The sequence below is a fragment of the Hibiscus syriacus genome, unplaced genomic scaffold, assembly GCF_006381635.1.
Source record: "Hibiscus syriacus cultivar Baekdansim isolate YM2019G1 unplaced genomic scaffold, ASM638163v2 tig00112673_pilon, whole genome shotgun sequence".
Lineage (NCBI taxonomy): Eukaryota > Viridiplantae > Streptophyta > Magnoliopsida > Malvales > Malvaceae > Hibiscus > Hibiscus syriacus.
In genome coordinates, this window is record NW_024063379.1 from 755,246 (window position 1) to 877,141 (window position 121,896).

A 121,896-nucleotide genomic window follows, 5' to 3' on the forward strand; every position below is an offset into this window, starting at 1 on the left:
CTTCAACATTCAGACTTCAGTATTTTAAATCTTCAATAGGTAAGACTCTCAACCAGTAACATATCTAGAATTCTAGATAAAAGCAGAAATATGAAGCACAAAAAAGATTACCCATGGAATCATTTTTGTTGGCTCCTGGCTCCACCCTTGGTACGATCCCTCATATATTTGCAACTTTTCCTGTAAAAACTGAATGTACTCTATGACCTACACATTCAGTAGGTTGTATTCAAAATTCATCAAGGAACTAGAAATGATTACATTTCTGCATGTATAGAAAAAGCATCATTGAATGGTGACCGCTAACAGAAAAGATGCCTTGTCTCTCTTTTGATCATTTTGAGGTATAATATCTCTCAAAGTCTGGTACCTGACACCATAGGGAAAAAAAAGAGTTCTTCAAATATATTCAGAATCTATTTTGAGATACACCAAGCTGCCCCTAAGAAAATGGCTTATTGTGCAACTTTAGTTGACAAAAGAATCACTAGAAGGCTTCAATTATGTTAAAGTAATCTAACATAAAACCAATGGCATATAAGCAAACCATATGAGCCAATACCACTCAACACAATTGTTTGATATGTCGCTACATTTAGGACTGTAAATGAGACGAGATAGATCGCGAGCTATTCGAGATTAATTCGGTCAAAGCTCGGTCAACTCATAAATCGAATAGACTTGACTCAAGCTCAAACTCGAATTCTTAACAACACTGGATACCCGACTCTAAACACTCACGAGCTATTCGAAAAAATAATATATTAAATTATTAGATTTTCTAAATTTAATTATTACACTTTGCTCAGCAGTACTAGAACTCACTCGACTCATTTACAGCCCTAGTGACGTTAACTGTATTATTACAACCAAAGCCCTCTAATTGAAACACTTTGAATTTCTCGCATCCATAATCAATACATCTGAACATTTTCAATTCTGGAAATTCATTCTATACTTGTTTACAAAATCAAACCCCAATGGGAAAGGAAATAAACAAGAATCATTAGTTTTTTTTTAAATGGAAAATTTAAAGTTCATACCTTTCATTAATCTTACTTCTTCTACGCTGCTCAGTCTCAGAATGCTTAGACAGATTAGTGTTCGTCTTTTGCTCATTTCCCTTCCCTTCTATTTTCACTGTTTACCCTATAAAAAATAACATTTAATTAAAGCATAATAATAGTCACTGAATTTCTTTAAAACACACACACACGCACACACGCACACACCTTTATCTTCGTAACCATCATCGTCTTCCTCTTCTTGATGAAGCTGCGCCGTTGCCAAGGATTTCACCATTTCGTTTTTGATTTTAAAGTACAAATAATTTCTAAGAGTAGTGCGAACGAGTCTAGCGGGTTTGTTTTTGCAGGGAAAGAGGGGGAATTTTTGCCCTAAAAAAAGGAAGGAAGGAATATTTTAACATTTTTGGATTTGATTGCTTTATCGATTTATATATTTTCATCTCAAAATTATTGGTTCCATTTTTAAACTTAGGGTAAATTATATTTATAGTCACTAAATTTTAAAAGTACATTCATTTTGGTCATTAAATTTTCAAAGAGATGCTTTAAAATCATCAAACATTTAATCCACTTTCATTATGATTATTTTTGTTAGTTTTCATTAAAAAATATTGATGTTAAAGCAAAATTTCTGATGAACGGAATAATCACTAATAAATCACAACGATACAAAGGATTCATTTAGCCAGAAGGTTAATATAATTTGGTGTCAAATTGATCTAACGTTTGATAGGGACAAATCAAAATATTTTTTTGTTGCCCTCCAATTTTCAATGTTTCATTTTGCCTAATCTAGATTAACCCGCGTCACACACCTGACTTTGATTAATAGTGAAATCAAAATATATAAACTTTTAGTTTTGACTATGATTTACTTAGATAAGGAGATCAAAAGATTTTCCAACAAGTTTAAACCAAATAAAAGAAGAAGAAGAAGAAGAGTTGTTTGGTTATCTTTTCAATTGGAAAAACCATTTAGCGGTGATAGATGACGATGATCCAATAAAAATTAAAAATTAAAACTTTTTGATCTATCACTATTAATCATCAGATCAACTTGAAATTAAACAATATTATTCTTTTAGTCAAACGAAGACTTTTAACGGTTGGAAATGACCAATGATTACCCTGTTCATCAAAAAAAATTCCATGTCAACGTTATCTAACCCTGGCAAATGATGGCGATTACACCGAAAAATCACCTTTTAGAACTTTAATTACATGTCAGACAACCTTTCATCTTTATTTACCGATCTAACACCATTTGCAGGAAGGCGCGACCCATGCACCGCGCCTTACGCTGATGTGGCATCACGTGGGGTAAGGCGCGTCACATGCACCACGCCTTGTGGAACGAGTAAAAAAATGGGTGCTATTTTTGTCATTAGTTTTACAATGGTGTCTAATATATAATTAATTTATATTAGGGTGATATTTGTGTAAAAACGTCAACTCTATTTATTTATTTTTTGTGTGTGAAAAAAAAACCTTTCTACATTAAAATCTTTAAATATTCTTTTGTAAATTATTTTATAACTTGACAAATTTTGATTTTTGCATGAAATTACACAATACGTATAATCTAGTATAGGAAAACTTTGAGGGTAAGTATTTTAAAATATGAATAATTTTATAAAAGTTTTATAACTAGTATTTCTTTTACAAAATGTTGATGATGACATTGATAATACATATTTTATAATTTAAAAAATTATAAATTTCATATATTTTTAAAAAATTTATTGATTTTTAAAACTAATTGTTTAAAAATATAAAAAATATTAAAATAAATTTTTAATTACAATTGACTTTTGCAATAAAACTCACTCTACTTTTGGTTTTTCTGTGTGCGCGTGGGCAACTATATTCAGCAGAAAAGAATTGAAAAAGAAAGGAGCTCATACGCGGGAGAAAATGATGAGACAAAACAGATTTTATGAAGCTTGAGCATAAAAGATCAACTTTTTGATCAGAGGTTTATTCGTAGTACAATTAAGTTGATATTTAGATAACAGTTAGACGATTTTGAGTTATTGACTTTGTATGATCGAACTTTCATTTGATTCCTGTAGCTTTCCACACATACTACTGTTTAACAATCATAAACTTGAGTTTAGGTATTGAGAATGAAGTATTTTAAAATTAATTATTTAAAAATATAAAAAAATATTAAAATAATTTTTTAATTACAATTGAGGGATCAAATGAATTATTATTCATTAATTATTATTTTTAACAACAGTTAATAATGTTTATTCATTTTTAATAAAATTAGAATTTAATATTTTTTTAATATTTTTTAAAATTAATATTAGAAAGAATATTTTAAATTAAGAAGTGATATTTTTTAGCTTTATATTCTATTTTTATTGAATTTTATTCACTTTTAATTCTTTTTTATTGCATTTTTATTGATTTTTAAAAATAGTGAATAATAATTCATTTGATCTCTCAATTATAATTAAAAATTTATTTTTATATTTTTATATTTTTAAATAATTAATTTTAAAAGTCAATAAATATTATTAACTGTTATTAAAAATAATATCACATAAGAATAAATAAATAAAGTTGGCATTTTTACACAAATATCACCCATGGGTCGCGCCTTCCTGCAAAAGGTGTTAGATCAGTAAATAAAGATGAAACGATGTCTGACAGGTAATTAAAGTTCTAAAAGATGATTTTTCGGTGTAATCGCCGCAAATGATAGTGGTCGTGGCAAAAGTAAATTAAAAATGTAATAATTGAAATAAAAATTTTAAAAGTTTAATTATTAAAATGAAATGTAATATTTTTTTCTTTAAAAATTTTTAAAAGTTCGATAATTATATAATTTATTATAAAATTTATACAAACTAATATTATCGTTCAAAATGATGAGGAGTAATATGTGCGTTGATGGTGACAAAGGTCATATTTTTTTCTTTCAAGATAAGTATATAAATTATCACTAAATTATGTTAAATTAATCTTTATTTAATTTTTAAAATGAAATAATTATTAAATTTATTAAACTATTACAAAATAATTATCGCAGTTTATAAAAAGTAATTTTTTTTGGTAAATCTAAGGAGCATATTCTAATAGTTTAATAATCATTTTATAATAATTTAATAAATTTATTAATCATTTTATAATTTCTGAAATTTTAATGATAAAAAATTATTTTAATATTATTTAAAAATCAGATGAGCCTAAAGTGAGTAATACACATTGACGTACACCACTAATGATGTGCATAGATATGCACCACTAATATAAAAATATGATAAAATTCATAAGTAGTCATTAAAATAATTAAAATGATTTCATTTATTATTAAATTTTTAAAAGTTATAAAATAGACATTAAACTTTAAGTTTTATTAAAAAAATATAATAACCGTAAAATATTGTTAAGGGGGTGAAGTGTCATGCTAAATTAATAAGAAATATTTTATTTGGCCCTTCAATTATAACTAAAATTTTATTTTTAATAGTTTTTTCAATATTATTAAGTAATAATTTCAAAAAAGAAATTAGAAAATTTAGAATTTTTTAAAAAATATATGAAAATAATTTATTTTTAAAAATTAAAAATTATATTTTTTTTAAAATTTATCAAATTATTTTATAACTAATTATTTATTAATCGTGATTATATTTGTAAAATTAAAAATTCATAATTTTCGAGATCCAAAAAATTGAATTATCAAACAACATAATTATATTTTTTATTAAACGATATGATTCAAACACTTGACTTTTATTTAAGAAGTTTAAACACAATTTTAAAAATATATATTTAGAAAATTATAGTATCACATTAATAATAAAAATACATCCAAACTTAAATAAAAAAATCGAAACAATTCTTAACTTTTAATAATGTATCAAGTAATTTATATAATATAAATTCAATATTTATAATATGACACTAAAAATAATATTTAATTTATTTATATCCATTTTATTTTTCATTCAATGAACATAATAAAATTTATTTTTTAATTATAAAATAAAATTTTAGTTACAATTAAAGTATCAAATAAGATATTTTCTACTAATTTAATATGTTACATCACATCTTTAATGATAGATAATAATATTGTGCCCATTTTGTAATAAAATCTAAAGATTGATGTATATTATATAATTTTTTAAAAATTTAGTATTTAAAAATCATTTTGATATAATCTAATATCTATTTATGAATTTTACCTTATCCAATTAGTGGTAAATATCAATATTTAACATCTATTCTGGAATTTTTCTTAAAAGTCATTTGTGTACTTTTTTCTTCTTCTTTAAGATACCATTTATTCTTTTGTTTTATGTGTTTTTTTTAAGTTTAGTGGAAAACAAGCGTTAAAAGTTGTACCATTTACTCATTTTAGACTATTAAAGTATTTTTCATTCAATATAGGTGTCTAAAGTATATTTTGTTCAATGTATATGTTTGGTTTGTCACGGTTGTTAGAAAATTGTTACATGAAACACGTCGTGTTTATATATATTTTTTTTAAATTTTATTTTTTAAAAAGTTTAAAAAATATTCATTTTCAAAAAAACTTTTTTTAAAAATATATAAAAATCTAAACTCTTTATATTTTTTTGATTAAGCTAAAGATGATTATAAAGTAGTATATGTTGTAAGTATTCTCAACCATTTGACAATAAACATTTAATTACCCCTGCAGTCATTGATGCTCGTATATATGACCTCTAAAAATAACAATAATTCCTTTAAAGGTAAAATACATTGTTCCTTACTAAACTATACTATATCTCCTATTTTACTTAATGTATTTTTAATTTTTCTAATTTACTCATTTTATCACTCTAAATTATTTTATTCTTAAGAAACTCAGAAGGGCAGAAAACACTCAAAAAGGCAACAATAACAATGAATATTATTGAAAAATTTTTCCCACACCCTTTACATGAACCAATACACTATTTATACAATTGTGTAGTCTGTTAATCCTAACAAACTAGCAACTGACTCAACCGTCTCAACATCACGTGCACGTCCAAAATAATAGGCTATACCAGAATAATCTAATATTCCCTACTCTTCTTTGTCTTCTTCTTCAAATAAAAGATCCATACACCACACCAATTTTACTTCGAAAATCTTCAAATGCAGCCTTCGAAAGAGGTTTAGTGAAACCATCTGCAAGCTGATGCGTTGCAGAGACATAGTTCACCCTCATTTGCCCAGAAGCAACATTCTCCCGAATAAAGTGAACGTCCAAGTCGATATGCTTTGACTGAGTACGATAAACAGGATTGGCACTCAATGCCACAACACCCGTATTATCGCACCATATAACCGGTTCCTGTCGTGGGGGTACTCCGAGGTCAACAAGTAAGGCACTCACCCAGGTAACTTCAGCTGCAGTGTTAGTAATACATTTGTATTCTACTTCTATCATTGACCGAGACACAATTTTTTGTTTCTTGGAGGTCCATGCAACAAGACATGTTCTAACGAAGACACCATATCCAAAAACTGATCGGTGATCGTATATATTAGTACCTCAATCAACATCATCAAACGTAGAAACCATCAACCCAGCATCACCCAACGCAAACAGCAAACCATAGTCAATAGTGCCAGTCAAATACCTTAGTATACGCTTAACGGTAACCATATGTGCCTCACGTGGCGCATGCATGAACTGTGCAACCCTCCCAACACTATAGACTAGGTCATGACCTGTATGACACACATAAAGTAAAGAACCAACGATGTTGTGATTTTTAGTAGCATCGGATAGCAACTCCCCCTCATCTGTTGAGAGCTTGGAAGCTAAAATCATTGGTGTGGAACAAGTAGTCGCACTCTTCATTCCTGTTTTTGTAAGCAACCCCAACACAAATTTCTTATGGATTAGCACAATCAAGCCACAAGAGCAAAACACCTCAATTCCCAAGAAAAACCTTAGGGAACCAAGGTCTTTAAGAGAGAACTGGACACTAAGAAGTTGCACCACATCTTGAATGAAATGAGACGATTGTCCAATAATGACGATGTCTTCAACATAGCCGAGCACATAAATATCAGCATCATCTCGTCTAGAAATAAACAACATCGAGTCAGCTCGCGAAATAGTAAACCCTATTTGAACAAGATTAGCGTGAAGCTTTGCATGCCAGTTACGTGGAACCACGTGAAGACCGTAAAGATCCCACTGAAGCTTGCACACAAAAGGCGTTCCATCGTCAGCAACCTGCTCGAAGCCCGGTGGTTGCTGCATGAACACAACTTCATCCAAATCTCCATTAAGAAACGCGTTATTAACGTCTACATGCCTTAACTCCCAACCATTTGACGCAGCTAAGGCTAAAAATATATGTAAAATCATACTCCGGAACCTGAGAGTAACCTTTCCTGATGAGGCGTACTTTATACCGGTGGACAGAACCATCATGATTACATTTAAGCTTAAACAACCACTTGCAACCGACAGAAATGCGTCTGACAGGAAGTTTAACCAACGACTATGTGTTATTCTTAAGAAGAGCATCAAACTCTGCTTGCACAGCTTCTTTCCAATGAGTCGATTGCATGGCTTCTTACACAGTAGAAGGAATTTAAACTTTAAAGTAACTTGAATATGTCTTGGGCTTAATACCCCACATTTGTTGAGCGTCAACATAGGATGTTGATTCTGTGTCGGCTGCACAGATGATGTACTTGTATGGACATGTTGGCTCGTATTCACACGTAAATCATCAGGCACAGGAGTTGGTTCCATATCATGTTCATCTGGAACCATACTAACAGCAGTGTCTGAAGGCACATCAGGTAAAACTGTATCAACAGGAGAAGGAGCAGTACAGTGGGGTTGACACGTAACCTCATCAATGACCTCTCCATGCACAATCCTCTCTGCAGTAGCTGGAACAGTCACATGTTGCCATTTTCGAGGAGTAACAACAACAGGAATCACCTGCGACCGAAACACATTGCTTGGGGTGGTTGAGATATCTGCATATTTTCCTGCAAACGGAAAAAAACCCCTCATTAAAAACCACATGGTGGGATATATAAGCACGACCATCATTTGCAAGACAGTGAAAACCCTTGTGCTGAGGGCTAAAACCTAAATTTGTACATGACTGAGACCAAAAAGATAATTTATAACTCTAAAACGGTCTCAAATGCGAAAAACATTGACACCCTAAAACATTCAAAGAAGAATAATCAGGCCTTTTTTTAAAAGCTTCTCAAAAGGAGTTATCCCATCGAGCACCTTTGTAGGAAGACGATTAATGAGATGAACTGCAGTCACCATAGTATAAGACCAATATCTCATTAACAAAGATGTCTGAGCTAGTAACACAAGACCAAGCTCAACAATATGGTGATGCTTGCGTTCTACAACACCATTATGCTCTAATGTATGCGGGCTGGTCACCCGATGAATTATCCATACTTGGCAAGCATGGACGAGAAAAGACAAAATTCACCACCTCAATATGACAGAAAAACCTTAATCGTGACCCCAAACCGATTCGTTACAAGCTACTAAAACAATTGGAAAGCTAACAGAGCTTGCGCCTTATCTTTAAGTAAATAGAGCATGTATGATGGGTAAACACATCAATAAAAATATATAATAACGAAAGTCATTGGATTCAACATGTGGAGGTCCCCACAAGTCAAAAAAAATGAGTTCAAAGGGAGAAAAAAACTGAGTATTAGATCGAGTAAAAGGTAATTTGTGGCTCTTGCCCATAAAACATGCCACACAAGTTTTATTAATTTCATAATCAAGCTTTACACCAAGTTCCTTAGCTACTTTATCTAAAGTAAAACTAGCAGGATATCCTAAACGGCGATGCCATAGTTCAGACAATGACGTATCAACTGCAACCAAATTAGTTGAAGCACTAGCAACGTCTTCACTTTGGCCATCAAGAGCAAACTTATATAAGCCACCATCCATTATACCACGTAAGAGAACCTTCTTAGTTGACTCATCTTGAACATAACACGTCGCAGCATAAAACTCAATGTAAACGACATTATCCCTAGCAAGCTTAGAGACCGAAAGTAAATTCTTTGTTATGTTAGGCACATGCAATAAATCATTCAATAACAAGGCTCGAGAAGAAGAAGAAGGAAAAATCAAATTACCAACAGAATGAATATCAAGTGAGATGACATTACCCATAGTGAGTTTACCTAGACCTCTAAATTATGTCGGGCTCGAAACATTGGCAGTATCAGACGTGAGATGATGTGTTGCACCGGAATCTACTACCTAATGTTGCTCGCCAGACTTAGAAACCACATTAGCCTGTGGTTAACTAGTTGCCTAAGAGCACCCTTTACAACACACACAACCCAGATTAAAAGATTCAGCAGTATAATGTGCAGTAGAAAACTGACCTTTTTGTGATCGAGAATTGGATGTAACACATGAGAAATCTTCATCATATCGATGCCAGCAGCGATTGACCAAGTGACCAAGTTTACCACACAACTGTCATTGAATATAAGGTCTGCCTCGACCACAGCCCCTAGATCTGAACGCAGATGACGACCGAATCGATCTAGACTCATGTCGATCACGATCAGAGGATTCACGAACCACTTCACGTTGAGTAAGATGTGCACTCATAGGAAGAGATTTCAATTGATCATCAAAGCCAACAAGTTGCTCCTTAGTATCTAGGAGCACCGTATAAAGATCATCCAATGAGAGAGTATCCTTTATGGTCGTGATAAACGCCATAAACGGTTGGTATTCCCGGGGTAAGCCTTTCAAAATGCTGGCAACATGACCAACGTGAGAAACGACACAACCGCACGAAGCAAGCGCATCGCAGAACTCCTTCACGCGTGTAAGGTAAACGCGCATATTGTTGTTCCCTTTCTTCAACGACTGCATCTTGCAGTGCAAGCTCATTACAGCAGTCGTAGATCTATTGGCAAAGAGTTGTATTACCATATTTCAGATCGTCGCAGTCGATTCAGCACCGACGAACTGAGGAATGAGATGAGGACTGATGATAGAGAGGAGCCATAATGCCAACGCACTATTCTACTCCACAAACTCCTCAAAAACGCCATTGACACTCACCTCGCCGTTAGCATCAAGAATCATTTTCGGTGGCGGCGTCCAGACACCAGTCAATAATCGCGCCAGACGATGACTACGAACAGTAAGCTGAATTTGCTGCTTCCATAACAGAAAATTCATCTCGTTGAGAACGATATTAGCCTTCTTGTGCGATAAACCCTTAGAAAACTCCATGACAAGCGAGAAACAATGAAAGCTCAGGGAAGAAACCCAAGACCGACGGTGAAAGATACTATCTTAAGAAACTCAGAAGGGCAGAAGAAACTCAGAAGGGTAGAAGAAACTCAGAAGGGCAGCAATAACAATAAATATTATTGAAATGTTTTCCCCACACCCTTTACATGAACCAATACAATATTTATACAACTGTGTAGTCTGTTAATCCTAACAGACTAGCTAACAAACTAGCAACTGACTCAACCGTCTCAACATCACGTGCACGTGCAAAATCATAGGCGATACCAGAATAGTCTAATATTTATGTATGACATGGTATTTTTATTATTATTTAATTTAAAATAATTGAAAATATAAAATAAAAATATAAAGATGGCCGAACACCACCACCGGCCGCCGTTGACGGCCGTAGATGGTGGTAATTTGGTCCCAAATTTCATAAGTTTTGTTTATTTCAACCCCCTGAGTTCGAATCTGGTGGTTGTTTCACTAGAAAATATCCCAAAACCCATGAATCTCAACTGAAATGTTTCGACTTCCTCACTTTCATCTCCAATTCATGGACTTCAGAGCAAGTTCTAGCAAAATAGAGGGCAAATTCAGACTCAGAACATCGAATGAACAAGACTCATGAAATTTGGGACCGAACAACCACCATCTACGTCAGTCGATGGTCGTCAGCGATGACATCTGACCATCTTCTGTTTTTATTTTTATTTTCAATTATTTTAAATTAATAATAAAAAATACAATTTCATACAAAAATAATAATAAAATAATTTAGAGTGATGAAAATAGGAGCAATTCGAAAGTTCAATGAGTAAATTAGAAAAATTAAAAATACAGTGAGTAAAATAAGAGAGAGAGAGAGTATAGTTTAATGAGGAATGATGTAAGTTACCATTCCTTTAATTATCATCACTAACAAACGATAATCTATTAATTATCAATCACCCCTGTCTCACTTAAATTGTCCCTTATTGATTTTTTTTCAATTTTTTAAACTTTAACTCATTATTATTTGAAATTTATTATTGATAAAAATATGAAAAAATATATTTTAAAAACCTTGAATCAAGTAGTTTTTAGATATATCTTTAATAAAATTTATTATTATAAAATATTTAAAATAATTATGATTAAAGTTTAAAAATTTTGACTTTTAAAGTGTACAAAGGACATTTCTAATGAGACTAGGGATGACAAAAAATCCGAACCCGACGGGGAAAACCGAAAATTGAATTAAACGGGGACAGGAAAAAATCGTTTAAGCTAAACGGGGACTGGTTTAGTAATCCCCGCCCCGATTATCCGGCCCGATACCCGACCCGATAAATATTAAAAATAATTATTATATATATAATATTAATCAATTTAATTTAAATTAAAAATATATTTAATATCTATATATTTAATTTAAATATATATACCCGGCCTGATACCTGTTTAAATAACCGTTTATGCTAAACGGGATACCTGTTTCCCTACGGTTTCCCCCGATTACCCGATGGAGATCCCCGTTTAAATCCCCGCGATTTTTTAAGCGAGAACGGGTACAAATTTTTTAAATAAAAACGGAGATAAGGGGACCAATACCCGACCTGAACCCAGCTCGCCATCCCTAAATGAGACGGAGATAATATACAAATTTTGATTTTAATTGTTGACAAATAAATGAGGAAATGAAAACTAGAGGATTAGGCATTCACGCCAGAGGACAACCGATTAACTGCTCCACCTATCCAAGATGTGGCCACGTCACCAACTATGACACGGCACAATCTGAAGCATCCACGTATTCCATACCGCCCAATAACGGATTTCCAAACTTTTAATATTTTTATTATTTAACTGTTAACACTCCTTTCGCTTCTCCTGAAAAGAGGTTAAACACAAACAATTCTCACAAAACCAAAGCGAAAAACACTGATCGGATCATACCCCTTCGTTTGCCTTCTCATCCTTCGAATCTCCACCGTTTGCTCTCATCAGTGGCGGTAGCTCTTCTCCGTCGCCGCTCCGCCGTCGATTTTTCATGGCCGGTGAGTGTTTCATCCTCATTTTCCCTTTGTTTTTTTATTAATGCAATTACTTTCTCTTTTCTTATTTATTTATTTATTATTCAGAAGAATGAAATCGAACTGTTCCTCTCTTTTCTTTTCTTTTCTTTTCTTTTCATTTTCGTGTTAGATAGTGAGATGTCGATTAGCGTTTTGAGGAAGCCAAAAAGTGAAGGATTTTTTATGAATCATATACTGTATTGAGAAAAGAAAGAATGAATTCGTTGATTTTTTAAACTTTTGAGGATAATATATTTCCCGTTGTTGATTTTACTTTTGGAAGCAAAAATGAAAGAAAAAAAGCCTTCTGAGGGAAAAGTAAACAATATTTTTGTTGAATATTTGTTTTAGTGAACCAGAATGAAAGATTTTACTCATATATAAACTACTGTTTGCGATTATAATTTGTATAAAATTCATTTTATTCTTCTAATTCTGTTTCTTTTGGTTCTAATCTACGGTCCTCGTTTAGCGTTTTATTTCTAGCATGTCTGCATCTTTACTCAGTTTTATCTAAGGAAGTGTAATTATTCAAATCTGTTTGGCATCCGAGTTTTAGTAAGGGTACATTTGAAGAGGAAACATGTAGCAGCCTTTAGGTTGGAATGGATACGTGGTCTAGTATTTTATTTTTCCTTTATAATATTTAGGAGAATAAAAAAGCAGAATGTAAATTGATAGTAACATTTTGATTTCACCACAAAGGGTTTCTTATTTAAAATTTTCAACTTAAAATTTATTAGATCAAGAAAGCATGAGTTAACTTATGTTTTCTATTATTTCAATATAGATTATGAAGCAAATTAAGTTTACTTCTGCTTTAGTTCTTTTGGTGTTTTCCATAGATAGCTGTTAATTTAGACAGAATTTACTACATAATACTCTAGTAAGATGTTTATAGTGTGCTTTTTCTTTTTGGTTCCAATAACTTAGATTTATCGCAGCTTTTCCTGTGATTACTACTTGCTTGATGTATTTAGTCCTCTAATTTTCTTTTTGATCTTTGAGAATGAAATTTTCAGCTTACTTCCTTTTCTTCTTTAAGAAATTGAATCAGTTTTTCTTGTGTTTCTTTTAATAGTTATTTTATCTTTCCATCGGTTACTGGTATCAGCTTACTTCCACCATGTGGCAGTTTCACTATATTTTATATCTGCTTTTGCTTTACAGAACCGGTTACAATGTAAAACAAAGAGTTACTGATTAGATTCATCTGGGTGATTATGAACACATACAACACAATCATTTCCAATCAAGTTTTACCAGCATTTGAATTTGGCGTCTGCTTGAGAGAAAAGCTCTCTGCTGTCGCCATCGTCACTGCTGACACTGAACTATACTGGTACTTCGTTTCATTTCACATATCGTGATCCAAACTGTCCCAATACATTATAACTCGATGGCTGTTGCAGCATTTAAGGGACTCTTTAATAGTGAATGTCATGGAAATAAGAGGATGGAAACAAAACCTTCTGGAAGAAGACGTGTATTTGTTCAGACTGAAACTGGCTCTGTTCTTGGTATAGAGTTAGATAGGAGTGATAATGCCCATACTGTGAAAAGGAAACTACAGATTGCTCTTAATGTTCCAATAGAGGAGAGGTCTCTCATATTTGGGGATGTGGTACTGAAGAATGATCTAAGTATTGTCAGAAATGATTCTCCACTTCTTCTCACGAGAAACTTCATCCACAGAAGCTCGTCTACACCATGTCTCTCACCTACTGGGAAGGATATTCAGCAGAGAGATCAGAGTGATCCCATTGAGATATTAGTGTGTTCAAATCACTTCTCCAGGATAAAGAAACTGGTAAGGGAAATTGTGGAAGCTATGAAAATTGGGATTGATCCCATCCCTGTTTGTGGTGGTCTAGGAGGTGCCTACTATTTTCGAAATAGCCAGGGTGAAAATTGTGCAATTGTTAAACCAACTGATGAAGAACCTTATGCCCCAAACAACCCAAAAGGATTTATTGGCAAAGCCCTTGGGCAGCCAGGACTGAAACGCTCAGTACGTGTTGGGGAGACTGGATTTAGGGAGGTAGCAGCTTATCTCCTTGACTATGATCACTTTGCCAATGTTCCCTCTACTGCTCTTGTGAAGGTCACACACTCGATTTTTAATGTAAATGATGGAGTGAATGGTAACAAGCAGCAAGAGCGAAAGGAATTTAGCAAGATTGCTTCTCTGCAGCAGTTTATCCCTCATGATTTTGATGCCAGTGATCATGGGACTTCAAGCTTTCCGGTTGCTGCTGTACATAAGATAGGGATATTAGATATCCGCATTTTGAACACTGATAGGCATGCTGGAAATCTTCTGGTTAGGAAAATTGGTGGAGGTGGACTTGATCAAGTGGAGCTTGTGCCTATTGATCATGGTCTATGCCTTCCCGAAAACCTGGAGGACCCCTACTTTGAGTGGATCCATTGGCCTCAGGCATCAATTCCTTTCTCAGAGGATGAGCTTGAATATATATCCCATCTTGATCCATTTCGAGACTCTGAACTGCTTAGAATGGAGCTTCCAATGATTCGAGAGGCATGTCTCCGTGTCTTGGTTGTTTGCACAATTTTCCTCAAGGAAGCAGCAATTTCTGGTTTGTGTTTAGCTGAGATTGGTGAGATGATGAGTAGGGAGTTTCGTGGCCAGGAGGAGGAGCCAAGTGAGTTTGAGTTCATATGTATTGAGGCAATGAGAGCTTTAGAGGAAAGGAATATGCTTTCTGATGATCTGAGAACTGTAGAGAATGAGTTTCAGTTTGAAATTGACTGTGAGGAGGGGTTCAATTTAACTTCTAATCTAGAAAAGAAATTGACATCGCATGCTTATTGTTGGCCAGTCGGTGGAAGTACCCGGAATCCACTTTCCAAGGTAGAAGAGAATGTAGACGAATGGACTGAGGATGATGGGAATATAATACCACCAAGAGCAGATGAATATGCTTATACTGCTGCTCAAGACAAGGTTCCAACTGTTCCAAGACTGTCAATGTCAATGAAAAACGTCAGTATTGGAGAAAAGAGTTGGAGACATGGGAATGTAATGCAGAAAAAATGGTTATTTGTCTGCTACGTCATCTGGAAACAGAAGCGTGAATGAACAGCTAGCTGGAAGCACCAGTTTCGTGAAACTGGGTGATATGAGTGAAGAGGAGTGGGTACGGTATCTTGAGAATTTCCAGCATTTGATTTTCCAGGAATTTTCTAATAGTAAATCGGGGAGTGTAGGTCAGAGGCAGAGACAGAGGCTTGGAACTTCATGCAAGTTTTGAGTTAGTTAATGTTTTCAAAGTGTAGAAATCGGAAGCCTAAAGTTAAAAGGTTTTTGAGGGTTGTTGGAAGCAGAAAGCAAAACTGTAGGTTACTCGAAGGATTTCCTGTCAAGGATGAACTTCATTGATGAGTTGAAGTTACTGTTATTGGATATAGTTTACTACCTTGTATAGAGCATGAAAACTCTGGTGTTCAGTTGGAAGAGGTGAGTACTACTGTTTACATTTCTTCGCTGACGTTTAACTTTCACAGTTTCCACTTTGCTTTTGTTCGATTTCGCTATGGTGTCCTCGTATATAAAATAATCTGGTTGAACTTCTCTTGGCTGAATGTTGAATAGAATATAAGATATTTGCAGATTCAAATTATGTGAACTTTTGAGGTTTGCTACAGTTTTGAGCCATATTGGCTACATTGCAGTTTTATCTTATGCTGCTGAACTCTATTTTGAAGCTTCAACTCAAACTTGTCTTGATTGTTACGTGAGAAAAAAGGTAAGAAATAGAAATTCCCTGAGAGGATTGTTGATTGAAATTTGGCAATTGGGAATATAAATTTTAATATAATATATAAATATAAATATATTTTTGAAGTTAATAAAATATTTTAAAAATGATTCAAAGTCTAAAATATTTTAAAAATATTTTTTAACTTGATATTTTTAGAAAAATCAAGTATATTTTTTCTACTTAAAAATTAAGTTTTTTCAGGCTATAAGACAAAATAATTAATTCTTCCTGCAATTCCAGTAACAAAAAATCGATTTTAAGTTTTTAACTTAAAATTTGAATATTGGAATATGTGTCTTACGGATTAAATTTAGTTTAGTTGAGATATAATTTGATTCCAAATTCAATTGGAAACTGAAAATTGATAATAATAAATTCAAGGACTACATTGAAAAGAAGAGGAATGTTGAACTATTGCATGAATGATTAAACCAAGCACTCTATTTAGTCAATTTTGATGAATATGTGATTAGGTATCATCAAATTATAACAGCCTAATTTGTATTTGTTAAGTTAAAGTAGATAATTTGTAAATTAAAGCCTAAGTTTACCATTAAATGAGGATAAGTGAAACCCTAAATCTAAATTAAATTAAAGGATTCATGATGTGAACACACTATTTCGTCCTATTCTCATATCACATTTTTATATATATATATATATATATTTATGTTTATTTAACGTGTATATATATATATATATATATATATATATATATTCATTATTTTATTACACTTGCAGGCCTGATATTCGACCCAAGTTACAGAGCCCAGCACCAAATGAAGCCCAACAGTAGCCCGTTACACCCCAGACTAGCAAGCCCACATGCAGTAAATTAGGGTTTCCAAAAAATCCTAGTGCGCCGCTTCTCTTGCACGCCCCATCTCATCCAGTGCCAAGCAAGTCCCAACACCGCACGTCTCACCTCCAACAACTGAGATTCTCGGCCACAAACAACAAACCCATTAGCAAGCAGTGTTTTAATAGGAATAAAATGCTAAAAAATAAGAGTAGTTGAGTCCAAATCGGACTCTAAAAATAGCCGAATCTAAGACTATAAAAGGATGTAATTTTCAACATTTGTAACTACGATTTTCATACTAAATACAAACAAACTTTTGCACAAAAATTTCCACAAAAATACGAGCAGTGATATTCGAAGCATTTTGCGATTTTTCAAAAGAAACAAAGGTAAAGGTCGAACCTTTTCTTGGATTTATGCTTGCATGCATCGTTCATGGTTGCTCTTGATTCGAAACACACCAAATAAAATGATTTTTTGCCGATGAACAGGGGCATTTTTCGGAATCTATTTTCATAGATCTAGCCCCCGAGGCTTATTTTCTTGAGAAAATACTTGGATTTTCAGAATGTGTGTGAAAAGGGGTTTTGAATGGTAATTTTTTTTTTGGTTTTGCCGCAGATGACCGGATACCGGAATCTGGAATGCACGGCGGCGCTCATGTGTTCTTCAAGAACACAAGAACAAGCGAGAGAGAAATGCTTGGGGGGAGCTCTCGGCTTGAGAAGAGAGAAATGAAGCTTATTAAAAAAAATTAACATTTATACTAAACCCGATACGGCCCGAATAGCCCATCATCCGACCCACCAAACCCCTCAGACCCGCATGTTTTCAACAAGAAGGGAGGAATTCGCGTTTTGGTCTCCCCGATTTTAAATTATTTAATTTTGACCCCAAAATCATTTTTTAAACCCCATTTCTTTTTAATTTGGCCATATAATTTACTCTTTAATTCAATTTGACCCTTATATTATTATTTTTATTTTATTGTATGTATATATATATATATATATATATTTAATATTTTATTTATATACCTATTATTAATATATATATATATATTTAATTATTTTTGTTTGGTTATTTCTTTATTTAATTATTATATCTTATAATTTTATATATATATTTTCCATTTTTTTGCTTTTTATTTATTATTATTATATCATATTATTTTTATTTTCTAGTTTTTACCTTTATATATATACATTGTTTTTTTATATCTATACTATTTATTTATTTATTGATTTTCTTTGCTTTTATATTTTTTATTACGAATATTACTCTTATTATATTTGCCCATATTTTACTTATTTCATTTTTTTCTTTTATCTCTATTTATTTTTATTTTATTTATTTTATTTATTTTTCTATTTTTATTCACGTTTCTTTATTTTCATTTTGCTTAATTTATTTACTTCTTTATCTTCATTTTATTATTATATTTTTTAGCTTTACTCATTTATTTTATCGTTTTTGTTTCATTCATTTTTATTTTTCTTGATTTCATTACCTTTTTCATCTAATGTGTTTCCTTTTTAAGGACGATTTCAAATCAATCAAAGGTAAGTTTTGGATCGTTATTTTACCTTTTAATTTAAAATTTCAACTTTCTTAATTAAAGACAACTGGAAATTACGTAGTACCGAAAGGGCAGTTCAAGGGTGCTAACCCTTCCTTGACTATAACCGACTCCCGAATCCGACATACCACTGGTAAGACGCAGATCAGGTAAGAAATAAGGTATCCGGTCAACCTATTTATTTCTAAATAAATGATCAATGGCGACTCCTAATCCATTTTCCTAAGTCAAAGCCCAATTTCGGGCCCACCCGAAATACGGTTCCGACAGCTTGGCGACTCCGCTGGGGACCCAGGTAAGTGAGTCAGGCTAAGGTAATTTCCAGTTGTCTTTTTAACAAAAAGGGTAAGTTTAAATTTTAAGGTTACATTTCGATCCTTATTGCTTACTTTTGATTATATTTTCGAGTAAATAGTTGTACTAACCGTTTTCTAATGATTTCAGCATTCCAAACTTATTTTTCACTTAAGGCTCTAAACCCGAGCTCCGAACCCGTTTTTAAGTGGGGCTGAAAGTGACGCCTTCGTGTCAATTTATTCACCGTATGGGCCTAGCAAGTAACCTTCGAGATTCATATACCTTATGCCTTCGTGTGAATTTATTCTCCGTATGGGCATAAGGGAATGTGTCCTCTCGAGTTTAACTTAGTCCACACAAGCTTATAATAGGCTTAGGACTATCGATCTGGCAAGCCCAAGGGGGCACCGGCAAGGAGAACTCAGGTACCGTTTTTTAGAACCTAAACTGGGAGACTATGGAGAAATAGAGCCTACCCCGAAACCAAATTACAAAACCTAGGATATTTTTACCCTAACCATGTTTTTTTATTTTGTTTTTTTCATTTCGTCATTATTTATTTATTTATTTATTTTTATTTTACTAATTTTTTTGCCTTTGTGTTTGTTTTTTAGCATTTGTATCATATCAAGAGGCTATTGGTCCCTAAAAGGTGTTTGTTACACACAAAATAATCTGAACTAATGGACAAAGGTGTTGTAATACAATAGATTAAAAACCTTAAGGTACGACTATGGTCCGAGAAGACTCATAAGGAAAAGGGAGACAGTCTTCAAGGAAGCTATGTGTCAGAGTTGGTTAGTTACGCCTCTATCAACCTAAAACAGAACAATGTACAAGAGCTTCGAGACATCTGGGACAGTTGGAAGAATGATCGAAAATAGAAGTTCAGCCAACGATACGGTGACATTGCACTTTTGCTTAATGTTAAGACTGATGAGCCCTTAATCAGAGCCTTGGTTCAATTCTGGAACCCGGGGTATAGTTGCTTCACTTTTAACCGGGAGGACATGGTGCCCACTATCGAGGAGTACACTACACTACACTATTTCACTGTAAAAACATCAAACTGGAGCGAGTCTACATTAAACACAATAAAAGTCAGCCTTTCAAGAAGGCACTGGCTAAAGTTGTTGGAGTAGGCGAGAAATTGATAATTGACCGGACTCAGCGCAGAGGCAACAGGGAAGGAATTGAATGGATCCACATAAAGCAACTAATGAAGAACCATCCTGACGAGTGAAAGACCATAGACCTGTTTGCATTGGGTCTGTACGGTTTGATTATCTTTCTGAAGGCTTTGGAGTGCATTGACGCAGCCGTGCTGGAGCTGTTTGAACAACTTCCAAAATGAGTCAACCCAACACCGGCCATCTTAGCTGAGACCTTTCGATCTCTCAACCATTGTCGAAGAACTGGCGGAGGAAGGTTCATTGGATGTGCTCAGCTTCTTCAAGTCTGGATTCACAGCCATTTCTGGAAGACTAATGGGGTTGCCTACTGCCGATTCAGCACTACCTATTCACCTTTGGAAGAATTCATCACTAGGAAATGACATGAAGGTGCTTCAAAAATAAAAGTGGATGAAAGTCTTTAAACATCTTCAGGATTGAGATATTACCTGGAGAGCCCCTGGTTGTTCCTCGGTGACGTTCTTTTCCGGTGTGGGGATTCTAATACTATGACCTTACTTGGACTTTGGGGTGCAGTTGGGTATGCTCCATTGTTAGCACTTAGACAGTATGGGGCACGTCAGTTTGTCACAAGAACAAGTAGACTAACTAGATCAGAGTTTTTGTATCACGGTGACAGCTATAAGAAGATGATCAAGGAAGCAGCCGATTCATGGAAGAAAGTATTCCAGATGGATGTTGTAGCTGCTACAGACATGTTTACTCCGGATTATGTGGAGTGGCGAAGATTGAGGAAAAATGACAACATCCCGGTGCCAGACTGTGAAGACACCCGAACCATGGAGGAACATCTCATGTATGTTCCTTCCAAGCTTGAGATAGCCAAGGTAGAGTTCGAAGCTGTGAACAATGAGTTAAAGCAGAGGGTAAAGGAACTTGAAGCTGAATGTTATCGGTGGAAGCTAGATGCCGACTCTCAGAAAGATTGAGCAGACAAACTGGAAAGAGAACATAAAAGTGTCTGTTTTGAGCTCGAAGACTTGAGAAAGGGGTATTAAGATAAAGTCAAGGATAACTCCAAGTTGAAAGTAACCTCTGAATATTAGAAAGACGAAGCTCAAAGTCTAAAAAGAAAGTTCGAGAGGCCGGATGAAAGTGCTTTGAAGGAACAGTTGAAGACTGCTCAGAGGCGCTTAGCAGATAGTCAACATCAGAACCAACGCTTGAGAATCCGGGTGGCTGATCTAGAGAAGCAACATGAAAAGGATGGCAAGACAATAGCTTAGTTAGAAGCTATTGTAGATGGGTTCAAGAAACAAGCGAACGAACTTCAGATAGTGCCCTTTGATAGAGGTTTACAGTGGCGTTTCCGTTGGGAGCAAGCTCAGCAAAGGGTGAAGGCCAGAGATGCAGTTATCAGAGATTTTATGGATCAAGTACAGTAGGCAATCCGTCATCTTCATGGCCTGGCAAGGGAAGCTGGAGTGGTTCGACAAGGCATTCAACCAGTGACAGATGAAGGCAAAAGACTTGTCAACCTACTAGAAGCTATTCGGGGTCTAGAGGATTTAGTCTGGATGTACTTTTAATTTGTTTTTATGTCTCTTAAAAGATTAAACATTTTTGTCTGAATAAGGATTATTTATAATAATGGACACTTTTCTGGATCAATGCCTCCAAATTGCATACATCATACATCATACATAATTTGTTTTTACATTCATATTAACTAACATAACATGTCTCAGACACCAAGCTTACCTCCACAAGCTCAAGATACACATCACCCTCACAACACTCGAGCAAAGAAGAGACAAATAGAAGCCAGAATTGAGAAGATTGAGGAGAACATGGCAAAGCTGCAGAAACAATTAGAGGACAAAATGGTTCAGAACAGTCAAAGTACCATGGAGTTCATCAAGAAAAACCAAGAGTCCTTAGTCGACCAAATTGTGGCTAAGTTGTCTGGTTTACAACAAAAACCAAGTACACCAGGAGTAGGTGCGTCTGAGGGGGTAACTATACCATCGACCCCACAAGTGGTTATTTCACCCGGACTGCAAGGGGACTCATTTGCTACCAAAGGGAAAGTTGTATTGGGTGTAAATATACAAACTTCTGCAACTAATCCTGACATTCATCCGGACGACTGCCCTATCCCGGATTTTGATGAAGAGGATAAGGCAAATAAGATGGAAGAAAATATCAGAGTATTGGAAGACCAGATGAAGATGGTCAAAGGGCACCACGACCATTATGGGGTGGATGCAATGGAATTGAGCTTGGTTCCTAATTTGGTGCTTCCACCAAAATTCAAAGTCCCGGAGTTCGAGAAGTTCGACGGGAATAGCTGCCCTTCCGCTCATATCATTATGTTCTGTAAGAAGATGACAATATATAGGGGAAATGACCAATTCCTGATCCACTGCTTCCAGGAGAGCCTGTTTGGTTCAACTATCCGGTGGTACAACCAGCTCAGCCGAACTCATATCAAGATGTGGAAAGACTTAGCCAAGTCTTTATTAGAGCAGTACAAACATATTAACGATATGAGACCAGACCGGGTTATGCTACAAAGCCTGGAGAAAAAGCACAATGAAAGTTTCCGACAATACGTGTTCGCGTGTTGTGAGTACTATAAATTATACGCAAATAATGTGCAAGTATACACAATCGCTCAAGTAATATAATGATGAGTGAGTATCGACTCCACAGGGATTGGGTGAAATTACAATAGTCTAACCAAAGCAATGCACTATTCTATCTAAGTATAATTAGTCTTGATATATACAAATGTCACAACAATGTAAATGTGTATGCTGGTGGATATGGAGTGATGGTCTGATGGTGTAGCAAATGGAAATGCAATGGCAATGATGAATGTTTAATGTTGAGTATGGTGAAATGTCAAGGAAATGAAAAATGGTAAAAACAGTAAATAAAAAGAGAATAGAATGTAAAGAAAATAATCCTCATGTGACAAGCTTCCAAGAGAATGAATGGTAGGGATTGATCTACGGATGCTAAACTTATTTCTCAAGTATATTTAAGCTAACTGGTCTTTACTTACTCGACAGGGCTTTCCTAAAGTGTTCTAAAGAACCTAACAGAATAGGATGCCAAGGCATCTGCTCTCATTCAACGATGTTGGCCAACCTACCCTATTGATAAAGACACCCTTTTTAGTCGTTGAAATCCTATCCTAGCTTCTTCCGAGATCTAAGGGATTAAGTTATAATATTCCTAGGTCGGTTCAAAGCCCCTTGAAAATACTATAACCCATTGTTTATGAGGATCTTATCTTGCGTTTCTTCTGAATACTTACAAGTATTTTTAGTCTAGGATTCTTCCAAATACCTAACCTTCATCTAAGAAATGGACATTTCCATGCCTTTTACAAGCCTAGATGGTGAAGCATTCACAAGCAAAGCAAATAAAGAACCAAAATAAACTTAAATATACCATTAAAATTAAAGTTCAAACAACCATTAAATCAACCACCACCAAATAAGTTAGTTCATTGTGGGGTTCAAAATATCCAAACACAAAGTCATGAAAATATTTGTTCCAGCAACCCACAAATAAATATAAAATAGTAGCAAAAAGGGAAGTTGAGAAGAATCCTTCGACGCGCCACCGGAGGTCTCCTCTCGACCACCGTGAACCACCTAGCTCGCTAGCTCCTTTCGGCTCCTAGCTCGCCACTCCTTGGAGCTTTATCAATGGAGGAATATCCCAAGGAAGAAGAAAGGAAAAGAGAAAATAAAAATGTGATTTTTTTCTACCGTATGTGTCCTCCTCATTTTCTTTTTTTCTCCCCCATGAGGTGTCATATATAATAAAAAATATCTAGGGGGTAATGATGAGGTTGTTGGGTGCAAAATACCCCTCATACCCCTAGAATCACATGTTGGGTGTGAACCTTATCCTCCAAGTGGAAGTGGTCCTTTGGCAGCTCTGGCAGGCGGTTACAACAGTCCTTCACGTGCAGAGACAGCTGTCCAGTGCCAGCTGTCCAGTGCCAGCTGTCCTTATGGAAAAATATTTTTTTTGTTTTTTTTCTGCGCTTGAAATGCCAAGGCATTTCAATATACTTTAGCAACGTGTGATACCGCGGCATTACTTCCCAAAGAATCCTTTTTTCTTGCTATTCCCTACACACCACTAACAAACTGCACCTTTCCCTCAAACAGTACCATTAAGAAATAAAATAGCACAACCACCACAAATACACTATATGTAACTACATGATCCTAAAATGCCTAAAATGAGCTTTTAAACAAACAATAACTTAACTGAAAAAGGCCTTAAAAGTAGCCTTTTTAGGAAGTTAACACACCCCCAAACTTAAGCTATTGCTTGTCCTCAAGCAATGGATAGCAGTTACATAAGCAGAATGTCATGGCAATTTTCTACAGTAGGAGCGTAGGACAAAATTGAATTTCAACCCTCAGAAAAAAAATAAGCTTCAACATGCTAGACTTATCAAGAATTCAAGTACTTTTCCCTAGGTCAAGATCCCTTGTGGTAGTGTGTGTGTGTGATTGTATCAAATCTATACTTAGCAAACTTAAACTATTTCTAATCAAGCCCCCTAGTTTTTGCCAAGGCATTTACTTATTCATCAAGCACATTTTTACTCCCTTTTCTTTGATTTTTTTTAATCTGTTACAAAGGGAGTCAGCTCATCACACCTACTCTCCCACACTCTAGATGAAAGGGAGCATACCTTCCACCCCCGAGCTAGTTAAGTAGAGTCATCCCGTGACTACTCTCATTCACTCATATGCACAAGGCTGCCATTTATTAAAGAAAGTTCCAGGCAATGCCACGGCAAAGAGGAGTGTCCCTCTACAGCTATGCCTAAGCATTTATTCACAATTTCATTTTTAAGGGAGTTTGTTTTTGATTTTTCTTTTAAGCACAAAACTATATTTCAATGCCAAAACTAACTAGTGTTCTTTCATAAAAATTTTCTAAATTTTCTAAGTATAGATAACATACAAATCGTGTAAAAGTTTTTCACAAAGAATCAAGCCCTAGAGTGAGTTCTATCATTCTCAACAGTCATTTACATTCAGATTCTAGCCTAACATTATCATCATAGGTATCCTCAAAACATTTCATCTAACTGTCCTACCATTTTCTGATGCCATGGCATAAACCTATGATAATGCTATCATGCATATGACCTACCAAGAGCCATACCTCCCCCAAACTTAAGAGAAGCATAGTCCTCAATGCTGAAAGAGAACTATACTAAATATAAACTATATGCAATGCAATGAAATGCAACTAAATGAGAATGGATGTAAGAGAGGTACCTCAATGAGTGCGTGGTGTTGCCTTGGAGGTGCTAGCAGCTCCTCGTCGGGTGTGCTTGCATATAGGTGCTGGGATGGACTCGGACGAAATGGAGTAATAATGCGCAATATTGGAGCGTCCAGCCGTGGTTTTGATGCGTTTGCCATGACGTGGTGCAGGAGAAGGTTTGGGTGCTGGGACAGGGCTGGGTATTTCTTCGACAGGGAGAGTGACCGGATACTCAGGAGTTTCGGAACGGTGCAGAGTAGGATTCGGATCATCAGCGGGAGGATCGGCTGCATCTTGTTTGGGCTCTAGAGATGCCTCGGCATTAAATGCCGGCAGAACTTTGTCTGGGAAGCCAGGGAAATTCCATTGATCGTGGGGAATAATTTCTTGAAACATTGATTCCACCTCAGCATCTCTATGCTTTACGTATCCAAAGAAGTTACGGATGTCACCGTGTAAAGCATGCAGGTGTGTCTGAGTCTGCATCACAGCTTCCTCGAGAGCAAGTAACCTTGCCTCGACATTTGATTGTGTAGTACCTGCAGATTGCTCATGAACAGATTCTTTAGATTTAGGATTTTTAAGTCCTAATAGCAGTGGGAGTCTGGCTCTAGTGATGCCCGATAAACCAGGTAAAATTTCATCAAAAGCATTTTCCTCAACTTTTTTCTTACGACATAAAGCGGTAATTAAGTTAGGAAACACCAAAGCACTTTCCTTTTTACCCAAATAGTCGTTAACTTGCTGAACAATAATACGACCCACATCGATCGGACGAGATTCCATTATAGAATGTAAAAGCAATAAGCGTGAAAGTGATACCGTCATGTTGTGAGAAGTCGGCATGAGTTTATGCTTAAGGAAGTGATTCCATAACTTGGTGCGCGGCTGAAGACGTTCTCGGTTGACCGAGTATCGACTCGTTTGATGCCCATTCCACTCAGTGTTTTCAAAACAAAGGTCCTCCAAGACCCCATCGTATGTGTTGCTATCAGCCTCCTCGTCGAACTTGGCATGGTTTTCCAGAACATCCTACAAATGAAAATAATGATTAATAGCAGAAGGTGTAAAACGGATCTGCTTACCTCGAACGAAGATGGAGTGTTGGTTGGGCTTGGAAATATTCGCGTAGAACTCCTTAACCACCGAGGCATTCACCGAACCAGGATGACGGGTAAATTTCTTCCACTTGAGCGGTGTCACGATGTCCATAACATCGGGTCCAAAACCACCATCAATTTCCTCAGTAAAAATAAATCCTAACTCAAAAAAGAGTTTCCGGTTCTTGAAGTTTTGGAATCGAGCCTTGGTCTCGTCATCTTTGAACTGTTGCCAAGCGGTAGTGTCGGTTGGAGCCGGTCTTGAACGCACCATTTTTGTGTGTATATGAAGCAAGTAAAATGATAAAGGAAGAAACTTTTGAAAGCTTTAAAAACTTGGATGTATTTTGGCTATGGAGAGAATAACAAAAGAAGAAGATGAATAAAGGAAAGAGAAAAAGTAAAAGTTAAAATGAAAGAGAAAAAAATTAATAAAGAAAGAGAAAAGAAAAAGTTAAAAATTTAAGAGGGAAAATGTGTGATAGGATGGTTAAGAGAGGAGTGAGTGGGTAGGGGTTTGTGCGTGCATGGGGAAGGAAAAAAACTACCAAAAAGTAATGATGGTGATAGGACAAGTCTGTGGAAAGAGAAAACAAAATGTCATAAATTAAATTAAATAAAAAGAAACAAATCAAAAGAATATCTCTCCAATTAATGCATTGTCCTTTCCTCCCTTTGGTAACCGCTCCTTGCACAGTTTGCAGCACTGTGGTCCCTAAAAATCATATCAAAAATTAATTACAAAATGAAATAAAAATAAAAATAAAGAAAAACTTAAATTTTAAATTTTTATTTATGCACAGACACAAATTCAATGCCGCGGCATCGAATTTTGGTTCTCCTCTGGGCACTCTTCAGTATCGTGCAGACGTAACATGTCCTTGTTGTGTGGTGGTGAAACTCCATTATAGGCTTTCAGACGCTGGCCATTGACCTTGAAGATCGTCCCATTGTCTATTCTCTTAATGTCAACAGCTCCATGGGGATAGACATAATGCACCTCAAATGGTCATGACCATCGAGATTTGAGTTTCCCAGGAAAGAGTTTGAGTATGGAGTTGTAAAGCAAGACTTGTTGCCCCTCATGAAAATGCCGTGGCATCAGTTTCTGGTCATGCCACTTGGTTTTCTCCTTGTATATCCGAGCCTTCTCATATGCTTGTGCTCTAAACTCTTCCATTTCGTTAAGTTCAAGTAATCTCTGCTCCCCAACTAGTTGAGCATCGAAATTCAATTGCTTGATGGCCCAATAAGCTTTGTGTTCAAGCTCAACCGGGAGATGACAAGCTTTACCATACACCAACTTAAAGGGTGACATCCCCAAAGGAGTCTTGAATACAGTTCTGTAAGCCCAAAGTGCTTCATCCAACTTTGGCGACCAATCCTTACGCCTTGGGTTCACCACTTTCTCTAAAATCTGCTTGATCTCTCGATTAGATATCTCTGCTTGGCCATTTGTCTGCGGATGATATGCCATGGTAATCTTATGTCGAACTCCATATCTCTTCAATGCCTTGGCAATCAACTTGTTATCAAAGTGGGTTCCCTCATCACTAATGATAGCACGAGGTACTCCAAACCGAGTGAAAATATACTTGTGCAAAACCTTGAGTACGGTCTTGGAGTCATTCCTTGATGTTGCTATTGCTTCCACCCATTTTAACACATAATCCACAGCAAGCAATATAAATAATTTTCCTTCAGAAGATGGGAATGGTCCCATGAAATCGATGCCCCACACATCAAACAACTCTATCTCCAAAATATTTTGTAGCAGTATTTCATGTCGTCTGGAGATGTTTCCAGTCCGTTGGCATCAATCTCATCCTTTGTAAAATGCTTGGGCATCTTTAAACAGAGTTGGCCAGTAAAAGCCTGATTACAGGACCTTAGCAGCAGTCCTTGCTCCACCAAAATGGCCTCCACTTGGGGCCGAATGACAATGGTACAAAATATCACTTTGCTCCTCTTCAGGTACACATCGTCTAATGAGCTGATCGGCACAATGCTTGAATAAATATGGCTCGTCCCAAAAATAGTGTCTTGCATCGTGCTTGAACTTCTTTTTAGCCTAACTATTCAAATCAAAAGGCACAATTCCACTAACAAGAAAATTAACAAGGTCAGCGTACCACGAGATTGCCGTGGCATATAAAATTTTCTCATCAGGAAATTCCTCTTAGATATGTACAGTGTCATGGCATTTAGAATTTTTCTCTAGCCTAGATAAGTGATCAACAACTTGATTCTCAGTTCCTTTTCTATCTACCACCTCTAAGTCAAATTCTTGCAAAAGTAAGATCCACCTAATAAGTCTAGGCTTGGCATCCTTTTTGTTCACTAAGTATTTTATAGCCGAATGATCAGTGTGAACAATAACTTTAGTGCCTATTATGTAGGGTCTAAATTTATCAAAAGCAAATACCATGGCAAGTAATTCTTTCTCAGTGGTGGTGTAGTTCAATTGTGCTTCATTTAAAGTGCGGCTAGAGTAATAAATAACATGAAACATTTTACCTCGGCGTTGCCCCAAAACAGCTCCTACGGCATAATCGCTTACATCACACATCAGCTCAAATGGTGATGTCCAATCGGGAGGGACTACAATGGGTGCCGAGATCAGTTGTAGTTTTAGCTTAGTAAATGCGCCGAGGCATAATTCGTCAAACACAAAGGGTTGGTTTTGTTGAAGCAATGTGCACAAGGGCTTAGAAATCCTGGAGAAGTCTTTGATAAACCTTCTATAGAATCCAGCATGTCCAAGAAAACTTCTTATGCCCTTGATTGAAGTTGGTGGTGGCAATTTTTCAATCACTTCAATCTTCTCCTTATCAACCTCAATACCCTTGTGAGAAATTTTGTGGCCTAATACAATGCCTCCAGTCACCATGAAGTGACATTTTCCCAATTTAAGACCAACTCAGCCTCCTCGCATATCTTGAGAACTTTTGCTAAATTGCCGAGGCATCGTTCAAAATCGTCCCCACAAACAGAAAAGTCATCCATGAAAATGGCCAGAAAATCCTCAACCATGTCTGAAAATATGGCTTGCATACAGCGCTGAAATGTTGCCGGGGCATTACAGAGTCCAAAAGGCATCCTCCTAAAGGAAAAAGTGCCATAGGGACAAGTAAATGTAGTCTTCTCCTGGTCCTCTGGTGCGATGTCAATTTGATTGTACCCCGAGTACCCATCCAAAAAGTAATAAAATGCTTTGTCGGCTAATCGATCCAACATTTGGTTGATGAAAGGTAGAGGAAAATGGTCCTTCTTTGTAGCTTTGTTGAGTTTTCTATAGTCTATGCATATCCTTCATCCGATCACAGTGCGAGTGGGTAATAGCTCATTATCCTCATTAGTAACCACCGTCGTGCCTCCTTTCTTCGAAACACATTGGACATGGCTCACCCATGAGCAATTTGAGATAGGGTAGATCACTCCAACATCAAGCTATTTCAGAATTTCTTTCATCACCACTTGCTTCATAATAGGGTTGAGTCTTCTTTGTGGTTCTATTGAATTGCCGTGGCAATCTTCAAGCAGAATCTTGTGCATGTAGATCGTGGGACTTATGCCTTTCAAATCAGCCATAGTCCAACCAATTGCTTTTTTATGTTGCATCAACACACTTAACAAACTTTGCTCTTGATTGGCAGAAAGGTTAGCGGAAATAATCACCGGTAAAGTCTCATTGCTACCTAAGTATACATATTTAAGATGCCCTGGCAAAGTCTTAAGCTCTAGAGTGGGTGCATGCATTAATGAAGGCTTAGGAGGAATAAATTCATCAAAATTTAGAGGTTCAAAATTCATACCTGATCTAGCTTGTAGTAAGCTAGATTATTCCTCCAACATTGGAAAGTTGTCGGACTCCACTAAGCTTTCATCATCCACCCAATATTCATTTTCTTCTAGCTGAATAAAATTGTTCTGGCAAAGATGTTCAGTCTCTTCTTCAATCACCGAGTTCAATTCAGAAATGCCTTGGCATTCTTCAGTGTCATCAACATATTTGAGCGTTCGAAAAACATTGACAGTCACACACTGATCAGCCACTCTCATGGTGAGTTCACCTTTTTCACAGTCTATCAAGATACGTCCAGTGGCTAGGAAAGGTCTTCCCAGAATGATTGGTGCCTTGGCATCAACTTCGCAGTCCAGAATTAAGAAGTCGACTGGAAACACAAACTTATCCACCCTTACTATGACATCCTCGACTCTCCCTTCAGGTTTCACATGGGATCTGTCGGCAAGTTATAAAATAATTGAGGTGGGTCTTGCATCTCCTATGCCAAGCTTCAAGAATATCGATTTCGGCATTAAGTTGACACTTGAACCAAGATCACACAGAGCCTTTCCAACGAAATTAGCTCCAATTGAACAAGGAATAATAAAGATGCCCGGATCACTTGTCTTTAGCGACAACTTACTCAATGAAGAACAAAATTCTGTTGCTGTGGCAACAGTCTCTAATTTCCTCTTCTTGGTACAGATTTCCTTCAGAAATTTGGCATACATCGGCATCTGTTCAACAGCTTCTAAGAGAGGTATGTTGATATGGAGCTGATAAAGAATGTCCACGAACTTCTTGAACTGAACTTCATCATTATGCTTCTTAAATCTTTGCGGGAAGGGTGGGGGAGGTCTAGCTTCCTTAGCTGCAGGAATAGAATTTGCTTTTGCCTTGGCATCAGAATCTGGTATCTTAGCAGAATCCTCCTCCTTGTCCTTCTCAGTAACTCTATCATCATGTAATTCAACTTCAGTAGTGGGATTAAAATCATCATGTTGTGGCCCACTATCCTTGACTTGTCGATTGATTTGTGTTCCACTCCTAAGAGTTAACACATTGCAGTGCTCTTTTTCAGGTGCTCTAGTGACTTCAGTATCACTTGGAAAACGTCCTTGCTGACGCTCTTGCAATGCCATAGTAATCTAACCAACTTGACCTTCCAAAGCTCTTAGAGACGAGCTATGGCTTTGAAGTAAGGCGCCTTGACTATGAAGTAAAGCTTCTTGATTCTTAATTGAAGTAGAATGGTCTTGCAGCATTGTCTTCGTAGTGGATATGAACTCTTGAATTGTAGCTTCCAATGAACTCATGCTTGCTGAAGATGAAACTCCTTTATTGGAATTATGCCATGGCATAGCATTTTGGTAACCTTGAGGCTCATTGTGATTCTGCTGCCGAGTAGGTTGATTAACATTGTGGGCTCCTTGATTTCCCTATGAAAAATTGGGATGCTGACGCCATCCAACATTATAAGTGTTAGAATAAGGATTGTTGTTGCCTCGATTGTAATTACCTACAAAGTTGATGGACTCATGGTTGGTTGGGCATTTGCTCTCGTGATGATTGCCTTGGCATAAAAAACATTCCAGGCTAGTTGCTTTCACTTCTTTCACATCAGTGGAACGCTGTAAGTTCTTCAACATATTAGTGATGGCTGAAAGTTGAGCGGACACCGAATCCTTGGTATCTAACTCAAATGCTCCAGGTGTTCTCCTTCCACTCCCAAGCCTTGAGGAAGGAAACTGATAATCATTATTAGCAATTATGTCCAATATAGCAAACGCCTCAGTAGGTGATTTATCCAGTAATGTCCCATTTGCCGAGGCATCCAGTAACATCCTCGTGGGTGCATTGACTCCATTATAGAACATGACTACTTGAGTCCAATCATGAAAACCATGATTTGAACACTTCCGAAGAAAACTCTTGTAACAATCCCAGCACTCATACATGGATTCGTCGTTGCCCTGGCGAAAAGAAGATATTTCATTCCTTAGCTGCGTATTCATGTTTGGTGGGTTGTACCTCAATAAGAAACTCTTGCAAAGATCGGCCCATGATTCCATAGAACCGGCTGGTACACCACTCAACCAAGTCCTTGCTCGGTCATGCAATGAATATGGAAAAAGCTTTAATTTCAGAAAATCCTTATGCACTCCTTCTTGGCGAAAAGAATCACAAACTTCCAGAAAATTACGAATGTACTGCCTGGCATCTTCAGTTGGCATACCCCCAAACTGCCCAATAGAATTCAACATGTTGAACATGACTGGTTTTAGCTCAAAATGTGCAGCTTGAATTTCAGGTGCCACAATCCTAGGATTCAGATCATCCAGCATCAGATTTAAGTGATCGTGAATAACGCGCGGCCTAACAGCAGGATCAACATTGTCTAATACCGCGGCATTATGATTTCCATCATCCTGACCAATGCCTTGGTTTCCAATCTGATACATATTTCTTTGAGCACGTCTTCTTCTTCTAAAGAGTCTTTCAATCTCAGGTTCTATTGGTTCCTAAGGCTCTTTAGAATTTCTGCTAGGCATACACTAGATTAACCTAAAAATAAAACAAAAATATCAAGTAAACTATACACAAATAAAAATACAAAACAGAATAAAATGCTCTGGCAAAACTAAATAACTTCAGGCTGCCAATCCCCGACAACGACGCCAAAAACTTGTTCGCGTCTTGTGAGTACTATAAATTATACGCAAATAATATGCAAGTATACACAATCGCTCAAGTAACATAATGATGAGCGAGTATCGTCTCCACAGGGATTGGGTGAAATTACAATAGTCTAACCAAAGCAATGCACTATTCTATCTAAGTATAGTTAGTCTTGATATATACAAATGTCACGGCAATGTAAATGTGTATGCTCGTGGATATGGAGTGATGGTCTGATGGTGTAGCAAATGGAAATACAATGGTAATGATGGATGTTTAATGTTGAGTATGGTGAAATGTCAAGGCAATGAAAAATGGTAAAAACAGTAAATAAAAAGATAATAGAATGTAAAGAAAATAATCCTCACGTGACAAGCTTCCAAGAGAATGAATGGTAGGGATTGATCTACGGATGCTAAACTTATTTCTCAAGTATATTTAAGCTAATTGGTCTTTACTTACTCGACAGGGATTTCCTAAAGTGTTCTAAAGAACCTAACAGAATAGGATGCCAAGGCATCTGCTCTCACTCAACGATGTTGGCCAGCCTACCCTATTGATAAATACACCCTTTTTAGTCGTTGAAATCCTATCCTAGCCTCTTCCGAGATCTAAGGGATTAAGTTATAATATTCCTAGGCCGGTTCAAAGCCCCTTGAAAATACTATAACCCATTGCTTATGAGGATCTTATCTTGCATTTCTTCCGAATACTTACAAGTATTTTTAGTCTAGGATTCTTTCGAATACCTAACCTTCATCTAAGAAATGGATATTTCCATGCCTATTACAATCAGATGGTGAAGCATTCATAAGCAAAGCAAATAAAGAACCAAAATAAACTTAAATATACCATTAAAATTAAAGTTCAAACAACCATTAAATCAACCACCACCAAATAAGTTAGTTCATGGTGGGGTTCAAAATATCCAAACACAAAGTCATGAAAATATTTGTTCCAGCAACCCACAAATAAATATAAAATAACAACAAAAAGGGAAGTTGAGAAGAATCCTTCGACATGCCACCTGAGGTCTCCTCTCGACCACCGTGAACCACCTAGCTCGCTAGCTCCTTTCGGCTCCTAGCTCGCCACTCCTTGGAGCTTTATCAATGGAGGAATATCCCAAGGAAGAAGAAAGGAAAAGAGAAAATAAAAATGTGATTTTTGCTACCGTATATGTCCTCCTCCTTTTCTTTTTTTTTTCTCCCCCATGAGGTGTCATATATAATAAAAAATATCTAGGGGTAATGATGAGGTTGTTGGGTGCAAATTACCCCTCATACCCCTAGAATCACATGTTCGGTGTGAACCTTATCCTCCAAGTGGCAGTGGTCCTTTGGCAGCTCTGGCAGGCGATTACAGCAGTCCTTCACATGCAGAGACAGCTGTCCAATGCCAGCTGTCCTTATGCAGAAATATTTTTTTGTTTTTTTCTACGCTGGAAATGCCAAGGCATTTCAATCTGCTTTAGCAACGTGTGATGCCGCGATATTACTTCCCAAAGAATCCTTTTTTCTTGCTATTCCCTGCACACCACAAACAAACTGCACATTTCCCTCAAACAGCACCATTAAGAAATAAAATAGCACAACCACCACAAATGCATTATATGCAACTACATGATCCTAAAATGCCTAAAATGAGCCTTTAAACAAAAAACAACTTAAGTGAAAAAGGCCTTAAAAGTAGCCTTTTTAGGAAGTTATCAATACACACAACGATGGAGGGATTTGTCTATGCAAGTTCATCCACCCTTGGATGAAAAGGAAACTCGAAAGCTGTTTGTACATACCTTGAAGATACCTTACTTCGGGCACCTGGTGGCAATTACATTGGGAACTTTCTCAGATCTAGTTATGGCTGGTGAGATGGTCGAGCTAGCTATAAAACAAGGAAAAATTGAGGGAAGGGACTCCAGTAAGAAGCCTCCCATGAAGGACAAAGAGAGAGAGATAAAAAATGTCAACACCTACAACGCCAACAAAGGTGTTATGATCTCAAGTTCAAAAACAATTGTTGTTGTACCATCCGGTACTTCTAATCAAGCTCAGAGAGAACCAAGAAAGGAAAGTGAAAGGGAGCAGATCGATCCCATTCTCATGACGTATAAAGAGTTATACCAACAACTCTTTGACACTCACGCAGTGTCGCCTTACACTATGGATCCAATAAAGCCCCCTTACCCTAGTGGTTTGACGAGAACGCTCACTGCGAGTATCATGGCGGTGTGCAGGGGCATTCAATTGAAAACTGTCTCGCATTCAAGAGGCTTGTACAACGAATGCGAAACAAGAATTTGATCTATTTCAACTCCGGAGCACCGAACGTCACCCAGAATCCCTTACCTAATCATCCGAAGGCTGGAATCAATACAGTCACCACTGAGAACGGCAATAGAGTTAAAACTTGTGTTTCAGAAGTTAAAGCTCATTTGGCTTGGGTTTGGAGCCAAATGGTAAAAGCGAGGCTTCTTGCACCCCAATCACATGCAACAAGGATTGAAGATGGTAACCATTGTTGTTACCACAACGAAGAGGGGCATAAGGTGTAAGATTGCCCAGAATTCAAGTCATTAGTCCAACTCACGATGGACAAGAAAGAGCTGAAGTTTTTTGAAGAAATTCAGGATTCCCCGGAAGCAGACGTTTGCGATATCGGAGAATCATCAAACAAAATACTCGGTAGGCGTAGTCCTTTGATAATCAACCCTAAGACAATAGTGACAGCAACAACACCAGCCAAGGTGGTAATCACAACACCTTGGCCTTTTCAATACAAGGACAATCGGCAAGTGCCATGGAAGTATGAATGCCAGGTGAGTGCTTCCAAAGGATGTGATAGCAAAGTGGGGCAAAGACCACTTGAGCCATTCAAAGAAGATGTGCTAGCTGTCAACGAGCTTATAAAAGAGGAAGAAGCTAATAAGTTCCTCAAGATCTTGAAGCACAACGAGTACAACATTGTATAACAGCTCCACAACTTACCTACATGTACTTCAATGCTAGCACTATTATTGAACTCGGAGGCATACCGAGAAGCACTATTGAAAGTCCTAAATCAAACGTTCGTGCTGCAAAACATACCAGTCAACAAGATGGATCGACTGGTGAATAATATTCAAGCTGATAATCTCATCTCATTTTCAGATGATGAGATTCCATCCAGAGGAAGAGGCCGAACAAAGGCGTTACACATTACTACCTACTATAAGGGGCATCCTTTACCAAGTGTCTTAATCGAAAACGGCTCAGCCCTGAACGTAATACCTTTGGTCACATTGAAAAGGCTGACAATAGATACCTCACACATGAGAACCTGCCAGAATATGGTCCGAGCATTTGATGGGACCAAGAGAGAGGTTATTGGCAAGATCGAGGTGCCGTTGACCATCAGACCTGCCACCTATGATGTTGAGTTCCTAGTGATGGATATCATGCCGTCCTATAACTGTCTTTTAGGAAGGTCATAGATTAATCAAGTAGGTGCAGTACCATCCACACTGCATCAAAAAGTTAAATTTGTTATTGACGGGGCCTTAGTAATTATCAATGCTGAGGAAAATATCGTGACAAGTGTGACCACGGAGGCCCCATACATCAAAGTAGACGAAAAAAGCGGTAGAATGTTCATTTCGGTCCTTGGAATTTGTGAATGCCACATTTGTGGCAGAAGGAAAGAGGATCCACAAACCTCAACTTTCCAAGTGTACCAGAATGGAGATCATACAGACTTTGGGAAGATGTGCCAAAGCCGGAAGAGGTTTTGGGAAATATTTACAAGGAATGATTAATCCAATCCTTCCTGTTTCAAAATTAGACTAGTTTGGGCTTGGTTTTCAGCCCAGTTACCATGAAAAGAGGAAGGAAGTCCAGAAGAACCGAGAAAGAAGACTAGCCAGGTTAACTGGAGGTGAACTTCAATGGAAGCCCATGACACTCCCACCTTTTTACCACATATTCAAGTTAGGTGGTTATGTGTTTGAAACCACCACATCCAATTTAGAAGCGGCTCTAGAAGATCTGAGCATCAATGCCGTGACCATAGAAGATGTTGACAATGAAGATAGATCCGGGATATACCCTCTGCCACCTGGGTTCGTGCCTAGCAGTTGGTCGGTGGAAGAACTACCTGTGGTTTACAAGAGTCTTTCAGAGTAATATTCGAACTATCCCTATTTGCCTATACCCGGGGCAATAAGTAATCTTTTGTAAGGGTGAATAAACATTTTGTTTAAGTTCAATAAAAGATGCATTTTTGCCCTTTCCATGGCAAACAAGTTTTTTATTTCATTTATTTTTTGAATTTATTGTCTATTTTCTTCATTCCAGTATTTTATTATATTCTCTTTCAAATTTAATTCCTTGATTTTTTCGTCTGGGATATTTCCTCTCACACACACATATCTTTTTTTTTCCTTCAGGATCCCAGATAACGATAATGCATGCACTGATGATCCTGATCCGAAGGTGGATTTTGAATCGGCCATTTGTCTCGGGGAATTTGATGAATGCGACACTGAAGAGGAGTGCAACTTACCCACCAAATTGTTGAGAATGGTAGAAAGAGAAGAAAAGCAAATACTGCCACATGAGGAGGCGATTGAAATCTTGAATCTGGGCACTAAAGATGACAGAAAGGAGATTAAAATCGGCACAACTCTTTCGGCTGAAGCAAGACAAAACATGATAATCTTACTTCAGGAGTACAGAGATGTGTTCTTCTGGTCGTATCAAGACATGTCGGGACTAGACATAGATATGGTAATTTATAAACTGTCAATTAAGCCAGAGTGCAAACCCGTGCAAAAGAAATTGAGAAGGATGCGACCTGAGATTCTCCTTAAAATTAAAGAAGAAGTCAAGAAACAATTCGATGTCGGTTTCCTTCAAGTGGCCAAGTATCCGGAGTGGGTGGCCAACACAGTGCCAGTTCCGAAGAAAGATGGGAAGGTTCGTATGTGCGTTGATTACCGGGACCTTAATAAGGCAAACCCTAAAGACAACTTTTATCTACCTCACATTGACACGTCGGTAGACAATACAGCCGGGAATGTTTTCTTTTCATTCATGGATGGATTTTTGGGATATAACCAGATCAAGATGCATCCTGAAGACATGGAGAAGACTACGTTCATTATAATGTGGGGAACTTTATACAACAAGGTGATGCCCTTCGTATTAAAGAATATTGGGGCAACATATCAGAGAACTATGGTAACCCTATTCTATGTTATGATGCACAAAGAAATTGAGGTTTATGTCGACGATATGATTGTAAGGCACAAACTGAGAATGAACATGTCGAGAACCTGAGAAAGCTCTTTCAGAGATTAAGAAAGTTCTAACTGCGACTGAAACCTAATAAGTGCACCTTCGAGGTAATATCTGGGAAGTTATTAGGCTTTGTGGTTAGCAGGAAAGACATCGAGGTCGATCTTGATAAAGTCAAGGTTATCCAGAATCTGCCTCCCCCGCGAACCCAAAAAGAAGTTCGAGGTTTTCTGGGCAGATTGAAATACATAGCACGATTCATATCTCAGTTAACCGACAAATGTGACCCAATCTTCCGCCTTCTCTGAAAGAATAACCGAGGAGCATGGGACGAGAACTGTCAAATTACATTCAAAAAAGTAAAAGTGTATTTGTCTCACACTCTTGTCCTGATATCCCCTATCCTAGGCAAACCTCTGTTCTTGTATCTATCTATATTCGAGAACTCAATGGGTTGTGTCCTGGGTCAACATGACGAATCTGGAAGAAAGGAAAGAGCCATCTACTATCTAAGCAAGAAGTTCACCGATTGCGAGGTCAGATATCCTCCTATCGAGAAGGCTTGTTGTGCTCTAGTCTGGGCTACAAAAAGACTCTGACAATATATGTTGTATCATATTACTTGGCTGATTTCCAAGTTAGATCCTTTAAAGTACATGATGGGTGTACCTTCTCTATCTGGAAGGTTAGCCCGATGGCATATGCTCTTGTCTGAATTTGACATCGAGTACGTGAGCCAGAAATCAATCAAAGGAAGTGCCATATCGGAGTTCTTGGCAAGTAGAACCGATGAGAATTATGAGCCATTGGACTTTGATTTCCCAGACGATGACCTGATGGCTATCACTTTAGATGAGGCAAGTACTTCTACCGACAGTTCTTGGAGAATGCATTTTGATGGTACATCAAATGCATTAGGACATGGTATCGGGGCAATCCTGATCTCTCCGGAAGGGAATCACTACCCGTTTACCAGCAGACTTAATTTCGATTACACCAATAACTCGGTAGAGTACGAAGCCTGTGTCTTGGGAATCCGAGCTGCACTGGGGAAAACCATAAAGACCTTGCGGATATACGGAGATTCAACATTAGTAATCTATCAGCTCCGCGGAGAATGGGAAACCAATGATACAAAGATGATGGAATACATGAAGCTAATACTGGATCTGCTCCAAGAATTCGATGAAGTCACCTTCCACTACGTGCCTAGAGAAGAAAATCAAATGGCTGACGCTTTAGCCACCTTGGTAGCCGCATTCAAGGCTGGCGGGGAGTCTGAAATGATGCCAATTTACATGTAGTCGTATGAGTACCCAACTCATTGTTACCAAATTGAAGAAGTGAAAGACACTAAGCCTTGGTACTACGACATTCTGCAGTACATCAAGCATCGAAGTTATCCAGAGGAACCCACCGAAACCGATAAAAGAACAATTAGAAGGATGACAGCTGGATACGTCTTTGACAGGGGGGTCTTATACAAGAAAAGCCATAATCAAGTCCTGTTAAGGTGCGTCGATGCTGAAGAGGAAAAAATGATAGTGGAATAAGTACAAGACGGAGTTTGCGGAACACATGCAAATGGATATATGATGTCAAGGAAAATAATGAGATGCGGTTATTTTTTGTCCACACTAGAAAGTGATTGTATCAACTATGCTAGAAGATGTCATAAATTTCAAATTTACAGAGACAAAATCAATGTTCCACCTCATCCGCTCCATGTAATGACGTCACCATGGCCTTTCTCTGTGTGGGGCATGGATGTTATCAGGCAAATCCATCCGAAGGCTTCGAATGGTCACCGTTTCATTCTCGTAGCAAATGATTATTTCACCAAATGGGTAGAGGCTACATCATATGCCAGTGTCACTCAATCCACTATTTGTAAGTTTCTGAAGAAAGAGATTATATTTCGGTATGGTCTACCTGAAAGGATCATTACCGATAATGCTACAAATTTGAACAACAAGATGATGAATGCTGCTTGTGAGTAATTCAACATAAAACATCCCAACTCTACTGCTTACAGACCAAAGATGAACTGTAACACCCTCAACTCATACCCGAACCGGATACGAGTCCAGGATGTCACATTGACTAAACAAAACAATACTCTTAAAAAACCGATAAATCATATGAACTTATAATATTAAAATACAATAATATACATATGTTAATACAACAAGTTTATCAAAATACTCAGAGCATACACAACTTAACATTCTATTACATGCCAACATTGATTTACATAACAAAATGACATACTATTAAGTTGCTTCTGATCTGATAGTTGCAGGAGTAATATTGTCCAACTGCTTAACCTTGATCGTCTACTTTCTCGGATCCTACGTGTGAAACACTTACATGCTAAGTCATCGACTTAGTGAGGCAATATAATAATAATGATAACAAAGAAATGTAACGAAAATGCCATAATTAAATGGAATGAGACGAAATCAAATGCTTAACCATGCAGTTTATATCACCGTGTTCTTTACCTGTAAGCATAATATATTAACATTCATGAATTCATATTAGTAAGATTATTGGCTCATGATACCATTCTGAGAACCTAAGGTATGTGAGTACTGTGAGGTTATGCACTATAGTGTCACCACAGCTCGTATAAATACACCGAAGTTCCCGTAGAATTGTATCGAAGTGCCGCGTAGAATTGCACCGTAGTGCCATATAAGATTGTTCCTAAGGACCACGTAGAAAATTTCCTTAAGAATCATATACATATGCAAAGGATCAAGTATGTGTCTTAAAAGACCTCACACATGTTCCAAAGAATACATATATGTCCCGAAGGACCGCGTAGACCCTCTACTCTTGGCATGCCAACTATACCTATAGTTCTCATCTACATAACATGGGCTTCCACCATTCCTATAATTTATATTGTATAGACATATAAATTTCATACCTTTATCACATAAACATATCATGTTCCATCACTTTATCACATAGCTTATATAACCTTTCCTGCATATTCATGTCACTTAATGCATATAATATGAATTCATGTCATGTATCATAATATGAAATGCGATCATGTATCAAAATATTGAATCTAGACTTATCACAAGTCTAGAACTAAATAGAATACATATTCATGCTATGCATATGCACTCACCTATATTTCCTTGCTTTTTCCTCGATCGATCTTACGAGGCAATTGTTCTGGAACTTGTTTAGGCTCGGTATCTACAGAGTAATTCATTGATGCTAATCAGTATAGTAATTAATGTATTCTAAACTATCATTTCTTGGGCTAAAAGAAAAGCCATTTTCATCTTTTAAAGAAGGTATGCATCGATGCACCACACCATGCATCGATGCATAAATCCTATTCGATGTTTATATTTAAGGGGGTGCATCGATGCACTCCTTATGCATTGATGCGCTCCTTATGCATCGATGCATTGATGGCATTCTATGTTTGTATTTTAAAAGAGTGCATCGATGCACTTCATGTGCATCGATACACCTCGAACAATTTCTGGGATTTATCCTTGATGCATCGGTGTACATTGACATAGACTAGAAATGTCATTTTAAGCACGAAAATCTCTTTATAATCTTCTCTACACTTTATATTTCACCTCCTTTTATATCCCTAACTTGCATACACTTACTTAAACTAATTATTATCCATTCGATACCTTCAAAACTTAGAAATCCAATTCTCCATATAAAATTTAAGAATTCCACTCAATTTCCAGCATTTTCTAAATCGAATTCTGACACTTCATATCCTTTAATTAGCTTGATGACAAGTCAAATCCCACTTCTAATTCTTATCATGAACTCTAATCTAAGATTTTATTTTTCTACTTCCATCCTTTAATCCTTCCTAACCCCATCATCTTATGGTTTTAAGATAACCTAAGCTTTCCTCAAGCTTAGTTATCATCTAATGATCAATAAGCAACCTTAAATTCATCAAGAATTTGATTATCTAGAAAACTCACCTTTAGCTTTGTCTTCACGGTGAAGAAGAATAAAGAAGAAGAAGAGAAATCTGGAAACTTTTGCCTTCTCTACTAACTTCCACGTGGTTTATAAAATCTCATCAACTAATATTTAATTGTTTCCTTGTCAAAAGACTCATTTGTCCCTTTAATTCCTCCTTTCTTGGTGATTAATCCTACATAAAACATTTCCCTCAATTCTTTGAACTTTTCAATTTATCCTATTTGATCACTGAATTTTTAAATCTCATAATTTAATCACTAACCCGGTATGGAGGATGTTACATGAACGACGTAGTAGAAGTAGCAAACAAAAATATTAAAAAGATAGTGGAGAAAACGACTGAGACTTACAAAGACTGGCATGAGAAGTTGTCTTTTTCTTTGTTCACTTACCGAACCTCGATACGAACCTCGACGGGGGCAACTCCATTTTCACTAGCTTATGGAATGGAAGCAGTGCCCATTGAAGTAGAGATTTCTTCACTCCGGGTCTTAACAGAAGTCAAATTGGATGATGCAGAGTGGGTGCAATCCATATACGATCAACTGAACCTGATAGATGAAAAGAGACTAAAAGCCATTCATCATGGTCAAATCTATCAGAAACGAATGATCCGAGCACATGACAAAAAGGTGCATCCAAGAATATTCCGTGAAGGAGATCTGGTGCTAAAGAAAATTTCTCCAGTCCAGAAAGATTCCCGATTAAAATGGGCTCCAAATTGGGAAGGACCTTATGTCGTGAAAAAGGCCTTTTCTGGAGGAGCCCTTGTCCTGACTGAAATTGACGGACCTGAACTGCCACATCCCATCAATTCGGATGCAGTCAAGAAATACTTCGCTTAGGATAAAAACCCGAGAGGGCGTCCTAAGTCGAAAAAAAAGAAAAAGAAAAAAAGAAAAGAACAAAAAAAAAAAGAAAAAGAAAAAGAAAAATAAGATAGGTTCAAGATGAAAACCCGCAAAGGGCGTCTTGCAACAAAGAATGGGTCCAAGTTGAAAACCCGAAAGGGCGATTTGGATATCAGTTCAAGAAATCCAGACAGTGGAAATATCCCGGTATCCGAATCTTCTACAAACTTAACGAGTCAGAGAAAGGTTGCACTCTCCAGAAAGTTGTCACATTTTTAAAGATTCCTTGAAAAAGGCTGCATTGAAAGTCACCTAACGACTTTTCAGCTCAGAAGTGCTCGTCATTATTGAGATCTAAGACACTCATACACACTTCATCATGTATTCATTTTCCAAAATGTTTGCCATGTATTATTTGTTCTTTTTCCCTTTATGAATAAAGACAATCTTTTCTCTAAATCAATTCCTTTTAAGCATCTTGAATTGAACATATACCTAATGATTTGTTTACTTCTGCAAAAGATAATAGCATATGTTACATATGCATTTTAGGCATACCAAAGAGTCAACACGATGGGCAACCGGAGATCGAGATTTCTCTCCAGAGCCCAGAATAACATATGTTACATATGTATTTTAGGCATACCTAAGAGCATTGCATCCATAACATCGAATATATGCATATCTTAACAGGTTTTATCTAGAGCCAATTTCAACTTTGCATCGAAGGATATTGGACTCAAAACGACACAATTTGCTCGAGAGTAGATTTCAACTTCACGACGAAGGATATTTGACTCGAAGCCAAACTTTACAACGAATGGGTCATCCATGGTTTCAACTCTACGACGAAGGGAATCGTGTCCACCCGCAACATACAATACTTGGATTTCAACTTCACAACGAAGGATATTCAAGTCAATGTTCAACTTTACGACAAAGGGGCCATCTGCGATTTCAACTCCACGACGGAGGATATCGTACCAACACATCCATAATTTCAACTACACGGTGGAGGATATCATTTCATTTGAGGCTCAACTTCACAAAGAAGGGGCTTCCTAATTTCAGAGACAATTTCAACTTCACAACGAAGGATATTGGGCTCAAGACAACACAAGCTCAACTTCACAGCGAAGGATATTGGGCTCAAGACAACACAAGCTCAACTTCACAATGAAGGGGTGACTGATTGTCAACAAACAACTTTTCAGTTTCATTCAGAGTCAATTTCAACTTCACAGGGAAGGATATTAGACTCGAGACAACACAAGCTCAACTTCACAGCAAAGGGCGGGGCTGTCAACAAATAATTTCCCAGTTCCAGAGCCAATTTCAACTTCACGGCGGAGGATATCGGACTCGGAGCAATAACTTACTTGGATTTCAACTTCACGACGAAGGATATCCAATTACCAGGCTCAACTTCATGACAAAGGGGCCACCCGCGGTTTCAACTTCACGATGAAGGGAATCGTGCACACAAGCAACATCCATCTCTCTAGATGGATTTCAACTTCACGACGAAGGATATCCAACTCAAAGAATGAGTGTCTGTTAATAAACTTTCCCAGTTTCAGAGTCAATTTCAACTTCAACGAAGGATATTAGCCTCGAAACATCACAATTTACATTGGATTTCAACTTTACGACGAAGTATATCCAATTCCAAGGCTCAACTTCATGACAAAGGGGCTATATACAATTCCAACTTAACAAACAGATTGACCCAACTTCACGGCGAAGGAGTCATCTGTGACACAACGGCACCAAAGTCTTCAGAACAAGTTTCACCTTCACGATGAAGTATCTTGAGCCAGAAGACGATTCAGAAGTCACTTTCCACAAGCTTTGAGTTCGATCTCAACTTCACGACGAAGTCATGCTCAGAAGTTTTCATTTCGACTCAACCTCACGAAGAGGGAGTCATTTTATGATTTAAATTGACAAACCAGTCTTACATCAAATTTCAACTCTACGACAGATGATATTCAAAATGGACAAAATCTGTGTCTTGTAATCTTTGCTCTATTTTCGTAACATGATAATAAGCAAAGAGGGGCAGCTGTGAACACACTATTTCGTCCTATTCTCATATCACATTTTTTATAATATATATATATATATATATATATATATATATATATGTGTGTGTGTGTGTGTGTGTGTGTGTGTGTGTGTTTATTTAACGTATATATATGTATTTTTATTCATTATTTTATTACACTTGCAGGCCTGATATTCGACCCAAGTTACAAAGCCCAGCACCAAATGAAGCCCAGCAGTAGCTCGTTACACCCCAGACCAGTAAGCCCACACGCAGTAAATCAGGGTTTACAGAAAACCCTAGTGCGCTGCTTCTCTTGCATGTCCCATCTCATCCAATGCCAAGCAGGTCCCAACACCGCACATCTCGCCTCCAACAACCGAGATTCTCGGCCACGAAGAACAAACCCATTAGCAAGCAGTGTTTTAATAGGAATAAAACGCTAAAAAATAAGAGTAGTTGAGTCCAAATCGGACTCTAAAAATAGCCAAATCTAATGCTATAAAAAGATGTAATTTTCAACATTTGTAACTACGATTTTCATACAAAATACAAGCAAACTTTTGCACAAAAATTTCCACAAAAAATACGAGCAGTGATATTCGAAGCATTTTGCGATTTTTCGAAAGAAACAAAGGTAAACGTTGAACCTTTTCTCATATTTATTCTTGCATACGTCGCTCATGGTTGCTCTTGATTCGAAACACACCAAATAAAACGATTTTTTACTGTTGAACAGTGGTATTTTTTGGGATCTATTTTCATAGATCTAGCCTCCGAGGCTTATTTTCTTGAGAAAATACTTGGATTTTTGGAATGTGTGTGAAAAGGGGTTTTGAATGGTAAATTTTTTTTGGTTTTACCGCCGATGACTGGCGGCGGGCACCGATCAACGACGGCGGTGAGGCGGCAACGGTGGTTGGAATCTGGAATGCACGACGGCGTTCATGTGTTCTTCAAGAACACAAAAATAAGCGAGAGAGAAATGCTTTGGGGGGAGCTCTCGGCTTGAGAAGAGAGAAATGAAGCTTATTAAAAAAAATTAACATTTACCAAACCCGATCCGGCCCGAATAGCCCATGATCCGACCCACCAAACCCCTCAGACCCGCATGTTTTCAACAAGAAGGGGGAATTCGCGTTTTGGTCTCCCCAGTTTTAAATTATTTAATTTTGACCCCAAAATCGTTTTTTAAACCCTGTTTCTTTTTAATTTGACTATATAATTTACTTTTTAATTCAATTTGACCCTTATATTATTATTTTTTATTTTTTATTTTTTATTTTATTGTATGTATGTATATATATATATATATATATATATATATATATATATATTTAATTATTTTTGTTTGGTTATTTCTTTATTTAATTATTATATCTTATAATTATAATTATATATTTTTTCCATTTTTTTTTTGCTTTTTATTTATTATTATTATATCATATTATTTTTATTTTCTAGTTTTTACCTTTATATATATACATTGTTTTTTTATATCTATACTATTTATTTATTTATTTATTTATTTTTCTTTGCTTTTATATTTTTTATTACGAATATTACTCTTATTATATTTGCCCATATTTTACTTATTTCATTTTTTTCTTTTGTCTCTATTTATTTTTATTTTATTTATTTTGTTTATTTTTCTATTTTTATTTATGTTTCTTTATTTTCATTTTGCTTAATTTATTTACTTATTTATCTTCATTTTATTATTATATTTTTTAGCTTTACTCATTCATTTTATCGTCTTTGTTTCATTCATTTTTATTTTTCTTGATTTCATTACCTTTTTCATCTAACGTGTTTCCTTTTTAAGGACGATTTCAAATCAATCAAATGTAAGTTTTGGATCGTTATTTTACCTTTTAATTTAAACTTTCAACTTTCTTAATTAAAGACAACTGGAAATTACGTAGTACTGAAAGAGCAGTTCAAGGGTGCTAACCCTTCCTTGCTTGTAACCGACTCCCGAATCCGACATATCACTGGTAAGACGCATATCAGGTAAGAAATAAGGTATCCGGTCAACCTATTTATTTCTAAATAAATGATCGGTGGCGACTCCTAATCCATTTTCCTAAGTCGAAGCCCAATTCCGAGCCCACCCGAAAGACGGTTCCGACACATGAGTATTAAGTTCTATATGCGACATCGATGCATATTGCGTTAATTTTATGTTTTGGTTGTGTTAGTTTTGGTGGAATCTTCCAAGGCTAAGGGAAAAGCAAAAGTTCTCGAATAATTTGTTGATCCGATGTATTTTAAGAGCTTCGATTAGATGCATGTCGTTCAAATTGAGTCCATATATACATATATATGTTTTGGTATTTCAATTTTGATACGTGTAATGCATAAATGTTTAAATTGGTAAACTGTGTCTCGATTCAAGTTGATCATTTGGAATAACTGAATTGTTGAGGTACGTCGATTTATGTTATGATATGTTATTTTAAATATATGATTCATTGAGAATGTTACAAATTCTTTGACATGTGAATTTCGATTTTTTTGTATAAATGGTTAAACTGAACTACATGGTGTAATGATACCGATGATATGTTATGTGTTTTGACTAACTTTTGATACCGATGATATGTTATGTGATTGACTAACTTTGATTTTTGATGTTAATACTTTTGAGTCATTAGTCAATTAGTCGAGTGTGGAATACAATTGATACGACACAGGATCTATAATTATGCTATAATGTGATAATTCGATATGAATGAATCACAAGCATATTAACTTGCTAATACTTTTATGTCATCCTTATGTTTGAAGAAATTTATTATGCTTTTAAATAAAATTTTTGTATTCTTTAAATAACCATGTTATGTTTGGGTAAATTATCTGTTTAGAACCTAAAGTATTATTTTTTTTCCATTTTGAAACTTAAACTTTATTTTTTTTCAAAATTATACATAATGTTTAGTTTAGGTTTTAATTTGGTACTATGCTATTAAAAGATTAACATAACTATTGACGTGACATTTTTTTAATTTTTCAGTGATGATGTGATATTATCTTATAGTACCACATCAACATCACCATTGAGATTTTAACAGCAAGATATCAAAATGAAACCTAAACTAAATGTTAGATATGATTTTGAAACAAAATAAAGTTTGAATATCAAAACGGAACAAAAATAATAATTTAGATACTAAACTTGTAGTTTACCTTAAATTATAGGGTAAAGTATAGTAATGGTTATTGAACTTTTCTAAAGCATTCATTTAGGTCCCTCAACTGTTAAAACTTGCAATACAGTCCCCCAACATTTAGTCAGTTTGCAATATGAGCCCCCAACATTTAGTCCGTTTGTAATATGATCCCCGACCGTTTGACGCCGTTACACTGCCGTTAGTACTTTTGCAATATGGTCACTGAACTTTTCCAGTGCTTGCATTTAGGTCCCCCAACTTTTAAAACTTGCAACACAGTCCTCAATTTCATTATAAACCCCAAATTCCTTTTCGATCTCGAATTTCCTTTTTCGCTTCTCTCTTCTCATTTCCAACGTAACTTTTTAGTCGGTGATGCATGGAAAATTCTAATCTAACTTTGAATTATTTGGAGGTGTTGACTTGAATAAGGGTTCATTGAGAGAAGACCCGACTAAGGGACCATCGGAACCATCAACAATTCAAGTTGTAATGTTAGATATAGGTCATCTCAGGTGAAGCATAGATGTTCGATGAAATGCTTGTGGGAAAAAAATGGGGTTAGAAATGCAGAGTTGACAAATACTACTAAAATGAACTAAGTATCATTGTTGAAAGTCACCAACAAAGCTGAAATTATTTTGTATAAATGACATATAATAATTTCTTTGTTTAATCCTTGTGTTAAAGATTTTTCAACAGATGATCAAATATAATGAAATCCCAAATAGCGCATTCACCTCTTAGTCTCTTTCGCAACTCAAAAGGCATAATGACAGGGTCAAGTAGCTGCTCCAAATATACTATCCTGTCATGATGCATTTCAAGTTTCATGCATGCAGAATTTTATTCTAAAGATATAATTCAATATAATTCATTTGTAAAATTTCAAAAACATGTAAAAAAATCCAGTTCGTTCACGATATATCAATCCCACAATCAACATGAACTTATTAAAAAGAATACGAGCTCAAAAGAAGCCGAAAACCACAGGTCGAATCAATACAATTCCCAGTAAACTAGTCCCTGCAGTCTCTCAAATTGAGCCTGGCGATTTCACCATGTCGATACTCACAACCAATTCCCTAATTTAAAGAAAAAACCAAACAAGAAGATAAAAAAAAATTAGCATAGGACCCTATTTCACTTTTATTCTGATGGACTGAATATCTTTCATAAGGAGTACTAAAAGTTTTGATTAAGAAGAAAGAAAGAAAATTATATGGTTTTGGTTCAAAACGAACACGTAATATCTAGATCATTGGCATGCAGTTCCAGAAACATAAAAATTTCAACAAAAAACACACAATGCGAGTTGAAAATGGGAAATTGCGAAAGAGGAAAAGCTTACTTCCAAATAGCCCAAAAGAGAAAATAAATACCTTCTTGCAAGTGAGGGGAGAGGCTAAGAAATAAATGCAATCGGTGTTGCGTTCATGCAATTCTTCCTCCATTTTTTCTTTGTGAATAAAAAGCTGAAAGATAGAGAATGCTTGGGTTTACAATTTTTCGTGGCGGAAAATTAAAAAATTAAAGAACAAAAACAAAATGAGAGTACATGTGAGCGAAAGAGACTGAGAGGTGAATGCGATGTTTGGGATTTCATTATATTTGATCATCTGTTGGAAAATCTTTAACCACAAGGATTAAACGAAGAAATTATTATATGTCATTTATACAAAATAATTCCAGCTTGTTGGTGACTTTCAACAATGATACTTTGTTCATCTTAGTAGTATTTGTCACCTATGCATTTCTAACCCCATTTTTTTTCTCACAAGCATTTCATCGAACATCTATGCTTCACCTAAGATGACATGTATCTAACATTAAACCTTGAATCGTTGATGGTCCCGATAGTCCCTTAGTCAGGTCTTCTCTTAATGGACCCTTATTCAAGTCAACACCTCCACATAATTCAAAGAAAGATTAGAATTTTCCATGCATCCCCGACTGAAAAGTTACGCTAGAAATGAGAAGAGAGAAGCGAAAAAGGAAATTCGAGATCGAAAAGAAATTTGAGGTTTAGAATGAAATTGTGGACTATATTGCAAGTTTTAAAATTTGGGGGACCTAAATGCAAGCACCTGAAAAGTTTAGTGACCATATTGCAAACGTACTAACGACAGTGTAACGACGTCAAACGGTCGGGGACCATATTGAAAACGGACTAAATGTTGGGGAACCATATTGCAAACAGACTAAATGTTGGGGGACTGTATTACAAGTTTTAAAAGTTGAGAGACCTAAATGAAATCTTTAAAAAAGTTCAGCGACCATATTATACTTTACCCTAAATTATATTGTGTAAGCATTGTTAGTAGCATCATTCTGATAAATGTAGAAATGTTAAGAGGATGTTGCTAGGTTATATTTTATCTTTAAAGATTGAAACAAATTAGTATATTTTAAAAAATTCTTAGTTGGATGGTTAAGATAATGAACAAAAATTTGATCGAGAAATTAGATCACTCTAGAATGGATCGTATTTAACTTTATTTCCTATTCAAGTTTCCACAAAAAATTTAAATATCAATTCACTCTCTTTTAATATATTTCGATTGATCAATTGTTTCAACATAAATATTAAAATTCTTAAAATTAAGGAATATTATTTCTTAAACACAAACCCATCAAGTGACTTCAACGATTAAAAATAACATTATTCTCCCTTAAAGTCATAGATTCGAACGATTGCGTCTTTAAGGTGTATCTGCAAAGTGTGAGTTGTATCAATGATTAAAAAAATTTCTTAATATCTCGTGTAATCACCCAGATTATTAAAAAAAAACGGGTAAAATGCACAGATAGTCTCCCTATATAAAACAGTATAAAATTAAAAGATATTAAAATCCTAAACCAATAAAGAGAGGAGAAGTGTGAGATTTCAAATGATATTTGCCAATCAATGTCCACTACTGATGAGCATAGACTAAAAAATCACCATTACTACACCATACGAGGGATTAGAAATCTTTAAACACCTCATTTCTATGTATATCTCTCCGGCATCAGTTGCCAGAATCCCGATTCGAACAGAAGAAAAAGTGAAGTAAACCAGAAACAGTAAAACTGAAGTTGCCGTTGTTCAATTAATCTCGTTCAAGCTGGCCAATTTGGTCAGCTCTATATATGCTGCTCCTGTATCCGGCTCATAATTCGAGAAAAATCTGTTTCAGCCATGGAAGTCGTGTCTTCTTTACCCAGGCGCCTCTGCTTTATCTTCAAGATAGCTTGTGTTACTTCGCCCATTGAAGGCCGCTTCCTCGGTGATTTGTGCAAGCATTTATGAGCAATTTTAGCTAGCTGCCTCACTTCTTCAATATTGCATTCCCCAGAAAGTTGCTTATCAAGGATTTCATCTACACCATCTGGACTCATAGCGGCCTTTATAAAAGAAATTTATGTTATCGAAATATTGATGTATGAACTGCAAACAAGCAACACTTTTACTACATAGGAAGAAGAGACTCACAAGATTAACAAATTCCATTAAGTTTTGGTATGGGTGGATGGCCGTAATTAGCTCGAAGATGATAACACCAAAACTGTATACATCGCTCTTCATTGTGAACTTGTTTGTGGATATATACTCTGGGTCTATGTAGCCATATGTACCTTTAATGCCGGACTTTCGGCCATCAAAAACCTCTTCCTTTGACAGCCCAAAATCAGCAACCTAGAACAGTAGTAAAGTCATGTCATTTAGAGTCCATTATTGTTATCTTGATTGTTTCCATAGATTAAAAGGAGAAAATTCGAAAAAGACCACATGGTACGGCTGCTCACCTTGGCTCTCTCATAGACTGGTCCAATAATATATTAGCGGACTTCAAATCACGATGTATTACTGGAGGGACTGCCTGTCCAAGAATGGGTGATATTAAGTCAAATGACAAGTTGGAGAAAATCAACTTCGAATCATTCCATCATTTACCCCTTCGTGAAGATATTCTATGCCATGTGAAATATCAAGAGAAATTTGAAGTCTTTCGTCCCAATTCAGACCACGTTCCCCTTCACCTGATCACAAATAGACCAGGTTGGTTATTGTTAAGGAATGACAATATTAGCACCATGCCATTTGTGGGTCCAAATAACATTAAAATCTCAATGGATTCAAAAGCTTGCCCGCTAGAAGCATTTGACATAATTGAACTTGGTGCAACAAGATCATAGTATAACATTAACCATCAGAAGCAAGCTTATTATTGATAACATAAGAGATTTTGGTCTATATTACAGGTTAAAACAGAAAAGGGAAGTAACAGCAAGTCGGACCAGAAAAGTGTGATTTTGCATAAATTAGCATGTTCTAGCACTCATCTACAATAGACAATATAATATGAGCGCTGCAAAAAAAGAAGTGGCTCCCAAGCTTACCATATAGTAAGGTTGCCAAGCTTCCATTGCTCATGAATTCATAAATTAACATGTACTTCCCTTTATCCACACAGAATCCTACCAAGTTCACGAGGTTCCGGTGATGCAGCCTTCCTAGTAGACAAACCTGAAAAAAGGGAAAAAGGTTTAATAGTAAAAGTGCTAACCCAATATGTTAGTTACTAAAATATTCTCAGAAGGAATTTCATTCCACTCATTCAAAGAATGGAATTGCAATGTTAGCACCTGTCCAGATAGAATTATCAGCAAATAGAAAATGATAAATGAGATACGAGAATGTAGGTTGCAGCTATCATGTTATTTTAACCTACTTGTACAGACTACTGAAAGGTAATCAGCGATACTATAATGGATTTTTGCTCAAAATGCTTTCATACAAAACAAAGTCAAATATTGTTTTTTATTTCAACTAAAATAGACCAGTTCTTCATATGGTTGGGTTAATTGTAGCAGTACCATTATGATAGAAAAAGACTTCCTAGAAACTATCTATTCCCAAGATTGTAGGAGGTAGTCTTTTTCATGGTTAGTGCAGCTTACCTCTGTGTGGAACTCTTTCTCCCCCTGGTGAGAATCAGAAGCAAGCACCTTTACAGCGGCTACGCCACCAGCAGGCATTGTAGCTTTATACACCGGACCAAATGATCCTTCTCCTAAAATAGTTGTAAAATTTTGTGTAGCTTTCTGTACATCCCTGAAAAGAATAGTGAACGAGTTAAACATAATTTCGCAAACAAACATTGAACGTTAATCATTTAGCTTAAATTAAGAGCAGTAAACTAAAATTCGTATATCAATTTCTTATCATTATAGGAAATGTGAATATTGGTAAGCCTCAAAACAAGAATTGCCTTCAATATTCTACTTAAGTATAATGTGTATGCTCTATTTAGCAATGAACTTACTTATAAGAATACTTTGGCAAGCCAGAAGCAGAAGCAAATTGATCTTTATTACGAGGACTCCACCAAGAATTCGGAGAACTTTTCTTATGATATTCTGGTACCTCAACAGCTACAGTATTCGAGAGAGATGCACTGAAGTCGGTGCTTGTACCAAATCCATTTGTTCTTATTGGAAGAACCGTAACACTACTAGCATTTGAACGTCTCAGTTTTGCATACTTTCTGTACCACCTTATCCCAAAAAATACCAATGAAGCTATCAAGATACCAAGGGCCAAACCAACTGAGATGCCGATGACAACTAAGTCAGCTTTATGAACCATGCTTTGATCTCTTTAAGTACCCGGGCAATGAGAACATCTTGCAATGGACAAATTCAGCAGGGTCACTGTCATAAGATGAAAAAGTCATTATATCCATTTCAAATTAGAAAGCCATTGATAGCCCTAATTATCTTGAAGGCAGGCAAAGAGGATGCTGTAGCAACTAAAACCCAAGCAAAATGATGAACAAAAAAAATACCATTTAGACAAGGAAAACCTTAGGAAATACATACAAATTCCATAATCGTTCACCGAAAAGTAAAACCCGAAAGTGAGAATTTGTTGTTTGAAAGGAACTTTAATCAGCTATTTAAAAAGGAAGAATCAGGGGAAAATTGAAATAAATAATATAATCAAGCAAGCTTCTATTTTTACCTTCAAAACCCCAAAATTCAGTTCTTAGAAAGATTTGAAATCCTATATCAATAGTTGAAAAGTTGAAGGGGCACCCAGACTATGTTCTCCATTGCTAAAAGATTAAGTTATTTTTATGTAATTTCTTGAGTCAAACAGTTTTGAACTATCAGCCACTACAAATAGGAAGAATGAACCTTTAATTCAAAGCCTCAAAAAGCTTTGGCTTTCCATGTATGACATTGCCAAATCATTTTCCCAGTTTTTTCAACAAACAAATTCTTCAGAACCAAAGTTGATAAATCAGAGTATATAAACATAGATCATGAAAACCCATCAGTTACTACATAGGTTCTATCAAATTACTTATATATATATATATAATAAAAAAACCCCAAAAGCTAATCCAACAAAAGAATAGAAAAAGATGGAAAGAACCCAAAGAGCATAAAATAGCCATAAAAAGAAAGAGAAAAGAATTTAAAGCAAAAATATGAAAAATTAGCAAACTACCCATACCTTATTGAGAGATGATCAGTAACTGAAGGGGCAAACCATGACAGATCCTTGCATTGAGTTTTGATAATTTGATGATCCTTTGAATGGTAAAGACTCGGAGCTGACAAAAGTCACGAATGAAACCACCCAAAAAGAAAACTGAAGTGGAAAAGAAAGAGTCTTGGTTGGAGGCTTCTCAAGTTACAAATTATGAAAATGAATTTCCATTAATGGGGGTGGTAGGCTTAAATTAAAAAAAGAAAAAGAAAAACTGTTTTAGCCGGTGTAAATATGTTTAATTTAAAGTATACAAATAATTTCGACTATAAAATATTATTTTGTTAGATCTCATGATTGTTAAAAGTTATAAAATAGTTATTCGATTATTTATATGTTCTAAACTTGTCATTTTTCGTTTAACATTAATTTATTGATTAAGGTATAATAATTTTACTATTCATGTTTTAAACTCGTTCTTTTTCATTTAAAAGTTGATGATCGCCTGAGAAAAATATTATTTTGTTAATTGAGATATAATAAAATTATTTTCTTAATGATGTATGCTAATACTATAATTGCTTTTAAGCACATGTTCGATGACATAATATTTCTAGCATTAACTCGATGACATAATGTAAATCGAGAGTTAATCTATAAAATACAACTTAAACGATTATGTGATCAAGTTTTATCATATGCTAATCAATATGTTAATGTCCAGCTCAGACAACTTTTAATTTTTATCAGAAAAGACGAGCTCGAAATATATGAATAGTCGAATGACAATTTTATTATTTTCAATAGTCGAGAAATTCAACAAAACATCACCTTATAATCATGAAATTATTTTATAATTTTTAATAATCGATGAAATCAACAAAACAATATTTAATAATAGAGTCCATTTATGTATTTGACCCTGTGTTTAATTGATTGCTTAGTGATAAATCCGGTTTTTTACAAAGTTTCAATTTGCATTTAATATCATGGGTTCCAGTAAAACAAATAATAATAATAAAAAGATTGATTGGAATGTTTTGGTATATTTGTCGCTAATTTTATTTTACTCGGTGGGATGAATGAAGGAGTCAGATTTTAGTGCATAGATATTGCAGCTATCTTATGTTTTATAAATATTTAATGTATTGATGTTCTCAATCATTTTTCAAATAGAGATGGTAATAATCGGATCAAATTTAATATATTATTCATTCGAATTTGATTTAAAAATTAAAATCTTTTATTTGTATTTAATTTGATTTAGATTTAAGAGTGTGTCGTCTAATTTAAGATTCAATCTAATTTTTAAGTTAAAATCTGTACCCAATCTGATTTGATCCGATCTAAATATATATATATATATAAATCATTTGATTTGATAAAATAAAGTTCTGACAGAAAAGATAAAATAAAATGAGTATTATTATAATTACTCTTAAATATATAAAATAAAATTATAATATTATATTGAGCCGAATTAAATTTTTTATTTTAAGTTCAAACTTAATGCGATCTAAACCGAAATTTTTGAAATAAAAGGTCAATTCAACCGAAATAAATCAAGTCAAAATCAGTAAAACTCACAATCTTGGCGTGAATATTGTATCAGTCTTCTTAGTATTGATTCGGCCAATACGTCCTCTCTCTTGAAATTGACAAAACGGATACTAGCTATTGATGCTTTCTGAGCGTACTAAAAAAAATCATATTTAGAGGATGTATATCTTTTTAAACTTATAATCGAATTTAAATAACTAAAATCTTATTTATCGATTATTCAAGGAAACATATAATTATAACTTAATCATTTAAACTCTTTGAGTAAGTTCAGTGATTAAAGTCTTGGATTCGAGTAGTTATCGTGTGTTAAGGAAATGAAGCAAAAAAGGGTTAGACTAATTTACCATAGGATGTGGCTTACCATGACTTGGGTGACAATTCATAAGTTTGGGTTTATACACGGGTTTTACGTTGGATGATCGATCGAAATGAGAGTGTGACTGAAATGGGTGTCGAATTGAAGTTTCCCGACACTAACGGATCGGTACTCCGCTTTTATCTGGCGGAAGCTCACCATTTACTTGGTTCTAACCCACATGTTGTCTGGTTTGTTCTTCGTGAAACAAATGGTGCGCTCACTTATTAGCATTTCATGTTTCTAACTCTGCTGTGCCTTTTTATTTCAATTATGCTTATCTTAATTGTATTTTTGAATGTTATTGTAACTGACGCTATTTTCAGTTAATTAATGCATGGTTAAAGTTCAAACCAAAATCTGCAAACACTTGTATAAATTAACTTAGACTCTTAACTCATGATTCAAGATATGACAACTCTCTCCTCTTTAAAAGAAATTTGTCCACAAAATTTACCTTATTCAAATAGATTATGATACTTTTATCGTATTACATCTTCTGAATCTCATAAAGTCTCTTTACTTTTATGATTATGCCATAGTATTTTAACTAGTGGAATTTGTTTCTTCCTTAAAAAAATTTCGTCACAAGCTAGAATCTGAATATGTTCCTCCTCGAAAGTCAAATCTGATATGACCTTAATCTTCTCAACCGGAACAACATGTAATGGATCAGATAAATACTTCTACAACATTGAAACATAGAACATGGGAATCTCTCAATCTCAGAAGATAACTCTAACTGATACACCATTAGTCTGATCCTTTTAAAGATCTGATATAATATTAAATTTCAAACCCAACTTGTCCTTTCATTCAAACCTTAGAACTTTCTTTTATGAGTATACCTTAAGGAACATTTGGATTTAAGAAAAATGTATTTAAGATATTCAATAGAGTATTAAAAATATCTTAAACGTTGGGTATCAAATCGAAACTTAAACTAAACGTATGGTATGATTTTGAAAAAGAACATAGAGTTTGGGTACCAAAATGGAACAAAAATAAAATTTTAGGTACTAAACGTGTAGTTTACCCAAGATTTAAACAACAACATAGTTAAGGACAGTGCGTAGTACAAGCTATGAACAAACCGACACAATATAAACATAAATTAGCCATCACAACATAAATCAATAGCCAAGGCAAAGTAAATGAAGCTTCCTCTGTGCAATATATTAAAGTATATATGACAAAGGAAACGTTCTTACAATTGTTCCCCTAAAGCTCACTCCGCCTTTAAGAATTCGAGCTCTTATCGACGCCCCGCCATGCAACTATACCACCAATTGCCTAAAAAATCTTGGCGATAACAGCTCCAAAGGGAAACAGGAACACTTGATTCACCATTCATCAACAAGTGACAAGTAATCCGGTCAAATATGTGCAATATGATATAACACCTACGACCTGTATACTTATATCAATACATGTTATAGATGTCCACATGAGAAATTAAAACGTTTTCCAAATCAAAAGTGAATAAAAATTTATTTCTCCAAAATGTACTTATTATTATAAAATATTAAATCACATAATATTTGAAACATATATTAATATAAAATACATCCCTTTATAATAATAATATTGATTTATGCTATCCATAGTGAAATGGAGTAAAACAATTTAATTTAGCCATTACAAACCATTTCTAAAATACTTCAACAGATCAACTAGGACATTGATAAGTACATGCCACTAATTAAGTCAAAATCACATCAAAGGATGTTTTACTAATATTGTAATATACTCCTCGATGCTTGGTGTTGTCCAGTACTCCTTACTCCTACTCCTGCTTCTTACCTACGCGCGAAAATCATCACACACTAAGTATATACTTAGTGAGACAATTAAAATAATAAATAGCAATACAACTCATGAATGAAATTAAATGTTTTTTTCCCATGCAATAAGATCACCATACTAGCATGACCAATATTTTACCATAATCAAAATGGCATGATATAAATATAATCATTTTTACCAATAACTATAGCCCAAAATTATTAATCCATGAGGAACCCGGCATAGGAGTCAAATATTGCACAATAGTGCTGAGGTCGAGCCCTTCTCACCTAATAATGCACCGTAGTGCTGAGGTCAGGCCTTGCCCACCTAACTTGTACTATGTGTCTTCATTAGACACTCTAGTACTACTTAAATTTGCAGCTGCTAGACTCTATGACATGACATTAATACCACTGAACCTCAATAACATACTTGGGCATCTAGTCATGAATTAAATCATCCATGGCAACCTATATCCATATAATTAACGTTAGGGCAGTTCATACCCGAAATAACATTCATGGCAAAATATCATATTTATCAATATAAATGCATTATGATTTCACACTTTGACATATAAAGGTCATGTCGATATTATGAATAATGACATAATATCATACTGATATAAATAAGGTAGACTCATCGTAAGTCTTCCTGATGATGTATAAAACATCTATGCATAATTTCATGCATGAATTGCACTCGCCTTGACACTTTATATCAAAAGATGTGCCTCACTACGTTCCACACTTAATCCCTTTTATACTCGATTTGTTTCGATCACAAAATCAATCACGATCTGTACAAAAATCACAAATTAATATCGATCCATATGTTAGTATTGTACTAACATAAATACACTTCAAAAAACCAAAAATCCATAATTATACTTGAAACTTATTCTCTACCAAAATTCTTCAACACATTAATTCTTTTAATATTGACACCAACTTTTTCAATTTACACAAAATGATCCTTCACCATTTTATCACTTAAATTTTAAATACCAAAATTCCAGTATTGAAATTATTATCAGCCAAGTACTTTTACAAAGGCACAATTATATATGAACACCCCAACTATTCGAATATTGCATAAAATACCAAACTTTCCAAAGTTCCAAAATGATCAAATTTCACATCATAACTCTCATTTAAGATCCCAAACAATAATTTCCAACATAGTATATAAACTATTAAACAAGTACACAATAATTCACAACTTTTCCAAAATTATCGATTTGATCCCTCAACTTTTTAAAAATTATAGAATGATCCCAAAATTTTGTCTAAGGCTTGTACAATACTTTCTACATCATTTCCAGCCCTTACATAATTTTCCATAATTCTTTCTCTTCCAAACAAGCTTTGGTTGAATATTCTAAAGGTCTAAAACTAAGGTTTCCATGATTTTGCTTGATTTTGATTCGATTCAAGCATGAAATCAACTTCCATCCAACCTTACAACATCTCTACAATCAAATCCCTAATCAAATTTCATCAAAACACAAAGTTCTCCAACTTTATAATTTGGCCGAATCTTAAAGAACAATTTCTATGAAGATTGAACATGTTTTAATCATCATACAAGCTTGAAAATGAATCTACAACCTCAAAAACATCAAGATTCATCATCAATTCCATAAATCCTAATGTGAACACAAACCCTAGAATTTGGGATATTTGAAATCAAGCAAGATTAACAAGCATAAATGGTACCAAAAGATAGCGTTTCTCGCGTAGAACAATTTTCTATTTCACGACATAACCCGAAATCCAAAGGAAAATGTTCAAAAATGGGAAAAAAATTCTCACCTTTGGAGGGGTTCACGACAATGGAGAAGAAGATGAATAAATTGGCAAGAAGTTTTAGATTAATTTCATGCTATTTTAACTTTAATTTAAGCTTTAATGAATATAAAATTCATTTAATTGGGAAAAGACCAATTTACCCTTAGTGAAACTTCATATTTACCATCAAACCAAGACGCCTTACCGATTTGCCCTTGAATTTTACCAAAAATTAAAATTTTGCCACTTTAATCTAACGGTCTAGATTTAACATGTAATTAAATCCTCAAATCCAATGGTTTATATTATTTTCCAACATTTTAAAAATGTGGAAATAATATTTTGAGGTCTAATTTATCATCATTCACTTTTCCTGAAATTTTTATTCGATCTGATTGACCGATTTTTTTCTCAAACTTTATCGCTTTATAACTTTTAATACAAAATCCGTACTTGATTCCCACAGAAACGTCATTCTTGAGGTAAAGTATTTATTTACGGGGACAAATTGTAACTTTTAAAATTACCATTTTATTCCCTGAACTTTTCCAAAGTTTATACTTTAGCCACTTAACTTTCAAAATTTTTATTTTGGTCACTATACAAAATTTGGGGTATTACAACTCTCCCCCTTAAATAAATTTTGTCCTCCAATTTAAAGACATGCCTGATGTGAAGAGGTGTGGATATTGCTTCCTCAGGTCCTCTTCTCTTTCTTAAGTAGTTTCCTCTTCTTCATGATTTTGCCAAAACACTTTGACTAGAGGAATCGTCTTGCTACTCAGTTCTTTGATTTCTCGAGCCAAAATATGTACTTATTGTTCTTCATAAGTCCAATCTGGTCGGATCTCAATTTCCTCCGGTGCAATGAAATGTGAAGGATCTGATTGATACTTTCTAAGCATCGACATATGAAAAACATTATGAACTTTGTCTAACTCTGTGGATAATACTAATTGGTAAGCCACTGATCCGACTCTCTTTAAGATCTCATAAGGTCCAATGAATCTGGGACTTAATCACACATGCCCTAAACATATCCTCTAATATCTGAATAATCCGCTCTGACTGACTATCCGTCTGTGGAAGAAAGGTTGTACTGAAGTTCAACTGAGTACCTAAAGCTTTATGCAAAGAATTCCAAAATCTTGACGTGAACCTTGGATCTCTGTAAGATATTATCAATACTAGAACTCCATGCAGCCGAACTATCTCCTTTATATACAACTCTGTATATTTATTCAATGAATAATCCATTCACACTGGAATGAAATGTGATGACTTAGATAACAGTCAATTATCACCCAAATGAAATCCTTCTTATTTGATGTCAAAAGTAGCCCTGTAACAAAATCCATAGTGACTATTTCCCACTTCCATTCTAGAATAGAAATCGGTTACAACAAAATCCAAAGGTAGCCCTAGAGTACCACATGTCTGATCATCAGTAAGCCACGAAACCATTCTGTTTTGAGACTCCAAAAGTGACAGTTGATTATCCAGGCCCACTTGAAGGTTATGGTCACCGTTCTGCTCATTTTCTGATGACTATTCTTTTCAAATATCCTCAGAGTTTCCTTCAGATTCTTGATCAGGGAAATCTTTCGAATACCTAGAATTCATTTCTACCTTGATTATGACCATATGTGGTATCCCATTTGAAAATAATGTGATGGGTCTATGTATATCAAACGGACTTGCGATCCTCATGATCATCTTGGAAATCGTTAAATCGCCCTTGTTCCTAGTTGAGTCCTGAATACAAACCAAAGATCCCCACGAATTAGTTAGACTTGCGAAAAAGGACTCATGCCAACAATTCAAAGGGACTCCAATGAGATCAACCAAACAGAAAAATAGAAAATAGAAGGAATCCATCTTCCATAACAAGAGGGGTTAACCAATCAAACCGGTAGGACAACTCGACTTCTGTATTTATCCAAGCCTCTCTTAAAGTTTCTTCCAATGAAAACGTATTGATGCAAGAGTTCTTCGTATATCCTCATCTTGCAATTTTGACTTCAATTCCATCGTTAAATAGGGCCCTCTAGACAAAATTGTCCGCAAATTGTGATTATTATATATGGTCACGAAAATATGTGCAAGTATACACAATCGAACAAGTAATACAGTGATGAGTGAGTATCGTATCCACAGGGATTGAAGGAAATTTATAAGTTCAGTCAAAGCAATTAACTACTTTACCTAAGTATAGTTAGTGATGGTAAGTATAAATGAGAATGTTGTGGCAAAATGAAATGGATGTTGTGGAAATGGAATAATGGTAAAATGGTAGCAAATGGTGATGTCTTGGCAAAGTGGATGGAAATGTCGTGACAAATTAAATTGTGTTTAGTGCAATCAAATGAAATGTAAAGGCAAAACAAATTGTAAATACTGAATTTGATTATCATGACTTTAAACTTTTCACGCAGCAAGCTACTATGGGAATAAATGATAGGAGTCACTTAGGAGATTTAAGTCTACTTCTAAGGATGGTCTTACTTCTATGCCTTATCTGCCCGACAAGTTTACTAAGGGTGCCCTATGCTATCTCTTGTCAAGGGACTCGACAGGTTTAAGATACCATGGCAAACCTATTGGCGTTAGCTAGTGCAGGGATTCTATATGTCCAGATTACAGGATATGTCACGACAATACCTTTTAGCGGCAACACTAACATCTAACCTCTCAATCAAGCACTAGTCCTTTTAGTCGACTAAAATCCTAGCCTTATCTCTAAGGGTGAATTAGGCCTAGTTACTACCTAGAACCCCTTGTTTATGTAGATCCTCCCTAGTTTCTCTCGAACACTAAGGACATGCTACTTAGCTATTCTCTCGAACACTAAGCAATATCCTAAGGAATGTATACTCTCATAGCTTCTACAACCTTAAGGCATTACACATCATAAAAAAATAGATAACAACATACAAAAAGAACCATCCATTAAAGCAAACTCAAATATCCATAAGGAACTCCGACCAAATAAGACTAGTTCATGGTGGGATTAGAATGTTCCAAGTAATAAAGTAAGACATTAATTCGTTCCATACAACCCAAATGATATAAATAAAAGCAAAGAGTAAAGGGAAGGAGGAAAAGCCTTCGACGTGCACTTCCAAAGCTCCCCTTGGTGACCACAAACTGCCTCAGCTCGCTAGCTGCTCTCGGACGTCTAGCTCATGCCTCTCCCTCTAGTTTGTAAATGAAGGAATGCCATGACAAATAAGATTGGTGAAAAACAAGAGACCTTTTTCTCTATGAATTTCTAGCTCTAGGCGGCGTGTGTAAAATCCTTTTCTTATTGTGGCTTCATCTCCTTTTTATAGGGGGAGAATAAACCTAGGAATTTGTGTTAAAATTCCTAGGATACCCGAAACATATCTTCTTAACAAGAGAGAGTGAGCAGCTATGGCAGTGGTCCCCTCTAGGAAACTGGGCGTATACCAGACAGGATCAGCCTAAAGCAGGGCGTGGTCCAGCAGAATCAGTTGCAATTGAGCATGGTCCCCTCCAGGAAACTGGGCGTCCCAGGTGGCAGATGTCTCTTCTCGGGTGCCTGGTGGTAGAGGGCACGTGAAGATACGGACAACTGATTCTGCAAAATATCTTCTTTCATCTTGTTCTCTTTCGAAATGTCAACCGATTCGGCATTTACATTCTGCTCAAGAGTCTCATCATGTCACGACACTTCTATTTTTCTTATCCTTGCACCCAAATCCTGCACATCACCAAACAAGCACCTTTCCCATAACGTAGCACTGTTTATAAAATAAAATGATACGACAAACATATTTCCACCACATGCAACTATATGCTCCTAAATACATCTATATGATTCTATATGGGCTCATAGACAGTCAATAACTTAAGTGAAAAGACCCTAAATATGAATTTTTTACGAAGTTATAAAAAATCAATCTAAAAAGAGGCTTTTATAATCCCTGTTAGAGAGAACTTAATCCATTCAGACTCTTTTAAAGGAAAGAACATCTTTATCATGTTCTTTCCTCATTCATCATTTTCAATTTTCTTTAGGGTTCCCTTATTTGTGTGAGCTGGCTAGCCTCTAGTTATTTCCCAAAGCTTCTTTATATGATCTGTCATCTCTCAATCTTCTGAAGAGAAACTCTCAACCCCTGCTTTTCTTCATCTTACCTTCATGAATTAATTTTTTTCCCTTCAACTACCCTACCAGTAGGAGTCTTTCCTTTATGAACCTTCTAGTACTATGCAATCCCAACTGATACTTTCATCCATCTGTGATTCATTCACTTTCTCAATGACATTAATAATATCATTTTCGTATGCGAATTATTCAAAGGTGAAAGTAGAGACTCTATACATTACTTTGTTCTTGACAGACTGAATGAAGACCTTGACAACCTTTCCATGAAAGTTGAATAGCTCCCAAAGTACTCTTTTGGAGACTCGCTTACTTAAGTTATCGACGAAAACCATCCAGACATCCCCGATGAAAGATGACATTTCCATGATGTTTAGTTGACCCCATTTTTAAATAATTTCAAAAGAACTGCAATTTTTATACTATGTTTATGGGACATACCTAACAGGATGAAGGCTATTAATAAAATTTGTTGGGAACTCCTCAAAAAGCTTTTGGAAAGCATCCAAAGATCTAATCACCCCGAGATAATCTCTTGCCCCAAGCTACAAGTTAACCTATCAATGGCTCATGAATGGAAATCTCTCGCTGCAAAAGTTTAGTTGATCAAGGCATCAAATCGGGGCTCATAGAAGTAAGCATGACTATTGTATGATTGAAGAGGACAACCAATAAACCAAGACCAAACCTTCTTATCTATATCATAAAAGAGGACTTTCCCTTGGTTCCATGATGTGAAGCAAATAAGATTATCTTGTTCAAAGCAATCGAATATCTTAGCCAATAGCCTCAACAAAGCTCGAAAATACTTGGGTGGTATTCTATTTATCTCCACCCTCTTAATCTTAGCATGATCTAATTCCCATATTCTTATACACTGGAGAGTACTGTAAAGTTCAATTATTATGACTAAAAACATGCGCTTCTGTATAGCAGCAACCAAATAACCATCTAACAAAGATCTTGAGAACTTTGTTGGAATATGTTCCCAGTAGCCCAAGTCTAGTCAATACATCATCAAGAAAAGTGGCGAGAGGGTTTCTAAATACAACCTGGAGTCACAATATGCCATCTTCGACTAGCAAATATTTACTGCAGGCATTATATGGTGGATTACTGATAACTCCGTAAAAAGGCCATATTTAGGGCATTTTCACTTAAGTTATTGACTATCTAAGAGCTCATATAGGATCATATAGATGCATTTAGCAGCATATAGTTGCATATGGAGGAAATATATGTTGCCATGGCATTTTATTTTATAAACGATATTGTGTTATGGGGAAGGTGTTTTGTCTGATGATGTGCAGGATCTAAAAGCAAGGATAAGCGAGTAGAATTGTCATGACATGCTAAGAATGCTGAGCAGAATGCAAATGCCAATTCAGACGACATTTCGAAAGAGAAAAAGATGAAAGAAGATATTTTTAAGAGCTAGTTGTCCCTGTTTTCACGTGCCTTCAATTGCCAGACACCAATAAGGGAAAATCTGCCACCTGGGTCGGCTGATCCAGTCGGTAAGTACGCCCAACTGCAAGCTGCCCAGGAGGAGACCACTGCCAGCTACCCAGGAAGGGACCATTGATGCATCTGACTCACCCCTCACGTGAAAGAAACCAGCTCGAGGTATCATAGGAATTTTAACATAAATTCCTAGGTTTATTCCCCCTATAAATAGGAGATAAAAGCACCAGATTAAAAAAGAGAGACTTTTACATGCCGTTTTGAGCTTAATTTCAAAAAGAAAAAGATCTCTCTTTTTTTCGTCAATCATTTTTGCATTGGCATTCCTCCATTAACAAGCTAGAGGGAGTGGCGAGCTAGGCATTCTAGAGGAACTAGCGAATTAGGGCATTTCGTGGTGGCCGAGGGGAGATCCGACAGTGCACGTCGAAGGCTTTTCCTCCATCCCTTTGTTGTTTGCTTTCATTTATCTTAGTTTGGTTGTATGGAATATTCGAACCCCACCATGAACTAGTCTTATTTCGTGGGAGTTCCTTATGGATACTTAAGTTTTATTTTAATGTATGGTTGTTTTTGTATGATGTTTGTTTGTTTTGCTTATTTTGTTTAACGCCTTAAGGTTGTGGGAGCTATGAGAGTAGTCATTCCTTAGGAGAATGCTTAGTGTTCGAGATAATTACTAAGTAGCATATTTTTAGTGTTCAAAAGAAACAAGGGAGGATCCATATAAGTAAGGGGTTCTAGATAGTAACTAGACCTAATCTAACCTTTGACATAAGGCTAGGATTTCAATCGACTAAAAGGAGTAGTGCTCGTTCAAGAGGTAAGATGCTAGTGCTGATGCTGAGTGGTATTATTGTGACATATTTTGTTTTCTAAACCAATAGGATCCCTACACCTGCAACGCCGAGAGGTATTGCCATGGCATCCTCAACCTGTCGAGTCCCTTGACTAGATATATCATAGGGCACCTTTAGTAAACTCTGTCGGGCAAGTAAGACATAAAAGCAATACCATCCTAAAAAGATAGACTTAAGTTTCCTAAGCGACTCCTATCATTCATTCCTGTAGTAGTTTGTTTTGTGAGGGTTCTAAAGTCAGTTTAGTTAAATCCAATGTTTACATTTTGTTTTGCCTTTACATTTTCAATTGATTCCACTACACTAAATTTAGTTTTTCCAAGACATTTCCATCTATTTTTCCATGACATCTCTATTTTCTACCATATTACATTACACCATCATTCAATTCCCAACAACATCCATTTCATTTTGCCACAACATTCTCATTTGTATATACCATTACTAACTATATTTAGGTAAAGTAGATAATTGCTTTGATTGAACTTATAAATTTTCTCCAATCCTCGTGGATACGATACTCACTCATCACTGTATTACTTGTTTGATTGTGTATACTTGCACATATTTTTGTGACCATATTTAGTAGTCATAAATCGCGGACAAGTTTTTGGTGCCATTACCAGGGATCAATAACTGGAAGTTAATTAGTTTTGTCATAGCATTTTTGTTTTACTTCTTCATTTTTTTATATAGTTTAACTTGTTATTTTCCTTGTCCTTTTCAGGTTTTTCTTGGTGTATAACTAGAAGACACTCTGATGAGATATTAGAACTAATTGAACCTAATATTGGGAGGTTCTTTAGACAAAGAAGACGTGCTCAACGCATAAATATGTATCAAATTGGAAATCAAGGTACTATTCATGAGGAATCAGAATGCTGGGAATGCAGCCAAGCCTCGTGACATTCGAGATCACTTAAATTCTATCTTAGAAGACTTAAATCTAGGAATTGTGGCACCCAAGATTCAGGCAGCCCATTTCAAGCTCAAACCTATCATGTTCAATATGCTAAATTCCATAGGAAAATTTGGTGGCATGCCAAATGAAGATGCCAAACAACATATTCATAACTTCTTGGAGGTGTGCGATTCTTTTCGACAACAAGGATTACACGAAGATGTGTTAAAGTTAAATTTATTTCCATAATCTCTGCGTAATCGATAAAGGGCTTGGTTGAGTGGTGTTCCAGCGGGTTCGATGAAGTCTTGGACTGATCTGTGCAAAAATATTTTGCTCCGATATAATCCACCAAACATGAACACCCAACTAAGGAACGATATCACTTCTTTTCATCAAGATGATGACGAATCAATGTATGAATGATGGGATCGGTATAAAGGATTACTTCACAAATGCTCAAATCATTGTTTTCAAGATTGTACTCAAGTGGTAATATTCTATAATGGAGTAAATTCACCCACGAGGATGATGCTAGATGCCTCGGCAAATGGGACATTGCTCGATAAATCACCTGCAGAGGCATTTGACATTCAAAATAGAAATTCCAACATTGATTATCAATTCCAACATTGATTATCAATTCCCATCTACGAGGCTTGGAATTGGGCGAAAATCACATGAGGCATTTGAGTTGGATACTAAGGATTCTGTGTCCGCCCAACTTGCTTCTATCACCAGTATGTTAAAGAATTTGCAAAGACTAAGTTAGGTGAAAGAAGTGAAGACATCCAATTTAGCATTTTTATTATGTCATGGAAATCATCATGAGAGCGAGTGTCCGACCAATCAGGAGTCCATCAACTATGTAGAAAACTACAATCGAGGCAACAACAATCCCTATTTTAACACATATACTCCTGAATGGCGTCAACATCCAAACTTCTCATGGGGAAATCAAGGAACCAACAATACTAATCAGCCCGTTAGGTCGTAGAATTTTAATGACTCCCAAGGTTTTCAAATGAATATGACATGACATAATTCTAATAAGGGAATATCATCTTCATCCAACACAAGTTCTTTGGAGGCCATAATTCAAGATTTTATACCAACCACGAAGACCATGCGACCTCCATAAAAAACCAAGGAGATTTACTTCAAAGCCACAACTGATCTTTGAGGGTGTTGGAGAGTTAGGTTGGTCAAACTGTCGTGTCATTACAAGAACGTTACATAGGTCATATGTTGAGTGACATTGAAGTCACAAAACCTCATGGCAAAGAGCAATGTAGTGTACTCACTCTACAAAGTGGCACCCAAATCAATGTGCAAGATAAGTTTGGAGGAAGAAAGATGAATGAATTACCCCGTGTCACTATGTCAACTGAGAATAAAATGCCAAAAGAGACACAAGTGGACAAGGATAAGGATGAGGGTTCATCCAGTGAAGCAATTGAGAGAGTAAACAAAAATTCCACGTCAAATGTTTTCCCATCCCTTTATTAGAGGAAGTCAGAACCCCACCTCCTTTCCCACAAAGACTGAAGAAGCATAATGATAACATTCAATTCAAGAAGTTTGTCGACATTCTGGACCAACTCCACATCAATTTTCTTTTTCTTGAAGCTATAGAGCGAATGCCGACATATGCTAAATTCCTCAAAGAGATTGTTACCAAGAAAAGAAAAGCTGAGAAGTATGAGACAGTTGCTATGACAAAAGCATACTGCTCTTCCTTAAGCAAGTTGCCACCAAAGAGACAAGATCCAGGCATCTTTATCATTCCATGTTCAATATGAGAAAATTATGTTGGGAAGGCATTATGTGACCTTGGCTCAAGTGTGAACTTAATGCCGAAGTCAACCTTCATGAAGCTTGGAATAAGAAATATGAGACCTACCTCTGTTATCTTGCAACTAGCAGGCCATTCCCATGTTCATCTTGAGGGGCGAGCGAGGATGTCATTATAAAGGTGGACAAATTTTTGTTTACAGTAGACTTCCTTGTACTAGATTGTGAGGTTGATGCCATGACACCCATAATCTTGGGGAGACCTTTCCTAGCTATTGGGTGTATTCTTATCGACTATGAAAAGGGTGAACTCACAATGAGAGTGGCCGACCAATGTGTCACCATTAATGTTTTCGTACTCTCAAGTACATGGATGAGTCTGAAGAATGACAAATCAATTTCGAAATAGATTCATTGATAGCAGGAGAATCTAATCAATTTTTCCATGACAATTTCATTCAGATGGAAAATTATAAGAGGCTTATTGAAGAATAAAGTGCCAAAGAGCCCAATGACTTTTCTTTGGAGGTGCACGAGGCTAGCTTTCTCATAGCTAGCCTAGGTACACGGTTTGAACCTCTTGATTTTGATGAGTTTGTTCCTCCTTAGCCCTCATTATAGCATGCACCTACCCTAGAGTTAAAGAATTTTCCATATTATCTTAAATATGCTTACTTGGGTAGTAATGAAACTTTAACTGTTATTATTTCCTATGCCTTTACTCCTAACCAAAAATGTAGCTTGTTAAGTGTTCTATTAAAGTACAAGAAAGCGTTAGGATAGACTGTGGCGGATCTGAAGGGAATAAGTCCCACCATTTGCATGCAAAAGATCCTGTTGGATGAATGCTGTGGAAAATCCATAGAGCCATAAAAAAGACTAAACCCAATCATGAAGAAAGTAGTGATGAAAGAAATTCTCAAATGGCTTGATGCTGGAATGATTTATCCCATTTCTAATAGTTCATGGATGAGTCATGTCCAATGTGTGCCAAAGAAGGGAGGCATGACCTTCGTGACAAGCGAGAATAATGAGTTGTTACTGTCAGCGGGTGGTAAATATGCATGGACTATCGCAAGCTAAACAAGGACACCAAGAAGGACCACTTTCCTTTGCCCTTCATTGATCAAATATTGGATCGGTTGGCAGGCAAGGCATTTTACTGCTTTTTGGATAGATATTCGGGGTACAATCAAATTGTCATCGCACCAGAGGACTAGGAGAAGACTACGTTCACGTGTCCCTGTGGCACTTATGCTTTTTGGATGATACCTTTTGGACTCTGTAATGCCCCGACAACATTTCAACGTTGCATGCAAGTTATCTTTTCTGACATGGTTGAGGATTTTCTAGAAATCTTTATGGATGACTTCTCCATTGTTAGAGATGACTTTGAGAAATACCTCAGCAATTTGGCAAACATACTCAAGCGATGTGAGGAGGTCAACATCGTGTTGAATTGGGAAAAGTGTCCCTTCATGTTGACCGAAGGCATTGTGCTAGGCCATAATATCTCTCATAAGGGAATTGAAGTGGACAAAAACAAAATCGAAGTGATAGAGAAGCTACCCCCACCAACATATGTTAAGGGAATTAGGAGTTTCCTTGGACATGATGGATTCTATAGAAGATTCATCAAGGACTTCTCAATGATATCCAAGCCCTTATGCACCATGATTCAATAAAATCACCCCTTCATGTTCGATAAAAATTGTCATGGTGCATTTACTGAGCTGAAACAAAGACTTATCTCTGCACCCATCGTGGTTCCCCCCGAATTGAACGTCACCATTTGAGCTAGTGTGTGATGATAGCGATTTTGCCGTGGGAGCTATACTTGGACAACACAGAGGTAAAATTTTCCATGTTATATATTATGCTAGTCGTACCTTGAATGAAGCACAACTGAATTATACTATCACTGAGAATGAATTACTTGTCGTGGTATTTGCATTTGAAAAGTTTAGGTCATACTTGATAGGCACCAAAGTTATTGTTCACATTGACCACTCAGCTATAAAATACTTAATGAACAAGAAAGATGCCAAGCCTAGACTCATTAGGTGGATATTACTACTATAAGAATTTAACTTAGAGGTGATAGATATAAAAGGTACTGAAAATCAGGTTGCAGATCATTTATCTAGGCTAGAGAACAATTCTGAATGCCATGACATTTTAGATATTCAATAAGAATTCCCTAATGGCAAAATTTTTTATGCCAAGGCTCTTGTTAGTGATATTTGGCCTTATGAATTGAACAACCAGGGCAGGAAGAAGTTCAAGAAAAATGCCAAGTTCTACTTTTGGGACGAGCCATATTTATTCAAACAATGCGCCGATCAAATAATTCGACATTGTGTCCCTGAAGATGAGCAAAGATACATTCTACAACATTGCCACACAGCCCCCTGTGGAGGCCATTTTGGAGGTGCGAGGATTGCTGCTAAGGTCCTCAAATCAGGTTTTTATTGGCTTTCACTTTTCAAGGATGCTTATGAGTTTTGCAAAGAGTGTGATAGATGCCAGCGCACTGGGAACATTTCCAGGTGACATGAAATGCCACTACAAAACATTATGGATATCGAGCTCTTTGACGTGTGGGGTATTGACTTCATGAGGCCCTTCTCATCTTCTTTTCGAGACTTATATATCTTGCTTGCAGTAGACTATGTATCTAAGTAGGTTGAAGTAATTGCCACACCGAGGAATGACTCTATAACCGTGCTCAAGTTCCTTCACAATAACATCTTCACCTGATTTGGAGCACCTAGTGCCATCATTAGTAATGAGGGAACTCATTTTGATAACAAGCTAATTGCCAAGGCATTACAAAGATATGGAATACGATATAAAATTGCCATGATATATCACCAACAAACCAATGGGCAAGCTGAAGTGTCCAACCAGGAGATTAAGCAAATACTGGAGAAGGTGGTGAATCCTAGAAGGAATGACTAGTCTCTGAAGTTGGAAGAAGTGCTCTAAGCTTATTGAACGTCATTCAAAACACCTTTGGTAATGTCATCATTCAAGATGGTATATGGGAAAGCATGTCACACACCTGTAGAGTTAGAGCATAAGGCATATTGCGTTATCAAGAAGCTTAACTTTAACGTGCAACTAGCTAAAGTGGCATGATCAAATGCTTTTGCCAAGGTATTTTCATATTGGCCAGTAGGTGCTCCTTTTCAACTCGAGGCTGAAGCTCTTTCCTGGCAAACTGAAGTCACGATGATCCAGACACTTTGAAGTACACCGTGTCTACCCTCATGGTGTTGTTGATATAAGAATATAGATGATGTGACCATTTTTAAAGTTAATAGTCATCGTATGAAGGCTTATCAAGGAGCTCTACCCTTGCGTAACAAGCCGACACTCTTCTTGCAAGATACCAGAATCTGCAGAGCATTTTGAAGATGCCATGATATTTTAGATTTACTCCTGTACATAAATAAATGTTTATTTTATTCTATTTTACTTTATATTCAGTATTTTTTGGTTAATTGGAGTTATTTTGATTTTTAGGGACCTACGCAGAAGGCATGTGAGACTCGTACGGCTAAGGACACAAAAAATAGGAGGGAAAATTTTTACCATTTGTTTTTTTTTATATTTTTTAGGGTTTAGTTTTTCAATTAATTTTTTTCTTTTTCCCTAACCAATACCCAATCCACACGTTAAATAACCCCCTTTTTACTTTTTTTTATCTTATTTCATTCTTTTACTCTCTTAGTTCAATTTTATCTCTTCTTCTTCTTCCCTACTTCAAACTGCACGCATAGCTAAAAAACTTCAAGCTTTTTCATTTTTTCTTTATTTTTTCAACCAAACAATGATACGCTCATGTCCTTCAAGCATGGCTCCATCATCTCCACCGTGTTTCATCGATAAAGCAGCGCAAGAACGGTTTCAAGGGCTTGAAAACTGATGGGTTTTCTTTGAGTTGGGCATCATCTTCTCCGACGCTGAAGATATCGACCTTGAAAGCGATGTAATGGACATTGTTCACCAACACAAGTGAAAGTGACAGAAATTTGCTAAGTATCCGGGGAACGTGAATGCCTCTCTTATGAAGGAGTTTTATGCCAACTTAACCGACCCAAATTAATATATCGTGGTTGATATTGTTGATAACCACCCCACATTCGCGAAAGAGACAGATAATGAGAGTTGCCATGGCATAATAGAAGACCTTTGTTTTTCAAACACAAAGTGGAAAAGGTAACAAGTCAGCCAACAAATGGTGGATCATGAGAGGATACAACCGAGGGCTAAGTTGTGGAATCATTTTATGAAGCACAATCTTCTCCCCACTGCCCACAACACCACGGTCTCACTATATAGGATGCTTCTACTGCACTCTATTTTGGTGGGGCACTCCATTGACATGGTAAGATAATCGTGGAACAAGTTCATACTTGTTTGAAGCAACCCGCCAGTGCCTTGGTATTTCTAAATCTCATTACGACACTCTGCCATAAGAAGAATGTGCCATAGGAGCAGTTTGATGAAATATTGCCTGGGTTGTCTAGTATTACAAAGGCTAAGCTACCTATGTTGATTGGATTCAAGGAAAATAAGGGTAAGGAAAAAGAGGATAACACTTCCCGCGCTGATACAAACCAAGATTCCATGACAAAATTAAATGCTCTAGAGAAGGTCGCTAAGTGAACCCACGATCACGTGGAACAACTTATCATCAATCTGATAACTTTCTTTACCTATGTAAAGCGTCATGATGAGTTTATGGTGAATGCTTTCACGGAGATCCTCCCGTACGTTAATCTTGATATCCTAGTCTTCCCTAAGATACTCTTGAATCCATCTGTGGATGTCGCGGCATCAGAAGATGCTCCCCAGCCTGTTGATGATGAGGAGCCAACATATCCTGATCATTTCCACTCAGCGCCAACAACCGAATGCCAAGAGAGTGAGCTCTACCTCTCAACCTTACCAGCACCCCCGCAACCCACAGAGCCACTTGAGGACGTACAATAAAAAATGCCACAGTAAATCCCTCTGCGAAGGAGTCGACGCCATAAGAAGAAGGTGCCTCAATGTGAGTAGCCTAAATTTCCCCCGATCGCTGAAGGCCTTAGGACCCCCTACTACACCACCATCAAATTCTGAACACTCCAGTCACACACCATTGCACAAGTGCCTGCGTCGCACGGCTGCCACACTACCACCAGCATAAGAAGTCAAGGTACCTTACATTGTATAGCATGTAGTCTAGTTTTAACTTAATTTTTATTTAGCATTGAGGATAATGCTTCTCTCAAGTTTAGGGGAGGTAGGGTTCTTATCAAATTAGTTCTCTGGAATAAATTAATGATGCCAGATGATGATGAACTCTTTATGGCTAGAATTGAATGTACGTGACTGTTGAGGATGATAGAACCAACTCTAGGACTTGTTTCTTTAAAACTTTTTGATACACGATTGTATGTTTTCCATAATTAAGGAACTTAGAAATATTTTATAAAAGAACTCTTGCATGCCTTGGCATAAAACTTTGACAATGACTTTGAATGATGAAAACCCCATATGTTTTAAAAATGAAAAAAATAAAAAAAATTACGAATAAATGCTTAGGCATAACTGTAGAGGGACACTCCGTTATGCCATGGCATTGCCTGGATACTGCATTTAAATAAATGGAATCCACGACATATGAGTGAATGAAAGTAGTCACGGGATGACTCTACCTGACTAGCTCGGGGGTCGAAGGTATGCTCCCTTTCACCTAGAATGTGGGATAGTAGGTGTGATGAACTGACTCCCCTCGTAGCAGTGTAAAAAAATGTGGGAGTAAAATTGTAAATGTCGTGGAAAAACAAGAGAGCTTGCTTAGAAATTTTGTAGATTTATTAAGCATGTACTTGATACAATCACACACATACACAAAAAAAAAGATCTTGCCCTAGGGGACAGTACTTGATTTCTCAAACTAGTCTAGCATGTTGAAACCAACTGTTCTGAGGGCATGGTATTTTTATTTTGCTTAATATTTATTCATTGCTTGAGGACAAGCAATAGCTTAAGTTTGGGGCATATTGATAACTCCGTAAAAAGGCCATATTTAAGGCCTTTTTACTTAAGTTATTGACTGTCTAAGAGCTCATATAGGATCATATAGATGCATTTAGGAGCATATAGTTGCATGTGGTGGAAATATATGTTGTCGTGGCATTTTATTTTACAAACGGTAATGTGTTATGGGGAAGGTGTTTTGTCTGATGATGTGTATGATCTGGGAGCAATGATAAGCGAGTATAATTATCGAGACAAGATAAGAATGGTGAGCAGAATGCAAATGCCAATTCAGACAGCATTTCGAAAGTGAAAAAAGATGAAAAAATATATTTTAAAGAGCCACATGTCCCTATCTTCACATTCCTTCAACTGCCAGACACCTAGGAGGGAACATCTTCTACCAGGCTTGGCTGATCCTGTCAGCACGTACGCCTTGCTGAAAGCTACCTCGGAGGGGACCACTCTTGCATCTGCCTCACCCCTCATGTGAAAGAAACCAGCTCGGGGTTTCCTAGGAATTTTAACAAAAATTCCTATGTTTATTCCCTCTATCAATAGGAGATGAAGTCACCAGATTCGAAAAAGAGAGACTTTTACACACCGTTTTGAGCTTAATTTCAAAAGGAAAAAGGTCTCTCCTTTTTCAGTCAATCATTTTTTCTGTAGCATTCCTCCGTTAACAAGCTTGAGGGAGTGACGAGCTAGGCATTCGAGAGGAGCTAGTGAGCTAGGGTAATTCGTGGTGATCGAGGGGAGCACCGGTAGTGCACGTCGAAGGCTTTTCCTCCATCCCTTTGCTATTTTCTTTCATTTATCTTAGTTGGGTTGTATAGAACGAATTAATTTCATGCCTTTTCCTGGGAGTATTTGAACCCCACCATGAACTATTCTTATTTACGGGAGTTCCTTATGGATGCTTAGTTTATTTTAATGGATGGTTGTTTTTGTATGTTGTTATTTGTTTTGCTTATGATGTTTAATGTCATAAGGTTGTAGGAGCTATGAGTGTATCCACTCCTTAGGAGAATGCTTAGTGTTCGAGAGAATAACTAAGTAGCATATCTTTAGTGTTCGAGAGAAACTATGGAGGATCCATATAAGCAAGGGGTTCTAGATAGTAACTAGACCTAATCCAACCTTAGACATAAGGCTATGATTTTAATCGACTAAAAGGAGTAGTGCTCGGTCCAGAGATTAAATGCTAGTGCTGACGCTGAGTGGTTTTATGTTTGTAACTATAAGCTCTCCCCGAAGAATATTTAAGCAATTTTGGCAATTAGCTCACAAGTATTTTATAATAAAAAAATATGATAATTTAGTACACTATAACTCATTGATGTTGGTATTTTTTGTCAATAATGTTTGTTTTGATTTCTTTTTAATATCCTCTCTGTGATTACTAGCCGTCAATAATCACTGAGATGCAATAGAGTCATTACCTACCAAGAAATAAAGTATTAATCCTTTGGCTAATATAATTATAGGGATGATTATCTTGTGAGACGAGATTGATCCTTCTAACTTAAAATCTTAGAAAACATAATTTTTAAATGCAAAAACGATCTTAAATGATTTAGAAACAAGTTGGCTAAGACAAAAATCATTTAAAACAAAACTTTCGACATTCTTTCTAAAACTATTTTTAAGGTTTAATTTAGTCTAAAATAATTTTATAAATATTTGTTATATCAAAATATTATTATTCAAACTTCAACAATAGTTTTTTTTTTATATAACTAAACTCTTTAATTGGGCCTCCCTCTTTCTCTTTTGACAAAAATGATTTTCGCTTCTCTTTTTGTTATATAAAAAATAATTCTAGAATGTTAGTGCAATATAATAATGGAGAAATAAATAAATTAAAAATAAGGTTAGATTTAGAGAAAATAACATTGAATTTTTTTTATTTTTTTAAAAGTACCAACAGCAATGAACAAAAAATATTCACCCAAACAAAAGTACCCAAAATGTTGCATCAACACAAAATATATATATATATTAAAATATGAAAATGCATGGATATATGATGATGATAATGGTGGAGGAAATGCAAAGCTAAGACGATTGAGTTGGCGCTGAATAACTCGAATCTCATCACCTAAGGAAGCAAAGCTAAGACGATCGAGTTGGAGCTGAATAACTCGAATCTCATCACCTAAGGAAGCTATTTGAGCCTTAAGAATAACCAATCGAATCAACATGAGAATGAAAAGATCTGAAAGCTTGCATAATGGAATCATGAAGCTTTCAAATGGTCATTTCCCTTGGAACTACATCTTGGAAATCCTCATGATTATCACCTTGAGCCTCATCCATAGGCTCGTCTACGTTTTAATCCGGCTTAGGAAATTCTCATCTATACTTAACCCAATGATTGGAGAATTCGGATTGTTCACTTCTCCATAGAAGCTCACCCAACAATCATCTAGATTGAGGGCTCAATATCAGGCTAGTAACATGTATCAATATCAAGAAGAACAAATATTTGACTAAGGTACATACCATGTACCAAATTCAGACAAGATTTGGCCTTAAAGATGCTTACCAAATTATTTTAGATGGAGTTGGCCAAGTGAAGCTTGTGACCCATCTTGATGCAATTCATCTACTGATACCAATACCAATATAAAATACCAATACCAATTTAAGGTTTGATGTTTCAAAAAAAATCAATTTAAATATATAGTATCGATACTTAGGATTTGATATCAATACCTAATGAATAGATATCGACACCAAATTTAGTTTCAATGTTCTAGAAATTCAAATTTAAATCAACAATATCAACACCTTTGTTTAGGTATCAAAACCTAAACCTAGAATCACAAAAAATATGCAAAATTTTCAACTTGGTCATACTCTAAACTTATTCAAAACATACCCAAACTAAGTTTCACCGAAATGTACAAGGTCCATATGCTTTGTGACTCAACACACGACGCTCCATTTTCTGCTATACTGATTCCTTTAACCAATGCCCTTCCGTGCTGACTCTCTCCATGATCTCTTTCTGCTCCTCCAATAGAACATAAAATCAAAACACAAACAAAATAAAATGAACAATGACTCTCCTGATGCAAAAGGGCAATCCAAAGTTCAATTTTCTTGATGTTTTCTAATATCCCATCAATTTTATTCTGGTTATATGCAATAGTTTCACACAAGAACATTTATAGGAGTTGTAGAGTTGAAATAACTAGTGCTCATTGAATTTTACCTGGATGACTTTTGTCATAATTCCGGGACCCTGCTTGTTCAACAAAAAAAAACAGTTGTGAGAAAACAACTATGTCGCTGACTTTTCTTTATTACAAGTACACATGACTAACACCTATGTTAGACACATTTCAGAACATGAGTGCGGGATACGAGGCCTTCCATTTACAGAGAAAAATTAAAAATACCAATGTCAGACACATCCATATCTTACACTCAACCCGAGTCTGAATATCATAGGAAAACAACATGGTTCAAAATTGGAGGCCCTTAATGCCGCTGCAAGAAAGATCATGTACCTGAAATTTTTTCTCAACCCATGATATTCCTTCCAAACATTTTGATTCGAGAGATTCCCATGGACGAGGAACTTTAATAGTCTCCACGTGCTGCAGAACTCGCAAGCTATCTGCGAAACAAATTATTGTTTCAACTTAATTTTATTTTTAAAATTTTCATTTTTCTTAAAATATCCATGTTTAAGACACGACACATTTAATGGTATTGTTATAATCTAAGAAAACAAATCGAAGGAGAAAGAATAAAAGAGATAATACTAGAAAAACCTGATTATTGAATTAGGAGATTACGATAGTTTAAATAAACTGAGTTGCTGACTTCTAATAGGACTTTTCTGTTAAAGTTAAAATTCTATCTAAAGACAGTTATCCTTTCGTATCATAAGACTTCTAAACAAATGAGACTACCACACGGTTAATTCTGACAATACCACCATTTAAAATTTATTTGTTTGCTTCAAAGTTAAATGTGTGAACTGAACACGTGCATACGCGCATAGCACTCTGAAAAAAGGATGTTAAATTGGAATAAAAATAATTTACTTGTAATGAATGCTTCTTCCCAAAGTTGATGTCTTTCCCATGATGGTGCAACTTCACGAACTGGGATGCCTTTGCTATGGCATACTCTACATGCATAGGAAAGTTCACAATTTAGCATGGTATACCATGGTTTGAAATACTCGTATACAACATCCGTGTCAGACATGTGCAGACACGAGAGTGTAGATACAACTTTTAAGGATCTTCCAAATGCATGAAAAAGTTTAAAAGAAAACTAACAAACTCATGTTAGAAAGTTGTAGCTAAGGTGGATTAGGCAGAGTTAATTTTGTTATTTAGGGTTGTTTTCGATTGTTTTTGGTGTTCTGTTTATGTTGGGGGGTGGATTTCTGGTTGTATCTTGTAATTTCTTATGTTCAATAAAATCCTAAGGCACTCTTTTCCTCCTTCCGATGATTAAGGAGTTTTTTAAAACTCCTTTAATCAAGAAGGGGTTTTTTAACGAGGCCTTCAATTCCTATAAAACAAAACTCATGTTAGAAATATGGCAGTATCCAACACTTATACCATCTGATACTTATACAATCTGCCTCAAGAATGATGCACCTGCAATCAAATCATGCAATGAAAGACTATAAAATCTTTCCCATGATTCCAAGATACTATGGTTCTTCATTTCTCTTGAAGTACCCTATTTGATAGTTGTGTCTGATGCATATTCAAATATAGGCACGGGATATGAGCTATAAATATTTTATTAACTAGTGATTATTGTATTTAATATTATTTAATACCAAAATCACCTATTTAACATTTAATTCATATTTTAATAGAATAATCTGATTCAACCGGTGACTTTGGAGTCATGTTGGTTTGACCCCCAATCCAGTATTTGTTCATTAGCCAACATAAACCAGACTCAATAACTTCTCATCTCTGTCCTTTTGGCAAAGAATGGGATGGATTGCCAAGTTTGAAGTCTATTGACACTTAAAAAATAGAAATCGTATAATGCCGGGAAGAACACCATCTGAAATAGGAGCCATCTGTACTACAACAGAATATGCATTACCGTAGTCATTCAGGTATTTCCCCTCAGCTTCGCTCTTATCCTAAAAGCAAATGCCATAGAAGAATACAAATTCTAGGATTAAGAGAAAACAAAAGAAGCACACAAACAGCCAAAGCTACATTAACACAACACAGCATGAAAATGGCTATAAAACAGCCATAAATCATGAAAATCAATATTTTCCTACAATTTAGCCAGACTGACAATCTTAGATTCTCAAGACCTAAGTTACTTAAACTCAAGTAAAAGTGTTGTATACAAATATGTATGTGACATGGTGTTTTTTTCTAAGTTTTTTTATGTATTTGAAGAATTCAAATCATATCTTCACATTCATATCTGAATATCCATTGCACACAGATCTCAAACATAAATACTTTTAAGAAAAATGAAAATTGTAAAAAACAAGGTTCCAACTTTCAAGCTATGCTACTAAGACTCGAATGAATGTCGGAAAATGGGTATATGCAATTTTTTTAATATTTTCCATGTATTCAAAGGGCCATGTCCCTGATGCTTATTATTTGGATATGCCTCAAACCCGAGTGTCAATCTGAACACTTCAAGATAAAAAGAGTCAGAATATCATTTATGTATCAAGACTAGCCATTCCAAGTGTAGATTCTGAGTTCTTAAGTACTTACCCTTTGGCAAATGACAAAGAAGTTTGTAATGCATCCCTCAAGAATTCGATCACCATCATTTGACAACAAGAGTTCAGTCACTGAATGTGTCCTCAATATCTCCAATGGCTTCCGTAACCTACACAGAGTGCCAAGTTTTCAAATTAAAACATCCTATATATATAAAAGAAATACCAAACAAATCCAATACGGATTAAATAAGTCAAAATCTAAGTTTTTCTTCCACCTCCATTTTAATATGAATTATTCACGTTAGAAAACTTATAATAACATATAATATTTTAGAAGCAATTACTATACTATTTATTAATACAGCACAAATACAAGAACTGCCAGCAATTCTAACCTTACCCAATCCGAATACTTTACATTTGAAATATCCCTTCCACGACCAACCAAAGCCAAATGTGCCCCATTTTCTTCAATCCCAAACACAGGAGGAACATAGCTTCCAATATGCAAATGAACATCAAGAAACTGAAAAACTCCATCATCATTACCAACATTTTTCATTGCCTTCAGCTTCTCCAAATCCCCAGAAACAAGGGCAGTAACCACTAACTCCTCCCCAGTAGCTCTCTCTTCCAGAGCAATGGGTAAAACTTGGTTCAGTGAATTACTAACCAATGACTGAATCCCTTTCTCCCATTTCAACGATGAAGAGATTGATAAAGGAGGAAAAAGCAATGGATTTTTCTTGTTTGCCTTGAATATGAGTTCTGGGTTTGAATTTAGTAGAATTCTCGCAGAAGTTGACAGTCTTTTTAAATGCCTTTCCCAAAACAAAAGGGTGGTTCCATTTTCGTGTGTTCTAGTTGTTGTGTAAGCTCCTGAGAGTTTTTAAAAATGGAATTAATTTCAATAAGTTCCTTCTTCAATAAGATTTTGATTAAAAATTTTGGGGGGAAAAGGAATAATTTAGATTATGGTACCTGGAAGTGACTCGAGAAAAGTGGCGACGGGAGGCACCTCGGAAGTGTATGAAACGATGCCATTGCTGCAGAGAAATCTCGTGCTGTTCATCTTTTGCTGGAACTGTGAAGTTTATGACATAAAAAAAATTCTAAATATATTATGATAGAAAATAAGGCGGTTTTTCCGAAGAATTATTTTTTTAATTTAATATTTTTGATCAGGTTCCTCATTTAACTTCCTTTACAGTAAGGCGCGTCCTCTGTCGCGTTATACGTTGATTTGGCGTCACGTGGGGTAAGGCGTGTCCCCTGCGACGCGCCTTATATTGACATGGATACACGTGTGTATGGCGCGGGACAGGTTGGTAATTAAAAGTATAGCGCGGGGCAGGGGTCGCGTCTTACCTGTGATTCTGACATGTGTTGTATACTATTAGTTCTCATCTGTTGTTTTTTCTCTTCCTCTTCGATACGGGAACCATCCAATTGCATCCGTTTTCGCGTCGGACACAGTAGCATACATATTTTTCGGTCATGGAGCGGTCGACTCTGGACTAAACAGAATTACGGATATTGTAATTTTTTATAGCTATAATCGCTTCTTCCTTGCTTGAAAACTCCATACCTAAAGATAACTCACCATTATTTATTGATTAGTAATATCCATAGTCACCGAGATGAGGTATATCCGTAAATTCTGGCCCGTACATTGCATCATAATCAGCTTCATACATGTGTGTTGGATGGTCAATTTGTGCCACAATTGCTGGAACTTCATCTACATCATCATCACCATCGGAGTTGAATTGCGGTGATTTTGGGTGAATGAATAGTTCAGTCTCAGCACCAGGCTCACGAAGCGGTTCTTTCTGGTAGAGATGATGGTTCCTCCATGCTCTCCACAATTAGGTCGAAGAACCTACTACTGACACGCCTTCCCCTTGAACTAGAAGGCATATCTGGATTGAGATCGAAAAAGCTCGCAGTCGAATGTCTTCCCCTGGAGCTTGAAGTCATCGTGTCAAATGGAAACTGCGCAGATTGTTGTGTCGATGTCATCTCTATATTAAGGTCAAAGAAATTTGCAGATGAATGCATTCCCCTCGAACTGGATGCGATTTTGCCATACGGATTGTTCGTGGACCCACCTCGGTACATATCGTAAGGAGTTGCGGATGAATGTCTTCCCATTGAAGTTGATGTGTCGGCACCATGATGTAGATTTCCTATTATGACATTAAAATCATTACATATTACTGTAGTCGGACTGTCAACTTGTTCAGCCAGCCCATAGTGTGAGTTTAATGGTTGACCCCGAACAGCACGCACTTGAACAAACTTTGCATACATCTCAATATCGCCGTCTGAATAATTACTTTGAGAATCAGCCATCATTTCAACATCATCATTGTTCGATAGTTCTAACGCTGTATAAATTAATGGAAACAATGATGTTGGAAATCTATACTGCAACGACGACATTCTTCTACTACTTTCAACATGAATCTTTCTCAAAATCTTCGTTATCAGCTCCTCAAGAGTTATGTTTCTCTTGAATAATATTTTAACACGCTCATTTGATACGAAAATAACGCCGGTTTCATCTTCTTGAATTTCTCCATCATAATAAACAATAGCTGAAAGTCGCGTCATTCTTAGAGTTTAAAAGTGCAACAATATTATATCTGCAAAAAAACAACTGAAACAAACTTGATTAAATAAATAATATATGACCAAAAATATAACAGAATAAATTTTTTACACATAAACGTAAATATTTTAAATAATATACTTTTATATTATTACCTGCACCGCAAAAATATTTCGACGTATGCTCCCACTTTCTAATTCTACAAACACAGAAATTAATTGAAAACAATTAGTATAATATTTTTTCAAATAATCATATATAACTATAAAATAAATATTATAACAAAATTACCTTATAACGAAAGATCGAGCAAACTTCTAAATCAAATATAAGATGATTGTCGGATGTTATTTACTGATTCAAAAGATTGTTGGTGAGAGAGTTTACGGGAGACGGCTATTTATAGCCGAGAGAGGATGTCTTAAAGCCGAGAAGTTTGAGAAAATAATGCAAGGCGCGATCCTTGCACCGCGCCTTGCATTATGCATGTTTGATAATTGAGATAATTGAATGGCGCGGCCCCTTCCCCGCACTATATCTTGCGTGGCGTATGGCGCGGCTCCTGCCCCGCGCCATACACACATGTATCCATGTCAGCATAAGGATCGCCTCAGGGGCGCGCCTTACCCCACGTGGTGCCAAATCAGCGTATAGCGAGCTGCAGGGGCACGTCTTACTGCAAAGGGTGTTAGATCGAGAAATATAGTCTGACCGGTGCCTGATCAAAAATATTAAATTAAAAAGATGATTTTTCAGGAAAAACGCCAGAAAATAAACACATTTTTAATAATTCATCAAAATAGGATATAAATGTATTGATTATAATATAAATAAAACAAAATATAAAGAAATAGTATTGACTTATTGTTAGTTATATTCTGATAGAAAATAAACATATTTTAAATAATTTATGAAAATAATAAAAACACCTATAATAAACACATTATATTCTAATTTGATTCATTTAATAAATAAATATAAATATGTTCTTGATTGGCACAAGTCAAACAATGTGACAATGCCCTTTTCCTTTTTTTTTTGCTAGGGATGGCAGTATGACCAGAACCCGACGGGAAAATTCGAAATCCGATCAAGTTCGGGTCGGGTCGGGTTGAATGATATCGGGTTCGGGTTCGGAGATTTTTTTTGGGGATTTTTTCGGGTCGGGTTCGGGTTCGGGAAAGGTATCCCCGCCCCGATTATATATATATATAATATTTTTTATTTTTTATATTAATTATATATATAATATTTTATATTTTTATATTAATTATATAAAAAATAATTTCGGGTTTGGGTTCGGGTTTAGGTATAATATTTCGGGTCGGGTTCGGGGACGGGGAAAAAAATCTCCGACGGGGCGCCCCGATAAAAAACCTGTCAGGGTCGGGGATGGAGATTTATTTCGGGTTCGGGGACGGGGAAAGCAAAACCTGCCCTGAACCTAACCCAACCCGTTGCCATTCCTATTTTTTGCAAGTTGTGTTTAATTAAATGAATCAATATATAACGTAAATAAATAAATTTAATAATTAGCGCGTGATTACTATAAAATGATTTTCCAAAGGCATAATGTCAAAAATAGTCCCCGATATTTATTAAAATGGTCATTTCGACCCATATTCATTTTTTTAGAGTATTTTGACCCATAATGTTTCACTTTGGGTAAAATAACTTACTCTATAGATGGAAATCATTAGTTAACACACAATTAACGCTCTAAAGTATGAGCATTTTTAACCTAAAATGAAACGTTGAGGGCTAAAATGCCCTCTAAAAAAGAATATGTGACAAAGTGATTATTCTATCAGATATTAGAGGTATTTTTACCCTAAAATAAAATGTTAAGAGTTAAAATACTTCAAAAAATAAAATAGAAGATAAAATAATCATTTTAGTAAACATTGTGTACTAATTTTGACATTATGCCTTTTCCAAATAGTTATTGCTCACTTCTCATTGAAGTTACCAAAATATATACATCTATATATGTAAATATATTTAATCTGACAAGCCTGTTATTCAAGCTTTATATTCAGTGTTTCTTTCTTCAACCACCAGCAGCCAAAGGTTTTCTTCTTCCTTGGAAACAAAGTTGAGCCAGAAATGGAGAATTTGATGGGATTGTTGAGAATTCATGTGAATAGAGGGGTGAATCTTGCTGTCAAAGATGTTGTAAGCAGCGATCCTCACGTTGTTATCAAGATGGGAAAACAGGTCATTTCTGGGTTTTCTCTGCTTTTCATAGATTCTCGCCTTTGACTCCTCTAATCAGTAGTGGATCCAAAAATATTTGATTATGAATCTATCATTGTTCATGATTCCTAATCTTTTTGGAAATTGATTGTGTTGCGGAAATTAAAAACCTGCGTGGTAAAGAGAAATGTGAATCCAGAGTGGAACGACGACCTAACTCTTTCCGTTAACGACCCAACTCTTCCCGTTAAGCTCGTAGGTGTTCTTCATTAGTGATTCACAAGACTTCTTATGAGCAAAAATTTTAAATTCTCGTATATTTTAAATACTTTATTTATTTTCTAAGGATAATCTGTTTTCGTTCTAAATGAATATTTGCTGGCGGTGTATGATAGAGATACGTTCGTAGATGATAAGATGGGGGATGCGGAGTTCGAGATCATGTCATTTTTAATTGCAGTAAAGATGCGTCTACAGGATCTGAATGACGGAACTATAATCAGCAAGGTTCAGCCAAGCAGGCAGAACTGTCTGTCACAAGAGAGTTGCATCGTTTGGAGCAAGGGGAAAATTGTTCAAGACATGTTCTTGAGGCTGAGAAACGTGGAGACTGGTGAAGTTGAGCTTCGGTTGGAACGGATTGACGTTCCTGGTTCTAGAGGGATTTAATTACCTACTTGGAATTTAATTTTTATTTTCTCTGAAATGTGGGTGTTTCATGGACATTCAAACATGAATTTAGCTTAGATTAATTATTTCAGGTTCAAACATTAGGAATGTCACAGTAAGAACGTTTAATGCCAAGTGATTAAAAGTTATCTTTAAACAAATATTATCTTGTATTTATCCCAGATTAATCAAATATATATAGGGTAAACTACGCGTTTAGTACATAAACTATCAGTTTTGTTCCATTTTAATACCTAAACTTTCATTTTTTCAAAATCATATCTAACGTTTACTTTTTGTTTTATTTTAGTATATGATAAGATTTTGTTACACAATGTAAAACTCTTTTAGTTTTGCATAGATTTAGGACTGTTAGATGAGTGAAAATAAATGATTGAGATTAATAATAGGAAATGAGAATATATTCTCTAAAAAAACAATGAGTCAATCTCAACCTTCTATTTTTACTCATCCAACTGTCTTAAATATGTGTAAAACTAAAGAGATTTACATTGTGTAAGTAGATTTTGACTGAATTTATAGTCTTAGTGATTGTTTTACGTAATTTTGCTGAAATTATAGAAGTTTCTAATAACTCAATTTTTTTATAAAAGTTTCTAATTTTATTAAAAAAGAGAAGAATATTCCGAATTATAATAAAAATTTATAATCATAAACTAAACATATAATAAGGAATATATATATATATATATATATATATATATATGCTGAATTTATTATCTTAGTGATTGGTTTTCTAAATTTATGGAATATATATATATATATGCTGAATTTATTATCTTAGTGATTGGTTTTCTAAATTTATGGAAGTTTTCTAATAATTTTTTTATATAGAAGCCTCTAATTTTACTAAAAATGGAAAAATATTGAGAATTGAGATGAAGCTTTATAATTATAATCATAAACTAAATACATAATAAGGATATTTTTCTATAACCATTAACACAAGAAACTAGTTACTTAAGATCATATAAAGATCATATAAAGACCATACAAGGAAAAAGTTAAATAAAACTAACAAAAAAACTCAAACAAAAGATAGATACGAACATATCTGATTGCATTGGCAAACGAACCAAAAAATTAGATCAAATTACTGAAAAATCGTAAAATATCACAAATCAGAATAAAGTGACGTGAGAAAACTATCTACGAACACATATAGTGTATCTAAATCTGAGGGTCCAAAGCAGGAAGATTAGTAAGATAACAAATAAGCATCATCTCGATAAGTCGTGGGATGTCAAATTCATCCCTAAGAAAAAAGATAAACGAAAATAACAACCAAACGATCGAAAACATGGCAAAATACAGAGGAAAATGAGCAATAAAGACAGAGTTATGAAAAATAAATATGTAAAATAAAAAAGAAAAAAAATAAGAAATATCGACGACAACCAACATCAATATCGATATCGTCATTTATCAACCATAGATGAAAAAAAAAAAGTTAAGTTCTGTTCAGGTTTCAAAGAGTTTGATAACTTTGATTTCTAACATTCTAATAACCCTTTTAACCCATCACTATTGATCATAAAATATTTGATATGACCCAATGGGATGTTGTTACATGTAAAATTTATTTTTAAAATCAAGGGGGAATTGTACATGATTCTTTTAATGGTTTATTTACCCTTTTAATCCTTCTCTATTTGATCTCAATTCAAGCATGTTTCTTTTATAATTAATTAGGCACAATTCTCTCTCGATCAGCCACATACTTTATCTAAAAAATTTAATCATACTCTCGTATCGATTTATAGATCTTCCAAATCAATTCTCATATGATAACTCAAAAATTCGAATCATTACATCTTAAATGCTATAACTAGCCGTCATAACATTTTAACAATTAAAACATTGTTTTAGTACTGAAAATTTGTGCTAAAAATGTTAATTAAGTTAGTAATTCCCTTGCTTTAACATGGTTGTTCATACTAACCTATGTGTTGATATGCATGAATGGTGATTTTTTCGCCTTACCATTGGGAGATTCAATCTTCCAAAGGATTCAACATGATCTTTTTCCATTTCCTTGTTAATGATAAGAAATTATTTGTGTTTTCTTTTCTTAACAATTTGTGATGGTTAAAAGATAATAACCCAAATTTTTAAAGAAGAATATTAATTCTCTTTTACTATCGAACGTCAAAGTGACTAAGAGATATAATAGTATTTGTGCCGACAAACATTTTTTTTATAACAATTGGTTTTCAATTTTTGATTGAATAATTCAGATCAGGTTGTAGACACCCGTTTTTATCTAGGTTCTCGTTTTATTATTATTATTAATATTATTTATTATTATTTATATTATTATTAATTTACATATTACACTTTTTTGCAGACCCGGATTACAAATAGCCCCAGACCCAATTACAATCATTCAAGCCCACCAGAAGCCCAACAACTAAGATCCGACCCGACTTCAACAAGACCTGACCCGATTAAAATTAGGGTTTCAAAACCCTAATATATATTCCGCCACGCCACCGCAGCCAGTTTACACCTCCCACCGCCGCCACTGTTCCAACCGTTTGATCTCGTCAGCCGACAATCGCCATTCCACCGCTCGGATATCATCATCTCAGCCAACAGTGACAACCAAATCACCAAGTCAACAAACCCATTAGAAATCTCAAGAAAAATCCCGAAAAATCAGGGAAAATTAATGGAGACATAGGGGAATTATTGCCCTCATTTTTCTAGCTTCAGCTAAGGATATCAAAGATAAAAACCAAAGAAGAAAGAAGGATATTCATTCGGTTTTTGGGGAGAGAAATAGAGGAAATAGAAAAAAAACACAGAAAACAATAGAAAAAACATACCTTTGGTAAGATCCAGTCGTCATTCACTTCACCGGAGCCAAAAAGCTTTGTTATCGGAGGTAAAGCTTCGATCTTTTGCATTGTGGGGTCTCAATTTTTTTAGGGGACGAGTTGTTTAAAATCTTGGTTTTTTTGAAGGGTTGAGGGGAATAGGAAGTGTTAGGGGTGAAAGGGGCCCAAATCGGGGCTCTACACAGTGGTGGCCACAGTGGTTTGTGGCCACCGATTGGTTTTAGCAAAACAAATAAAAAAAGGAAAAGAAAATGAGAGAAAAATGAGGGGGCCGAACGACTACAGAGAAAATGGGAATGCTAGGTTACTCTCAAACCCTATAAATGTGTATTTATGTGGTGCCAAAATGATGTAGTTTTAAGGGGATTAGGGTTTCCCCTGTTAATGCGTGGGTAAACTGCATGAGGCTCTTTTTGGGTTTTATGTTTTTTTAATTTGGTCACTGAACGTGGGATTTCAGTTTATGTTTCAAGCTCCTTATTTTACTAGATTTATGTTTTAGTCACTGAATGTATAGGTTATGTTATTTGAGTAAATTACTCGAATGGGTCTTTGAATATGTAAAAAAAATGAAATTTTAATCCATGATTATATATTATGAAAAGCTTTTGAGTTTGCCCCTATGTTCAGTGCATGTTACATTTTGGTCACCATAATTTGTAAATTTCTTATTGTTTTAATTTTTGACCCGTAATAATGAATTATTTCATTCTGGTCCCGAACTTAAGGGTTTATTACATTGTCGGTGCTTGCAATATTTGATTATTGTATATTTGCTTTATTATTTAGTTAATTTGCAATAATACCTTAATATCTTGTTAGGTTTATAGTTTAATCCCTAAAGTTATCATATTTATTATTTTAATAATCATTTATATTTTTGTGAAATTCTTGCTAATTGTAATATTTTCAAATATTATTTTATACGATGAATTTATGAAAACGCCCCTTAACTGACAAGGAGCGTATTTCTAAGAATTGTTTGAATAAAATAATATCTTTTATTTTTAAAAGAATTTGTTTTTTTCTCTATTTTATATATTTGTTGTATTTAAAATTTAGGGTAATATTATTTTGTACAAGGAATCGATAAAAATGCCCCTTAACTAACTAGGAAGGTATTTTCTAGGATTGTTCATAAAAAAATCATATCCCTTTTAATTTTTCTAAAAGGATCACAATTTAAATATATTTTCAAAGTTTGTAATTCCTAATATTTAAACAACATATAATCGTTTAGGTACCAAAATTTGAGCATCGTGGGGGTGCTCACCCTTCCCCACAAGTAATAGACTCCCAAACTCTTAAAAATGAATCTTTGGTCAAAAACATATCATTTTTTGTCATTTAAGGTTTCCAACCTACCTAACTTAAATTATTTTCAACCCCAAACTATTTTTTTTAAGTCTAACAGGTCCCCACGGGAAACGTTATGACACCCTGGTGACTCCGCTGGGGAATTAGAGAGTCAAGCCATAAACGATTATAAGTTATTTTTATTTTTGGGAATTACAAAATTAAATTGTATTTAATTTATGATCCTTTTATTTATGTTGAGTTTCAACATATTATACATTATTTAATTTTTAACTAATTGATTTTAGTGATTTTCAGATTTTAACAGATTTTGGAAATTATGAGTGTCGTTTTTTTTATCGTATTTTAAGGGTTTGTGAGTTTCTCCTCACACACAACACGTGCATTTACATTCAATAAGCTCACTTACGAGCTTTGTCCCTTTTAAGTTGAGGCGAAAGCTTAGCCTACGTGAGATAATTTGTTTCTCCGTATGAGTTTTATCAAGTAACCTTTGGGGTTCATATACCTTATGTCTATGTGAGATAAATTATTTCTCCGCATGGACACAAGGGAATGTATCCTCTCGAATTGAACTCGATCCGTACGAGCATGTAATGGGATAGGATTAAGGGTTTGGCAGCCTAAGTAGGCACCAACAAGGATAATTCGAATACCCTTTTCCTTATAGTGTTGAAATCATACATATAGTGAGCCCTAGTAACCCACCCTAATAAAATTCATGTCCAAACTCTGTCCGTTGTTAGGTACCCGAATAAGTGTACACAAAGGAGAAACGACACTCCTCTGTTTCTTTACTCACATTATTTTATTTTCCAAATAAAGCATGTGAACACTAGAAAAGCATGTGGGTAGGTGTTGCAATTACCTTTCAATAATATTTGCTTGATATTTGATTTTTTTATATTGACATATTTTCTATGTTTGATTGTTTTTTATTTGGCATTTTTCATAATCATCATAAATAAAAGAAAGGTGTTGATTAACCAAGTAATCATCATAGTAGAAGAGAGACCATTAAAATGGAAAAGAGTTTTCATATCAAGGAATAACCCAATCCGACTGTCCAAGTTTAGTCTGAAGAAACACAAAGGGTGAAAGGAGACAGTTTGCCTGGGGGATTATGTATCACAGATGTCCATGTCAATTTCAATAAGAATAATCTACAAGAGCTGATAGAGATTTGGGAAGTACTTACCAAGGAGACGTTTCACACGAAACATGGCAACATAGCCTACCTCCCTTATGTAAAGATAGATGAACATTTGCTTAAAGCTTTGGTCCGATTCTGGAATCTTGCATACCACTGCTTCACTTTCAATAGAAAAGATTTGACACCAGCAATAGAATAGCATATTGCTCTATTTAACTTCGAAAGCCTTCAAGTGGATAGAATTCATTCCAGACTTTCGAAAGTCTAATCCTTCAAAAGCAAGCTTATGAAGATTATGAGTAGAGTTGAAGATTGGATAGTAAAGCACATCCAACAAAAGGGAGAAAGTGTGTTTTTCGGTGGCATTGTCTCACGAAGATTTCTTTGACAGATTGGAGTGAGGTATAAATCTTGCACCGGCTGTCTTGATAGAGACCTTTCGATCATTAAATAATTGTCGTAGATTGGATGGAAGTCGATTCAGAGGCTTCGCTCAACTACTCACCTTCTGGATTCAGAGTCATTTCTAGAATGAAGAGAAAGTGGTTGGGATCATGAATGAGATTAGGGAGCTAAATAAAAGGGCCAAACTGCATTTGTAGATTGATTTCTCTTGTAAAGATGAAAACTCTTTTGGATGAATGGAACTCTTTCTAAGAATGGTTACTTTTGGAAATCGATACCTTTTGAATTTACATTATGCACTGCGTTTATTTAAACATTTTCACATTTTTTGCATCTACATTTGCATATCCGCATTCTGCATGGCATTCAATGAAGCATTTTTACATGCATTAATCATGGAATCATGGGTTTATATCGTGGATGACTCTGAGAAAGTGCTTCGAACTATATAACTTCGTTCACACAATATTGAGAATGGAAGCAAAATTTGAGAAATTGAAGAAAGAATTGGAAGAGAGTTTGCAAAAGATGCAAGTAGAGTAGGAAGCTAAAATGGAGCATGCACAAAAGCCACCATGGATCGTATCTTGTAAAACCAAAATGACTTGGTCGATCAACTTATGGCCAAACTGATTAGGCTCAACCAAGAAAGAGACAAAGAGAAGATTTCATCGACTATGGAAACCTCTGAATGTGTGATGGTCCATGCTAATCCACCGATACTTATCTCACCCCACAAGCTTTCTAGCCACCAAACAGGCTTCTCCGCCACTAAAACTCATACAACTGTGTTAAATCCTTGGGGTAATTCTACTATCATAACATATTCGTTCCTAAGGTGACGAGAAGAGCCAAGAATGAGATCCCTGAGAACTTAAAACAATGGTACAGAGAGACCTTCAAAGGAATGAGAGGACAGAGCTCCCACAATGAAATGGATACAACCGAAGTAGTCTTATTTCCTGACTTGGTACTTCTGCCTAAATTCAAGATGCCCGACTTTGAAAAGTACAATGGAACCAATTACCCTAATGCCCATCTCAAGATGTTTGTTCGAAGGATGACTGGATATACCAATAGTGATCAGACGTTGATCCACTGTTTCCAAGACAGTTTGATTGGACCCGCTTCTAAGTGGTATAATTAACTAAGTCGTACTCAAGTCCGCTCCTGGAAGGATTTGGTTCGTGCATTTTTGGGTCAATACAAACACATGATTGATATGGCCCCTGATCGAAAAAAGCTACAAAATATGGAGATGAGGAGTGATAAAAGTTTTCGAAAATATGCTCAACGATGGAGAGATGTTGCATCTCAAGTGCATCTACAAATGATTGAAAGAGAGTTCATCGCTCTATTCATCGATACATTGAAGTCTACATATATCAACCACATGATAGGGGTTACCACTAAGATTTTCTCTGACATCATCATGTGTGGATAAATGATCGAAAGATCTATCAAGAATGGCCAGATAGAAGGCACTAGCAGTACTGACATTGTTGAAGGATCTGAGATTAACACGATTGGATCTTATATAGCTAATATGGGGACCAAACCTCATAATGTCTTCCATGAAAAGACTCGCATTGATCAAATCCCAATAACATATGATGAATTGCTCCCAACGCTAGTTGAGAAGAATCTTGTGACTCCAGTTCAATCCAAATCAAGAGAGACCCCATATCCTAAATGTCATGATATAAACACCATATGCAACTATCACATTGGGAGCTCAGGACACACCACTGAGAACTGTGGGGCATTGAAGCGCAAGATCTAAGATCTGATTGATTTAGGGGCATTGACGTTCAATATGTGATGGGACATTCTGATCGGGAGTCGACTAGGGCATCCATCAGGAGTTTTTATTGCATTCTCATGCATGTCATCTTGTTTGAACTTGTTTTTATATCCATGATTAAATGTTTGGAAGTCACTTGATATTTAAACATTTTAAATAAAATGCTTAATTCTGAGGAAGTGAGTAATGAGTAAATTTTAATCTTGAAATTCCTTGAATATTATTTTAATTAAAAGACTTTTAATAATTGAGGTTATAAATCTTTGACAAATGACAAGATTGAACCCTGTAAAATAAGAACCCCTAATCCTACTCCAAAAATACATATCATTCTCTTAAAGGGACTGGTCTAGTTTTCTCCTCGCATGTACAACCAATCAGAAGCTTGGCATTCAGGTATGTGTTAGGAGCGGATAAAATGGGGTAACTAGCATATGATATTGAAAAACTAATTGGTTTCTACTTCTGTTAATGACGTTCAATGATGATCATGATCTTCGTAGATGGAATGTTCAAGTAGATGAATCTAGTTTAGGTTAGTTGCTTGGAAATTAAACTCTAACAATGAGATTTTCTGACCTTCAACAACATATGGACTATAATAGGTTTTCCTTGACAAGCTTAAGAAATGGAATCTGTATACCCAGAATATTATATATGTATACAATAAAGCTGAGCTATTCCGCTAAAGCAATTGGTTATAGAAGAAACTCGAAAGCCCTGGCTTTATGAATAGATTACATTCAAACCATGACATTGATCGGATACTTGGCAATTCGGTGTTTGTCAACTGTGATTGTCAAGTCGAAGACTTTGTGACGACATAAATCCTTCAGTTAACCAAATAAAGGCAATTATAAAATATATGTACAATAAAGCTGAATTCAGCTAGCCAAACAATGGCAAGTTAAATCAAATTTACTAAATAAGGAGTTTCGGTGAATATGGACTAAAGGAGTTGAGGAACACCTATTATAGTTAATTTCACACGAGCACTCAAAAATCTCATTTTTAGACCGATATTTCTGCACTATCTTGGCTAGAGGAGTCTACGAAGCTTGAACAAATAGAAGATTTTAGAGAACTGAAACAAAACTATTCTAAAGAGTCTAGCAATTGACTATGCTAGTTGCGACATTTTTGTTCGCCTCCGATCAAAATGCCATACCAAGAAAGAGGGGCATGCCATAATCTTCAGAATGACCGAGGACAAATCGATAAAATGAACCTTAAAATTTAGGTAGCCAACCTCTAAACCAACCTTTCGATATTGGTATTTGTCAAAGATTTGTAGCTATCAAAGATTAAAAGAGCAGTTGATTCTTTTGATATCCAATGAACTCCTGTTTTATGAATTACTTCAATTGTGAAACCTAGAATGAAGCAATATTTTTCAAAATTCCTTTTGATATTTTTCAAAATTTTGAAAATTCAAAAGACGAAAAGCATTTTCAAACAAGATAAGTTCTATGGAAGTATCTTGGAATTCAACGAATATCTCTTCGAAGCTCAAGATCGAAGCTGGGGTAAAATTTTATGGGGCAGGGAAAACAAATTGTCTCAGGTTGAGGTTTGCAAAAGTACACCCTGGTGGAAATAAAGACAAACTGAATCAAGGATAGAGTGAAGACTGCTCTTGCAAACATTCTCCTTCCAGACCGAGAAATCATACATAAATACAAACTTACATCAACACATACATACATGATACATGAAATTTGCATATTTACATCAAACATTCATCATCATATGCATTAATGACATTTCCCCTCTCTTGAGGACAAACTCAATAATTCATCAAATCAAACACATCAAATAAACTTCATCATGACACCCATAAATATCCAAGATAATCATCCATAAATGCATCATTGATTTTTCAAGAAATAAAGGTTCGGAAATGACCAAATGTCTCTAGCTTGAAGAAGCAATGTCATCTAAAGATTCAACATCCTAAAGTGAATGATCAGATCTTTTAAAGGAAGTTAAATCTCCTCAACATGCAGGAACAAGCAGACTATATGTCTCCTTTGATGTTGTTTCTCTTGAAACAAAGTATCGTCTCGCTAGAGACGATTTTTCTTAAAAACAAATTTTGTCTCGCTTGAGACAATTTTTCTCAAAACAAATTTTGTCTCCCTTGAGACAATTTCTCTCGGAATACAAATTCCAAAGTTTGTTTTACTTGAAACAAAATTAATATCACTTGAGATTGTTTCTTTCAAAGCAGATTCATCTCGCTTGAGACAGTTTTTCCTCAAAATAAAAAATTTGAAATTGTTTCCCTTGAAACAAAAATATTTGAGTCTTTTTCTCTTAAAACAAATTTTGTCTCTCTTAAGACAATTTTTCTTGAAACAAAACCGTCTTTGAGTCTGTTTCCCTTAAAAAAATTGTCTCTCTTGAAACACAAATCTTTTAGTCGTTTCCCTTGAAACGAATTTTGTCTCTCTTGAGACAGTTTCTCTTGAAACAATCATCTTTGAGTCGTTTCCCTTGAAACGAATTTTGTCTCTCTTGACACAGTTTCTCTTGAAACAATCATCCTTGAGTCTGTTTCCCTTGAAACAAATCCTTAAAGATGGTTTGCCATCTTCATCGCGTAGAAACCATGTCATCCACCGACCAGACCTCCTCATCACGTAGGAGCCGTGTCACCCCTAGATAACCAGTCGTCCTCATCATGTAGGAACCATGTTATCATCCCTAAAGATAGCCTACCTTCCTCATCATGTAGAAACCGTGTCATCCACTGACCAGACCTCTTCATCACGTAGGAGCCGTGTCAACCTCAGATAACCAACCATCCTCATCACGTAGGAACCGTGTTATCATCCCTAAAGATGACCTGTCATCCTCATCATTTAGAAACTGTGTTATCCACCGCCCAGATCTCCTCATCACGTAGGAGATGTGTCACCCCTAGTTAACCAGCCGTCTTTATCGCGTAGGAATCATATTATCACCCTCTCTAAAGATGGCTTGTCGTCCTCATCGCGTAGGAACCGTGTCATCCACCGACCAGATATCCTTATCCCGTAGGAGCCGTGTCACCCTTAGATGACCAGAACTCTTCATCACGTATGAGCCGTGTTGTCCCCTACAACAAACATATCCAATTTCAAAACCAAAGAGAAAACTAGACAAAAACTTGTTGTCTTTTCGTCTTTGCCCTATTCTTGTTAACACAAGAATGTGCAAAGAGGGGCAGCTGTAGATACCCGTTTTTATATGGGTTCTCATTTTATTATTATTATTATTATTATTATTATTATTATTATTAATTTACATATTACACTTTTTTGTAGACCCAAATTACAAATAGCCCCAGACCCAATTACAATCATTCAAGCCCACCTGAAGCCCAACAACCAAGATCCAACCCGACTTCAGTAAGACCCGACCCAATTAAAATTAGGGTTTCAAAACCCTAATAGATATCCCACTGCTACAATCGTAGCCAGTCCATGCCTCCCACCGCTGCCACTGTTCCAATCGTTTGATCTCCTCAGCCGATAGCCGCCATTCCACCGCTCGGACGTCATCATCTCAGCCAACAGTGACAACCAAATCACCAAGTCAACAAACCCATTAGAAAACTCAAGAAAAATCTCGAAAAATCAGGGAAAATTAATGGAGATATAGGGGAATTATTTCCCTCATTTTTATAGCTTCAACTAAAGATATCAAAGATTAAAAGCAGAGAAGAAAGTAGGATATTCATTCGGTTTTTGGGGAGAGAAATAGAGGAAACAAAAAAAATAAAAAAAACACAGAAAACAATCGAAAAAAACATACATTTGGTAAGATTCAGCTGTCGTTCACCTCATCGGAGCCAAAAAGCTTTGTTATCGAAGGTAAAGCTTCGATCTTCTGCATTGTGGGGTATCAATTTTTTTTAGGTTTTTAGGGGGGCGAGTTGTTTAAAATATTTGCTTTTTTTGAAGGGTTGAGGGGAATATAAAGTGTTAGGGGGTGAAAGGGGCCCAAATCAGGGCTCTACACGATGGTGGCCACGGTTGTTTATTGCCACCGATTGGTTTTAGTAAAACAAATAAAAGAAAAGAAAAGAAAATGAGAGAAAAAAGAGGGGATCGAACGGCTACAGAGAAAATGGAAAAGCTAGGTTACTCTCAAACCCTATAAATGGGTATTTATGTGCCCCAAAATGATGTAGTTTTGAGGGGAATAGGGTTTCTCCTGTTAGCGCATGTCTAAACTGCATGAGGGCTCTTTTTAGGTTTTATGTTTTTTAATTTGAAACGTGGGTTTTCATTTTATGTTTCAAGCTCTTTATTTTACTGGATTTATGTTTTAGTCACTAAATGTATATGTTATGTTATTTGGGTAAATTAATCGAATGGGTCTTCGAATATGTAAAAATGTAATTCTAATCCATGATTATATACTATGAAAAGTTTCTGAGTTTGCCCCTATGTTCGGTGCATGTTACATTTTGGTCACTATAAGTTGTACATTTCTTATTGTTTTAATTTTTGACCTGTAATAATGAATTATTTCATTTTGGTCCCAAACTTAAGGGTTTATTACACTGCCAGTGCTTGCAATATTTGGTTCTTGTATATTTGCTTTATTATTTAGTTAATTTGCAATAATGCCTTAATATCTTGTTAGTTTTATAGTTTAATCCCTTAAGTTATCATATTTATTATTTTAATCATTCATTTATATTTTTGTAAAATTCTTGCTAGTTGAATATTTTTTAATATTATTTTATACGAGGAATTTATGGAAACGCCCCCTAACTGACAAGGGGTGTGGTTCTAAGAATTGTTCGAATAAAATAATATCTTCTATTTTTAAACGAATTTGTTTTCTTTCTCTATTTTATATATTTGTTGTATTTAAAAATTTAGGGTAATATTATTTTGTATGAAGAATCCATAAAAATGCCCCTTAACAAACTAGCAAGGAGTTTTCGAGGATAGTTCGTAAAAAAACCATATCCCTTTAAATTTTTCTAAAATGATCACAATTTAAATATATTTTCAAAGTTTGTAATTCACAATATTTAAACAACATATAATCGTTTAGGTACCAAAATTTGGGTGTTGTGGGGGTGTTCACCCTTCCCCATATGTAATCGACTTCTGAACTCTTAAAATGATCTTTGTAAAACACATACTATTTTTTGTCATTTAAGGTTTCCAACCTACCTAACTTAAAGGTTGGTGGCGACTCCAAAATCAAAATGTTTTCAAAATTATATTTCATCACCATCCCCGAAAACCAATTTTTTAAGTCTAACGTATCCCCACGGGAGACGTTATGACGGGTACTACAAAGGTTCATTATGGGAATGATCCTCCAAACCCAGTTTTCACCATTCACAATGTCAGGACTCGAACCCCTAACATTACTTAAAAGTTCTAGTGCCTCGCCATACTAGATCAATTGGTTGTTGGTTGCCAACACACATGTTTCGTATGTACCTTCAGTTCGATTAGAGTAAAAGGAGTCTTAAGAAATGAACTATAGAAAACCCTATTTAAAAATAAAATTCAAACTATTAGTTCAAAGATAAGATAAATATTATAACAAATTTATATGAATGCTTAAATCCTAAGGTTATGTTGTTAAGGAGTTAAAGGTTATATATCAAGTTTTCTTTCTCCAAATCTCCGCATGGTGTTTTTTCTTTCGTGATCGTTTTACATTCGTTATTATCGTACTTTCATCATAATAAATATGAGATCCGAATGGAAATCAATAGTGTTTTCATGAGCTGAGAGGGCTGGGCATCATGGTATGCACATGGAACCATCTTTCATCACACCCTTTCTCCTATTTTCCACACTTGAAAATGGTAGATTACAAGAGAAACAATCACCCACAGTAAAGGTGTCCATCATCCTCAAACTCTGGAACTCCTACCATTGCCTAGGCCAAGTGACTCTTCATCTCACTTTTTGAATGTTGAGACTGAGAGTAAAAATCAACAACTCCAGACAAATTGGACTTCTTCCTACTTGAACAAAACGCTTCTTCTCCGCCTCTCAATATCAACATGATTTCATCGATGCTTGGTCTTCGCAATTCTTCGTTGCTTATGCAGGCTGCTGCAGCCTGTATGGTTCGTGCTATTTGACTCGAATTTTTCAACGTACGTTTAAGTCTCGGGTCCAGTAAGTCTTCAACAGCTTCCATTCCTCTCTGCAACAGAGGTTTTGCCTGGAAATGGGAAGAAACTTCAACATTACAGCTGAAAAACGCAGACTATTACTCGTGTTGCAATGAACGAACATATCAGCTGAAAACGTAAATGAATTCGAATAAAGATAGAGATGAGAAACAAAATAAATAGATCAAAAGAAGTTCCATGATAGAGATGTTTCACCTTAAGTGCTTGTTCAAAACTTATAAAATGTAATGGTTAAAGTTAAAAGAGCAGGTAGTGTTTTGGCTCTAGGGACTGTTAAGGGGAACCATTCTTTCAACTTTCACAAACTTGGTGTAAGATCTAAATTAGTATAATAACCTACCCATAGGACCAGGTTCTCTACTCCCGGAGGCCGTCTTGCCTCGATTGGTTTCTTTCCGGTTATTAGCTCCAGCAAGGCAACCCCGAAAGCATAAACATCAGTTTTATCAGATACTTTTCCATGCTGGAAATACTCGGGCGCCAAATACCTACATACCATGAAGCAAAATAAAACAAAAGGAACAAAGGATCTTTTAGCTTCTCTACCGAATGTTCCTTTAACAGTTTTGCAGAGGAATGGAATCGAAGGAGCGGATGTCCAAGTTGCTAATCCGAAATTACACAACTGCAACCATTACAATTACAGATATCATATAATCGATTGCAAAATGACGAGACTGGCTTCCATCCTTTTTCTACTTAAGAAGTAGAGACCAAGATTCCTTACCTTGGGTGTTCTCTTGGCAGAAAGAAGAATGTTAGAGGGCTTGATGTCTCTATGAACAACTCATCTTTCAGTTCCATTGTGTAGATATGCAATTGCCTCTGCGATCCCTACGGCGACCTTATACGGAACGGACCATGGAAGTGTTGAGGGATGTCCTTTTACACCATTCTTCTTATCTACAAAACAGCATCTCCTAAATCGTTCAAAATTCATCACAAATCCATGTAAAATTCCCATGAGAAAACAAAGTGAAAACTTTACCACGAAGACGGAGTTCTAAACTTCCACCAGAGACAAACTTATACACCAAAAACAAGCCTTCCTCAGGATCAATGAAGAACCCCAAAAGAGGGACAATTAGGGTGATGCAAAGAGCTAGCAATCATCGGTTCTCTGCAAAAGGTCTTGGCAGATTCCTTGTCTTCTTTATCCAACCTCTTAATAGCCACACTAGTCTTCAATACTCCAACTCTTCCTCTGAAAACAAAGCTCAATGCTCCTCTCCCCAAAACTCTCTCTACCGCCATTTTTCCAATACAATCGAATCAAAAAGGAAACAATTAAAGAAGAACACAAGAAAGAAACCAAATCCATGAAGTTCATACCTTTGGAAAAATTTCTGGTAGCTGAAACAATTTCACCATAGTTGAATCTAACCAAAGAGTTACTCACTGGTGAAATACTTCTTTCTAAAGACTCAATCCTCCTCCATTTCGATTCTTTGGCTCTATCATCACTAACCCCATTATCCAAATTCAGCATCAAAACAGTGGCTGAGCTCAAAGGATTTGCAGTCACGGCATCTAGTTCAACTTGAGAACAAATACTAAACCTGAAAGATGAGTGAACTGATTGTAGATCAGTACTAGTCAACTCAGCTCCTCCACCAGACTCAGCCAATAACCAAGCCTTGTTGTGCTCCAAATTGTTTCCATTCTTTGTAGTCCTAGAGTTTGTGCAAGTTTCTTCGTAAAAGCCCATTGCTTTGAAACAGATCTCAATGAAGAAAAAGAAGAGGACATGCCCCACAGACACCAAAAACAAGAAAGAGAGAGAGTTAAAAATAGGGTAAACTACACGGGAGACCGCTAAATTATGGTTATTAATCGATCTTGTCATCGAATTATTTTTTATCTCAATTCGATCACCAAACTTTTTAATTTAATCAATCAGACCACTCTCTGTTAAAAAAACGGACTTGCTGCCGTGTCTGTTAATAAAAATAGCATAATTCTATATTTGTTCTTTAATATTTACATATTCTATCAATTTAATCATTATTTTAATTCAATTAAATAAATTTAACTATCCAATTAGAACATGACACGTGTCAGCACCCCGATTGAAATGAAAAATTGAAGAACCAATTTGCGCCCCAAAGGATTCAAACATGTGCCTTTGGAGAAGAATAGTCAGATGCCCAAACCGCTGGACCAAAGCTCACCAATGGTTCTAACTTACAACAATTTGTATTTGACTTGTAACACTTTGTTAATTACTAAAAAACTTAAACAAATTATTTTCTTAAATAAATTATTTTTTCTTTAACCGTTAATCGAACTGAAATTTATTTGAAAATTATTAACCGAACCAAATTAACCGAATTTTTTTCTTTAAAATTAATCGAACCGAAATTTTAATGACTATTAATCGAACCAAAATTATTTAACCGTTAATCGAACCCAAATTTATTTGAAAATTATTAATCGAATTAATCGAATAAAATAAATTATTTTTCTTTAACCGTTAATCGAACTGAAATTTATTTGAAAATTATTAACCGAACCAAATCAGCCAATTTTTTTCTTTAACCATTAATCAAACCGAAATTATTTGACCGTTAATCAAATCGAAATTTATTTGAAAAATTATTAACCGAATAAAATAAATTTGGGTTCGATTAACGGTAAAATAATTTTGATTCGATTAATGGTTAAAGAAAAAAATTCGGTTAATAATTTTCAAATAAATTTCGGTTCGATTAACTGTCAAATAATTTCAGTTCGATTAATGGTTAAAGAAAAACATTCGGTTAATAATTTTCAAATAAATTTCGGTTCGATTAACAGTCAAATAATTTCGGTTCGATTAATGTTAAAGAAAAAAAAATCGATTAATTTGGTTCGGTTAATAATTTTCAAATAAATTTTAGTTCGATTAACGGTCAAATAATTTCAGTTTGATTAATGGTTACAGAAAAAATTCGGTTAATAATTTTCAAATAAAATAATTTTTCCTTAATTGAACAGAAATTTATTTGAAAATTATTAACCGAATTCTCTTCTGTAACCATTAATAAAACTGAAATTTATTTAATCAAATAATTTTTTTAACCATACAAGTTAAATACAAATTGTTGTATGTTAGAACCATTGGGAGCTTTGGCCCAACGGTTTGGGCATTTGGCTACTCTCCCCCCAAAGATGCTTGTTTGAATCCCTAGGGGCGTAAATTGGTTCTTTAATTTTCCATTTCAATCGAGTGGTGACACGTGTCACCACTTGATTGGTTAAAAAAATCTTTTAATTAAATAATTTAAAATTTATAAATAAAACCTTCCAATCATGTATTGACACATGTCATGTTCTAATTGGATAGTTAAATTTATTTATTTGAATTGAAATAGTGACTAAATTGATAGAATATGTAAATATTAAGGACCAAATATAGAATTATGCTATTTTTATTAACGGACACGTCATCAAGTTCATTTTTTTAACGGAGAGTGGTCTGATTGATTCAATTAAAAAGTTTGGTGTTCGAATTGAGATAAAAAATAATTCGGTGGCAAGATCGATTAATGACCATAGTTTGATGGTCTCCGGTGTAGTTTACCCTTAAAAATAAAGGTCGAGAATAAAAAAGAAAGTGAGAGCTGCTTTGTTTGAAGAATGGAGGAGAATTTTCTCAGGAAAAAAAAGGGAGAGAGAGAAAAAGGGTACAGGGCAATGTAATGCAAACATAAACTGTGCACAAGGAATCAAAGATTATAACTTTTCCAGGCAAAAAAAAAAAAAACTGGAAAATCTGAGACTAAAATTAATGCTAAATAGGTGGGAGAAGGTGAAGACCAGACAAATAAGAAATTTTGATTCATCTTTTTCTTACCATTTTCTTCTTATTCAATATAAAAATCAATCCAACATCTTTTCTTTTTTCTTTTAGACATCTATATTCTTTTCTCTTTATGTTAGATTGCAATCTCTTTTGCAAAAGTTGAAACAAATGAAGTTAAAAGTACTTTTCATGATTTCTTAGTTAAAGGAAAACAAGTAGTTTATTATACACAAGCATCAACTAAATATTTTGTCACTTAATTATTCTCGTGTTTCATTTTAATTATCCAATTAATTTTAAAATTTATGCTTAAATTTATGTTTTTGTTTGGTTTTAGTCACTCTCGTTAAAAAATAAATAGAACTAATGACGTATTTTTTTTTTATTTTTTTCAATGATAATATGACATTATCTTATGATGACACTTCAATATTATCGTTAACTTTTTAACGACGGGTAACTAAAATAGAATACAAACATAAATTTAAGTATGATTTTAAGAAATAATTGAATGATCAAAATAAAATCACAAAAATAATTGAATGACTAAATACTTAGTTTATTATAAATCTTAACGGAATGATGAAGGCTTTTTAATTAATTTTAGGTTCTACGCTCCCACCATTACTATATATGTAAGTTTAGTTTTACGATGTATTGAATTTTCTCTATCTACATGATTTACTGAGTAACCTCAATGGTTAAAAGGAATGTTGTAAGTTTAAATAGTTATGTCTGCAAAATAGTATGTGTTGTTAATAATTAAAAAAATTATATAAATAAATGCTATTTTATAAGCACGTTAGACTATTCAGAAATAATAAAAATATGTTTGTAAGACCTCTTCTAAAAATGAATTAAGTTACTATATATAATATTTTTTTATTAAATATAGTAACTAAACAACTAATGTTATGAGTATCAATGCATTGGAATTTTTTTCTTAATAAAATATATTTAGAAAACTACAATTAAAACATTTTGTTCAAAGAAAGGTTGGATATAATTGTTGTCATAATTATAAAAGAAATATTTGAAATTGGGTGCAGCCAGAGAAGCATGTCAGTGATTAATTATGTGCAAATCAACATGTCCTACAGCATATTAAAGTATAAAAAATGCATTTAATATTTATTCAATCAGATATTCAGATTTTTTAATGGAACTTTAATGATTGCATAGGATCTTTTTGATAAAAAAAAATAGATCAAAGAAAGATATATGAGTTTACTGCATGCACTTAAACTTTCTAATAAATTATATAGAACTTATAAACAATTAATTAAAAATAATTTGATGTTACACATATTAATTTATCTCAGTTATTAAAGGAATTGTTATTATTTCTAGAAGTTATGAGTTCGAGCACAAGTTATTGTGTAATCACCGTTGTTTGTGCTATATTTATTATTATTATTATTATTATTTTACATTTTATAAACCAAACCCAACAACCCAATACATAACCTGGGCCCAAATTACATCACCAATAGGCCCAAGCAACGACCCTAAATAATTAGGGTTTTTAAACCCTAGTTTTCTCACAATCACGACAACCTTCATTGTTTTTGGTCGCCACCGCCGCCTATTCAAGCTCTGACCACCGTGTTGGTCATAGTCAAAAGACCAATCCTACCACTGTTTCTTAACAGTAAAAGGAGGAAATTAAGCTAACCAAAATCAAGAAAATGGGGCATTTAATAGAAGCAATCATGACTTCACCTACCTCATCTACCCTCTGCCATGACCTGCAGAACCCATACAGTTGCCTCACCAAACACTCATCTCAAGCACTCCACCATCATTTAAATACAAGCATGCAACAACAAGATAGAGGGAGAAGGGGGAAGATTTTCGAGGAAAAAATTTTGTAAAAAGGAAAAGGGAGAATTTGAAAATAAAATTTTGTGAAGGAGGAGACCCTCCATTCGAAAGCAATAAAAAGATAAAAATATTATATATATATATATATATATATATATATATATATATATATATAATTGTTTTATTTTTTTAAACCTTACAAACTAAAAAAAAGAAGACTTACCTTCGATCGGTGTTGGGGAACCTCTTTCCAAGATTCCAATGGCCAAGAGGGGGAAGAGAGGCTAACGAGCAAAATATCTTGAAATTGGCCCGATCCAACAGTGGACAGCGGAGATCGGGCCGGTGGAAACCGAAGATTTATGGCCATTTTGCGGAATTGACAGCTGGATCTCGTGAAACAGAGCCCTGATCCGAGCTTGCGACGCCAAGACGAGCCAATATATGAGTTTTGGGCCCGAACGACCATCGGTGACGACGCGAGACTCCCGTCGGATTCTGGGAAAGTTTAGAGATAAGAGAGAACTTCTCTCTCTAAAAAAAGAAAAAAGAAAAGAAAATGAGAGACAAATAAAATAAAAACAAAAAATGGGTTTATATAATCCAAACCGAAAGATGTCATTTTGGGGCTCCCATTTGTGCGTTTTGGACCCATACTATTTAACCCTCTCCGCATTCCTAGCTATTTCCTCCTGTGTTCAATTTGGTCCCCAATTTCAACATATTTCATTTATTTTCTTAAATTTAGTGTCTTTGCTTTGCTATTTTCCATTTTTGCGTTTTAATACTAATTTTTGGTTTATTTGTTTTCAGGTCCCCTTATCTTTGTCGCGTTTTAGCATTTTAGTCCACGTCTATTTACAACATTGCATATTTAATTTTGTGTTTATTTCAATTTAGTCACTTGTTCAGTTTCTTTAATTAATCATTAATTAGCCCCTGAACATTTTGTAAATTTGTAATTTAATCCTTAATTGTAATTGTTTTATTATAATTTAATCCCTAAATTATTCTTTTCAGTTTTAACCCTATAGGATTAAAGTCCTGACATATTAGTCATTACACTTTATTTTTTACACTTTAGTCATTGAATCTTTTTATTATCTTGATTTTGACATGCTGATTTTTATTACTTTTTTTAGTCACTTGTTTGCTATGTTATTCCTTTGAAATTAGTCACTGATTTTTGTTTTGTTTCATTTTATCCACTGATTGATTTTGTCTCTTTATTTTATTTTTGAATCTGATGACATAGTTTCAATTTATGCATTTTGGTCACTGTTTACTTCTGATTTGATACTATTTTTTATTTTGTTACATTTTAGTCCTTTACTTAACGTTTTAATTTTAATTTTGCATTTTTGATTCACTTATATTTAGTCATTTTGTAATCAATAATTACCTTTAATTTTGCCTTCAATTTTAAATTCCTTTTAATTTAGTCCTTTTTATATCATTTTCTTTTTAAATTAACCCCTAACTTCTAATTTTATATTCGATTATTTAGTTACTTTTATTTTAACTTTGCCCTTTTGATATTCTGTTATTTTAATTTTCGCTTAAAATTATTAATTGTTTACGTTTTAGTCATTTTAATTCCATCTTTTAATTTTTTGCACTGTTTCGATTTAATCTTTATATTCTGATTTCTCACATCTTGGTCCTTTTACTTTATGTTTTAATTTCAAAGTTGTATTTTTAATATATTGCAATTTAGTCCTTTTATTTGGTAGTTGCTTTTAATTTTGCCTTTAATTTTAAATGTCTTTACATTTAGTCCCACTTTTAGATTTTAATTATTAAACCTTCTGATTTAGATTTAGAATATTTTAGTACTAATCTAGATTACTTAGATTTTAGGTCTTGTCCTTAAATTTATACTCCTTTAAATTTGATCCCTAAACTTTTAATCTAGGAGAATTTTTTATTTGGTCCTCGCTTATGCTCGAGATTCTGAATTAATTATTCGATACTCCATAATTAATTAAAATTAATTAGAGTTGATATTAAATCCTCCATCTTTGGCCTAATTTAATCTTTAGTCATTAAATTAAGAGATTTCTTAATTTGGTCATCGCTTTTGCTCGAGGTTCCACTTTAATTATTTGAATTACAATATTGATTAAAATTAATTTAAGTTAATATTAGAGCCTCCACTTTAGATTATATTTTAATTTAGTCCTTTTAATTTAGGGAGTAATATGAGTTGGCCCTCGCCTAAATGCTCAAGGGACCATATCGATTATTCGATTCAATAATTGGATAAAATCAAGTAGAATTAATATTAGAGCCTATATTTTTAGTTTTATGCCTCTAGGCTCTTTTAATTATTCATAATTTGACACTTAAAGATAGAGAAAACTTTAATCAACCTTTAGTTTAATTAGGATTAATAATAAATTGTTTAATTGCATCATGTTTTAGAACCTAAGGCAATGTTCACTTATTAAGGAGTCAATAGTATACCTCTCGTAAGTATGCTCAGGGGTTGACTACTGGTGATTCCTGAAATACGTCAACATTCTTTTCAAGACTGCATCATGATTTTCTAAAATATCGAGGCAATACTTGGTTATTGGGCACAATAGCTGATCTCCCACATTCATGCTAGGGGGCAAATGCTATTGGCTTTAATAAACGAATACCCTTTTCAACTTTGCATCCATAATGATTTTGAAATTAGATGAAGTTCGAACTCAAAAATTTTAATTTTAAATATAGGGTAATTAACTATGTACCAAATTTTGGGCGTTGTAGGGGTGCTAATCCTTCCCCATGCGTAACTGACTCCCGAACCTATTTTTTGGTTTACATAGACCCTAAACTTGGTATTTTGATAAAAATAAATTGTTTTATCAAAATCACCTGATTTTTATGGTGTCTTGTCGCACCTTAAAATGATTGGTGGCGACTCCTCACATTTCAAAATCTTTTCAAAGAAAAACCCTTAAGTTGTACTAGTTTTTATCCCACCCCGACGAAAAAAGTTGTTGACAGCTTGGTGACTCCACTGGGGAAATTTTGTTTTTTAAAACAACTTGAGAGTCGAGCCACGAGTTGGCTACCCTATACTTAGGATTATGGAAATTATGAGTTCAATCTTATTTAATTTATAGTTCATTATGCTTTTTCAAGAAAAAAACAAAAAAAAGATTTTCTCTCTGGTTAATGCTTACACTTCTATAAATATTTAGGACTATTGAATATCATAGCTCTAAACCCGAGCTCAATCTCGATTTATTTAAGTAGGGGGAAACGTCACACCTCATGAGGAGCATTGGGCTTCCTTGTGTGGGTCTGACAAATTACCTCTGGAAAGCATCCTAAGTTTCCTATCCGTATATCAGTTTCGAGGCACGCTTTTAGCGGTGTTATCCCCTAAGCAGAATCTGATTCACAAGTTTGTAATGGGCCAAAATCGGAGTAAACCTTAGTAGGTTGTAAAGATGGCTTGGGAACCCTTTGATAGAACCCAGCCTCATCTAGAGAATTTAGTAGACCTACCCCGCTAGAGCCATGTGGATAACAGAGAAGAACTAGAATGCACGCGGTTATGACTCTTAATGTAACATCCATTTTCCGTATACGTCCCCGTACACGAGTCACTGTTGTCACATGACTTTTAAAACATTTTCGTACTTGAAATCCAGTAAAATTTTGTTTACTTAAATAAACGATTTAATAATATAGTTTATAAAACATTCTTCAAATACATATATATATATAAAATAAAGTTTAAAATCCATCAAACAATAGTTTAAGTTCGAATATAACATAAAACTACAACCAAGTACCAATCTTATCAGAGCATCACAACATATCTAAGTAAATTTCAACTAGTAATATCAAAATAAACATCTAGAGATGTCATATTGTTACTAATGAGGCAATCATTGACAGTTGATATCAACTGCACTCCTTACTCCTATTATACTCGATTACTTACACGTGAAACTATATGACACTAAGCATTCACTAGTATTATAAATGAGGCGTAACCAAAACATAAGTATGTCATAAAAGATCAAAATACGAATTTAATCAAATAAATCATAATAATACATAAAACTGACTTGGTAAACCAAGTTTCTTTCAAATAACCTGTGAAACAATATTCAGTATGCCTATCATACCTATCAATCAGTATTTTCCAAAATATCCATTTATTGCCAAATTTATGTCAAATGAGAATGCAAAATACATGAGTTGCACATAAACGTTAAACGAAAACATAAGTTCTGTAGTGACACAACACTATACTAATATAACGAAATGGTAATTCAAAAACTCATTATGAATACCATGGATGCACACATAGTGTCGAAAGTACACAAAGTACCGATATGAAAATGCAACATATGCATTAAACAAAATCGATCGATAACCATCATACACAAAGTATGTCGAAATGCACCTACGACTCTCAATGCATATACAATAGGCCTTTAAATCAAATTCGCAAATTAAACATTTATTATGAAACATTGATAGATGTTAAAATAATATAAAATTTCATCCATCTATTTTAGGGCAGTTCTTACCTTAAAATTATTCGCAAAATCATTTTCATAAACTTTATGAAAATATTTCAAAATACGGTAAATCATGCTTTTATAAAAATATTAGAGGTTGACTCGTCGCAAGTCGTCCTCATATCATATAAGTACATAATAAATGCACTCACCTGGTATGCCTCATTATTATGCCTTACTATAGAAATCCAATTATTCTTGAACTTTTTCCTTGCCTTTCGCTTTGCTCGTATCATGAGTTCGATCACGATCTACACAAGCATCCATACAAAGTATATACAATTATAAAATACAATGTTAGTATCCTTACTAACATTTTTACAAAATAATAATACTCAAAAGTACTATTATTTTCGAATTCTTTTAAAATTCATCTAAACTTTTCCTTTTTATTCATAATGGGCCCCTTTTATAAATTCTTCAATCCAAGCCCAATTAATCCCAATAAAATTTCAGCATTTAATTTCCAGCTCAATACCTCAACAATACCATAATGACCACTTAAGCCACTAATTTTCTCAATATTAACCATTTTGTACTTAAACTTTGCCAACTTTCCAAAATGACTTAATTTCACATTCTAAATTCAATTTTAGCCCTAAAACAGTAATTTCCAGTAATGTACATCAATTATTGAGTAAATACACAATCAAACCATAACTTTTCAAAATTGTTGAATAGGTCCCTTAAATTTTGAAAAATTACAAAATGATCCAAAAAAATTCCAAGCCTTTTAGAACCTTTCAAATATCATTTCTAATCTATGGGAATTTTTACACAATTTTCCCAACTTATTTCCTCATGGTCGAATGCTTTAGGGGTATATTTCTCATGATTTTTATTTGATTCAAGTATGAAACCAACTTCTATTCAACATTTCAAGACCTCTAGAATCAAACCCCTAACATAATTTCATCAAAATACATCTTTCCCCTAAAGCTAGGGTTTGGCCGAATTCAACATAGGCTTATATAGCCATGTAAAAGTGATTTTAATCAACAATCCTACTTGTATATGATTTTACAACCTCAAAAACATCAAAATCCTTCATTAATTTCATAAACCCTAAAGTGAACACAAACCCTAAAATTTGGGATCTTTCAACACAAACCAAATTAGCAAGTAATAATTCTACCAAATGATAGCGTTTTTTGAATATAACAATTTTCTATTTCACGACATGATCCAAAATCCAAAGGAAATTGCTCAAAAATTGTAAAGAAAAATTTTCTTACCTTAAGTCATGGGAAGCACGAAATGGATCTGAAAATGGCCTAAATTTTATGAAATTTTCATGTAATTTCATGTTAATTTAACCTTTATTTAAGCTTAAATGAATAAAATATTCATTTAATAAAAAATGTTCATTTTGCCATTAATGAAACTTGATAATTACCATCCAACCAAGCCAAATCAACTTTATCATCTTTCAAAAGTCAAAGATGAACAAATTATTTTACCCTTTTCCAATTTTAACAAGCAACTTTTAAAAAATTACAATCTTGCCACTTTGATCCAACGGTTCAAATAAATCATGGAAATAAATCTTCAAATCCAATGATCCATATTATTTTCCCTCATTTTAACATGTGTTAATAATATTTTTAAGTCTAATTTATAATCCTTAAATTTTTCCCAACATTTCTATTCGATCTGATTTACTGATTTCTTACCGAACTTTAATAACCATTTCAAGTTTTCAACATAAATTCTGGATCAAGAATCTAATTTCAATAAAAACAAACCGCACACTCAAGAGTAAACTATCAATTTATGGGATAAAATTATTTTTGGGAAAATTACCACTTATGTCCTTAAACTTTTCCCAATTTTGTACTTTGGCCATTAAACTTTCAAAACTTACATTTTGGTCACTAACCAAAATTTGGGGTATTACACTTAATTTCCTTTGTATGATTTATTTTTTAGTCTCAGCTTTGAGTCGAATTTAAGTATTTTTACTAAGCTTACATTTCTTTGAATACTCATTTTAACTAACTTTATTTTTTTGTCTTGTTTCTACTAACTTGATTTCCTTTTGTCTTGTCTTGTAATTTGTTGTATTTTTTCATGAACATGGAATATGCTTCAAAGGTATTGATCCCTAGAATAACTGATCTTTCAGAAGGTTCTTGAAAAATAATGCCCACAGTAATGCCTTTCATTTGGTTAGATAGAATTTTGAAGAGTATGTACGTAGATCGAGTAACATCAAGAGATAATCTACTTACTAAGGAAACAAGCCAAAAAAATATCTGTTGAGGTAACAAGTTGGACTCAAGAAGATTCGACACTGAAGCTAATAGTTGAAAGTCACGAACCATCTCAAAAATTTCTGAAAGTAGGAGACGAAGTATAAGCTTTGAAAATTTTCAATATGCCTAAATTTGACGAAAGACGACGCAATACTCAAACGCTTGCAGAAGTTGGACAACGTGAAGACTGGTCAGATTTTTACTTCCTCAGTGTACCGAGAAATTGGTGGTTTTTCAAGAATTGTTCAAGGAACAATTATTTTTGGGGATCAATTCCTTTGTTGCATTTACATTTTCATTTTGCATTCCCATTTGCATCTTTGCATTTGCATGTTGCATCTTTGTATTAGCATCTATACATTGTACATTGCATGATATACATTGCATCTCAACGTGCATTAATCACGGGTCCTGAGAGTGACTCGCAGAGAATCTTGCGATAGAAGTTTTTGAGGTAAAATGAAGTCACCCCATTCGTACATAAAAACACATTGAGAGCTAAGGACGTGATGTTAGCGTCGTCTGAAGTTCAAGACACATTTGATATGAGTTAAAAAAAGTTCTTCTATCCACCGTGAAACCTTATTGCACTGGCATTGTCCTGTCTGAATGTGTTTTTGTTCTTTCTTTTGATGCTTAAACTTACGTCGTTTTCCAAGGTTATGAGCAATAAATCAAATTTTAATCTTGTAATTTTTTTAATATTAAATGAATTAAAGGTTTATTTACTGCATCATTAATTATATACTTTTGGCAAGTGGCAAGATTAGACCTTCCATACCCTATCCAAAGCTGAAAGAACCATTATTTGGTTCTTTACCTGAAATAAGATATGTTTTAACATCACTTACCACTGAAACAATAAATTCATGCCCTTATCCTCCCCGAGGCACCAAAATCCATATTTTTACCTTCCCAGAGAGAGCTGATCCCTCCTTAATGCTACCTTTTCCAAGATATATGGCTTCAGATTCACTCATTTCCCTTTCTAGAAAACCGACATTCATTGCTAACCTTAATAAATCTTGGAGGCATAAAGTACAATATGGTTGTGTGTACGAGAACCATTCATGCAAGAAAGACAAGTTGGAGTGTTACGAATCAAGTTTTTGCAAGAGAATTCGAATAATTAGGGCATACTAGGAGCAAAGTGAAGTAGAAACAATGGAAATAATTGAAATAATTATGTCATGCATTAATTACATTGTTTTCATGTAAATAAGGTTAATGTCGAATACTCGTTCCCCTGTAGATACCTCTTTTACAAGGACTTTTGTGTATGAGATGATGAACGACTTTGTTTTATTAATCCTTTCAAAAAAGAAAAAGAAAAAGAAAAATATATCCCTTATTGTCCCCATTTGATCCTAAATTATTTTCATCTTATTCAACCTAACCAAGGATCACCCTCCACACCGAAAGGGAAGGTGAAGGAAATCTGCATACAGAGGCAAGTCAAGGTGAAATAAAGTAAGAAATGACAAGATACCGCAAGGTGGACCAAATACAAAGAGCTCGAAGATCAAATCAAGTTGACAGCACAGAGAGAAAAAGAGAAAATATAGCGAAAAGAATAAAAAACATAAAAAAGGGAAAGAAAATAAAGCAAAAAAAAAAAGAGGAAAAAATACTTCAAGACAATTGACTCAATACTCCTCAAACCACAAGGTTGATCAAGTACGACTAGTTCGAAGATCCAGATTCAATAAGAAGATCAAGAATGCGATGGCATAAAGAGATGGAGTTGAACTCTAGGAAGAAAACCCAAAAATGGGTAGTTTAGAGGGATCCATGAAAATAAAGAAAATGAAATGCTTGTAACCAGATTCAAATCAGATAGAGAAATATTGAAGATGTCAGAACAAATTGATCCTTGGTTCGATCACCCTTAAACACTTGTTTGGGCCTATTTATCATTTTTTTCATAACCGTGAGCCCTAACCTACATTACGTGCCTGAAAAGTCCCTTCTAATCATACATGGATTTCTAAGTGGAGAGACTATTTTTAAATTTCATTCCGCCCCTCAGGGTTAATTTTATTTGCAAAAAAATAGTTTTCTAAAATCTTTAGTGCATGATAGGGAAAAATAATGAAAGGATGGTTCAAGACGTAAAATTTTAGATGACGTCTTGAAATTAAAGGAGAATTCAAGTTGAAAACCTGAAAAGGTAGCTTGAATACGAAGATTGTCAACTACTGCACAAAAGACGATCTTATACATCTATTAGTAAAGCACTACTCAACCCAAAGGAGCTCACGAGGGCTGGAAACCAGTGAACATTTTCAAAAGATAAGCATAACGGCTACAGTATCATATCAGTGAACACTAGAATCAAGGGCACAAGATTTTAACCTGAAACACATTACCTCCCCAAATCAACTTGAAACACTCTACCTTCCCAAGTTAACCTAAGCCTTATATCAACATTAATTTTTACACTCGTCAAATGTATATAGTTTTCGAAGAATTAAAAGAGCATTTGATTTATTTGATATTCAATAAACTCTTGTTTTACAATTTGTTTGGATTGGGATCCTAAAGAAAATGGAAGCATTTTTTAAACTTACTCATCAATTTTTTTCCACATTTCTAAAACGGAAAGAAGAAGAAAAATATTTTCAAACAAAACAATCTCAAGTGAAAAAGGTCCTTGAAGCTGGCGAGGCTCATTCTGCCTCAATCGGAGAAAAAAACAAATGATGCCAAGTTAATGAAGACATTTCACAATCTTGAAAGCAAAATAGTCCGAGGATCAGAAGGATTAGAGGATAAAACTTCTAACACTTCCTTGTGACGTTGTCATTTACCCATCAAGAAGCAGATGATCGCCTTATTTGAACAAGGCACATATCTCAGTTCATAGCAAAAATGCAAGATATTTATGTTAGAAAAATTGATCACTTCTTAAGTATCCATGTCATCATGAAGATAAGCCCTCAAGCTATTCATTAACATTACTGTTTAGTGACACCATTTAAGATTAAGATGTTTTGGCACAAAAAGAATCATGAATGCCCATATTGGGCATTACCAAAACTAGATCTCGTTAAGATAACAAGATTCAAATCAAATAGACATTGTGAATGAGCCTCAACATTAGGAGTGCCAAGGGCAAAAGATGAAAAAAGAGCTTACCTTGAGAAACAGACCATTCATGCTTCAGTTGGAAGATAAGTCCTGAGAAACAAATTTGACTGAGTGGTCGAGTCAGGGACAGAAATGGCGTCAAGGTCATATACCTGATTATAACAAGAATTCGAGAGATGAAGTGTTTCTTCCGAAGTGAAGACAAAATCAAAGACCATAACATGATCAAGCTGATCGCTAGAAGATTGCAAACCTGAGCTGGCAAGTTGCCAGTAAGGTAAGATTCATTCAAGAATGATCAAGTGAAGGAAGATTGATGTCTCTAATTTAAAGACAGAAGCGAGAAGAAGAATGATCAACATTTCTGCATTCAAGAAAGTCATGCATTCCATTTCGATACATTTAAGTGCATTCATATTGTCATACATATATACATAATTCTTACAGATTTTCCAAGGAAATAAGAGAAAGAAAAGAAAAATCAGAATTCAAAACTCAAATGGAGGGAATTAGATTAATAGTGGCAGAATGATAACTCCGTAAAAAGACTCAATTTTCAGTCTTTTCACTTAAGTTATTGCTCGTCTAAACAAGTATGCACAACCTTTTAGTTGCATTTAGTTGCATATAGGTTATATTAGCTTGTGGTGGATAAGTTTTGCTTAGGCAAGATTTATTTGGTCTGACTGATGCTGCTAAGGAGAAAGGGTTGTTTGGATTGTGTTTGTGCATGAAACTTATAGAGGAAGAACATTTCAGTCGTGACAACGTAAATTTGCAAAGGCCAACGGAACAAATGAGAACGTGAGGAGAAAATTTATCTCGCCGAGGCAAGGTTTATCTAAAGAAGTCTAAAACAGGTGTGACGAAACCGCCTATATCACACGCCAGCTGGATGACCTACTTTATCTACAAGCAAGACTTAATTATTCTGACAGCCGTCAGCCGTCTTTCCTTTTTAAGTCTAGTCATTTAATAACTGTTATTTAAGGAAACTCCAAAAGCATGCAAAGCCCTAGGAGATCTTTCCTTATAAATAACCAGTCGCAGCCACCAAGAGGAGAAAAAAAAGAGAGAAGAGCTTTATCCAAAGTGTGAGCAAGCAACTGCAGTGCTTTCCCACCATCAACCAACCAAACTTCCTTGGTGTCCTCCATAACCAGACTTTAGCAGAGTGGTGATCAGGTCTCAAGAGAGGCTGATCACCAAGGCAGGAGCGGTGCTGATCAGAATTGTCGCGATAGAGCCCCTAGTTTTGGGATTCATTCTTCTTTTGTTCTTAACTCTTTATCTATTTGGGGTTGTATTAAACGTTGAATCTTGGATGATTTTTTATAGCACCATGACTTTCTTACTTGGTGTTAAATTTTGTTTTGCATGAATAATATTTTTATGTTTTATGAATGATAAATTATGTTTTGCTTATGATTGTTTTGCTCATCGTTTAAATATTTTACCTTACGCTGTAAGAGCATCAAGAGATCACCTGGGGTTTTGGTAAAACATGTCTTGGCAATGTAAGAGCATCGAGAGATATCCTTTTGTCTAGATAGTGATTCTTAGATTCGAGAGAATTAAGATAGATCCACTTGAGCAATGGAATGAATCCGGGATGGTGAAGTTCTAACTTGTTTTCCTTAGAGATAAGGAGTGAGTTTCAAACGACTAAAAGGGGTAGACACTAGAGTACGATAGACAACGCCTATAGTTCACGCTGAGAGGTATTGCTACAACAATAGTTTGACAAACCAAGGGTTGTAGTTAACGCTGAGGAGTATTGCCGTAGCAACCTTCTAAGAATACCTAGTAATCCTGTCGGGCAGCTTTAGCAAGTCATAGTAATTCATTCTAGACTTAGAATAATTTTTTTCAAGACAAAAGTTTAGCATAAGTGCTCTGTGATACGTCTAAATATGTGAGGTTGTTGCATTATATTTAAACCTACACTTGCTTAACTTTTCTGCAATCATTAAATCACTTCTTCATTTTATTAGTATTAGTTCTTAAGCTGACACTTAATAGGAATTAGTTCGTGACACTAGTTCTCGTTGTGGTTAAAATATATTTCCAATCCAATCCCTGTGGAGACGATACTCACTTACCCTATATTACTTGAATCCATTGTGTATACTTGCACATATTTGCTTTCCTTAATATATACATTTACAAGCGATCAAGTTTTTGGCGCCGTTGCCGGAGATTGGCAACTAACGAAATTTTTAGCCATAATAAGTTCTTTTTGGGCACCTTATATTTATTTATTCTAACATAGTTTATTATTTTGTTTTGTAGGTTTTTATTCTTGCATGACCTTGAGATCCGCTGGTAAGCCTTTGAAACCATTTGACCCTGAAGTTGAGCAATCATTCAGACAAAGGTTGCGTTCCTAAAGAACCAGAGAACATCTAATCCAACTCCAAATACAAGACAACATGGGAGATTTAGGACCTGATGCAGCTATCAATCTTCAAGTTGCAAGGCCAAGAGCAATACAAGATCATTTGAACCTGATTCTCGATGACCTCAATCCAGGCATAGTGTCACTTAAAATACAAGCCACTCATTTCGAACTCAAATCGGTGATGTTTAACAAGTTAAACTCTATTGGACAATTTGGTGGTTTACCCAATGAGGATGCTACTTAGCATGTTCGTGCTTTCCTTTAAGTGTGCGATTCTTTTCGAAAAACTAAAACTTTTCCCTTACTCCCTACATCATAGAGCAAGAGCCTGGCTCAGCGGAGTTCCTTCCGGCTCAATAGAGTCATGGGCAGATTTATGCAAGGGTTTCTAACTCCGATACAATCCGCCCAATATGAATACACAGTTTTGCAATGACATTGCGAGTTTTCGCTTAGGAGATGATGAATCAATGTACAAATGTTAGGATAGGTACAAAAGCCTACTTCACAAATGTTAACCATGGCTTTCACGATTGGACGCAAGTGGTGATGTTTTACAATGGAGTCAATGCACCAACTCGAATGATTCTAGATGCCTCATCAAATGGCACCTTACTGGACAAATCACCAGAGTAAGCTTTTGATAACATCGACGAGATAGCAAATAATGATAATCAATTTCCAAATACAAGATTGGGAACCGACAGAAAAACATATGGAGTATATGAATTAGAGGGTAAGGATTCAGTAGCAGCTCAACTTTCTGCCATAACCAATATGTTGAAAAATTTGCAACGTCCTAATGAGGTAAGATAAGTCAAGGTGACCAATAACGCATGCATATTTTTTCATGGCAACCATCATGAGAGTGAATGTCCGAAAAACCATGAGTCAACCAATTTTGTGGGCAACTATAATCGGAGCAACAATAAGCCCTATTCAAACATGTACAATCCTAGTTGGAGACATCACCCAAATTTTTCAAGGAGTAATAAAGGAAACAACCACAATCAAGCAGCAAATTAGAGGCCATAGAAAAATAATTCTGACCATCAACATTTTCAGAATCAGCATCGTCATCAGCCCTTGCAAAACAATAAAGGTATATCTTCTTCATCTAATACAAATTCCTTGGAGTTATCATTGCAGGAATTTATGGTCTCAACGAAAGATTTCTTGGCCTCAAAAAATACCTTGATGCACGAACATTCTGCAACAATTAAAAATCAAGGAAATTTGTTACAAAGCCAAGAAACACTTTTGCAAAGCCATAGTTCATCTCTGAGAGCATTGGAAAATCAAGTGGGATAAATTGTTACGACATTACACTCTCGCCCACAATGGAATCTCCCTAGTGATACGGAGATCATTAAACATCATGGGAAGGAACAATGCAATGTACTTACACTAAGGAGTGGAAAACAGGTCAATGAAGATTACAAGTTTGGGGAAGAACATCTGAACATTCCTCACCATGGCATAACACAACCAGAGGATCGAGTTGAAAATGTTGAACGAGAGGAAGCGCCTGAAGAGAAGGAAAAAATTGAAGGTTAATAAAGGTATCGTTCAAACAACGAGAAATTCATGGTCAAGGCTAGAGATTCTTCAGCAACAACAGCAGACAATGTGAGACCTCCACCACCATTCCCTCAACGGTTGAAGAAGCATGATGATGACATCCAATTCAAGAAATTTGTTGATGTTCTGGATCAGTTGTGTATCAATGTACCCTTACTAAAAGCCATCGAACAAATGCCTTCATATGCCAAGTTCCTTAAGGACATTGTTACAAAGAAATGGAAAATAGAACGTGTTGCCACGGAAATAGAAATCTGATCGGCAGTAAACAAACTTCCACCAAAACAAAAAGAACCTGGTAGCTTTATAATACCATGCTCAAATGGTAATAACTTATATGACGAGCTCTTGTTGATTTGGGATCAAGTGTAAACTTGATACCAAAGTCTATATTTATGAAACTAGACACTTTTGGCCCAAGAGAATTATGCTCAGAAGATGATTCAGAGAATCATGGCCCTGACGACGGAAATCTGAACAATGGAAGCCCTGAAAATGATACCAATGCACGATACGGAGGAAATACAAAGGATCAATCGAGGCTTATTCATAATAAATAAGGTATGAAATTTGAACCCTTAGATTATGATGAAGTTAAGTCTCAAGAGTCATCCTTGCAACATGCACCGAAACTGGAACTTAAAACTTTGCCATCAAACTTGAAGTATGCTTATCTAGAAACTGATGAAACTCTACCAGTGATAATTTCCGCCAACTTAACCTCCGAACAGGAGAATAGTTTGTTGAATGTTTTTTCACATCATATAAAAGCTCTCGGATGGACAATGGTAGACTTGAAGGGAATCAGTCCGACCATATGCATGCACAAAATCAATCTAGAAGATAGCCATAGCACTTCGATAGAACCCCAAAGAAGGCTCAATCCAATCATGAAGAATGTAGTCATGAAAGAAATTATAAAATGGTTGGACGCAAGAGTAATTTATCCTATATCTGATAGTTCATGGGTCAGCCCGGTGCACTGTGTGCCAAAGAAGGGTGGTGTGACCATGATTAAAAGCGAACATGGCAAACTCCTCACCACAAGAACAGTCACGGGATGACGCATATGCATGGATTACATGAAGCTCAACAAAGCCACAAAGAAAGACCATTTTCCCCTCCCTTTCATCGACCAAATGCTTGATAGGTTAGCGGGAAAACATTTTACTGTTTCCTCGATGGATACTCATGATATAACCAAATAGCCATAGCACTGGAGGATCAAGAGAAAACCACTTTCATATGCCTGTATGGTAACTATACATTTAGACGAATAATGTTTGGACTGTGTAACACTCCAGCTATATTCCAAAGATGCATGATGGCAATCTTTTCAGATATGGTGGAAGAATGTATGGAAATATTTATGGACGACTTCTCCATTTCGGGTGATGATTTTGATTGATGCCTCGACAATCTATCCAAGGTATTGAAAATATGTGAAGAAGCCAACCTAGTGCTGAATTGGGGAAAATGCCATTTTATGGTAACTGAAGGAATAGTGTTGGGTCACAAAATTTCATGCTGAGGCATCGAAGTTGATAAAACCAAGGTGGACGTGATTGCAAACTTTCCCCCACCCACCAATGTGCGAGGTATACACAGTTTCCTTATACATGCATCCTTTTACAGGCAGTTTCATAAAATATTTTTCTCAAATCTCTAAACCTTTGTGTCTTTTGCTTCAATAAAATCATCCATTTGAATTAAGTAATGATTTTTTGAATGCCTTCACATATTTGAAGAAAAAACTTTTGGCAGCACCAATCGTTATCCCACCAGACTAGAACGAACCTTTTGAGCTCATGTGCGACGCTATTAACTATGCAGTCGGAGCAGTGCTAGGGCAACGAAAAAGTAAAATCTTTCATGTTATATACTATGCGAGCCATATTCTTAATTATGCACAAGTAAACTATACCACCACTGAAAAAGAACTCTTAGCAGTAGTATTTGCATTTGATAAGTTTAGGCCATATCTAATAGGCACTAAGGTAATTGTGCATACAGATCACTCTGTCATTAAATATTTGATTAATAAAAAATATGCAAAGCCTAGACTAATTCGGTGGATGTTATTACTACAAGAGTTCGATTTAGAGATCAAGGACAAAAAGGTATAGAAAATCAAGTGGAAGACCATTTGTCTAGGTTAGATAACAAACCTGATTGTCCTGACATCACAGAAATTAAAGAGGGTTTCCTTGATGAGAAAATATTATTTGTCACGGATGAGTCGTGGTA

The 121,896-nt window shown here is 35.2% G+C and overlaps 3 protein-coding genes, 2 long non-coding RNA genes, 1 other non-coding gene and 3 pseudogenes across 6 annotated transcripts in view; 2 read left to right on the forward strand and 7 right to left on the reverse strand.

Annotated features, from left to right (window-relative positions):
• The window catches only part of LOC120182487 (transcription factor BIM2-like), a 2,887-nt gene extending 1,485 nt beyond the window's left edge, over positions 1-1,402 (reverse strand). Inside the window, exons 1-4 of the mRNA XM_039187458.1 lie at positions 1,233-1,402; positions 1,044-1,140; positions 301-370; positions 112-207 (exon numbers count right to left, since the gene is read on the reverse strand). Of these exons, the coding sequence (XP_039043389.1) occupies positions 112-207; positions 301-370; positions 1,044-1,140; positions 1,233-1,302 (333 nt within the window). The 5' untranslated portion in view covers positions 1,303-1,402. The remainder of the gene's footprint in view (positions 1-111; positions 208-300; positions 371-1,043; positions 1,141-1,232) is intronic.
• Positions 1,403-12,218: 10,816 nt separating this feature from the next.
• Positions 12,219-15,808, forward strand: LOC120182507 (annotated as a pseudogene).
• A 35,430-nt stretch (positions 15,809-51,238) lies between these two features.
• On the reverse strand, positions 51,239-54,082 carry LOC120182501 (annotated as a pseudogene).
• A 13,765-nt stretch (positions 54,083-67,847) lies between these two features.
• LOC120182508 lies at positions 67,848-67,954 on the reverse strand. Its single transcript, XR_005521839.1, has one exon. It is a non-coding gene; the product is annotated as a small nucleolar RNA R71 (small nucleolar RNA).
• Positions 67,955-78,241: 10,287 nt separating this feature from the next.
• On the reverse strand, positions 78,242-79,549 carry LOC120182473. Its single transcript, XM_039187444.1, has 4 exons — positions 79,373-79,549; positions 78,830-78,939; positions 78,532-78,561; positions 78,242-78,324 (listed from the first exon to the last, which is right to left on the reverse strand). The coding sequence occupies exons 1-4, from the start codon at positions 79,536-79,538 to the stop codon at positions 78,268-78,270; spliced, it is 363 nt and encodes a 120-aa protein (XP_039043375.1). The 5' UTR covers positions 79,539-79,549; the 3' UTR covers positions 78,242-78,267.
• A 764-nt stretch (positions 79,550-80,313) lies between these two features.
• On the reverse strand, positions 80,314-82,101 carry LOC120182502. The gene is made up of 4 exons (XM_039187471.1): positions 81,982-82,101; positions 81,396-81,879; positions 81,050-81,167; positions 80,314-80,445 (listed from the first exon to the last, which is right to left on the reverse strand). Exons 1-4 carry the CDS (start codon positions 82,070-82,072, stop codon positions 80,314-80,316), a joined length of 825 nt encoding a protein of 274 aa, XP_039043402.1. The 5' UTR covers positions 82,073-82,101.
• Positions 82,102-85,660: 3,559 nt separating this feature from the next.
• LOC120182476 lies at positions 85,661-86,497 on the forward strand. Its single transcript, XR_005521838.1, has 2 exons — positions 85,661-85,831; positions 86,206-86,497. It is a non-coding gene; the product is annotated as an uncharacterized LOC120182476 (long non-coding RNA).
• On the reverse strand, positions 86,366-109,537 carry LOC120182475. Its single transcript, XR_005521837.1, has 3 exons — positions 109,504-109,537; positions 104,768-104,773; positions 86,366-86,486 (listed from the first exon to the last, which is right to left on the reverse strand). It is a non-coding gene; the product is annotated as an uncharacterized LOC120182475 (long non-coding RNA).
• On the reverse strand, positions 99,815-101,959 carry LOC120182474 (annotated as a pseudogene).
• Positions 109,538-121,896: the final 12,359 nt, after the last annotated feature.

Coding starts and splice junctions, on each gene's coding strand:
- LOC120182473 (XM_039187444.1), bottom strand. CDS start 79,538: ATGTCTGACACGGATGTTGTATACGAGTATTTCAAACCATGGTATACC. Junction 78,562..78,829: donor GGGTTGAGAAAAAATTTCAG/GTACATGATCTT, acceptor TTGAACAAGCAG/GGTCCCGGAATTATGACAAA. Junction 78,325..78,531: donor TTATGACAAAAGTCATCCAG/GTAAAATTCAAT, acceptor TTGGAGGAGCAG/AAAGAGATCATGGAGAGAGT.
- LOC120182502 (XM_039187471.1), bottom strand. CDS start 82,072: ATGAACAGCACGAGATTTCTCTGCAGCAATGGCATCGTTTCATACACT. Junction 81,880..81,981: donor TTTTCTCGAGTCACTTCCAG/GTACCATAATCT, acceptor AAAAACTCTCAG/GAGCTTACACAACAACTAGA. Junction 80,446..81,049: donor TCTTTGTCATTTGCCAAAGG/GTAAGTACTTAA, acceptor ATTTGCTTTTAG/GATAAGAGCGAAGCTGAGGG.